The 120,553-nt window shown below is 49.0% G+C and overlaps 1 protein-coding gene and 1 long non-coding RNA gene across 5 annotated transcripts; one reads left to right on the top strand and one right to left on the bottom strand.

Annotated features, from left to right (window-relative positions):
* Positions 1–3,692: 3,692 nt before the first annotated feature.
* On the top strand, positions 3,693–6,987 carry LOC139085022 (uncharacterized). The gene is made up of 4 exons (XR_011542985.1): positions 3,693–4,051; positions 4,147–4,372; positions 4,972–5,135; positions 5,287–6,987. It is a non-coding gene; the product is annotated as an uncharacterized lncRNA (long non-coding RNA).
* A 14,917-nt stretch (positions 6,988–21,904) lies between these two features.
* On the bottom strand, positions 21,905–119,323 carry GNG2 (G protein subunit gamma 2). 4 transcript variants are annotated; one of them, XM_070630399.1, is made up of 5 exons: positions 119,079–119,323; positions 103,389–103,429; positions 81,455–81,553; positions 46,143–46,258; positions 21,905–24,785 (listed from the first exon to the last, which is right to left on the bottom strand). In XM_070630399.1, exons 4-5 carry the CDS (start codon positions 46,227–46,229, stop codon positions 24,657–24,659), a joined length of 216 nt encoding a protein of 71 aa, XP_070486500.1. In that variant the 5' UTR covers positions 46,230–46,258; positions 81,455–81,553; positions 103,389–103,429; positions 119,079–119,323; the 3' UTR covers positions 21,905–24,656. The 4 variants fall into 4 exon arrangements, with proteins under 4 accessions (XP_070486500.1, XP_070486496.1, XP_070486498.1 ...); XM_070630395.1 differs by lacking the exon at positions 81,455–81,553; XM_070630397.1 differs by lacking the exon at positions 81,455–81,553 and having other exon boundaries at positions 118,854–119,100.
* Positions 119,324–120,553: the final 1,230 nt, after the last annotated feature.

The raw sequence follows: 120,553 nt of genomic DNA, 5'->3' as shown, positions 1-120,553 counted from the left end.
TATGGTGCTAATCTTATAGGACTGTCGTCCTGTAGTATACACGGTCTGTCATTGACTGAAACGTCGTGTGCTGCATGACTACTTCATGACAGGAGTTTATATGAAATTCACATTTCCATGTCCATAAGTAAAGTGGTGTCCAAACACAGCCACACCCATTTCTCACTGGCTGCTTTGGTGCAGATTTGAGGGCAGATTTGAATAGTTGTGATAAATAAATGACAAGCAATGGGATATATTGGAGTATCTGAAGAAGCCACTTGGTGTAAAACTAATCCGGCCTGAGCTCGTTTTTCCAAAAGGACCTGATGTGGCCTGTCGGGCATGTATTGGATATCTACTTTAAATATTTACTGCATCCCAAATACAAGAATGATGCCCCTAAAGATAGGGATGTAATGTCCCCCTTTCCTTAGGACAAGCGTCTCTCCCTAAACTAAGGATTAATTACTGACCTGCTGTGCTCACCTTGTGACCCCTCTCCTCAAGACCACAGACCTGCTCTGTTCACCGAATTGCTGTGCCGACAAAGCAATCTCGTGACTATTGTAAAAGGGACATTCCGATCACGGGTGATGCATGCTCTCTGATGGTGTATAACCACCCTGTACACCCCACTTCTTTGGAGTGCTCTGTTCCTTTGGGAAAGGACTCTCCTGGGCTATGTGGTCTTCAGATCTGAGTCATGATAAACTCACCCCAATTTTGATTTATAGATTGGTTATGGATTATTTGCATCAACAGTTGCAAAAGAGACCACGTGGCCCACAAAGCCTAAAATGCTTGCAAGAGTTTATATGGTTTCAGAAACGCAGAGGTGGCAATTTCAAAGTGATTACCAAGCCAATGTGTTCAAATAAGAAAATAAGTCAGAGACACAGGCTGCTCTGGTTTCATTTTCACAACTTGCAACATGTTTTAAAGTCTTAGCAGTTTTACCAGACCTCTGTGTTCAACTTGTTCTTCCAAAGACAGTGAACAGAACAAATTGGTAACACTTTGGAATATCTGCCAAAGTCCCTATTGCACAGAAAAACAAGTTTGATATTCTAGTGAATGTTATCAAGTTAACGCCCCATTAAATCAGATCTTTTCTAACAAGTGTTAACTGTAAAGAGGTCTGCCCCGGGAGAGAACGTCTCCCTCCTCTCTTTCTCAGACTTTCTGTTCATTATGAAGACTTGCTTTTTTTTTTTTTTTTTAGGTCAGGCTCTGGAATTTCATGACTTAGCATTAAAAGCATAACAAGGCCAGTAGAGATCAATTTTAATAGCAGTGACAAGAGGTTTTCACATATTAAGGTATATGGGGTAACTATTTGGGTTCAAAAGTGATTCAGCTTGAACTAGAAAGCCTGGCTTATAGCTTATCAAACACACATTGTGTATCTGCTCATCCATTAAGGAATGCCCCCTCTCAAGATGAGAATGCAGACTGCCACTTCTAGCGCTCTTGGTAACGCCATATTAGTCCCTTTCCTGACATCGGGGTCATGTTGACCTGCTAATTTGAACTAAATACCTGTTTGAAATTTTGATGAAAATGTATCCTGGATGTGTTTAATGTGTGTTCTTTGTCCTAAAAAGATACAAAACTGTTCTGAAAACCATGCTTCTCAGGAACGCTGTCTAAGGCCTTCCCAGGTTAGAATCCTCAGTTTGGCTCGTAATAGACTCACCTTATTTCTCTTCTCTATAGATGGTTCTTGGTTATTTTGCGTCACAGCAGACATGGAATAGGGGTGGGTCGGAATGTCCTCGGTCACGGGGAGCATGCAGCTGGGCAGGCAGGGAGAAGCCTGCCTGACGGCAGTGACACAGAAACAGCAGAGCCAGAGGAGAAGGGCAGCTCCTGAGGACGTCTCTCAAGGGCAGCATCTGGCTCTACACACATGTGAGCCCTTACCTTCCTTCTGGTGCTGAGCCAGGTAGGGTTGAGGTTTTGTCACTTACCATGGAAATAGTCCTAACTGGAGGACAAAGTCCAGAGAGAGTTCACCGAAACGACCCGCAGAGGTGGTGGATGCAAGATGGGATGAAGAGGAGACGGATGGCTTCAAGGTGACCTCAGGAGTGTCAGGATCTGAGGAAGATGGCGTGGGCACAGAGACAGGAGCGTGCATTCCCGCTGGGAAGACGAAGGGTCAAGTTTGGGACATGCCGGGTTTGCGGTGATGGAAGATGTAGCCCATGAAGGGAGCCAGAATATGTCCCCCCAAAAGGTGCCTATGACATAAAAATTATTTTGAGCTGAAGGCAATTAAGGAGCAGCAAACCCAGGAAAATCTCCCCCTTTTCTGCCTAAAGGCAAGATTTAAACTCTCCTTTTCCTGGAGACAGACTCTCATCAGCCAAGGGCGATAGAGGACTCTGCACACGGACCTTCTCCACTGCTCCCTGCACTGCCTCTCCCTGCCCACGGTTGCCGCCCTGGAAGACCAAGACTGCGTGTCCTGTCACTCCTCTGCACAGTGTTGTTCTCTGTGGAAGGCACTCTACAGGCTGGATTCTGGGCCTCCATTTTGAGTTATGTTGGTTCAGGTTCTCTGCATGATGTGCACTGCATGCCACTAACAGACTGTTTTTCTCTTGTTAATCTAGCTTTTTGTTACGGGGCCTCAGCCAAGAACTCAGAGGGTAGAGGGAAGATTGGTTCCTCTCCTACACCCACAAACACTCCTGAGATTCAGGGGTGAGCCTGAGCACCTGGTCCAGACCAGAGATGTCAACCAAGGAGTCATCAGCACAGAGCTGTAGCTGAAACTGTCAGGATGAGCTGCCAGAAGCCCTGGAGAGCAGAGAGGGCTGAGGACTGAGTCTCAGGAAGCCTGGGTCTCACACACACGGGAGCAGGGAGAGCCATGGAAAAGTGGCTTTCATTAGAAAAGTGGTTGGAAGAGCAAAGAGGATGAGGCGTCCTGTTGTCCCAAAAGGCCGGGAGGAGTGGGCAGGAGAGGCAGGGTGGGGGTTGGGGTGACAGATCAGCATTTGGGTGGTAGAGCTCGAGAGGCTTCCCGGAAACGTTCTAGAAAGGCCACCTCTGAATGTGTGAAAGTGGGGAGTGAGGCAGACCTCGTACTCTCACAGACCAACATGCGGTCAAGCTGAGACAGGCTGCCTTGAGACCTCCGTGGACACTCCCATTCCTGTCTGCCTCTCCCCCCCACCCCATGAACCCCAGGCCGATCTGGTGTGTCTGAGACGCCCGCCGAGGCTGGGCCACTTCCCTTTGTCCACGTCTCTGAGAGCGGGTCCTCCTCTGGGGTGCCAGCAGGCGGGCAGGGCCGGGAGGTCAGGTTGCTCAGGGGACCTCTGGTCGTCTTGTCCAAGGCGTCGTCCTGCCTGGTGGGCTCCACGTGCAGCTTCCCTGGGGCCAGACTTCCTAGGGTTCCTGCCTGCAGACCACAGCCCCGGTGCTCGGCCTGCGAGCTGTGCAGAGGCGGGGGTAGTGAAATCCTGCAGGTTTGCCCTCATCCCATGCGGGCTCTCAGAGCGAGGACGTTTTCAGTAACATTCTGATTTGATGCAGTAACACAAGATTCTTTGCCTTCTGCTTCAAAGTCTTGCTGAACTATTCTGTGCTCAAATGACATGCAAAGTCCCAGGCAGTTCACAATGGGTCAATTTTGGGGGAAGTCAGACCTGGGTGAGGGTGGAGAACATTCATTCATTCATTCATTCATTCTGTTAAGAGGTTTTCACATGTTGAGGTATATGGGGTAAGTATTTGGGTTCAAAACTGATTCGGCTTGGACTAGAAAGCCTGGTGTATGCCTGTCAAACACATATTGTCCATCTGCTTATCCATTAAAGAATGCACCCTTCTGATAAGAACGCAGACTTCCCCTCCTACGCCCTGTTGGTGACGTCTGGATTAGTCCCTTTCCAACATCAGGGTCATGTTGACCTGCTGATTTGTGCTAAATACCTCTTTGAAAATGTATCCTGGGTGTGTTCACTGTATGTTCTTTTGTTCTAAAAAGATGTAAGACTGTGCTGAAACCCATGCTTCTCCGGAACACTTTCCTCCTTTCTGGAAAAGGCCTTCCCAGGTTATAATCCTCACACTAACTCAAGTAAACTCACCTTGTTTCTCTTATCTACAGAATGGTTATTGGTTATTCTGCGTCGATGTTTCATTCGGCAGGTCTTTATTTACCTGTTCTGGCCGATGGTAGACCTCTGGGATATAGTGATGATGAAGAGAGACCTGATCCTCATCTTCATGGAGTTTACAGCCCAACAGGAAGACAGAAAACAGTAACAAGGCAGAGGAGACAGAGATGAACAGCAAGGGCCTACTTTCCGTAGGGCCATCAGCAGAGGTATCTGGGAGGAGGCGACATTCAGGCTGCATCGTAAAATATGCGCTGGTACGGAACGTCCAAATGACAGAGGGGGCAGAGAAACCAGCGTGAGCACAAAAGCCCTCTAGCGGGGAGGGAGGGCCAACCAGTGTGTTGGGAAGGTGGAGGGTCTTGTGAGGAGGGAGTGAGGTGGGGAGGGCAGGGACCAGATTCTCTCCTCGGCCACACTCTAGCCAGGCCCCTCTGAGCCCCTTCCTCGACCTGGCCGAGACCAAACCTGTAAAGACCTGGAGGAACAATAACCTGGCCTCTGATAGCTCAGGTGCCCCCAGCCCCATGCCTGCTGGGCACATTCAAGGCTGCCAGGAAGACTGGCTGTTTCTTCCAGCCAATACCTGGGTGGGCCCGCAGGCCCTCCGAGTCTCTGGGAGGGCAGAACCCTCACCGATGGCTGCCAGCGGCAACACAGCAGGCCCAACCCAGGCCCAATTGCATCTACACTGACTGGCCCCCGGTAATTTTTCCCACCCTGACTGCGGTGGGCCCTCTGCCCCGCTCCTGACTCCCTCATTCGCCTCTACAAATCCGGGATCAGTTCAGTTCACGATGGACTCTTTCCTATAGCAAAAGTTATAGCTGATTAAAATGTGTCCTCACTGTTGTAGCTGGCGTCCAGCTTTGTTCATCTGTGACACATCAGCAGACCTCACAGGCTGTGGCAAGAAGCCTGGGTTTTATTGCAAGTGCAAGAGAGAGCCCTGGAAGGTTGTAACAGAGGCGACGAGCCGTGGCTTGGATCTAAGATGCTCCTGGCTGCCGTGGGGAACAGGTGCAGCTGGTGCAGGGGGAGGAGCTGGGAGGTGGAGGCCGAGCATCGGGAAGGCGAGCAGTCACGGTGACGGTCAGAGCTGTGCACACCATCTGCGTATTCTGAGGTCCACGAGGGTGCACGGCTGCCAATTGCCCTTGTCTCTTTTCAGTCATCCCTGTGGGTCACTGGGCGTCGTCCTGCGGACGCCTCGCCTCACACCCCCGTTTGTCACTGGCATTGCGGAAGAGCTGGAGAGCCACTAGGATGGAGAGACTCCAAGGCTGAGAGCGCCTGAGATGGATGCACAGTTGCTCAATCGGGACACCAGCCCGGCTCCGCACTGTGACTCTTGATTCAAACAGATCTTCCTGTTTTCCAGCGAGGTGCTGGTCCCAGGTCCTCTCCAGGCTCAGGGGACGCAGTTTCACACACGCGTTTCCTTTTACAGAGCTCCCTGGAGAATACTGTGAATGTGCGACTGCGTTGGGGTCTCATAATAAGGAGGAAAAATTTTGCTCTTTACACTTACCACCACCGAACACTTTGTTTCTCCTTATTTTTCCTGCCTGCTGGGCCTTCCTACTCCAGCCTTGCAGACGAAGGCAGCAGCCGCCTCCCAGGACTGGGTGTTCCGTCCCTGATGCTTGGGGCCGGGCACAGTGTTAGCCAGGGCCGAAGACAAGCCGTCTCTTGTCCCTTCCTCTCCAGCTGTAATCAATAGCCTCCTGGTGGCACTGCTGGACCTGGAGACCTGACCTCGTGGTCCCGCTAATGACTGTGCAGGAATAAATAATTTAGATTCTTAATGAGGGTTTGAGCTATTTCCCCAACGAACCCAACTTTCCGGCTACTGTAGGCCTCAGAGCTCAGCAGCGCGCATCTCTGAGACTACTGCCGTTTTCACACTCTTTCCTCACAGTCAGAAAGTATTTGGAATTTGGTTTTCAAGAAAAGTATCGATCTGCTCTGATGACGGGGCCCCTCGACGGCACGCCTGGGAAGGAAGTCCATTCCGAGCGTTGCTGGGGGAAGCAAGACGGCAGACCCAGACGTGAGCCCAACTCCTGCCTGGACCTCCCCCACACACGGCAGGAGACAAACCACAATTTATGGTTTCTGAGCCCATTATGACCTCTTTCTAGGGGTTGCACCGAAATTTGGGGAGCTTCTGCAGTGCCAAGGAGTGGGTGGCCGGGGCAGCTCGGTGTCCTCGCTGACCAGCTGCACGTTCTCGTTTCTGTCCAGTCTTTGGTGGCTGGTGCATGAGTCACTGCCATGCCGGCCCCATGTCCCCAGGTCTCCAGCTCTGTGCTGTGCCTCACTCAGTTGTTCACGACGTTTCACTGCTCTGTGCCATCTCGGCGACAAGACCTCCATCCGCAGGGCCTCTGGGGCCCAGGGACCACAGCCTGACCCTCTGCCGCAGCTTGTGACACTGAGCGACTCAGCCCCTGTGCCTGCATCAAAGACTGCCAACTGGAGCCCCACAGGTGGCCCTCAGACGTGTCTGCTTTGATCCATACTAATTAGTAAAAAGAAATAAAAATTAGAGCCAACGCATAAATCAGAAGATTTCACATATTTTGGATCCTCCTCCTATTTCTCTGAGCCCACAAATAGTCTTATATCACCTCAAAACTATGTCCCCGCAATATGGCTCAATGTGCCACTTTGAGCTCACTGTTTCCAGGTCTGCTCGCACCTTACTCTGTGTGGAGCCAGAGACCAGGCATCCCCTGGGCCCCGGCACCCCTTGGACTGTCTGTGACAAGGATCAGTTTAAAATTTTCCCATTGACCACAGACCAATACTTCTGTAAAATACGATAAAAATGTAACACCAGAAAATGAAATTAAAAAGATACACACTATACAAGCTCCACTTATTCTTAGTTTGAACAGAAAAAAAATTGCTCTGTCAAGTTTCTGTGTAAGTTTTTAAATGCGTACTTTCGGTTTCTGTACTTCATGCATTGTGGATCAATAACAGGGTAAGCATGGCCTGAACAATTCCCAGACTGCTCTGCCTCTGTGCTTTTGCTTATGCTGTTCCCTCCACCAGGAATGCTGTGCCCACGGCTGCCCACCCTCCTTCCTTCCCTCCCCCTTGTCAGGTTCATCTTGCAAAGGCATCCCCACCCTTCACGGCCCTTCAAAGGCCCCCTGTGCCGGGAGGCATCTTTCCTGCTCTGTGACCCCCTTGGAGGGCACTCCACTGTCACCCTCTTGGCCAGTGCTACAACCACGGTGTGCTTGTGTCCTCCAGCCGCCCCCACCCCCCATATCAAACTTCCGGGGCTCAAGAACCTTCTTTCCCACGGTGCTGACACAAAGCCTGTGCATGGTGAGCTCTCAACACACAGTTTCGGAGTAAGGACGTCGATAGAAGAAAGCAGCGAAGCCACAGGGCTGGTCACCGGCGTCAGCGGCAGAGATGGGAGCAAAACTTGCTCCCTGTTCTCTGCTTCACTCTCCTAGGCTCTCACAGATTTAGCCCTAAAAGCGAGGTGAGTCAGACAGAGACAGACAGATGCTGTGTGATCTCATTTATATGCAGAATCTGAAAAAGCCAAACTCATGAAAACAGAGTGGAGGATGGTGTTCCTGGGGGCGATGTTGTCTGAGGCTCAAACTTGCAATTAGTAGACAAGTGAGTTCTGGGATCCAATGACAGCACAGTGATTAAAGACAACAATACTGAGTCATAAACGTCAAAGCTGCCGGGAGACTAGATCTTAATTGTTCTCACTACGAAAGAGAAATGATGGTCACGTGACGCAATGGAGGTGTGAGTCAATCGTACTGCAAAATAGACAGCATCAAACCAAGGCGTGTGCACCATCAACTCACACAGCGTCACACATCAGTTATATTGCAGTTAAAAAACAAAACCAAAAAATCTTGAGCTCTATAATATAATCACAGAAAAATCTGATTAACACAAGAAAACCACAGATCGACTTATTGTTGCCAAATAAAACTTAGTCTGAATATCTTCCCTGAATTTGAATGAACGCTGGGGCTCCTTGAAGAAGCACAAGAAAAACCCTGGAATCAGGATCCACAAGGTCTTGCACCTGGTACACTTTCACCCAAGACTCAGTAATTCCTGATTCTGGCTTAAAAAGGGGGCACGGGAGGGCCCCCCGAGAATGAATGTGTGTCGTTAGGGGCTGCTGGGGGAGCTCCCCCGGAGTGGGAGACTGTTCTTGGAAAGGACCTGGAGCAACGAAGGGAGCAGTGCTGGGAGGGAGACTGAGGGTGCTGGAAAGTCTTGACCCCCATTCAGGCCTCCCTGCAGCTGAGGGAGCTCAGATTCTTTCCAGTTTTTGAAGCTTTAGGTTAATTTTTAAAATCAAGGAACACCAAGCCTTGTCAACATTGCGGTCTAATTAAGTGTTTAATATACACCAAATTACACTTTTAACACACACACGAACTGCATACATAGCCTCACCTGGAAATCAATCGAAGAGTCTGTTTGTGAGCCTGTGTGTTTGGGATTCAGCCAAGACGTGGGGGTTTGGGTGGGAGGGAGGAAGTCCCCCACACAGCTGGTGGTTTACAGCTGATGCCCCAAGATTTCGAGTATTTGCCCCCAGGTCCACCTCGGGAACCACTCGCAGCCATTTTCCCTCCACAGTCACACAGCCCCCGGCAACCTCCTTCATTCCTGTGGCTGTAATTGCACAAGTTTGCAGATGCTCACCCTGTCCCCTCGGGGCTGGCCGCCCTCCTGAATCCCAGATCCTTGTCCAGTCTTTGTACTCAGTGCCCACAGGACATTTCCAGGTGTGTGTCCTCTTGGCACCTCAACTCAGCATTTCCAAGAATAAAGCTTGCTCTTTCTTTGACTTTCCTATTCCCAAATCTCTGACTTCCGTGTGCCAGCTCCAGTTCCTCACTGTGACCAGTCATGCTGCCCCATTCTCTCTGCCCGGAACTCCCTCCGACCTCTGCTCCTCACTGCCCTCTGCCTGGGTCATGTCCACCCAGCCCTGAGGCCGGCTCTCAGAAGGCGGCCCCTGACCCCCCAAACAGGCTGGGCCCTGGTCACACGCTTTCATCAGAGTCTGCTCGGCCCTCCATTACTGACCGCCACGGTCTGGAGTTAATCAATGGTTTCCATCAATCGTTCCTTTCGTCAGTATTTCCACTGCCAAAGACAAGCTCACTGACAGCAGGGCCCGATTCCACCCTGTCCCCTCTCATCCCAGGGCCCAGTGTGTGGGACCCAGTGTATTGTCGGCACTTAATAAACACGTGCAACCAATGACTGAGTAAAGAATCGTCTCTCCTCTGCTTGAAGCCCTTCAAGTTGGCCGCCTTGGGGGTGAAGTCGCATCCTCAGCGTGTGTCTGAGGCCGTCCACCTCTGACGCCTCTCCGCACTCCTTCCCACCTCAGCTCGTCCGTCCTGGATGGCAAAGTGGATAAGAACCCGAGTTCTGAAACCGTATGGCCTGGGCTCAAACCCCGGCTCTGCCACTGGCTGGCTGTGTGTCCTGGAAGTTAGGAAAGCTTTCTGTGCCTCAGTTTCTGATCTGATAAAGGAGAATAATAATCGTGCTTGCCTGGCAGGCTTGTGAAGATTAACGTTAAATCCATGTATCATATGTGCACATACAGGTGTACATGTGTATAGATGAGTCCACGTGCATCACATATATTGCATATACACGCATGACGTGTGTGTACACACATATGCATGTTATTCATGTGTACATCTATGTGGTGGGGTTCAGCGTCCCTCCACGTGGGCAGCTTCCCTCCCTGCATCACTGCTCCACACCGTCATTTCTTGTCCATCCCTCCACTAGATGGTGAACTCCTGGGGCGGGGGTCTGGGTCTTACTGCTTTTGTGTCCCCAGGATCCAGCTCAGCGTCAGGGCACAGAGTAGCGCTCTAGAAAGATCTGTTGAAGAAGTACAACCAAAAACGTCTAAGGCAGAGCTGTGTGTACATATATTTGGGGGCCATGTCCCCGGGGAGACTGGGCCGCCCTCAGGGGAGGATGGAGGGCCCGGTGGAGGCCGTGGACAACAGGAGGAGCTCCCCTGTTTCCTGATGGCGGAGGGCCCAGGGTGAGCACAGGTGCATCCTGCTTCCCATGCGAGTGTCCCGGGCACCTCGAGCTGCTCTCATCTCCGCAGGGCGAGGGTTCGAGGCACAGACTCGCTCCTGATCTTGGAGGACAGCCGCTCTTCCCTGTGGTTTCCTGGGCTGTCCACAGGGCCCTGCCCCCAGCCCCACCCAGCGCTGTTCTGCTCTGGGCTGCAGCTGTTCTGACTGGGCAGTGTTCCTGCCCCTGTGGTTGCTAATTTTGAGCATCCGCCCTGACCCCTACCACACAGTCAGTCTAAAGGTGAGGTCGCTTCCTTTTCATCCCCACACTCACTGAAGATCAGCCATTCTGACTCTCCTGCACTCACACTTTACCTGCACTGCTGTTTTCTCAATATTTTTATTTAAGTCGACACGCCTGCTTTCGCTGCAGTTCGCAGGGCTGTACCCCTGCAGAAACGCCTTCGGTGGGACAATTCCTCCCACATCTACTGTTTCCCAACCTTTCAGGCAGTGAGTTGATTAAATTCAGAGGAAGAAATAGGTCAAATCCTCTGTTCCATAAAAACTAATTCCCTGCTCTGTCCCTGGAGGTGGGAAGCTCTCTTCCTCCTTTTCTCTGAGCACAGTCCTCTCTGCGGTCCACGGCTCTGTGTGCCGGGCAGACGCCCCCACACGCTCCAGGTCGATCTCTGGTCCCCTGGAGAGAACGCTGTCCCTGAGGGAGACGCACTGGACTTGGAGGCCCCTGGGTCCGCTGGGCCGTGGGCGCCATGTGGGGACCGCACTTCCTCAGGGCCCTCCACCCCTGTGCTCCGTGCACACTCTCTCCTTCGGGGACTCCAGCTATTTCACACCTTCTCATGAAGCCTAACCCACTCGTTCAGTCGCGCATCTCTCCCCAGGCTAGCCGCGTGCTCTGCGCTCACAGCCAGCACATCCCAAGCGGGACGCACCACTTTGATGGGGGAACAAAAAATTTTTCCTCCACCCTTCTAATTTCTCAGCTGGAGCCCCTCTTACAAAAGACAGATCAACAAGAGGAAAGCAAGCCCACGTTAGTTAACAGGTGACTTCGTGCACCTGGGAGACGCGAAGGGAAGATGTGGACTCTCCGGGAGGAGCTCAGGACTCAGGCTGGAAGACCATCTTCAGCAAAAGACAGAAAAGGGCGGGGTGGGGGGGCGGTCGAGGGGAAGTGACGGGAAAAGTCAGGAGAGGGATGCTCTTGTGCAGACCTGAGTCTGCCGGCGCCTTAGAATGAGAGGCCCGAGGTGTGGACGACGCCTCCTCTCACCTGTGTGGAGGGAGGCCCCTGGCGGAGGGAGAGCTCCTCCCTTACAGACGGGTAACTTCCGCTGGTTTCAGAGCTTCCCCTGTGTCTGCAGCTTCTCAAACTAATCCTCATGCCAAAGGGGGGTGTTTGGGGGGACGTATTTCCACTATTTCCACACTGAACCCTCTTGTTCTCTGGCATTTGCCCCCTCAGCTAACTGAACAGCGTCCACCGCAGCATCCAAGCCAGGAAGCCCCTCCTCCTCCTGCTGACGTTCAGGGGTAGCCAAGGTGCACGGATTCTGCCCCCTCGGTCCTCGAAGCCGCTTTCTTATGTGGGCCCCGCCCTATGGCTGCAACAACAGCTTCCCAGCTGGCTAGTCCTTCCTGCACCCACCTGCCGCTCTGCAGCTGCGGCGGAATTCTAAACGGCAGATCAAATCGTTAGCCCGTCCAGCCCGAGGCTAGGACTTTTGCAGGGGCCGCCTACCACCTCCAGATGAGTACCCGGCCCCAAACTTCCTCTCCTGCACCTTCCCAAAGCACGCGGAGGCTGGGAGCTCTCCTGACAGGGCTTGGCGGGCTCCTGGCCGCCCCTCCTGCCCAGTTGGGTGAGTTCTCGTCACCCCTTGAAGCCCAGCTCTGATGTCAACTGTGCGGGTCTCCCTGACTTTCCCCACATCTGACCAAGCCCAGCGCCGTCCTTGGTGCCCGTGCATGAGGGCTCCTCCCTCCGACAGTGGATGGGGCCGTCGCTCATGCTCCTGGGCCTGGGGCGGATGCTGCTGTCAAACCAGCACCACAGCAGCCTGCGGAGATCAACCCTTTTCCTGGCAGATGTAGGGGAGGAAAATTCCCCTCGACCCTCTGAGGGTCCCTGGCTGGTTCTGAAAAGTGCACTGACAAAGGAGAAAAGCATACGACTCTTTTGAGTTTTTGCCTGTACACAGGTGTCTCCGCAAGAGGTTGAAGAAGTGACCATAGCAGGAGCTTTGATACTTTTAGACAAAGAAACGAAAATCTGTGAAGGACTGATGAGGCAGGGGGTGGGCTGGGGCGGCCCCCTTCCTGAGTAGGAGGACAGGTGAGGCTCCCACGCTTTGTGCACAGAGTCGTCTGGGCCTCTCTGGTGTGACCCAGCAGAAGTCTGTGACTTCGCTTCTTCCGCATCTCTTCCTTCCTCTGTGAGATGTGGGGTCAGTCATCCGCCTGACAAGGCTCAGGGCGGAGTAGGTCTGTCTCCAGTAAGAGGAGAATTCATTTCCTGCCTTTGGGCAGAAAGGGGGAGCTTTTTCTGCACTTACTGCTCCTTATTGCCTTCAGCTCAAAACAACGTTTACATCAAAGAGGCATACAAATTTGGGGTGAGTATTCTGGTTTCCTTTGCAGGCTACTCATAGCCCCCAAACGTGAAGAGGAATAACCCCCCCCTCCCCGTTCACCCCTAGCACACGTGGAAGCCGGGAGGAGGAGGACCTGAGACACAAGTCACGGGGCACCGCTCTGCCCTCATCCATCCATCCACACTGGGCCTCAGACATCAACAACCACTGAGAAGCCGGGAACCCCAGCCCCCTGTCACCAACCCCCCACGGCTCACTGTCTAGTTAACGCATCCTTACTAGTCCGTCCCCTTCACTAGCATAACTTTACTAGTCCAGAGACTCTTGGCAAAAGCAAAGTTGCAAACCTTTCTTTCATTGTAGAAATTTCCGGAAGGTTTCATCAAGCCATCAGCAGACAGTGCACATTCCTGGACTCGCCTTACTCGCGGTGTCCACCAGTCCCACACTGTTTCACCGTAACCCTCGCCCAGTCCCAGGCAGGCCTCCCTACCCCAACAGGAAAAGGTCTTCCTAAGCCAGACCTTGGATGCTGGTAGAACAGCCCCCCAGCCCCACTGGAGTCACCATGGGACTCCTCTTGGTGACAATCAATACGTCGGCTCTGCCCTGGGAGCAGGTGGTTTCGGAGCCGACACTCAACAAGACCTCTCCACCCAGCCCGGGGTTGCTAGTCTGCACCCAAGGGCTTTTTGTTCTCTGACCAGGTTCCACCATGAGGAGGTCCTGTATCTTCGGGTGTTGATGCCCGTGTACTGTGAAAACCTGGGCCGGGCGTGGGGACCATACCAGCCTGCGCTTGTCTCTGGACCAGAATCCGCCTTTGGCTTCTTTGGCAGCAAAGCCAGTATGCAGATGTGAGCTGACCAAGTGGTGCTTTCTGAGGACTGGCCGGCAGAGGGTGCTCCTGAGAAAGAAGAATTACCTGGAAGCTTCCTCCGGTCAAGGCCCCGTTTCATTTTAATTATCGTCACTAGTGGTAAATGCAAGCGGAGTTTCCACAGGACGTCAACAGAACCGCCACGGAGGGGCAGGTGCCGACCGCGGGAGCCGGCGAGACCCTCCCCAGAGTCCGCTTGGGCGGGATTTGAGCCTCTGGGTGGTTTCCTTTTCACCAAGGCTCCGGCGAGCACAGTTTTCCCCAATAATTCTGAAACCGGCTGCATGTCAGTCATGTGGAGCTCGAGCCCTCACAGCTGCTGCCTCCGGGGTTCCTGAGAAGTGATTCTCAAGGTTCAAGTAGAAAGTCACTCTAAGCCGGGAGATGACCACTTTTTCTGGTAATGACAGATATTTTCACTTTTGCAGGCCATACAGTTTCTGTCAGAGCTTCTCAAATCTGCTCTTGTAGCCTGAAAGCAGGCACAGAAAATACAAAGCTAATGGGCATGGCTGTGTTCTAATGAAACCATTTATGGACCCTGAAATGTGAATTTCACATTATTTTCATGGGTCACAAAATATCATTCTTCTTTTGAGATTTTTCAACCATTTAAAAATGTAAAAACCATTTTTAGCTGGTAGGCTATGCAAAAACCAGCCAGATATGGCCTGTGGTCTGCCAGCTCCTGCTCAAGAAACGTGAAGGAACCAAAAGTCTGTTTGAGGCCCTGCCACGTCTGTTACTGAGCAGAGAGAGCAGAGAGCTGTAGACGGCTCTGGACTGAGCTCGGGTGTTAATAAGGACCTGTGATTCTCAAAGGTCAGCATTAACAGTGCTCTTTCTGGTGTGAATATTGACTGTGAAGTGCAGGTGTTGCCAGAAATGCTTCACTGGACCAGAGACGGAAAGCGGAACCAGACGTGCCAGGTGTGACCCAGCAGAAGTCTGTGACTTCGCTTCTTCCGCATCTCTTCCTTCCTCTGTGAGATGCGGGGTCAGTCATCCGCCTGACGAGGCTCAGGGCGGAGGTCAAGGACTGCAAACACAGTAGGCACTAAGTGGCTGGGCTTTGTGACCCAGACAATGAGATGAGCCTGAGAGACACAAAGTCTACACCTGAGAACCAGGGCTCTCTCCGGCTGTAGTAACAGCCTCTCTGGGGTCTTCGTCCATTCGGGCTGCTCTACCATAGGACATAGCAGTCCGTTTGGCTGAGCACCACAGGCTGGGGGGATCATAAACAACAGACATTTATTTCTCACCGTTCTGGAGGCTGGGAGTTCAAGGTCAAGCTTCGGGCAGATGTGGTGTCTGGGGAGCGGCTGCTTCCTGGTCCACAGGCAGCTGTCTTCTCGCGGGGTCCCCCCACGGTGGAGGGGGTGAGGGCGCTCTCTGGAGTCTCTTTCATAAAAGCGCTGGTCCTGTCCAGGAGGGCTCCACCCTCACGACCTAACCACCCCTAGAGGCCCTGCCTCTAAGCACCATCCCACTGGGGGGTTAGGATTTCAACAGTGAATTCTGGGGACACAAGCATTCGGTCCACAGCGTATGGAAATAGGAACGGACTGTAAGATCCCTGAGAGCAGGAGACACACCAGCTGCCGTTTTTCTGGTTCACTCCGCTGAGCGTGGTGCCTGGGACCTGGTGGGACCTCAATGGTAGGGAAAACTGTTCTTGAAGGGAAAGCCGCGCATCCTCAGAGCCCCCTCCTCAAGGCGTCTGGTTCTGACTCTGGGGGCTCTGGGCCTTCACCTCCACTGAGCTGTGTTTTTATTCTGTGAGTTGCAGGGTCGTTCCTGCTGTCCTCCAATGCAGAGCTGAGTTCTGCAGGGCGGGGTTCATTGGCCCCCCTCCTCTGCGGGAAAGAAGCTGGTTTCGCACCCGCTACGGATTCCTTTCAGTGTTCCTGAGTCGTGAACGTCGCGGCTCCTTGACGCCTGCTTTGTGTCAGTTGTGGCATCTGCCTGGTTTCCTTGTTAACAGTGAGTTAAACAGAGCCTTGGACGTGCGTTCATTTTACACCCGTGTGAGGGGCAGGATTCTACCTTTTTGTGGGGAATTCTCTCTTAACAGCCTGTTTAGTTGTGAAATTGAATTCAGGAGTGTTCTCCTAGAACACGTTTGAACGGCAGCCTCGGGACAACCTAAAACATTGCGTCCTGCGCTTTCAGATCGTCCTCTGTCCGCTCGTGTTCTGCGCGTGACTCTTACTAAACAGCTGTGAGGTTTTGAACGACACTTACGTGTTCCCGTCTGCAAAATGGGGGTCAGACTAGAAAACTGTCTGTAAGGCAGCAGATCCCAAATTCTATGGTCTGAGGACCCCTTTCCACTTTCCACGTTACTGAGAACTCCCTCAAATTATTCAAGTTTTGGTTTATGTGGGGCACATCTACTGCTACTTATATTAGAAATGGACAGAATTTTAAAGAATATATACATTTATTAATTCATTGAAAGTAACAATAACAAATTCACTACATGTTAACATAAATGACATTTTTATGAAATGTAACTAAATTTTCCAGAACAAAAAAATTGAGCGAGAAGAGCAGCATTGTTTCACATTTTTGCCATTTTTTAAACGATTGGCTTAATGGAAGCCTGCTGGATTCTCCTTTGTGCGTTTGTGTGGAATCTGCTATGACATCAGTGTCACGAGGCCTCTAAAGCCCGCTGTGCACTCGTGAAGAACGAGGGTAGAAGGCAAATATTACAGTATGATTATGACAGCAGTTTTCACCTGGCAGACCCCGGGACATCTCAGGGGCCTCTGAGAACTGCTGTCGTCCAGCGAACAGGTGCACCTGCAGATGGGAGTGGCGGTTTCTGAGTACCCGAGGCACCAGCACGTCAGAGTGACGGTTTGCTCTTGCACGCGCTCTGGGACAGGAGGCTGTTCCGCAGCTGGCCCTGCTGGTCTGGTGGTTAGGATCTGGCGCTGCTGCTGCCGCCGCAGCTGGTCCATTTCAGGGTCCGGGAAGAGGTGGAACCCGCTGGGCAGCAACACCAACAAGAGCTTTTCCTTGCTGTGCGTCTGCAAGGGCGGAGCGGCATCGTGATGCACACCCAGCGGGTGCCTGTTCCTGGAGCCGGGATGGCCTGGGGGGGGGGTGGTTAGGGTCAGGGTCAGGGTCAGGGTCAGGGTCAGGGTTAGGGTTGGTGGGCAGGGGGGACCACCAGGAAGGGGGGGGCAGAGGGAGTGAGCCAGGCTTGTCTCTTCCCAGAGACACTCTGGCGAGACCTCGAAACTGCACTTGCAGAGGTCTTTGAGATTCTTTCCTGCTCTGCTCGTTTCTTAGCTGAAGGCCCTGGAAACATCCACTGCCTCACAGACCCTCTCCTGACCCTTGGAGTGTCGCTCGGCTCAGAGGTTAAGGGAAGAAGTTGCTAGAACAGTAGTTGGAAAAGGGCGGGATTTTCCGTTCCTGAAGAAATAAACACTGTAGGACATTCCCTGTCAGAATCGCCCTCCTGGTCCCTTCCCTGGGCTCCTTCACAGCAGGAAAATCTCTGTGCAGGGCAGACCCTTCCAGGAACCAAATGACTGCAGCAAAGGAAACGTGAGACAAGGAGGGGCTCACGGACATCTTCAGTGCAGAGAGGAGACTCAGAGGTTCCAAGTTTACAAACCATCTACTTGTTCCTCAAACAGGATCAGACTCAGAACCTTCCTTATGGCCTCCCTCTGACGCCCTCATGTTCCAGCTCACACCATGAGAGAGAGCAGTTACGAGGAAAATCTTTGGAATCAAGACAGATCTAGTCCCCACCCTCGATCTCCTGCTTGCCAGCAACGGGAAGCTGGGGGAATGTCAGCTTCCTCCGTCTCCAGTTCCTCATCTGCACAATGGGGTGAGTTAGCTTGAGGCCCCCCCAGAGCAGAGCCTGAGTCAAGGGCGTGGGTGCAGGGAGTCTGCTGGGGCTGGCGGCGAGGGTGCTCCAGGAAAGCAGAGACGAGACGTGGGAAGAAAGAAAGTGAGACAGACAAAGAGGAAAACCCGTGTGGTGTGTTCTTGGGCTGATCACTCGTCTGGACGGTTGGGGCTCAGTCCTGCCAGGGACCCTCTGAGAAACCCCATAGACTGCGCCCAGAATCACCCTCCCAGGGGCGGGGCCTGAGGGTTCATGCAGGCGCTCATCCCTCAGGGCGGGGACGCCCCAGGGCATTGTTTCTCCTGGCAGGATGGGCCTGCAGACGTCTCCACCTCAGCTGCAGCTGGAATCAGAAGTGGGTCACAGATGTGACACGAGGCGTAGAGGGTTCTGTGGTGGGAGAGAAGCAGTCTCTGTGTCACGGAGTTGTGAGAACTCCATGAAGCGATGTCTTCAGAACGTTTGCTGTTGTGCCTGGCGCACACTTGAGTGCTTGATAAGAGTTCACTGGATTGTTGCTGCTGCCGCCGTCTTATTACTATTGTCATCATCACCACAATTATCATCTCTGCATTTTCCTGAGTGAGAGACAGGTGTACGTTTATGGCTCCCAGGGCTCCAGGAATGGCCCCTAATCCATGGCCTCTCTCCGTTCACAGCCTGTGCGACTGACCATGACTGTGGCCAACCGTGGTGATTGTTACAGACTGTCACGGAACCTTACCTTTCTCCCATGTGTGTCCGTGTGTATGTGCACATGCGCGTGTGTGTGCGTGTTCGGGCACAGAGGGAAGACGCATTTGGTCAGTTTCGTGGGGTGTGAAAATGTTGCTCACATCGCTCTGGAGCAGCCCTGACGGGTTGAACTGCCTGTGGCCGTGGCCTGTCTGGTCTCTGCTGTCCACTGCAGTAGACACTGGCTGCACGTGGCCACTGGGCACTTGAAATACGGCTGGTGTGGCTGAGGAACTGAATTTTTAATTTTATTCGAGTCTAGTTGATTTACACCTGAATTTAAGTAGACACAGTGGAGGGTAAGTACGAGCTGTGTTCCTGGGGGAGAGTGGGCGGGGGTCCTTTCCTGGGGGTGACAGACCCTTGGGGCCACATGTATAGCATCTGCCCCTGGGCCCGTGGGGCCACAGATCTCAGTTTCAGGCTGCACGGCGATGGTGTCATCGTGGCCACGGGGCTGCTGGCTGGAGAGGGTGAAGTCACGGGGCCGGAGCTGGTGCCAGTCGGGGAGGGGAGGCCGCACTCTGTGCAGCGTGGCCCACGTTCCGTGCATGGAGCCCGCTGCTGGCCATTCTTAGGGCAGCGCCTCTGGCAAGCTCGCAGACCAGATCTTTCTCCTGTGCCTCTGCAGGGCCCACCTCTCTACAGGCCTTTGTCCTGTGCCTGTCCACTGGCAGTCACTGCCGAGCACTGGCTGTGCTCCCCCAGGCTATGCTGGGCACCAAGGAGGGTTGAAGAGGCGGGTTCAGCTGGAGTTCTCTCTCCCTAGGAGATTCCGTTTGCCCCTATACTAGATCTCATACGGTGAGCATCAATGCCGGTGCCACCTCCCCTGGCTGGCGAAGCACGCCTGCCCTCCTCCCCCAGCGTCCGTGTCCTAGGGCGGCTCATCGGGCTGGCGTTGACCATTACTGCGCCTCCTCCTCTGAAACACCGGCTCCGTGGAGGTGGGCCCGTGGCATCTGCCCAGCACCATCTCAAATGCAGTCAAGGACTAAAGACGAGACACCAGGAGTTGAGAGAGAGGTGTTCCCTGAAGTCCTTCGCAGACAGCATGGGACTCAGATGGGATGTGAGAAAGGAGCGTGATTTTGGTGCTGGAGGATCCAGCAACGGCAAAGATGTAGAGCTGGGACTGAGCACGCTGTGCTCCCAGGAGGAACCAGAGGGAGTTTATGAAACGAGGCACGGCCAGCGGGGGCTTGACCCCAGGCCTGACTACAGCAGTGGAGGGAACAGGGGCGGGGGCAGCCCGGGGGCCAGAGCGCTCGGTTCCTGGGCATGGGGACCGGGGGTGCTTCAAGGAGGGCTGGTGGTTGGCTCCCATTGTTCTTCCTTGAGCCTTCAGTGTCTCCTCTTCCAGCGCGAGCACTTGGCTCTCCTGGGCACACTGTCCGGCCTGTGAGACACAGTGACCCCGCCTGTGCGCCGGGTCGGGGGTGGTGGGCACCAGCATCAGGTCCAGCCGCAGGAGCCTTAGGAGGTGCTGCAAAGACACAGCCGGGCATGGGGCTGGAGCTGTGGCCACCTCCCTGTGGCTGCCGCATGCTGAGCTGTGAGCCTGCAGCTGACGCCATGGGGAAGAGTCTGTCTGAGGGTAAGCCGGCCCAGGACAGCACAGCCCTGGGACGAGAGGGACACCGGCAACGTGTCTGAGCACCTGGATCCGGCTGAGCCCGGGCAGCTGGCACCTGTTTCTGGGTTCTTCAGCTGGCAGCTGGGATTCGTGAAGGATTACTGAGTCCTGGTTATTCCTGGTTAAGGAGGACGCAGGGTGAGTGGGTAGCAGAGAGTAGAGGCCCATGCCAGCCGTGTGGCAGCCGTGTGGCAGACCCGAGGCACCGAGAGTCTGACAGGGGCCGTGGGGCAGGGAGGGCAGGACGTGAGTGGAGGTGAGAAGGGACCGTCTCAACGTCGCCTCCCTCAAAGTTGCGTGAGCTGCGTCCAGGGACTGCTGACCTCCGTCCTCCCCGGGGCCCCCAACCTGCCCGATGCCATTGGTTTGACGACTGTGTAAACAAAAGAATCAGGGATTCCTGTCCCATTTGTGACCCACCAAGAGATTCAAGGACCTGCAAGGTCACACGGGGGCTCAGGGCCTCATCTCGTGCTGTCGCTCACATTCCACGCTCTGTGTGTGGCGGGGACCGAGGTCACCGGGCACCATCCTTGTCACCTTGGGGGTGCACCGCTGCCAGCTTCTCCTCCGATGGACGCGGAGAAACGGCAGGCGCTCTTCCTGAGGAGAGGCCAGGAGCCCGTGACCCCCTTCATAAAAATAAATCCTGCCTGTGCCTCCCGGTGCTAAAGAGAAGAGGAGGTAGATTTGGGTCAGAACCGAAGGGAAAGGGAGTCCCCTTGGCAGGTTATTTGCAGTTTGTGGATTGGAGCTGACCCAGCTCCAATTCCCACGTCATCATCGTGAGGCTAAAATGCAACCAGCTCATTAAGGAGCCAGAGCCGGAGGCTGTGCTCCCGCGGGACTCAGAGAACAGGAGCAGCGTCAACCCCACCTCCTGCTCAGCGTCTCGGTCAGGAGCTGCTCCATCCTCGCCCACGGGGGACGCTCACGCCTGGGCAGCCACGTCCCGCTGCTGCTGCTGAGAGCGAGTGTGTTCACACCGGGCTGTGCCTTTCCGTGGCGTTGTGGAAAGCCGCGTGTTGTAAGTGCTTAAATGAGTGGTCCTCGGGTGGCGGCACGCAACGGAGCGCATGTACTCCAGTGCCACTGCAGTAGTTCTGGGGTGGGGGCTGGTGCATCCCAGCAGATTCTGGAGCAGGTGGCCCATGGACCACAGTCTGAGGAACAGAGATGTACGTGGACAAATGCACAAGCTCCAGGGGCCCCTTCCTCGGAGGTTTAAGGCATGAGTCCCAGGAGGTCCAGTGCCTCCTTCTCTATGAACAGGGTCGCTGCCCGTGGCACATTCTGAGGGACAGACAGAAGAGTTTCTTGATTCAGAATGTCTCTGAGGAACTGCTGAATCTAGAGTTCTAACCATTTATCTTCTCCAGTAGTCCCTTTTTTTTTTTTTTTTTTTTGCTGAGGAAGATTGGCCCTGAGCTAACATGTGTTGCCAATCTTCCTCTGCTGGATGAGCAGTGTGTATGTCCACGCCCAGGATCTGAACCCGTGAACCCTGGGCTGCCAAAGTAGAGCGGACAAACTTAACCACTATGCCCGGGGCTGGCCCCTCCAGTAGCCCCTTTTAATCATGACCAGCTGGTGGAGGACAGCACTGTGTCTTCTTTTTATTTTTTGTAAAGGAAGAATCCCAGTGTGGTGCACCCACAGTGCTTCAGAGCTAAATGCAGCTCCCCTGTCCTCATGTCCAGCGACTGGAGCCTGACTCCTCCCCTCCCCCATCCTCATCCCAAGCACTGGGCCTGAGATGTAGCGACCTAGGGACAAAGGTTTTTCAAGAGTCTCACGGAGGTCTTCCTTCCTTAGGGTATCTCTACTAACAAAACCCCAAAGAAAATCCATGGATCCCTGTTGCCCAACCCAACATGTTATGTGTCATCATCCTTATTAACCACACAAGTTCACCATGGAATCGACGGGCGAGATTGTCCACAGGCCTTTGCAATAAAATCGACTGCACGTGAAATGAATCTGAAAATTCCATTTATTAAAACGAACACATTGTCCTTGTCGGATGAAAATGTGCACATCACATTCAGGTTTTCCTGCTTTAACATTTCTGTGCTTCCCTCTCTTTGAAAGACACGCCCACAGATCTTATATAGGAAAAATGAACAATTTGGGGCTGGGAAAACATTAATGTATGTAATAATTCAGCATCGCCAGGAGCAGCTAAAGGCAATATTAAAAAAGAGAAAAAGTAGAAAACCCCCTGAACCAGTGTGCTCAATGTCTTGCGATTCCCTCTGTGGAAATGAGGACATGGACAAATGGTTTTCCCTCTTCTTTGGTAAGCAATCTCCCTCAAATGTTATCAGCAAAATGAGCCTCATTTCAAAGGACTTGTTTGCAATTTCTGACTTAAATTAAATAGTACTTGGTCTAAAGTTGAAAAAAGAAAGAAAGAAATCAGAGTCAATATTGAGGACAATGCAAGATTTTTTTCCCCCTAAATCTGAGGGTTATTGTTACTGTCTAATTCCATGGTAGATTTTCATTACTATTCAATACATTAAATACACAGATTAGGGCCGGGAATAATTAAGCTAAGTTTTCCGTTAGTTATCCTGGTAAAAAGGATTGTTGAGTTCCTGAAAGAATTAAAACTTTAGAGGTATAAGTAATAAAAAGATTGTTTTTCTCCTTAACAAGTAGAACTACCAGAAGCCAAAACTCGTACAAAGACTCTGGTGTTATAATTCCATCCTGTAGGACATGAAATTGGTGGGGATTATGAAAATCATCAGGTCTTAAAAAGAAAGACCTAAGAGGGCTCCTCTCCCAGCTGTTGTAGGTGACCGCATGTTCAACCGTATCTCGGCTCATTTTTAGAACGTGACACAGTTGTAGCTTATTCCACAGGGTCACTAAGCCAGTGGTGCAACATTCTAGCTTAACAAACATTCTGCCAGCGTGTTTCCCTCTGAATCCTTGTCAGTGGCAGCTGTGACAGAATTGCAGTGTCTGGGCAGTGTCTGGTGCAGAAGTGTGGCTGCACGAGATGCACCCACACATCTCTCCAACCACATGGCCCTCGCTTCTTTCCGCCCGGGCGGGAGCTTTAATTGGATGTATTTATTCTTTTACCGTTGTGCCCGTAAAAGGAGCTGAGGGAATGTTTATCAAGCCTGTTTCCTGGGCACGTTAAGTCTTTCTACCTTCTCTTTTCCTGCATCTCCATTCCTTTTTTTTTTTAACAGGAGGAAGAGAATGGAAAGAGAACAAAATTAGTTTGGAAATGGTCCTTTGGGGTTTCAAAGCCAACAAGGTGTAAGAGAAGCCCTCTTTTGCCTGGAATGACACAGAAAAAGGGATAAAGGCTTCCAGGCCTCCAGTCACTCATGGAGGCCGGAGCTGTGACGAAAAATCACTCCAGCATCGTCTCAAGGAGGAGACAGCTCTCGGCAAGGAAGGCGCAAACAAAGGCTGAGAGACTCCGATAAACAGGTGGGACAAAAACCGAGAGAAGGTTCTATTGAAAATGTGGCGAGTGAAGAATGAAGACCCCTCAGTGGCAGGGCCAGAGCCCGCCTGTGGAGCTGGGGGCCACCCCTGCCGGCAGGCGAACCACGGGCTCCTGAGAGGGGTCTTCTCGGGAGCCACGGCCTGATTTCTCCGATACTGGAGCAAAAGAGGGCCACGCTTTCCTGTCGAGAGGAGCAGAGAGAGCGTTCTTACAACCTCGAAGTCGTGCGATTCAGGGAAGGGAGCTTGCTCTGCTCTGACAAGCACCCCAGCTCATGGTATACCCTCGCCCTCCTGCTGGGCACCTGTGCTGCCCGATCCTGGATGGAACCACGTGCTCTGGAGTCTGGAAACACGTCAGGAGGCACTGACGCGCTGTCACGAGGACGTGTTCCGGCACTGCTAAGGCTCTGAAGGAATCTCAGTGGTCAAGACACTGGGCTTTTCCTCCCCAGCTTCTTTTCTCTCTCATTCCTTTTCCAAACTTCATGGTAAAACAGCAAAACCTCTGAATGGATGTAACACAGGGACATTTTCATGCAGTATTACCCAAATTGTCACACGGATATGAAAGCACCATCACAACACACGGTTCACTCTTACTTGCAGGGTCGAAGCTACTGTACAAACGTTAGGGACAGTGACAAGGACACAGACAGCTGGCGCTGGCTCTGCTGTTCCCACGAGGACAGAGCTTGGGGACATCTCGCTCGACACTTGGGGTGCTCATCCTGGGGTTCAGTCCCCCAGGCGAGTCCAGCCTTATCTCTGTGCTATTCTAACGGGGGAGGAGAAAGGAAAGAAAGACACAGGGACTAAACATCAACGCCATTGAATGGGCCGCGGCCACAGTGGATGACTCAGCTCATCCAGGTAACTCTAAAGGCGAGGTTCACCCCAAAAAGGTCACACGTATCTGAGCTCGGCACAGCTGTCTGCTTTAATTTTAATTTTTTAAATATGAAGCAGAAACATAAGGTTTGGGGAGGGATAGCAGAAAAGAAACGACACGGATTTTATCTTTACATGTTCCCTCCTCCAGGCAGCTCTGCGGACGCCAGCTCTCTTAACTCGGGACGCGGGTCAGCTTTCACTCTCACAAAGGGGACCGGTTCCTTAAACATGCAGGCCTGGAGTTGCCAGGATGGTTCTTCTCCCTCTCTAAATGCCGTGGACGAGAAAGGCGCCCACGGGGCTAAAAACTCTACACCAGTGTCCCGGGAGCCCTGCGCTCGTCACACCCCAGTGAGGACTTAAAGGATAGCGCAGAAAAACTTCTTCTCCCTAAACGGGTTCTCTGAAGCCGGAACGGGGGTCAGGAGGGGATCTTCCTTGGCATGTGCCTCACAGTAGGCCATCAGGTCTGCAGCTGCCTTGGACACCTGGAAAGGAAGAGAAAAGCACCGAAGCTTCAGACGGGGCATGGAGGCAGGTGCAGCCAGCCAGGGCCCAGGCTCGGGTGTCCAACGGCCCGTATCCAGATCCTTGCTCCCCACTTCCTGCCCGTGTCCAGATCCTTGCTCCCCACTTCCTGCCCGCATCCAGGTCCTGCTCCCCACTTCCTGCCCGTATCCAGATCCTTGCTCCCCACTTCCTGCCCGTGTCCAGGTCCTGCTCCCCACTCCTGCCCGTGTCCAGGTCCTTGCTCCCCACTTCCTGCCCGTGTCCAGATCCTTGCTCCCCACTTCCTGCCCGTGTCCAGATCCTTGCTCCCCACTTCCTGCCCGTGTCCAGATCCTTGCTCCCCACTTCCTGCCCGTATCCAGATCCTTGCTCCCCACTTCCTGCCCGTGTCCCGGTCCTTGCTCCCCACTTTCTGCTTACTTGCTTACTAACCCCCTTATGCCTCTGTCTCCTCTTCTGCAGTGGAGGGAGCTGACGGTCTCGGCCTCACAGGGCTGTTGCAAGCAGGTCCGAGACTAGGCTGAGTGGCCGTGGCACTCAGGACACAGAACTGAAGGAGGCGGCAGTCAGGGTCACACAGCCCACCCGGCATCTGTCTCCTCATGTTCTGGGCCCCTCAGTGGTCACTTGCCTCACCCTGGTCCCAGCCCTGGCTGCAGAGATTAGGTGAGATAACCCACATCCCCATTGGTGCCTGGCACACGGGAAGCTCCCACACAGGCCATTTGCCTTCTGTCCTCGTGCCTCTGTTTCAGGACCTGTGCTGGGGAGCCTGACACTATGTCGACTTCCTTTGTAACCAACACATCAGGGGATGCTATACACACACACATACATGCATAGCTTTATATTTCATGTATTCAAATATCATTACACGTTGTATTATGATTTCTCGTATGTATTGCTTCAGCTGAGCATTGTGCCCTTTCAGGAGGCCCACGGGGAGGCTGGCCAGCGATTTCAGGGATGCTGCCGTTTCTCACGACATTTCTGTACCCCCTCGCTGGGAGTCACCTGGAGTGCCTCCCTTTGACCAGCCTCAGCGGTGGCCAATTTTCACCATTTGAGGGTGGATTTAATTTTGGAAAATGAACTAAAAATCATTTGTAACTACCTCTGGGGACTGGGTGGGTGATCTGCCTGGGGACTGCCATTTGGGGTCAGTCCTCACATGACACAGTGCCCTTGCCCTGGAGAGCTCTCCACAGACTTTTCAACATCACTGCACCACGACAGCCTCTCAGAGCGACTCCCGAAAGAGCACCTCGCTGTGAACGGGCCAGGTGTATGGTTGCTAAACAGACCTCCACCGTCCCCGCAGCGGGTCACACCCACCGCGCCGTCACGTCAGACTCGCTCCGGCCACTATGTGAGCAGAGGGATGGGGGCACTTGGGGGCAGAAGCTTCAGGGGCCGACGCACAGCTCTTTTCTCTCTGCCTCCTCGTCCAGCTGGAATAATTGACTGGGGCCACCTTAACTGATGCGGAGGATTTAACGAAAGCACCGTGGCCATGCTCTTGATTTGTTCCCTGCCCAGGACTGAGTTGATCAGAACTTTGTCACTTAATTTTATGGTTTACTGATTGGAAATGAGAATCAATTCTAATCCCACAAATCTTTGAATTCTTGGACTCTCTGTTCCTTAGCCACAGACCAGATAGTCACTATTCCAGACAGAGGCTGCAGTCTGCAGGGTCCCTGACGAAGGAGACATGGTGCGGAGGGGCAGCTAATCTGTGATGGGCACGCGGGGGAGTGAGGAGCATACCCTTGTTGTCATAAGACCATAAGAATGGGGGGAGGACCTTTTGTTACTGCAGCGAACCCGGGCTCCCTTGACCGATAGGAAGAGGTCTGGGGTTGGTTTGTTGGTCTCCTCTGTGTGCCTTAACAATTGCCACACACGAGGGGGTGTAAAACAAGACGTGCATTCTCTCACAGTCAGAGCCAGAGGCTAGATAGTCAGAACAAGGTGTGGGCAGGGCTGGCTGCTCCTGGAGGTTCTGAGGAGAACCCGCTCCACGCTTCTCAACTAGAGCCTGGAGCTGGCGGTCCTCGTGTCCCTGGGCTTGTGGATGCATCCCTCCGACCTCAGGCCTCCTCCTCTTGGCCTATGTCCACATTTCCTGCCTACGCTCACTGGATTAGGGCCCGCCCTAATCTAGGATGACCTCATCGTCATTTGATTACATCTGCAAATTCCCTACTTCCAAATAGGATCACATTCTAAGGTTCCAGGTGGGCATGAATTTTAGGGGACACTACTAAACCCAGTATAGTATATTTGTGTAAAAGTCAGTCTCATTTTTTTTTGAATTGTAAATCATTTTTTATTTATCTTATATTTTTCCAGTTTTATTGCAATATAATTGACATATAACATCGTGTGAGTTTAAGGTATAAAACATAATGACTTGATATACTTCTATATTATGAAATGATTCCCACAGTAGGATTAGTTAACACCTCTGTCACTTCAATGACCTTTGTGTGTGTGATGAGAACGTTTAAGATCGACTCCTAGCAACTTTCAAGTATATCACACTGTGTTATGAACTACAGTCACATTGCTGTAGGTTAGATCGCCAGAATTTATGCAACTTATAACTGGAAGTTTGTCCCCTTTGACCAACATCTCCCCATATCCTCGCCCCCAGCCCCTGGCAACCACCATTCTAGTCTCTGTTTTCATGAGCTTGGCTTTTTTAGATTCCACACATAAATGGGATCATACAGTGTTTGCCTTTCTCTGTTTGACATATCTCACTTAGCATAATGCCTCCAAAGTCCATCCATGTTGTTGCAGATGACGAGACTTCTTTCTTTCTCACGGCTGAATAATATTCCATTGTGAATACAGACCACATCTTCTTTATCCATTCGTCCATAGACGGATGCTTAGGTTGTTTCCATGTCTTGGCTGTTGTGAATAATGCTGCAGTGAATATGGGGGTGCAGATATCTCTTCAAGATCTTGATTTCATTTCCTTTGGACCTATAGCCAGAAGTGGAATTGCTGGATTACACAGTAGTTCTATTTTTAATTTTTTGAGGAACTTCCACACTATTTTCTGTAGTGGCTGCACCAATTTATATTCCCATCAGCAGTGCATAAGGGTTCCCTTTTCTCCACATCCTCGCCAAGACTTATTTCTTATCTTTTTGGTAATAGTCATCCTAACAAGTGTGGAGCGATATCTCATTGAGGTTTTAGTTTTCATTTCCCTGATTAGTGATCTTGAGCATCTTTTCATGTATCTCCTGCTCATTTTTATGTCTTCTTTGGAAAAATGTCTATTTAGTTCCTCTCCCCATTTTTTAATGAATTGTTTGTTTTTGCTATTGAGTTGTATGACTTCTTTATATTTTTTGGATATTGACTCCTTATCAGCTATATAATTTGCAAATATTTTCTCCCATTTCACAGGTTGCCTTATCGTTTTGTTGTTTCCTTTGCTGTGCAGAGCTTTTTAGTTTGATGTAGTCCCATTTATTTATTTCTGCTTTTGTTGCATGTGCTTTGGTGTCATATCCAGGAAATCATTGCCAAGACCAGTGTCAAGGGGCTTACTGCCTATGTGTTCTTTTAGGAGTTTTACAGTTTCAGCTCTTACATTTAAGCCTTTGATCCATTTCAAGTTAATATTTGTGTGTGGTGTAAGATAGGGCTCCAATTTCATTCTTCCGCATGTGATGATTCAGTTTCCTCAACACTATTTATCGAAGAGACTATCCTTTCCCCATTGAGTATTCTGGCTCTCTGGTCAAACATTAGTTGACAGCATATGCTAAGGTTTATTTCTGGGCTCTTGATTGTGTTCCATTGTTTCATGTGTCTATTTTTATGCCATATTGTTTTGATTACTACTTTGTAATGTAGGTTGAAATTAGGAAATGTGATGCCTCCAGCTTTGTTCTTCTTTCTCAGGATTGCTTTGGCTCTTCAAGGTCTTTTGTGGTTCCATATGAATTTTATGATTGTTTTTACTATTTATGTGAAAAATGCCATTGGAATTTTGATAAGGATTGCACTGAATCTATAGATGGCTTTGGGTAGTATGGGCATTTTAACAATATTAATTCTTCTGACCTAGGAACAGAGGATATCTTTCCATTTCTTTATGTCTTCTTCAATTTCTTTCACCAAAGTCTTATAATTTTTAGTGTACAGATCTTTTACCTCCTTAGGTAAGTTTATTCCTAAGTATTTTATTTTTTATGATGCTGTTGTGAATGAGATCTTCTTCATTTCTTTTTCAGCAATTTCGTTGTTAGTATATAGAAACACAACTGATTTTTGTATGTTGATTTTGGTTCCTTCTACTTTACTGAATTTGTTGATTTGTTATAACATTTTTTTGGTGGTTTTAAAATTTTTAGGATTTTCTACCTATAAGATCACATCAGCTGCAAACAAAGACAATTTTACTTTGCCCTTTCTGATTTGGACACTTTTTATTTCCTTTTTTTGTCTGATCCCTCTGGCCAGGACTTCCAGGACTATGTTGAATAGGAGTGATGACAGTGGGCACCCTGTCTCGTTTCTGATCTTACATTGAAAGCTTTCAATCTTTCACCATTGAGTATGATGTTAGCTGTTGGCTTGTCATATATGACCTTTATTACGTTGAGGTACATTCCTTTCTATACCCAATTTGTTGAGAGGTTTTTCATGAGAGGATGTTGTATTTTGTTAAATGCTTTTTCTGCATCTATTGAGATGATCACACGATCTTTACCTTTCACTCTACGAACGTGAAGACACTAATGTAGAGGTTAGGTCTACTAACATCACGCCTATTGATTTGTGTCCACTGCACCGTGCTTGCATCCCGGGGATAACCTCACTTGATTGTGGTGTCTGATCATTTAACGTGAGCTAAATTCAGTTTGCTAATATTTTATTGAGAATTTTTGCATCTGTATTCATCAGGGATATTAGCCTGTAGTTTTCTTTTCTTGTAGTGTCCTTATGTGGCTTTGGTATCAGGGTAATGCTGGTCTTGCAAAATAAGTTTGGGAGTGTTCCCTCCTCTTCAAGTTTTTGGTAGAGTTCGAGAAGGATTGGCATTAATACTTTAAATGTTTCGTAAAATTCACAGGTGAAGCTGTGTGGTCCTGGAATTTTCTTTGTTGAGAGGTTTTTGATTACTGATCAATCTCCTTACTAGTAATTGATCTGTTCAGATTTTCTATTTCTTCATAATTCAGTCTTGGTAAGTTTTTATGTTTCTAGGAATTTATCCATTCCTTTTGGGTTATCCACTTTGTTGGCATATAATTGTTCATAGAAGTCTCTTATGACCCTTTGTATCTCTGTGGTATCAGTTGTGACATCTCTTCTTTCGCTTCTGATTTTACTTATTTGAGTCTTCTCTCTTTTTTTCTTAGTCAAGGCAAAGGTGTGTCAATTTTGCTTATCTTTGTAAAAGATCAGCTTAGTTTTGTTGATCTTTTCTATTGTTTTTCTGGTCTCTATTTCATTTGCTTTTGCTCTTATCTTTGTTATTTCCTTCGTTCTGCTAATTTTGTGCTTAATTTGTTATTTTCCTAGTTCCTTGAGGTATAAAGTTAGGTTGTTTGAGATCTTTCTGTTTTTTTGCTACCAGTGTTTATCACTGTAAACTTCCCTTTTAGAACTGCTCTTGCTGCATCCCGTAAGTTTTGGTATGTTGTGTTTCCTTTTTTTGTGTGTAGTTTGTTTCAAGATATTTTTTGATTTCACTTTTGATTTCCTCTTTGATCCACTGGCTGGTGCTCAGGAGTGCATTTTTTAATTTCCGCATATTTCTGAATTTTCCATTTTTCCTCCTGTTATTGATTTCTAGTTTTATACCATTTTGGTTGGAAAAGAGTCTTGGTATGATTTCAACCTTCTTAAATTTGCTAAGACTTGTTTTGTGACCCATCCGGGAGAGTGTTCTGTGTGCACTTGAGAAGAGTGTATGTTCTGTTGCTGTTGGCTGGAGTGCTCTATGCACGTGCATCAGGTCCATTTGGTCTAACGCGTGGTTCAAGTCTGATGTTTCCTCACTGATCTTCTGCCTGAGTGATCAATTCATTGTTGAAAGTGGGGTGTTGAAGTCCCCTGCTATTATTGTATTGTTGTCTATTTCTCCTTTCAGACATATTAGTGTTGCTTAACGTATTTAGGTGCTTAGATGTTGGGTGCACATGTATTTATGATTGTTATATGCTCTTGGTGGATTAACTCCATCGTTATATAAAGACCTTCTTTGTCTCTTGTTACAGTTTTTGGCTTAAAGTCTCACTCTTTCATAGGCATTACATTGCCTATAAAATACTTTTATTGTGTTCCTATATTGTTTCAGACATTGAGTTAAGTTTTCTCTTTCGATCTACATGATAATCTTGAGGCAACTACTCCTTTTATTGATGAAAACACAGCTCAGCACATTGCATGAATTGTTCAATGTCATACAGCAAAGCACACCGCAGGATAAAAACTTGAGCCCTAATGTTCTGCCATTAAGCCACAGCTGTCTCCATATAAACTACTCAAGTGCAGGGCTGGTTCCAAAGGTTGACTGAGATTCTCTGTGCGTCATTATGAAACGCTACTGTGACAGAACGAAAGGAGACAGCCTGTCCTTATCTCAGCTCCTCTAAATGAAAACAAAGGACAGACTTTCAGAATCTTGATTACTTTTTTGTTTGGTGCCTTTTATTTGTTTGAGCCATAGTCATTACTAAACCAAACAGGAGCTTAGCTGTAAGCAGCAGAGGCTGGACAGCAACAACATCTAAAACCCACTTGTTAAGAAGAGACCCAGCGCCATCTCTGCTCATTCGCAATGCTCCCACACAAATGTCTGGAAGGGATTTTCAAAATCTTTTTATGATACAGAAAGCACTATACTGGGGGAAATTTAATAGCTTAGAGTTGCCCATACCTTATAATTGAACCCTCGATTCTGAACAGTTTCCTTCTCAAAATATATTATGTGTTTTATCTTGTTTCCTCAACCAGATTACAATCGCCTGTGGCCGATGGTCCAACACAATGCCGGGATCCCAGCAGCAATTAGAATAATTGCTAATATTTCTCTGCCTGCCCTGGCCACGTGTCAGAACTGCGATAACCACTTTACACACACTATCTTATTTAATCCTTGTAACAACACTTTGGACCACAAGCTGTTATTATCCTCATCTTCACTACGTGAAGCTGAGGCTTCATTCCGTAAGCTTTTGCCCTGGGTCTCACAGCTCGTGAGTGGCCGAGTTGTGAGTCTCAGGCTTCCTGACTTAATCTTTATGAACGCTCTTCCTTTCTCACCCATAGTGCCATCCTTGTCCCTTCCTTACAATGAGTCACAGCAATAGCCTGCCTGGAGAATCTTGCCTTCTTGCTGCCCCTGTTGACATTGTGCTCACGGCTTCTCTTACATTTCACATCCTTAGGCCTAGCTCTTCCAGGAAGATTTCCCCAATAATTCCGGCAATTTCTCTATTTTCTGTCCTATTGATTCTGCCTCCAAAAATATCTCAGATTCGGCCCCTTGTTGTCACCTCCATTGCGACTACCCCAGTTCAAGCCTCCAGCTTCTTTCTCCGCGATTACTGACATGACCCATTAAATAAAAATTCCCCGGGGATTGCTACAGACTGAATGTTTGCGTCCGCCTCAAATTCGCATGTGGACGCCCAGTTCCCAGCATGATGACGTGTGGAGCGGGGGCCTTTGGAGGCGAGTATGTCGTGAGGGTGGAGCCCTCATGAAGGGGATTTTGTTGTTGTTGATGGTGCTATCAAGTAAATTCTGATTCCTAGTGCCCCTGTGGACATCAGAGGGGAACCCTGTCTGGTCTCTTTGCTCCATCCTCTCGCCTTCCAGCGCTGTATCAGGCAATCATTCACTGCTGTTCATAGGCTTTTCACGGCCAGTCTTTTTCAGAAGTGGGTGGCCAGGTCCTTCTTCCTAGTCTGTCTTAGTCTGGAAGCTCCACTGAAACCTGTCGACCATGGATGGCCCTGCTGGTATTTGAAATGCTGGTGGCACAGCCTCCAGCTTCACAGTGACACAGAGACGCCACAGCGTGACAACTGGCAGACAAGGTGGTGTGGTTCCCTGAGCAGGACGTGAACCCAGGCTTCAGCAGAGAGAGCATCGAATCCTAACCACTAGACTACTAGGCCCCAGAGAGCTCCCTCGCCCCTTCCACCATCTGAAGACACAGCGAGAAGATGGCCTCCTATGACCAAGGATGACACCGCATCTGCCAGGGCCTTGATCCTGGACTTCCAGCCTCCAGAACTGTGAGAAATAAGTTTCTGTTGTTTATAAGCCACCTACTATATGATATTCCGTTATAGCCGTGCAAATGGACTAAGACAGTGTCCATGGATAGAATTCAGGGCATGGCCTGTGAACTTCAACGATAAAAACAATTACATCTTCATTTTCACTAATCTCAAATGGAAATTTAGCATTTCTTTCCATTATAGACACTGACAACACACCCAGTGGCATCAGCAGTTTCTGTGACTTAGTCACCAATAGAAATCAGATATTTTCTACCACATTACAGTTATTGCAGACATATCAGTGTTTCATTTATGTTCATTTGCTTTATAATTACAGACTTATTATTAGATTTTACATAATCACTTAATAAAGAAGTATGTATATAACTGTATCACAAATCTTTTTCTAAAAAATATTCTGAAGAACTACATTTCGGTATAGTTAGTTTCCTTTGCAGTTTAACAACATTACTCTGAGAAGGGGAGCATATGCTTCAGCAGACAGCCAAATGGATCTAGGCCACAAAATGTAAGAACCTCAGTTCCAAATGCCTTCCCGACGTTCACGACTGTGCCAGGAGTAGCGTTCTCTTGACTGCAGCTAGAAAGACGTTTCTAAAATATAAATTGGCTCATATCACTCCCCTACTTAAAACTTTCAACAGCTTCCCATTGTGCCTCGTAGAAGCGAAACATCATAGACCAGCCTGTGGGGCCCGCCCGCCTCTCTGACGTCACGTTGTGGCACCCCTCCCTCCCCACACAGTCTCCCCTAATTTTGTGAAAGCCCCACGTTCCTTTCTGCCTTGGAGCATCACACGTACAGTTCCCTGGGGCATTCTCCTCCTCGACAGGCTGGCTGCTTCTCTGCCTTCAGGAATCGGCTGGAATCTTGCCACTGGGCCGGGTCCTTACCGACTGCTCCACCCCATAATGACTTTCCTCCTTATTCTCTCTCAGAGCACTGCACTCTTTTCCTTCACAGAAGAACACTTACCACAATCTGTAATTACAACATTGCTTGTTTATGTGCTGTTTGAGGTTTCCCTTTAGGCCCCAGGTTCTCTGAAGGCAGGAATCCTTTCTGCTTTATTCACCACGGTATAGTCAGCACCCGGCACAGAGCAGACACTCAAATAAGCAGTTCTCAAACATAATCTTATTCAACAAATATTCCATTCAACTAATATTTAATGAGTGCCTCATATGCCAGGCACAGGCATGGAACAGTCAGGGGACAAGAGACACAAAGCTTCCTGTCCTGTGGAACTTATTTAGTATTCTAGACTTCCAATTCTGACTATGATGGAGGAACAGGGAGCAATTAAACCCTCCTGCTTTAACTTAAAAGCTGGAAAAAATGTACGAACAAATGGTTTTTAAATGTTAGACAGCAGGCAGCACAGGACAGTGACCCCTGAGAGAAGGGAGACAGGACGAGTCCCACGATTGCCCAGCTTACAGCTTGACGAGGGTTTCTAGGCCAGGGCACAGGGAGGGGACCCCCAAACGGAGTTGAGGAACCTCCACGAGTTGAGGAGAGAGTAGCAGAGAAGAAAGAGCTGCCCACATGCAGAGCAAGCGAGCTCTGAGGCCTCCAGAGGATTCCCTTTGAGTCTCAGCTGAATACTGCTCAGCACAGGTGAGGGAGAAAACTACCTGAGGCTGTGTACAGAACGTCAGAAAGGATCAGGAGAAACATCCCTGGAGATCACACGAGGCTGGAATATTGCCTCCACTGGCCACAGTAGAAAGACCTCATTACACATGGGGATTGAGGAGAGTCCTAAAAATGGTACGGCTTCAGCAGTGGTGCCAAATAGACTTAGTTAAAGGCTGCTGTGGACCTGCCTATCAAGGTTTAAAAGTAAGCCTCGAATAGATCAAAATGTTTCCAAGTAACTTAATTGCACCACAGAACAAAACCCCAAAAGATTTAAAGGAATATAAAAAAGTCCAGTATGCCACAAAATAAAATTCACAATGTCTAGAATACAATAAAAAAAAATCCAGGCATGCAAATAAGTAGGAAAAAATCTCTCCCATAATGAAAAGAAAAGTTAATCCAAAGAAAAAGACCCAAAATTGACAGAGAAGATAAAATTGGTAGACAAGGATGCTGTTAAATCAGCTATTACAAATATTGTCCATATAATCAAGAAGATAGAGGAAAGGAAAACACAAAGAAAAGAGGCATGGATGATATTAAAAAGACCCAAATCAAATCTTTGGAGATGAAAATGACATCAGATGGAATTAGCACCAGATTAGACACTGCAGAAGAAAAGATTAGTGAACTTGAAGGCAGCAATGGGACCTCTCTGAAGTGAAGCACAGAGAGAAAACAGACTGAAAGAGTGCCCGGAGCACAGCCGGGAGACAAGCTGCCTGACCGAATGTGCACACAACTGGGGTCTCTGGAGGAAAGCACAGGAAAGAGAGAATATTTAAAGACATGGTGGCTCAAAATTTCCAAATTTGATGAAAACCATAAACCCACAGGTTCAAGTAACTCCACAAGCCCCAAATGCAGAAACAAGAATCCACTACACCAACACACAGTGTGATCATGTTGCTGGAACAGTATTTGAGTGGGAGCATGGAGAGAACAGAACATGAAACATAATGGGTAGTTACAGAGAATGTTGGGCGGTAGCAAGTTTTATAAGAAAATGAGAAGTAGAGCAAGGATTGAGAGTGTGTGGGGGGAACAGGTCGCAATGGTTAGGCTTAATTGAGAAGGTAATCAGTCTTTGGGTAAAAACTTAGAGAATGAAGGTTACAGTAAGAGAAACGGGGAGCCACTGACATATTTTAAAGGCGCGCTCTGGATGCTACGTGGAGAACAGACCTCGACTACTGGAGACACTTTGACCCACGTGAGGAGTGACAGGGGCTCAGATCAGGGTAAGAGCAGCAGACGTGGTGTGAAGTGGTGTAATTCTGGATAGACAGCATTCAAACGTAGGATCATGAGGACTCTGACGGAGGGTGTGAATAAAAAAGAAGAATTCAGGATAATTTTACGTTTCTGCACTGAGCAAATGGAAAGATGGAGTTGCCATCATCTCAGCTGGTGAAGGCTGCAGGAAGTAAAGCTTTTTGGGGCAAGATCAGGAGTTCAGTTTTAGTCAGGTTGACACTGAAACGTCTGTTGGTGAGAGGTACAGTGCTGGAGTTGGGGAGCGAGATCTAGACTGAGCTATAAATCTGGGAATTGAGGCCACACAGATGGTACGTGAAGCCTGGGGAGCTAGCAAGATCACGAAGAGAGTACCTTCAGACGGAGAAGAGAGGAACAGGACTGAACCCTGGAATCTCCAATGCTGAAGCTGGGGAGCCTAAGAGGGAACAGCGAAGGAAATCCAGGAGCAGCCTGAGGGAGTGAGGAGTGCTGAGTGCTGAGAGAAGAAAGTGCTTCAAGGAGCAAGGAATCATCGGCCATGTCAAACGCCACGATAGGTCAGTAAGGTGAACACCAGAACTGACCATCAGATGTAGCCATCTGGAGTCCCGGTGACCCTGACCAGAGAAGCTGCAGTCGAGTGGGTTTAGGAGCAAATCCGCCTCCTGTCCTTCGTGAACAATTCCATCTTAAAGGCATTGGTGGGAGGCTTCCACACCAGGCCAGGGGCCCACAGCTGGACGTCAGAGCTGGAGCAGGGTGAGGCCTGGTGAGGAGCCCAGGGGCCCAGGGGCATGTGGAGGCACCCATGTCGGGAGGAAAGGTTGTGCAATGGGAGCGAGGTTCCCTATGGGGCGCGGACCGGAAAAGGATGAGAGTGGCCAGGTTTTTCCCTGTCACTGAGGGGAGTTACACACGCAGAAAGTGGAGAGCTGGGAGGAAGGCTGTGGTGTCAGACAGGCTCTGGTCGTGTCAGAGGGAACTCAGGTTACATCCACACGTGTATACAGATGAGACATGCAGACGTGAAAGAGTGTGTGCGTGCGCGCATCTGTGTATTCTCCAGCTCTGCCCACTGAGAGGACCTGGGAGCCACAACACTTCAGCAATGAGCACTTGGCACCCAGATCTTGATTCCTAAATACCATTCTCGAAGGAACTAGTGCTCTTTGGAGAAAAGGATGACTCCAGGCCCAGGGAAATGTCAAGAGGACCCTAGAGTATCTTTTTGTGCCGAAAACTAGGGAAGTACTCAAAGAATGAGGGAGACATGTCACAAAGACACAGTAGCCAGTCTTTTAGTCTAGGCTAATTTATACACAAAAAAATCAATGTTATAGTAGCAGACTGTAGCTAATACAATAAAAGAGGAAACCACAAGTCCATCTCAATATAATTAAATTTAAAAAATGGAATGTTTCAATGTGAATGGGATCGTTACATAGCCTCAAGTTCGCTCCTCCAAACTCCAAATATTTGTCAGCTACAAAGGGAAAAAGAACAGCTTTACATGGAGAAACCTGGAAGATACCACCCTAATCAAGTAACCAAAGTTAATATCCCCAGTGAGAGACAACTTGAAATCAAGCGCCACTGACAGAACGCAGGAGACGAATACCCCATCCGTTCTGATATTAATGCCAAAGTTTTGTTGCCTGAATTAAATCATAAATAAATATCAGACAAACTCTAATTGAGTGACATTCTATAAGATAAATGACCCGTAATCTTTAAAAATGTCAGTGTCATGAAAATCAAAGTAGTCTGAGGAGTTAGGCAACCCATGATTCTGGGCAGGTCCTTTGGCTAAAAGGGAAACTTTTGGGATGACCTGCAATCCTTCAGTGGGGCCTGAGGACTAGAAGGCAGAAATGTACGGATGTTAATTTCCTGATTCTGATTACGGAGAGGGATGTTTTCCTTGTAGAAAATACACACTAAAGTATCTGGAGGTGATGGGGCATCTGTTGACAACTTATTCTCAAATGGTTCAGGGAAAAACAAAATTCTTTGCACTGTACTTGAAACTCTTCTATGCCTTTGAGATTATTTCCAGAGTAAAAATAATTTTTCAAAATAAAAAGAAATTAGAGACAGTGAATATAGACAACTTTTTCAAGGAGTTATGCTGCAAACCAGCACAAACAAGTGAGGCAATTGATGGAAGAGGAAGTGGGGATTCAAGAGAAAAAATTTACCTTTTATTTAAGACGGAGAAACAACACCATGTCTATATGCTGATGGAAATGATGAAATAGGGACCAAAGTGACGATTCAGGATGGGCAGGTGGTGGGGTGAACTGCCACAGCGTGTCCTTGATTAGGAGAATGAGGGCTGATGCACGAGTGAAGGAATTTCTTTTGATGAGAGCAAGGATCATCCCAGATTGACAAGTGCTGAAACCCAGCTATCCAGCAACATCACAAACTAGACTGGGGCTGAAAGGTGGGGAGACAGGGGAGGGAACTCTAGACAGTCCCAGTAAAGGCCACCGGACTGTGATTTTAGGCTCTGAAAAAATAGGAACTTACTCCAGGTAGATGTCCTGACAGATGTGAGAAGAAGAGCCTATTCACCACGGTACTCCCTTCACTGTGGTGCCCATATCACCGTGATGCCCACATCACTGTGGTGCACTCATCACCATGACACCTGCATCACCATGATGCCCACATCACCATGGCACCTGCGTCACCATGATGCCCACATCACCATGGTGCCCCCATCACCATGGCACCTGCGTCACCATGATGCCCACATCACCATGGTGCCCCCATCACCATGGCACCTGCATCACCATGATGCCCACATCACCATGGCACCTGCGTCACCATGATGCCCACATCACCATGGTGCCCCCATCACCGTGGCACCTGCATCACCATGATGCTCACATCACCATGGTGCCCCCATCACCGTGGCACCTGCATCACCATGATGCCCACATCACCATGGCACCTGCGTCACCATGATGCCCACATCACCATGGTGCCCCCATCACCATGGCACCTGCGTCACCATGATGCCCACATCACCATGGTGCCCCCATCACCATGGCACCTGCATCACCATGATGCCCACATCACCATGGTGCCCCCATCACCGTGGCACCTGCATCACCATGATGCTCACATCACCATGGTGCCCCCATCACCATGGCACCTGCGTCACCATGATGCCCACATCACCATGGTGCCCCCAATATCACGGCACCTGCGTCATCATGATGCCCACATCACCGTGGTGCCCCCATCACCATGGCACCTGCATCACCATGATGCCCGCATCACCGTGGTGTCATATCACTGCTGATGCCAAAGTGAGTCTAAAGGATCTTCCACTGTGGTTGTGAAGACCACCCAGGATCCAACTTTGATTGTGCTATTAGAGAGAGCATAACTATGTGGATAAATATCCACTATTTTTTATTTGTAAAATAATGTGTGAAGACTCTAAGTGGTCTCCCCCTCCCTGCCCCTCCAAGGAGATATTAAACTGATGGGACATATCAATAGGATTTTTTTAAAAAGGAAATAGAATAACTAATTTTCAGAACAGCAGTCATCAGAAAAAGTAGATTATATTCAATTCACTCTGTTTAATAAAAAAATAAATAAATTCAAAATTGTCGTCCAAAATAGTTACATTTTTAAGAGGGGAGACCCCCACCTGGCCTGAAAAGGATATTCAGGAAAATTCATTTCCCAGGAATATCAAATTATCACAGTTTAACAGTGTTCCTTCTGTACCTCTGAGGTACAATGCATAAGGCTAAGCATTTACTTGGTGCTTTTCAAATATTTATTGAATTTTTAAAAATTATATAAACTCTCATAAAAATAAAGTTTTATGCTCAATTATTAATGTATGCTTAAGTTCAATTAAAAAATTTTGGCTTTATTTTCAGCAAATCAAATGAATTAGGACTGGCCCCCTTTGAACACAGCCCCTCCTTCTGTGAGTTTTGACGTACTATGCCAATTTCATTATTCCTGAAAATACTTCCAATTGGCCTATAAGGAAGATTGACTCTCATTCTTCCTAACAAACCGACCTCAAGCATTTTAGGGAAGAAATGTTAAAACCGTCAGTTTGAATGCTGGAATAATGCTTGAAAAGTCCCACCCCCAGGACATATGTCCCCTCCCTGGAACCAGCACCATGTCTCCCTGGCCCGTTTCTCACGCAGCTTTCCCTGAAGTTCAGCTCCAATCTGTTACGAGTCAATTGTCAGAGAGATGATTTAATCATTAGAAATGTGCATATTTGGTTCAATTATTACACATATTTGTCAGTTATGAAAATCAGTCTGTTCTCTTTATGTTGTTTTAAAAAGAAGGTATATTATAAATTCTGGCTACTGATAATCATACACACGACAGGAAACACTTTACTTATCTTAAAATGATCAATTCTGTCTTTTTTATATTTCTTTGAATTTTCTCCTATTATCACAGTTTTATTTGGCCAATTACCTTCATTCTCAGAATTTCCCAAACCATAAACGTAATTGGAAACATCGCGAAGAATATAGTTCCTGATGTCTTGCTATGTGACCCTCTCAGCACCTGAACCTACAGCTGTCCACTAGAGGAAGCGTTTCCTGAACCCCCGTGCAGCTCAGGACCACGAGGCGGCTGGGAAGGAGAGGGCGTGGTCTTGGACTTTGAGGACTGTGTAGTCTGGTTGGAAAAGTTTACCTAATGAAGGTGAAATTAGTTAGTAAACATGGTCAGAATGGAAGCAAGTCGTAGACAAGTGGGGACGTGAGCCAACCCCTGAGAGAGGAGTAAGATGTGGATAGTGTCTCAGTCCGTTCGGGCTGCTATAACAAAATACCAAGGACAGGGAGCTTATGAACAGCACAAATGCACTTCTCACTGTTCTGGAGGTGGGCAAGTCCAAGATCGAGGGGCTGACCAACTTGGCGTCTGGTGAGGGCCCACTTCCTGGGCCACAGAGGGCCATCTTCTCCCTGTGTCCTCACGTGGTGGAGCAGGCGAGGAGCTCCCTGGGGTTTCCCATAAAAGCACTAAAGCACTGATTGTGCTCACCACCTAATCACCCCCCAAGGCCCACCTCCACATACTATCACCAGGGGGTTAGAATTTCAACTTACGGATTGTGGGGGGACACAAACATTCGGTCTGTAGAAGATAGAAAAAGGCTTGGGGAAGGGTGCTCTCAGGGAGGACCCAGGCTAACCAGAGGCAGGAATTGCACAGCATACTCTTGGGATGGGAAGGAGAGCCAGTGGGAAAGAGAAATGAGAAATAAGCTTGGCATTTCCACTTGGGCTCAACCGCTGGAGTGGCTGTTAGTAAAGACGCGATCATTTCACCCACGCTCCTGGCTCCAGCCTCCTTCTGCTCTAACAGCTACGTCGTTCTCTAGGATGCTTACCATGCATTCTGTCAAAGAGCACCTCTCTGGCTTATGATTCTCACCCCTCTGACTCTCTGTCCCCTTTGCACCCACATGGATGAGTTCATTCCCGGGAGCCATGTTTGTGCAGCGGTTCAATTCTAGTGTCAGTCGACTGAGGCTGTGGATGGCTTGTTCTTGCTAGAACAGAGATGCCACCCTAGGAATACGGAATTGAGACTGATAAAAACGGCAAGCAATAGGATATATTGGAGTTTATAAGGAAGCCATTTGGTGTAAAGCTGATTTGGCCTGACCTTATTTTTTTTCCCAAAAGGGCCTGACATGGTGGCTGTTGAGCATGCATTGTATATCTGCTTTAAGAATTTGCTCTGTCCCAAAGGCAAGAACAAATGGCCTAAAGATAAAGGTGCAGCTTCCCCCACATTGACATTTCCTAAAGGATAAGCATCTCTTCCTAGGTTGGGAACTGATTGCTGCACTCACCTGTGACCACCCAGCTCGAGACAACAGACCTGCTGCCACCCTGCTGTGTCCACCAGGACAGCAGACCTACTACCTGCTGTGTCCATCAACCTCTGTGCCAACAGAGCAGCCTTGTAACTGTTGTAAAAGGGACATTTCAATCATGTGTGATGCATGTTCCTGAGGGTGTATAACCACTGTGTGCACCCCACTTCTTTGGTGCCTTTCCTTCCTTGGGGAAGGAAGGCCCTGGGCTATATGGTCCTCACATTTGGCTCACCCCAATTTTGATCTATAGATTGGTGATTGATTATCTGCATCAACAAGACAAAAAGGGATTGAGCCAATCTATCTCATTCTTCATGGAACAGGAACTCTGACACGTGATCCTGGAGCCACGTTGTGTCTGCCATACGGAACCGGCAGCTGAGACATCTGTTCTTCCCAGGAAGAGGAAGGGGCAGCCACACAGAGAGGAGCAGAGCTGTGCAATGAGCCCTCGCTGCTCCCAAGGGCTGTCTGCTCTCACCTCCACTGCTTACCCAGCCGTGCTCCTGCTCTTGGATCCTAAGACACCTGCCTCTTTACAGTCAGTCTCCTCTTCCTGCTTGAGCTAGTTCCTATTACTGGAAACCCTAAGAGTCCTAACATAGTGATGAGTAGACAGGTTTGCTGAAGTCCTGCTGTCCTTTCCTTTGAAACACGCTCTTCCAACGTGTACCCCAGGGACAAGCCTTCCCTCACTGGTCTTTGCTGACACCAGGGTGAGTATGTTGGTGCTCCACGCACCTGAGTGTTGCAGGCTCCACAAGCCCGCTGGCCCCTCCCCGACACCCTTCCCAGCTTCCTTAGATTTCTCTTCACTTTGTGTCCTTGAATGGAATGCTAGCAAAGAGACACCGGGAGGCTGGGAGTATAATTTAAATATGCCTGAGGCTTAGGAACAGATACTGGGCTCATTAGCCCAAACCTCCCAGGGTCTGTGAAGCAAGGGGCTGGGAAACGAGATCATCTATTCAGACCCTATTGAGGTGGAACATCTATTCAGGCCCTATTGAGGTGGGGCATCTATTCACACCCTATTGAGGTGGAACATCTATTCAGGCCCTATTGAGGTGGGACATCTATTCAGGCCCTATTGAGGTGGGACATCTATTCACACCCTATTGAGGTGGGACTCCTCTGTGCAGCCTGAGTTGTTCTGGAGGCCACACGAGGGATAAGGCCACCCCCTGCTTCCAGGACCTCGACACTCCAGTACCAGCTGTGTCCCCTCCCCTGTTCCCTGTGGCCTCGGCGGGATGAACACAAAGCCACCGCTGCAGAAACGACAGCTTGAAGAGGTCACTACTCTGACCAGAAAGTCACAACCTGGAATCTTCAGAGGGAAGCCCCTTCCTGCCGACGGGACTGAGCATGGAAAGTCGGTGGAGCGGCATGAAGCTCAGAAGCCTTGCAGGGACTCGTAGGAGATAACCAAGCCCCAAACCCTCTAGCTGACACCTGTCAACGCAGCCACCGGTTTGCCCAACAATTAAACTAAAAATGATCTGACGCCCCAGCACAGCATGCCCGCCTGGCTCCGATGTGCAGACAGCACTGGAACAGACTGTGGCTGGACTTCCAGTGACGCGAGGTCCAAGGATGTCAGGAGGGATGCTGAGGCTGGAGTGTGAGGACCGGCGCTTGGCTGATGGGTTAAGGCCTCATCTCTCTGTAACAGCCATTTACTCTACCTCTTTGGAAGGAGCGTGCAAAGGGAGTAAGGTGTGGTGTTGGCTTCTTTCTGATGATATCTGGTAATTATGCTTCTCGCGTATCTTATTTGCATCACTGATGGATCTTGTTCACATTTTTTTGGAACCCTTACTAGACCAGGAGGTGCTGGAGGGCAAGAATCATGTCTTCATCTTTGTCCATCTCTCTATCTCAAGGACCTGACAAGGCCTGGCAATTTAGAAAGCTCTCAATAAAATATTTAGTAAAGAAATGAATAAATGAACAACTGAAAAAACAGCTACAACCCAACCCCATGAGGAGGACCTGGGAAAGCTTCTGAAAGGACGTGAGGGTTGGTCTGAGTCTTCAAGGCGTCATCGGAGTTGGTGAACCAGGAAAGTGGAGAGAGGAGACTGAATGTTCCAGGCATTTGAAATTCCCATCAAGGGAATTAAAAATGGTTCAATATGGCATGGGGCGAGAGGAAGAGGATGAAGCTGAAAAGAGGCGCAGGGCCAGAAGGACCTCACGCATTCGGCTACAGAGTTTGAATTTTGTGTTAGAGGTGGTGGGAATCATGAGAAGATTTTCAGTGAGGGAGGAACATGAAGTTTTCCTATAGAAAGCTTTTGGGCAGCAACATGGATGGTAACTGATGGCGGGGATGGAGACGGGGTTGAGATGGGACTTCAGAGATCAGCCCAGAGCCCTCCAGTCGCTGATTCAGAGAATGGCCGAGAAAGGTCTGACCTGTGGCTGGAAAGGCCTGTGTCTGTCCTCTTCCCCCCACCACCGCCAACACCTCACATCCTCCCTCAGGAGCTGGGCGCGGGGAGGCTGAGTTGCAACAGAAAATGCTACCACAAGAGTGCGTCACAAACACTTTGATCTTAGTTGGGCCCCCCGGAGAGGGAAAGTGGCATTTTCCAGAAGGTCCATGGGCAGAACCTTCTTCGACACCAAACCAGAACTGAGTGACTCTCTGATGCCACGTCTTCGGGCCACCCCACTTCTCTCAGCAGTTACTGTGCCCATCTGCCTTTTTCAGCAAGGGAATAAAAAAGAAGAGGCAAAGGGAAAAGGGAACAAAGGAGAAGAGGAAGGTGATAAAGCAGCGAGGCAGATGGTGACGACCTTTATTCGTCTCATTCGGAACAAGGAAGAAGTAAAGCTGTAGCCAGAAGAGCAGGAGCCCCGTCACCAGGACTCAGATCTCACACAGGCGATTCAGGGCAGGTGGAGAAATGTCCATGGATATTTGCTCAGCTTATTTATGGACAAGGACCAGCTCTCCCTTCACTCTCCAGCACGTACCTGACGGGAGTTAGAGGGAACAAGTCCCTCCCCCAGGATCACGGTTCTCGACGTTGGCTATGCATCAAATTAACTGACAATTAAGGAAAAATCTGATGCCTGGCCCCTTCCCCGAGAGTCTCACTTAGTTGATCTAGGATGTGCTTTGGAACTGGTCCTTCTGTAGAATGTCTTGGGTGATTTGAATGTACAGATGGGCTGAGAACCATGCTTTAGACCAGGGGTCAGCAAAGCTTTTCTCTCAAAGGCCAGAGAGTGAACATTTCAGGCTTTCTGGGCCACACGGTCATGCTGTAGTGTGAAAGTGCCATAGACAGTAAGTAAACGAGTGTGTTCTAATAAAGCTTTATTTACAAAAAAGGCGGTGGGCTGGATTTGGCTCCTGAGCTATGATCCGTCGACCTTCTCTAGGAGCACACTCCAAAGCATTCTGGGTTAGGTGTGGACAAAATAGCAAAAATACTCAAGTCTGAAAAAGGCATCTGGAGGAATGTTCTAATTTTATTTTAATAAAATGAGAGATGTTTCTAACTTCCATTTCCTAAAATGCTTGGCTCTGCTGGGAAAGTGAGATTTTGATAATTAACTAAAATTTACTTGTCAACAGGAGCTGTCTGCTAATAATGACACTGTGTAGAGCAACTTTACATTTAAAATCTGTCAACAAAAGGTTTGGATTTAAAGTCTAGGTTCAATGAGAGTTAGGCCCAGCTTAAGGCAAAGCCGTCAGGTGGGATCCGGGGAGCGAGAGAAGAAAGAAGCAGGAACCTCCATGCTGTCTGACGTCTTAGGGAGACCACGTGTGGCTTTTATCTTTTGAAATAAAAAATCCAGTACGATGTAAAGAGGAAAAAAGTAATAATCTGCAATGGTGAATAGAAAGACCAGATGTGAAAGACAGACACTTAAACTTAGAACCTAAATCAGGACAGAAAAAATTAAAACCCAAGTGAAGCAGGGTGTTTACAAGGTCAGAGAGGCCAGCTGGTAGGCTGCTGCATTTACGTGTTCTCCAGTTTCCTAGAACTAAGCCATGAGCCTGTGTTTCGTTTTGAATTCTACATGAACGCCAGTTTTAATTCATACTACCATCTTATTCTGGAGAAATCTAGAGAAGACAAAGAAACAAAAAGAGCTTTTGCCTAACCATCAAGTTTCTCTCCCATTGTCCCCGGTTGCATCACTGTCTACAGAAGATCAGTCAAATGATAGAGGCTCCGAATCACGCTCCTCCTACCCACGGCTGGCCGGGCTGTGTGGATCGTGCCGCCCTCACCTTTATCCTGTCGATGTTGGCTTCCATCTTCAGCTGTTCCACCAGCTTCCTGGCTTGTGCTATGCTGGCAGTGTTGTTGCTGGCCATTGGAGAGCTGGGGGAGATTTTCAGATACCCTAGGAAAGAAAACAAGGAAGAGGCGTGTGTCAGAGAGCTCACAAGCTGCCAAACACGCAGGTTCATCACAAGGGGGGGTCTCAGAAGAGCGGCTGTAGTCAGGCCGGGCCCCTCCAGCCCTCCACACCCCGACCCAACTCCACATCTCACCGGCAGGCAGACCAGAAGGTGAGCTTTTCTTTTCTACCTCCCCCACCCTCTGCCCTTCCATCTCTTCTTCAGGGAAGAAAAATAAGGACTGTTGACCAAATCAGGTGGAATAAGATGTGCTGCCACAAGAAGAAAGCAAGTTATTAAACTCATCTTAATTTATGAAACAAGTTCAAAATGGTAAGGGCGACAGTAGGCGTGACTACTGCTGTTATTTATTGGTGGTACTGCTGTCAGGTGCTGTGCTCAGTGCCTTGAGAGGATGGGAGGGAAGGGGAGCAGACAGAGGGATGGTAAAGTACGTAATTGTTCAGGACTCATGATGCCAGGTCCACAACATTCTCTCGATGGCTCAGATGCCAGCTTTCTGGTTAACTGGGGCCCGTTAGACCGCAGAGACGCTGCAACAGGAGAGTGGCTTGTCAGTGTCGTTTATCCAGCACTCAGACAGTCATTTCTCTCTGCTCTATTTGACGTAGAGTTTGGTTTACAACTACTCCCTTGACTCACAGTTCTCGGGGACCACATCTGTCACGCCAAGGGAGGAGGATAGCCATGTCTAAATTGCTCATCACGTCAACGAGTCCACCTGCGTTATTCTAGAGTAAGTACAAGAGACTCGCTGCTTTACAAATACAGAAATGGGGCATCAACGTTAGGGAGTGGATTGCGAGATGGTCTCTCTGCCTCTGGCTCGGCTGGAGCTCCTCCCCACCCACGCCCCGCCCTCCTCCAGCTCTAGCCCAGTTTCATCTCTCTTATTCTTTCCTGGCCCACCCTCTCACTTTATTCTCGTTGCTCATCTTGTACAGGATCCTACTTTACTTTTGGCCCGCATCTCCCATATTCTGATCAGGTCTCGCTCCATGTCAAGGTGCCATATGCTGTCTCAGGGCCGTCTGTGTCAACGTGCCCCCGGAGGTCACTGACACCCAGCAGTGAAGCAATGTCTGTGAGCTACAATTTAACTAGAGTGTGTGACCAAGAAGCATCGAATGAGAAGCATTAAAACACTGCTTCAGTCAACACTAGAACACATTACACAAAACCGTGACTTCTGCCAGCTTTGCGGAATACCTTTATCTAGGGGTAAAGTAGGGTCAGGCCACCATCTCAAAAAGGAAAGAGACACACAGAAAACCAGGGAAGGAAGAATAACGCATAAGTTTAATGCACAGATTTTTACTCACCCACTAAAATCAAGAAACAACTTTTATTTCAATTACCAAAAATGTAAAGTCTATAAATTATCTGGTGTGGCTCTTATTTCTTGGCATCTAGTTCTTCAAGACAAAAGAAGAAATTATGTATGACTTCCTCTAAACAAAGAGGCTCCTTCATAGAGAGTGTTATTTTATAAAGAATACTGCAAAATAAGCCACCCCCCACCCCAGCATTCACAGTATAAATTGGAAGATAATTAACTGTCCCCTCAACTTATTTTCAAAGGGTTTGGAGACAACAAAATGGGAAGAAAGACTGAAGAACTTTTGAAGCCACAAAGATTCTGAACTCTACTCTTCTTTCCTTAGAGATGAGAGAGGGATTTTGCATGTACAAACGAAAAATAAAAGGAGGCTTTAACCCCAGCAAGGTAGGGACACCATCATCTCAGCCCCACAGGGAAATCCCTCTCCCCAAATCAGACACTCGTCTACCAGCCTCACAACTCTCCTCAAGGCCAAGATGGAGCATCGACTTGCCCAGCAGGGCAGCCTAACCCCACTTCCAGCTGAGGTTGGCGCAGCTGCCACGTACAAGCGCCTGAACACTGCTCTGTGTTGCTAACATTTCTTCCCAACAGGAACCTCTCTCACTAGAACAGAGACCATCGCAGAATCACCGAATCCTCATGGGCCTGAGGGAGGAGGGGGTCTGGCCAGCTGTTCTGCCCTGAATGTAAACCGGGTGGCGTAGTGACACGCAGCAGAGACCACGGCCTGCCTCAAATACCCCTTCTCCTCCTCTTCATTAGTAAAGATGACTTCTGCCTTTTTAACAGAGACTCCATGAACCCTGAATTTTAGCCGGGCATATTGTGCTGAAAGATGCATTCCCCAGCCTCCCGGCAGCTCAGTATAATTATACGACTAAGTTCTGACCAATGAGATAGAAGCAGAGCATCCTCGAAGGGAGGGGGGTGCCATTTGCCCCACCTGCCTCCAGCTACTGGCTCAGCAGGCAGCGTGTTGACCACAGAGCTCCATCTTGAAGCTCTAGCCTTCTCTCAAAGGGGAGCTGGAAGCATCTTGGTCCTTGCTGAGACCGTGGAGCCACCACGCCAGCTGTGAACTGGCTCCCATCTATGCAAAGAGAAATAAGCACCTATCTTGTCTACACCACCAGCATTAAGGGTTTCTGTGCCCTTGAGCAGCAGATCTGCCATTAACTGATTACAGGACCCATTGTTTTCCCTCGAGCATCTAGGACGGTCCACTTCCTAGCGTCGGTTCACGGTCCCTGGGGAAGCTGTGCTGTGCTGGGGAGAAGCGTACGGGCTGCTGTAACACGTTGCTAACTTGAACAACAGAACTTATCATCCTCGCGTCTGAGGTCAGCAGTCTGCAGGGGTCTCGCTGGCTGAACTCGGGCATTGGCAGGGCTGTGTCCCCTCCAGGAGCTCTGAGGAGGACCTGTTTCCTGTCCTCTCCCGGCTGCTCAAGGCGGCCTGCGCACCTTGGCTCCTGGCTTTCCCTTCACCTTCAAAGCCAACAAAGGTGAGTAGAGTCCTTCTCACATGGCCTCACCCTGATCTCTTGGGCGGTCACACCTCCCTCTGACCCTCCCAGCCCGTCTTCTACTGTGAAGATGCCTTGTAATCACACGGCCCTCCAGACGATCCAGGACAACCTCCTCTCTTCAGGTCAGCTGATTGACAACGCGGGGTGCCCTTTGCCATGTAACACAGCATGTTCGCAGGCGCCAGGAATGGGGACACGGACATCTTTGGGGGTCTTATCCTACCCACCATGGAGGAGACCTCTGTGCAGGCAGAGAAGGGAGGTGGGGAGGTGGGGGGGGGGGTTGATGGGAAAGTGGAGAGGGGGCAGGGTGCAGGTCTAGAAAGCTGGGGAGAGAGCACATTTGAAACCGAAATGGGCTTCAGAGGAAAGGTGAACATGGGCTTCGGTTTGTGCCCCTAGTTTTAGGAAGATGCGTCCTGAAGCTCTTGTTTCACCACAGGACCCAACAGTCTAAAGCGGCTTTTAGAATCACTTAGTGCATTTTCCTCTTTTTCGCATCGAGCTGCTTTCCCATAAAAACAAGAAAGAAAACCCCCTCCTGGAGGCTGGAGGAATGTGGAGTCCTGGACCAGGGTTCCAAGGAGGGAGGTGTTTTCCTAAAAAGTGATGGTGGGAAATAAGAAAAAGCTAGACTGTCTTCTAAGTTTGAGGTTTTGGGACAACGCATCACACACGTTCAAACACACACACACGCACTCTTTTCATCCTACAGAACTGAAACTTTTTACCCATTAAACAACAACTCCCATTCTTTCCTCCCCTAGTCCCAGAAACCACCATCCTCCCCTCTGTGTCTGATTCTGATGACTCTAGGGACCTCAGAGAAGGGAAGTCTTACAGCACTTGTCTTTATGTGACTGGCTTATTCACTGGGTGTAATTGTCCTCAAGGTTCATCCATGTTGTAGCAGGTGCCAGAATTTCCTTCCTCTTTAAGGCTGAATAATACTCCCTTGTATGTATACATACATTTTGCATATCCGTCCGTCTGCCGATGGACACTTTGCTTGCTTCCACATTTTAGCTACTGTGAATAACCCTGCTATGAACCCGGGTGTAAAACATCTCTTCAAGATCCTGCTTTCAATTCTTCTGGGTCTATACCCAGAATTGGAATTTCTGGATCATATGGCTTTCTATTTTTAATTTTTTGAGGAACAGCAATACTGTTTTTCACAGCAGCTGTGCCATTCTACGTTCTCACCAAAAGTGCAGAAGGGTTCCAATTTCTCCTCATCTTTACAAACACTTAGTATTTTCTGGGTTTTTTTTGCTGAGGAAGAGTTGCCCTGAGCAAACACCCGGTGCCAATCTTCCTCTTCTTTGCATCTGTGAGCCAGCACCACAGCATGGCCACAGTGTAGGTCCATGCTTGGGAACTGACCCGGGCTGCTGAATTGGAGCATGCCAGCTTAACCACTAGGCCATGTGGCTGCCCTATTTTATGTTTTTTTTATAGTAGCCATCCTCATGGATGTGAGGTGGTATCTTATTCTGGTTTTGATTTGCATTTCCCTAGTGATTGATGACGCTGAACATCTTTACATGTGCTTATTGGTCATGTGTATTTCTATTCAAGTCTTTTGTCCATTTTTATTTATTTATTTATTTATTTTTGCTGAGGAAGATCGTTGCTGAGCTCACATCCTTGCCCATCTTCCTCTATTTTGTATGTGGGACGCCACCACAGCATGGCTTGATGAGTGGTGTGTAGGTCTGTGCCAAGGATCCACACCCGAGAACCCCAGACCACTGAAGTGGAGTGTGTGAACCTAACCATATGCCACCCAGCTGGCCCGCTCTCATGCCCATTTTTCAATCAGATTTTTTGTTGTTGTTGAGTTTAGGAATTCTCTATATATTCTGGATATTAATTCTTTATCAGATAAGTGGTTTGCAGATATTTTCTGTGGGTTGGCTTTTCACTTTTTTGATAGTGTGCTTTGATACACAAAATTTATACATTTTGTGAAGTCCTATTTGTCTATTTTTCCTTTTGCAGCCTGAGCCTTTGGTGTCACATCCAAGAAATCATTGCCAAATTCAGCGTCATGAAGCTTTTCCCTATGTCTTCTTCTGAGAGTTTTAAAGTTGTAGCTCTTACATTTATGTCTTTTACCCATTTTAAGTTAATTTTTGTGTACAGTGTTGGGTTAGGGTCCAAGTTCATTCTTTTGCACGTGGATGTCCAGTTTTCCCAGAACCGTTTGTTGAAAAGAGTGTCTTTTCTCTATTGTAGTTTTTCTATTAAATGCTCTTGTCACCTTTGTTGAAAATCATTGACCATATAGATGAGGGTTTATTTCTGGGCTTTCTGTTCTGTGCCACTCATACCACTACCACACTTTTTTGATTACTAGAACTTTGCAGTAAGGTTTGAAATTATAAAGCGCGAGTCCTCAGCTGGTTCTTTTTCAAGGTTCTTTTTGGCTATTCGGGGTCCCTTGAGATTCCATATGAATTTTGGGATGAATTTCTCTACTTCTGCAAAAGATGTCGCTGGGATTTGATAGTTTTGCAATCACATGTCAATCACTTTAGGTAGTATTGACATTTTAACACTATTAAGTCTTTGAATCATGAGCACAGGATGTCTTTCCATTTACTTACGTCCTTTTAAGTTTCTTTCATCAACGTTTTGTAATTTCCATTGTACAGTCTTTTATCTCCTTGATTAAATTAACTCCTAAGTATTTTATTCTTTTTGCTGCTATTGTAAATGGAATTTTCTTAATTTCCCTTTCAGATTGTTGATTATTGGTGTACAGAAATGCCACATCACTGGCTGCTAATGGGGAAGAGGAAATCTCTTGCCTTCCATCCCTACTGAGTTGAGAGGAATCACATGCAATGAGGAGGTTGTTAAGAAGACGGTCACGCCTGGGAACACAACGGGGCCAAGAAATAAGGGCCACAGGGTCCTGTCAGCCGCTCAGGCAGCTCAGCAGGCAGCACAGACACACATCGCATACTCTCTGTAATGTTCCTGTTTCATTTTACATGTAACCCACATTGGGCAGAAATTATTTTTTTAAGAAGGAAGGAAATGATTTGAATGCACTAACTGCTGAAATAGCTAAAAGAAAAAGTAAAATTCTGCTGAAAAGATCATGTTGACAAAGGTTTAAAACACACACACCTCTTTAAAAAACCCAAAAACCTTTTAGTTAAAAAGAGAGGGTGACTCGTTTCTGTGCACCGCTCCCCTGTCTGCGGGCAGGGTCTCTGCACGGCCTTCCCATGCTCTGGAGCTGCCTTTGCAGGGCCCAGCCCGGCCCTGGAGCCTTCGGAGGGCCACTCAGAGATGCGCGCAGCTGTGGACGCCACCTCTTCCAGAAATCAGTGGGACAGAAAGAAACAGGCTCTGACTGCGGATCTCTAGGGAAACTCCGGGTTCCTGAGCTCACTTCTGGGATCTCAGGACATCACGGGAGTCGGCCAGGGTGGTGATCAAGGGTTGGGAGTAACACTGTGGTCCAGCAAGCTGTCCTTAACCCAGCAGGTGGCCGCACCTGTCAAGAGGTGGGTCCTCGTGTGGAATATGGATGGTCCCACCTCTGAATCTAACAGAGAACTGCAAATTAAGTCTTTCAGAATTCTACAGCCAAAATCTCTGCCTAAATTTGAAGTTGGAAATTCCAAATGGGGTTCAATCTATTCTCCAAGCCCCACACTAGACTCATTGGTGGTGGTCCTCAACCAGGGGGATGTGCCACCCCTCGGGGGGTGTCTGGAGACATGTGGGGGTGGTCTTGGTTTCAGCAATAACTCAGGAGTGCTAGTGGCATTAGTGAGCAGAGGCAGAAATGCTGATGCCCTGCAGAGTGCCAGGCAACAGTGCAGTGCGCTCAAAGGCCTGTGCACCCTCCCTGGGAAAGACACTGATCCCCACGGAAATGCTCAGAGACAGCACTGCAGGAGCAGGGGCTCAACCGACTGGGCGTTTACATTTGTCTTACGATCCTGTTACTTCCCAGTGGTGAGTAAGTGTTACGTGCTCACAATTCTCATGAGCGTCGTCATGCTCCAAGGACACATGGTCCCTGCTTACTTAAAAGAGCACAGTCTCTTTCTTGCAATGTGCTGGTGGAATGAGATGATGCTGGGTTATATCCACCAGTGAGCAAAAAGAACACAACCAAGGAGACCCTGAGAGCAAACACAGAGCTCGTGTGTGAGGGGTTGGTGGGCCTCTGGCAGCATGCCCCAGGGATCCCACCCGAATTCCACACCCCAGAATAATGCAGAAGGTGTTTCATCCTTTTCAACTGACGAGGGAGCGTCCCAGCCCCAACGTGAGAGAGGGGCTTGTTGAAGAATGTTAACCATTAGATGAGTTTTCTTTTTCTAAACACACATCCAGCATTTTAATTTCTTTCGGGAGGAACTTTTCTGTTAAGAAACCACACATTTTCTTGTCGTTTAGGCTGGAGAGTAACACACAGCTCCTTATTTCTGTGGCACAGAGATAAATAAATGTTTTGATAACACCTTAGAGCGGGAAGGTTAACCGTGGAGGAGTTTATGCTTTCGTGCCCTGATGGTGTTTTTGTGCACCTGGCCACTTCCTTGTGGCTTCCACGCTAATTACAACCCTGTGTTTCTCAGACTGTGTAGACATTTGCAGGAGGAGCTGGGGGGGTCGATTTATTTGTTTTGTGTATTTACAGATTAGGCTTACACTAGCAATAAAACACACAATTCTAGGGCTAGAAAACAAATTAGAGGTTTAGAGTCTCCCAGTCACTTGGTGACATGCCTGTTACCCCCGTTTGTCAGCTGGCCGTGTCACTGGTGAGCGGAGTTAGCTGCTTTTGAATTAGAGGAATAACTTCAGACTTCTCCATGTTAGGGTTTTCAGAGGTTCTGCAGCAGGTCGCCAAGCTCAGCTCAGTCTTTTTGACTCTCATCTTGTCTTGATTGCTGCTTCAATTTATTCCGCAGCGAGTAAGCACGTCCTCGTCAAACTGATCAGGTTGTCTATCTGAGGAGTATGGTCAATGCCTGTTCCTGTGAAGGCCTTTCACAGTCAGAACACTGGTGAACTTATGAGTCGTGGCTGCAAAGTGAGTCACATGATAACTGTGAAACAGCCTGCCAGGTGTCAGGGCAATTTTTTGTCAGCATCTCATTCTATTACCAGTTGGCCATTCCAACCTGAAAATACCAAAATAGCACATTTCGATCTCTACTAATCAGCAAACAGTAATTTCTTTTGGTTCTTCAGCCACTAGGACATTTTGAATCAATAAGGGGCTTATCTGTGAGCTCTCCGGCACCACTTTCGAGCCCTGGGCTTCAGGGCTGGACCCCCCTGAACCCTCACTCTCCCCAGTCACATGTGTCAACACTGCAGATGCACAAAGATATCCGTCGGGTGTCACAACGTCCTGGTTTCCTCACCTGCCTTTGCTCATTTTTGAGCAGCGGTATAGAGGGTGGAAGTGGAGGGTAAAACAGGAGATGAGACTAGAGGGAGTGGGGACAGGGAGCAGTCAGGTGGGGGTGTGTCTGTGGAAGCTTGGAGACAGAGGGTGTGGGACGGTGTGGGGCTCCATACTGGACTCCATGGGCACTGATTGGTATTTGAAGAGGGGAGAGGAGAGGAAGGGAGGGCTGGGGAGGGGAGAGGAGGGGAGGGCAGGAGAGAGGAGCGGAGGAGAGAAGAGGGGAGAGGAAGAGAGAGAAGGGGAAGGGAGAGGAAAGGAGGGGAGAGGAGAGGAGGGGAGGGGAGGGATGAAGAGACGCAAAGGGAAAAATCTGGGATCTGACAACCTGCGGCTCTGTGAAGCGAGAACCTATGAATGAGCAAGAACTCCACAAACTGTCCAAAGGGGTAAAAGTCTTTTTGCGGGGAGAGTGGGTAAATCTTTACATCCAATTGTGAAATTTCTCATTTTTGTTGATAATCTGTTAAAGAGATGGAGATCATTTGAAAATCAATTGTGATTTACAATGAGTTGGCAAGGGTTTACTGAGCGCTTGGTGGCTGTGCCCCAGGAGCAGGTGCGCATCACCCAGGGGTCTCTAAGGACACAGGCCCCTGGTGGATGCCGAGCCTGCGCGCCCCCGGGAGCCCGGGGCCGCTTTCTCTCCCAGCCTTTTCTGGAGGGAGAGGGTCACGTCCACACATGGTGTCTGTGAAGGTTTCTGCGGCCAGAGAACACGCTTCTAGCCTGGCACGCGAGGCCCTGCTGCCCTCTTGGCTGTCGTCCAGGTGCAAGGGCGCACAGGGCGGTCTCCAGCGTGCAGCTGGCCCAGCCCGTCCTCTGCCCCAGCTCAGGCCTGGCAGCCCCGCTCCGGCCTCGCTTCTTGAGAAGCCTCCTCAGCTCCTGTGTCCCGAGCCGTGTCTCCGGCTTGGAAAGCTTCATGCTGACCGGCGTTATTAATTATCGTTATCTCGTCCAGCCGTTCCTCCCCCCGATATTCATTAAATTTTAAACTGTCCTTCTGTCTCCCAAATCGTGCTCGGTTGTCTGTCTTCACTGGTTCAACAGGCCACGCCAGCCTCACTCCGGCCGTGCCGTCCAGCGCCCGAGGCTGCTTCTCCCCGGCCTTCGGTCCAACGCCATCCCCTCTGGCCCGCTGTCCCCAGTGCCCGGTCCAGCCCCAGCCGTCTCCAGCACGTCAGCCTGTGCTCGTCCTTCAGTGCTGCATTGATCCGAGGTCTGCACTAACTGATCTGTGGTCAGTCTCTCCTCCTCTGAGTGTAAACTGGGAGCACAGCCCCCGCCTGAGCCGGTCACAGCACGTGCGTAAAGGACCAAAGTCCAGCCCCAGCCTTCTCTGCACCTTAGATGCTGCAGGAAGTGTCTGCCCCCCCCGAGGCGAGGCCCTGGTGCCTGGCACCATCCACACGCCTCTCCGTAGCCCACCACATGGATGCTCCTGGGTACAGATTGCCAACAACGGCTCCTGTTCAGTAGCAAACTGGCTTACGAGCATATTCCCCAGAAGGGCCCTCCTGACTCTAATCACAGCTCATCTGATCTTCCCGGTATTCCTGGGGCCAAGGATCGGCTCTAGGCTGGAGCCCCACGTTCCCTCCCCGGGGTTCCCGGTTGTGGCCAAGAAGGGATAGATGCCGGTGGCAAAAGCAGGCCGGTTGTTTGTCATGGCCTCTGAACCATCAAGAAGTTCTCCCAGTGGTGAGATGGCACAGACACTCTGTCTGAGGGCACAGGCACGGGCCGCACAGCAGGCTCCTCCGTGGCGCTGGCTGGAGTGTCCCCAGACCAACCCGTGACCTCTGGTCTCCGAGTCCCAGCGTGAGGCCGCAGCCCCGGAAACACAGCCTAGGGCCTCGCCTGCTCTTTCTTAGTTTATGGTCCCAGCAGCAGGAGCACATTTCTCCTTGATTCTCTTAAAAATTTTGTTTCTTAGAAAAGAAATACAAAGCCATCACTAGAAAGATGGAAAACACAGATTCAGAAAACAAAGCTTGTCATCCTGCCCCAGCAGACAACTAAGTTAACCTCCACAGTGGCTGTCCACACTTGGCCCCCGTGTTCTTGTGTGTAACGTCACGCAAGGAAGATAACATTAACACACACACATGATAGTCTGCCGGGCGCAAAGGCCAAACTTCTGAGAGGTTTTCTCGTTATCTGTGCTGCAAGATTTACCCCCCAACAGCCTTAAGAGAAGGAAGTTACTCAAATTCTCACCCATTACTCAAGCGTCAGGTTTTCTGTCACATCTTTTAAGGCCATTCCACATCTCTGATGTGTAGTAAAGAGCTGTTTTTTATTCTTTTAATCAACATCGTTTTTTAAACTGCCGGTCTAGATGCATAAAATAAACTGTGGATGTCTCTCTCATTATAAGGAGTGAAGAGAGGAAAACACAAGAAATTAAAGGTGCGGGTCGGGGGGCTTTAATTTCGCTTTGTCCCTAAGTGAGGCGCAGACGAACATCACCCACACGACTCAGAAACGCCCTGGGCGGGGCGGCCATCTGTCAGGCCCGCCCTCTGTCCACTGGCCCCCTCTCCCTCCCCCAAGGGTGAGAGAGACTGTCTGAGTGCTGCGTGGGCCCGGAGGGCATCTCACAGACCGTTTCCTTAGTCGGCTTTGTGAGGTGCACTTCATACACATGCCCAGCGAGCGGGTGGAGGCGCAGCAGCCGTCTGCGTGGCCCGAAGGCTCAGCTGCAGGCGCCATTTCAGGAGCCGTGCGACCGCCCTGCCGCTCCCTGTACGTCTTCTCCAGCCTGGCCCAGAGAACGGACACTTCGAGACATGTTCTGAGAAAGCAGAGGCCGCGACCTTGACCAACCTCGCTGAATACACCACAGAGTCATGGAGTCTCTGAGTCTCAGAGGTGAGGGGGCCCGGAGGCCACCTTGCAGAGCCGTCCAGCTAAGCGGAAATCCTTCTCACCATCGCTGACCATACACTTCCATCCTTGTGACACAGGTTTAGAAAATACCTGTAACCGCGTGGGGCCCAGATGACACTGTGGTTACTGAACGAGTCTGTCGGGCCCGGGCAGCCCCGGGGGCTCAGAGAGGAGGCCCCTCCAGGATAGCGTGGAGGGTCTTTCCAGGAGCAATCAGGGTGGAAAATGTCTGCTCTGCAGACGTTCCGCACTCGCTCTAAAGAGGCTGAACAGGAGACGCTTAAACCTCTGAGCCCAGACCCTACTTCACGGATGAGAACTCAAGGGCCGGAGGGACTCAATGAATTGCCGAAGAAAACGTCGCCGCAACCCGGCGCCAGAAACAAGGACTCAGCCTGGTCCAGGACACCTGGTTAGCTGCCCTTTTCGCTGTTTCCTGAGTGTTTCTAACATTCTGTGGTTCCCTAAACGGGAAACGTTACCACGGTTCAGGCTTCTCGCTAAGTTGTCTCTTCTCCCTCTGAACTGCGGTCACCACAGAAAGACCCCGTTAGGAGAAGGGGGCCGGGGAAGTCTCAGTGCCATCCTGCTCCAGCCTGAGGGGCCCACCTGACGCTGAGACACTCTCGTCTCTTGCAGACCCATGGCTGTGAATGCCAGCGCTTTGCTGACTCTCTCAAAGTTCTGTCTTACGGCCGGTCTTGCCCCTGAACCCTAGACCCATTATCCAACCCCCTACGTGCCTCCCCACGTGAACGGGCATCTCAGGCTGCGTGTGTCCCAAAGCAAGTTCTTCCTTCCCCTCCAAACCTGCTCCCGCAGTCTTCCTTCGCGGCCGGCTCCCTCAAGCGCAGCCGGTTCTTCAGATTAAACACTTTGAGGACCTTCCTGCTGCCTCTCTGTCGCGATCTCACCTCCAACCCGCCTGCAGGCCCCTGAACTCTTCTTTCAGGATAAACCCAGAGTCCACCCCCCGCCCCCGTCGTACTGGGCAGACACGCTTGTTTCTCGAGTGGACTTGTCACTCTCATCCCGTCTTCCCGATTTTGCCCGTCTCCCTTTGGTCTGTTCTTCACGTGGCAACCACTGTGTTTGTTCATAAAAGACACATGGGTGTGAAGTTGGTCCTCTGCTTACGACTCCCCGGGGCTTCCCACCTCACTCAGAGCAGAAGCTCGGTCCCCTGCAGGGCCCACGAGAGCTGAGGGTCCGCCTCTCCTGCCAGTCCCTTCCTGTTCACGCTATAGGCAGCTAAGCGCCTCCTTGCTGTTTCCTGGACTTAGCAAGCATGCTCCTGTCCCAGGGCCTTTGCACCTCCCAGCCCCTCTGCTGGGAAGGCCCCCCTCACAGCTCGCCCCTCACTTCACTCATGTGTCTGCACAGACATCGGCTCCTCAGGGACCCACCCTGGCCTTCTGTCCAGGAAGGCACCCCTTCTTGCACGGCTCATCCCCTGACCCAGCTTTATGTCCCTTCTTGGCACTTACCACCACACGAAGTATTTTATCTTTAATTATTTATTCTCATTGCCTGTACCGCCCCCTAAAATACGAGCTCCGTGAGCACAGAAAATAGTCTGTTTTGGTCCCTGCTGAATCACAGGTGCCTCGAACAGTGCCTGGCTCGTGGCAGGCTTTCGACAACTACTTGTAGAATGAATGAATGAATGAATGAAGGAGGCACCTATGAGCTGTTTCCCAGAAGCGGCTTTGTTTCCACTGATCATTTGCAGACGGAGCTTGGGAGCTTTGCACTTCGGAACTTGAAGAGACCTCACAGGAAGTCGGCCCGAAACCCCCAGCACATCCCTTGCCTGAGGGTCAGGGCACTCGGTGCTGACATCTGACGTCTGAGCGATACCCGGAGGCTTATTCTCCATCTAACGGGCCGTCCACACAGACGCCGCGTTCAACAGTGGAAGGTGACCTTCGAGAACCCGGGCTGTACTTTCCACCGTTTTGGGGAAACACCTCTGAGGGAAACCAGAAACAGATTTGCACATAAAGAAACAATAGAGACGTCAGGTGACCCAACCAAGGTCACAGACAGAGACTACAAGCCAATTCTTGTGTCTGAGAACTAAACTTTCACCAGAAAACCCCAGAAAATGGAAAGCCTTTTTTGATGAGGTCTTTCCTGTGAAAATGACTAGTTTCCTCCATAAAGTAGGGCCCGGGTGGAGCTCCCATCCAGAATCACTTTGCTTTTGGGGGCGATGGGTTAGTCAGGCTCGAGGCAGCTGTGCCCCCATCACTGAGGAACACAGCAGGCTGGGGCTGAACAAGCATCTTGTGGTCCGGGATTATGGAAAGCTGACTCTGCCAAGAGGAATGAGCGTGTTCAGACCCTGTGTGCACCGTGCGCCAACCAAACGCACTGAGGAAGGACACGCAGAGGAGGAGGAGCGGCCATGCCTGGTTACAGCGTCACTGGCTCGGCTGAGGGTGGTGAGCAGTGTCACACAGGTTGACAAACGGGCCACTTCACAGACACGGGGTGACTGGTAAGTCTGTATAGAAACTTATTCCGGAATTTCTGGCGATAGATGCTCTGAGTTTGAAGTTAGGGTGATACATTCTGTTTGGCTGATGAGAACAGAGAACACCATGCAGCAAGTAGTTTTCCGGAGGTGCTGAACCTCCTATAAGGATTTTCATTCATCTGTCGAACTGGCGTCAGAGCCCCGTCCGTCCACACTGCCACCAGCGTCTCCTCTCGGCCGCCTCACATCCTCCTCGTGGTTTCCGCCTGCCGGGCTCAGAAGGACGGAGGGAGGCCCTGCAGCAAGCAGATTCAGTCTCTCTCATCCTCGAGAACATTTCCATGAGAATCAAGCCAAAACTGAGGGGGAAAGAGAGGCAGTCACGCCGTTCGTTCCAACCCCTGGATCTCCACTAACCTCACGCAGGCCCGGTGAGTTGAGCTCCAGGCACTTTTTAGAGGAGCGAATGCCGTCGGAGCTGCTCGAGAATTCTGGGGTGCACGGTGCCCACACTCAGGAGCCCTGTGCCTCGAAAGACTGCGAGTGAGCGGCCGTGTGCCCTCAGCATCCTCAGCACCCTCGTATCCTTCCGCTTCCTCGGCAAGCATCCCACGGGCCATGCGGGTACGAGCTGCATCCACAATGGGGGCAGATAGGAACGGGATGGATGGAAACCGTCGGTGACCCGTTACAGGAGCTTTTAAAATAGCAGAACGGACACACACACAGCCCTGTAAGCAAGCAGCCTACGGGCCTGGTATCAGGTGACTCCTGATTAAGTGAATGAGCCCAATTCACTTCACAGTCTCAGTAATGCTCTGCTGTGACGGAGTCATTTGAAATTCCTAGGATTTGGTCCTAACGGCCCTAATGTCAGTAACCCCACTTGCTTGTGAAATGCTTCCTACTCCTGAGAGTCCCACATACACACACATCACAGAACGGAATCTTTAACAAAAGTCTTTTGAAATCGCTACGGTCATGGTCTTGTCAGGACAGAAGTTACGCGACCCATGAGGGACGATGGTTCAGCTCCACCAGCCACTGGACGGCATGAAGTCCACGCCCGAGGGGCCACGGTGGAGTCTCAGTATTTCCGTGAGTGTTCTGGTGCCACGACAAAGCTTAGGATTCTGATTACAAGGGGATCGGTCATCTTTCCTTCTCATGGTTTGCAAAGAACACCACAAGACCTAGTTTTAAAAACACCAGTGTTCTCGTGTAACAGATATTCTTCCTGAACACCTGGGTGGCCCTAGTCAATCGACTTGGGCCACGAAACAGGAGTCTGCCAGCCCTCTGCGGCTGCTCTCCTTTAAGCCTCAGTGCCATCTAGAGATCCTGGGCTTCCTGCTCAGAGTGCCAGGCGGTGCTGGGAGCCAGGGACTGACCAGGGAGCCCGACGCACCCCCGTTCTCAAGGAGCTCACCCTCGAAGGTGGAGACAGACCCATAAAGGCAGCTTCATTGTGGTGTCTCGTGTGCTAAGACAGGAGAAAGCTCAGGGTATAAGGGACGCACCTAGCAGGGGCACCTGACCCATTTATATTTTACAGGGAGAGAGAGAAAAATTAGTTTATGTTACTAATGTGAAATATAGTGATCTGTTAGGTTAACAGGAATTTCTCTCTAAGTAGAATGCTGGTTGCCAGGCGCTGGGCTGGGGGAAATGTGGAGACGCTGTCTAAGGGTACGAACCTCCAGGGAGAGGACGAGTGAGTGGTGGGATCTAACGCACAGCAAGGGGACTGTGGCTTCAGCGCTGCAGCGCACACCTGGAAGTGGCCTGGAGAGTGGATCGGAAGCGTTCCCACCACGCGCACAGTGGTAATTACGGGAGGTGATGGAGGCGCTACCTGACCTGATTGTGGTAATTATTTCACGATACACACATGCATCGGATCGTCACTTTGAACACCTCACGCTGACACGATGTTACATGCTAATTATGTCTCAGTAAAGCGGAGGGAAAGACGAATCTGGGGCAGGAAGAGCCCCCGGAGAGCGAGCGGGCCCTGCCGTGAACTTGCTGCGGGTGCTCCGAGTCAGTTGCGGATAACGAGACGCTGAGGCACAAACACATAATTTCTCTCCGGCTAACAATGCAAAGCACCAGTTTCCTCAAATCACAGACTTAAAGGCGAGCAGGACGTCCCACGTGATGGAGACAAAGGCAACTAACCTCACTTAAATATGGGACAAGAGCCGCCAGCCTGGGACACGAACTGATGCTTGACCACTGGCCACGCGATCGGGACAGACGGACACGTGTGGCAGCGCAGTCTGAGACCGTGACCTGCAGTCAGCCCTGACGGACGCGCGGTCCACCGCCCTTCACTGTCACCCACCCAACGCCAGCCGGGTCCTGACTGAACCCTGACTTACAAAAGAACATCTGCGTTTGAAGAACTTTCATGCTGTTACGTCGGGAAAAGAGATCGGGGAAAAGCCGCATGGTGATGCTAATTCACGTGAATCGGCTCCAGAGGGGCATCACGTCGGACCCCAGGCTGAAATACTCGCCACGACGCTGGGTGGACCACGCCTCACGTGGAATTATCCCACCAAACGGAGCTGCTGACGGTCAGCAGAGACAGGACACCAGAAGGCAGCGCGGCCAGAAGGAGGGAGGACCCTCCTCCTGATTAACAGCCCAGGAGAGGGGTGGCTGACGAGTGTGTGCCTCTGGGCCGCCCTCTCCAATCCATTAGTGAAGAGCTTAGGAAGTGCGCTGCCCACTGAGCTACCATGGATGCCGCCGTGAGGGAAACGTTATTTTCCATGAATGAGCCTGAAAATAGAGAAGTACAAACATCTGGCACCCACATCCCCGTATTTTATCAAAAAGACTATTGTCTTTTGGTGACCTTAATACCTATTGTAAATGTTAGTCTATTTTTTATTGACAAAAAAAAATAGCTGGTAAAGGACAACAACAATAATCATTAAAACATCACAAATCTGTGACAGACAATGGGGTGGAGCCACCACTCTCCTGTGTCAGCTGTGGGTCACGCCGCAGGGCCCCAAACTCGGGTCTACATTTCTGCCCAGCAACCCCAGCCCTGAAAAAATTAGCTCAAAGCTCATTCTAGAGTCAGATATAAACCCTCAGCCTTTCTTCTTACATAGGAATCTACTTTTGCCTATAATTTCTTTTGTTTTCTTTTAAGGAAGATTAGCCCTGAGCTAACTACTGCCAGTCCTCCTCTTTTTTTGCTCAGGAAGCCTGGCCCTGAGCTAACATCCGTGCCCATCTTCCTCTAGTTTATACGTCGGACGCCTGCCACAGCATGGCTTGACAAGCGGTACCATGTCTGCACCTGGGATCCGAACTGGCGAACCCTGGGCCGCTGAGAAGAGGAATGTGTGAACTTAACTGCTGCTCCACCGGGCCGGCCCCTTGCCTGCAATTTTCTATGACTTGCCTGGAAGGGAAGACAGGATATTTTTAAAAGTTAAGATCTAGGGGCGGGCCCGGTGGCACAGTGGTTAAGTTCACACATTCCCTTTGGCGCCCCGGGGTTCACTGGTTCGGATCCTGGGTGCGGACATGGTGTCGCTTGGCAAGCCATGCTGTGGTAGACATCCGACGTATAAACTAGAGGAAGATGAGCACGGATGTTAGGTCAGGGCCAGGCTTCCTCAGCAAAAAGAGGGAGATTGGCAGCAGTTAGCTCAGGGCTAATCTTCCTCAAAAAAAAAAAAATCTAAAACCCACTATCTTGCTTTGCTCTTCATGGATTTTTCTAAATAAATTCAAACGCGCCTTGTGAAGCTGGTGCTTGAAGCAGCATGATGTCAAATTGAAGATTTCAGGAGCATGGATGACAGCAGAGTGGCCAGTGTGGCTGCCCACAGCCGGCGGCAGGTCCGAGAGCTCACCAGCCACCGAGATCCCTTTATTTTATCGAGTTGTGTTGGCTGATGGCACCGTGTGAGTCTCAGGCGCACGTTATTACGCTTCTGCTTCTGTACAGACTGCACCGCGCTCACCACCAACAGGCCACAGATGCCTTTTCAAAAAACATGCACATTCGTTCTCAAGGCCCCCAGACCTCTGTTCTTCTCAAACCCTCATTCACTGAAAAACAAAACAAGAACACGGCTAATGGCTTCCTTGGAGCCTTTTCCGTTTCGGCCTCGCTCTGTCCTCCCCTCCCGGGGTCTCGGAGGCTCAGTGTCAAGTGTCCTATGAGAAAGCGGGGCCGCAGCCTGGGGAAGGCGCGGCCTCTGAGTGTGAGGGCAGCTGACCCCAGCGCATCCCGAGCTCTGCCCGTTTTCATCGCCTTTCCCACTGCGGCTTCCCGGTCGGCTGGGAGGAGTATGACGAGGGCACGCAGACTCCACCCAGCTCCACGTCTCACCGCCTGGTCTCAGCGGGGCTCTGCGCACGCCCACCGGTCAGGACTTACACGTCAGCCTCAGTTTCGTCCCCTGTAAAATGGGCACATTAAAGCACCCGCTTCTCAGGCCGCTGAGAGGGTAGGACGATTCATGCAGAACAGTCTAGAACAGCACCCCTCACGCAGCGCACACGTCCCCCCCCACCCCACCCCACCCCCGGCTGCCAGGGCGAGGAACGCAGGAGACGCGTGGCAGCGACTTCAGGAGGAGACAGGAGCGTTACACGAATGAAGCTAAGCGGATTGGTGTGCCTTCAATTACTGACACCCGGGCAGATCCTTGCCTTGGAAACATTAGGCTCAGCCCTCCAGCCTCTGTGTCTCGGGCCTAACAGTTCAGGATGGATCTCCTGGCCTTCCCTGCGACCTGGGCCGCGGGGGCTGTTCCTGCTCAAGCTCCCTGTGCTGACCGCAGAGCGGAGCTGCGTTTCTTCCTCCTCCCGCCTCCTCTGACTCGTGACGCCGTCAAACACCGACACCCCTCGCGGGGTAACACACGCAGGCTGACCCCCCAAACGCCTTCTGCTTCAAAATTACTCCCCCTCTCCCTTGGTTCTTTGTTCATTAATCTCAGCTTGAATTATTAACAGTCGTGACAGAGACCTGTGGCTCCACAGCCTACCAGAGCTCTTCCACGCGTGTCGTTGCTCGGAGTTCACAGCCAGGCTGCGATGGGGTGGCCGCTCCTGTTTTCGGGTGAAGAAGCTGGGGCTCGCTCTAGTCCACAGAGCTGGTGCACGGCCTACGTCGGGACCTACACTTCCGACTGGGGCTGTGAAGCTAGTCAGAATAGAAAGCTAGCTGTTTAAAGTAATTCATACTAGGCTGTGAATGACCAATAGTTTAAACCTATCAAGAGACACACACTTTTAAGAAGAGAGACCTGGAAAAGCTAATGAATTTATAAATGTGGAATGAAGGTCGGGTTTGTTCCTGCTAACCTGCGTGGCCAGCCCCAGACGGAGGTGTCTCAGGGTGTCTGCTGAGGCTGAGGGAAGTGTAGACTGTGCCCCCAGGGCATCTCGGGGCCGTCCCATCACAAGCAAGGGTGACGTTCCATGTTTGTCTTAAATGCACATACACTGAGCACTCTATTCCAGGTTTACTTTATAAAAACTCTAAAAATTACAACAGAGTGGAACTTTGCCGTGTTCGCCTGGTCCCTGGGTGCCGTCTCCCCGCTTCAGCGCTGTGAGATCCGTGTGGAGTCCCACAGACAGGTGCCTTTCCATTTCCATCTAAGTCATCCACATACACAGTCTGAGTCCTGTAGACAGACAGATGCCAGTGCGGAACAGAGACATGTCAGTGCGGAACAGAGATACGTCAGCGTGTGCGCACGTCTTTGTGCACCGATGGGGAAAAGTGAGACCAACCGCTCGATTTCATAGCTTCACGAAAAGCTGTGACTTACCAAACCAACCCTCTCTTCACCTCCACAGCCCAGACTCAGATATCCTGGAAGCTTGAGGACCCTCTAAAATTCTAACTTGAGACCCAGGACCCCGGGGACAGCTGCCCCACTCGGCACCATCCTGGCAGTTTCGACGGGAAGCCGAGCCCTGGCTCACATGAGGCCTTTGCTGCCCGTGACAGAGAGACCCCAGACAGGGCCCCTCCAGTTCCTACTCAACCCCCGTCATTTTCTCTGCTCGGTCCTCATCTTGAACTAGGGTATTTTGTGAGAAATAAAGCCGGCTGCCCCTGGGAAACCATAAGGTTATCAGTGGAAAGAACCGCCCTGCTGAGGAACGCGTGTGGTGCTGTGGGCAGAGCTGGGGCTTCCGGGAGCCTCTGCTGGCTCCTTCTCCCCTCGCCCCAGGCCCTCTGACTGGACTCTCGAGCCGTCCCACCCGCGGCAGCTCAGGAAGCACATTCCAGCAAACAGAATGAAAGGGGCCTTTGTACGCAGGAGGCCGCTATTTCTTCAGCAGACTCCCACATAAAGACTTTTTTGTTTCCTACTCTTTAGGAAAAACTGAGCTCCTTCTGAGCGGTCTTTGCAGAGGGAGGAGAAGCTGAAGAAGTGGAGGAGGCTCGTGGGGAGGCTGCGCTGGGGACAAAGGGGGCGGGGAGGTTAGAGACCCCGAGGGGGCTCGCAGCGTTCGGGCCGTGTGTCTGGGTGTGGTTGTCAGGTCTGGGTCACAGCCGCCAGGGGTCTTCTCCCAGAGGGACCCATCCATCCACGCAGGGAGCTTGTACAGAGATCCCCGTGCTCCATCCCCAGGGAACCAGGTTTTCATGTGTGGACTCAATGTCCTCTCCTTGTCTTCTCCTTTTCTTTTCATCTAAGAAGCCACATTTTATATTTTACGAGATTCGCTAGCAATTTTCTTCCCATCGTCCTATCCTATTTGTCTCTTTTACGAAAGAACCATAATGTCCTCAACATTTCAGGCGTCCCCAAATCTGAGCAGTCCGTGGGAGAAGACCAGGGTTCTACAGTCTGACTTGTCGACCGTCACATTGTACACACAGGAAAAAGGATTATAATAAAGTCTGACTAATTCATTCTTTATTAATTAAACATGCAACAAAACTTGATTATAACGCTGTCATCCCCCTTTCTCCTCAGGGATCGTCCCAAGACCCCAGTGGATGTCTGAAACCACAGATAGCACCGAACCCTATTCACCATGCTTTTCCTGGACATACGTGCCTATGATAAAGCTAATTTATAAATGAGGCACAGTAAGAGATTTACAGAAATAACTAATAATAAAATAGAACAAGTGTAACAACACACTGTCATAAAAGTTACCATAGATCTCGGCAACCTCAGCATACGACCATTGTTTTCCTTATTAAGTTGAGAACTTTCACCTTCTCACTTAAAGGAAGCACTTTACGGCTTCCCTGTGGTGTGTCCGAGTTGCCAGCACCACTACTCTTGTGCCTTGGGGCCGTTATTAAGTAAAATGAGGGTGACTTGAACATGCACCCTGTGACACAGCAACAGTCGATCTGATAACCCAGGCGGCTGCTGAGTGACTCACGGGCGGTGGCGTGTACAGCTTGGATCCGCTGGACAAAGGGATGATTCACATCCCGGGCGGGATGGGGCAGGATGGCTCAAGATTCATCACGCTACTCAGAAGGGCTTGCAATTTAAAACTTACGAGTTGTTTATTTCTAGAACGTTCCATTTAATATTTTTGGACCGTGGTTGACGGAGGGTAATGGAAACTACAGAAATCAAATCGGCAGATAAGGGGAGACAGCTGTATAAATGAATCCAGGTAGCACCACTTGTGAAGAAAACGTTAAGGAAAATAGTACAAAGAGAAAATGGTAGGGCTTTAGACACGCGGATGCATCGAGAAGTGAAAAGGGTGCTGCTTATTGCAATTCTGTGTCAGCGTCATTAAAACAGGGTGTCTGCAGGAGACAGAAGTGAGCTGAAGATAAAGCTTCTAATTTTTTAATGTTTTTTCATGATTTGAAAAATCCTTCCGAAGTTTAATTTACAAGGTCTCATTTGGCTTGAAAAGGCCCAAACTCTCGGCCTTAGGAGAACCCACGTCCGGGCGCCCCTGGCAGTGACGTCTGTCTCGGTGGCTCTGTGTCCCGGCCGCAGATGTGCTGGCGTCAGGAGGCAAGCGCGGGTCCAAGGTCCTTCACACCCCGTGTCCCGGCCTGATCACCCACCTGTGTCCTAAGGAAGAAGAGGGTCCCGTGGATCAGATGGGACATTCTGCACCCCGGCTCTCCCACAAACAGAAAGCCGCCCCTTTAAAACGCGCCCGAACGAGGGAGGGTTGGTAGGAATCATGGCGATGTGAGTCTGGGCTCTGCTTAGCCATCCCCCCAGCGTCCCGAGCTCTCTGCTCTGCTGGAGTCCTGCCCTTTCAGAAGATGCTGACAACAGTCACCTTTCTTCAGTACTCGCCACGAGGCAGGCCCTGTTGTAAGTACTTTAATTCACTTGATTCACTGAACTCTCACAGCACTGTTGGTGGGCACTAATATTACCCCCATTTTACACTGCTGGAAATGGATGCACAGGGAGGTTAGGAAGCTTCCCCGAGGTCACACAGCCGGCAGGTGACAGAGCTGGGATTGGAACGCGCACCATCTGGGTTTGGAGTCTTTGGATCTGAAAGGACCCGGAAACCGTCTTAATTCTCTCCTTTTAAAGGAGGAAGAACGAGATCCGGTTAAGTCAGGTGACGCATCTCAGGACGGACCGCGAGTTCTTGGCAAAGTCAGAGCAGAACCGGATCGCTAACCCTCGTGAATATGCTGCTCTTCTCCCCTCCGCTCCCCAGAGGAACTCAGGTTTTCCCCAGGAACACAGTCAAATCCTCGGTTGGGCCCTCTTGTCACCTCCCATTGTCTGCAAGGGGTGGAAGGGAAGGGGCACTAAGCACATCCAAGCGACACTATTCCAAGAGCTCGAAGACCCTGCACTCCCCTGGGCTCCACGTGCGAGCTCTGTGCAGAGCGAGTCTCCCCCATGTCCCCACCCCTGTTCCTGGGCTTCTCAGTCCTCCTGTGTCACAGTTTGTAATTAGATTGGCAGTTGTGTGTCTTCACTTCCCGTCTCCCGGCTGGACTGCGAGCTCCATGAGGACGGGGCCGTCCCCACCTTATTCGCCATCAACACCTGGAGCCTGGTACATAGGAGGTGCTCAGTGAGCATTTGTTCCGTGAACTCGCCCCCAAGACTTGGCAACAGTGTTAAAGATGGTCTCGGGCTGCTCCAGTTTCCTGATAAACCTCTGTCTTCAGTGCTCGTTACTTCTCCCCGACACTGACCACGTCGCCGGTTGGGGGGGGGGGCGGGGCGGGCGACGTGCCACACAGACAAAGTCTCCATCAGCAGAAGGTTGGTTGGCTGACAAAGCCCCTTTCATTCAGGGTCCAGGAACCCACCGGGAAGGGCTGGCTGTACGGTCAAACCTCAATTGTCAGACTCGGTAAAAGGGAAAGATCAGCCCCAAACATCTAAATTATGGGATATAGCAGGGAAACGTATTACTTTAGGTTCTTGGGGGGACTCAGCGGACGTGGGCAGAGTTTGCTGCAAGCATTTCAACGGGGACCCGCTTGAAAGTCTAGACACAATCACCCGTGTTTGGTCTGATCACTATTACACGCAAAGAGCTGCTTCCAAGACTGTAAGGACGTTCAGAACAAATCATTCTTTGAACACTTTAAACGTCACCCTTACAACCTTGTCCACACACTGTTGCCTTATGATCACTTGCGTTATTCTCCACAAAGAAAAGTTTTGTTGAGTAAAATGAAGTGTCAGTTCCATCACTAACTGAAACAAAACAAAGGGAACTAATAGAATTCAAATTAACGAAGCTTTTGCTCTAGCTGAATTGTAAGTTTTCTAAGTTTTGTTTCCTTGGTGATGATATTTCTCCAAAAACAATACCACTTTGTGTTCCCTTCACAGTGAAGAAAACAGACTCAAGTCAGCAGCATTAATTCTGTGCCCGAGTCATCCGTGTGCTTCAGTTTCTGCTCTACAGCTGGGTCCATGTAAAAGGAGCCTTATTTTTGCGCTGTTAGTGTATTTACTTACTTATTTTGAGAAGCACAAATTATCGGAAAGAGCCTGCAGGTGACAAGGGAAGTGGTCTGTGACGGGGAGCACACGAGAGGAACAGCGGCTGCTTCATTTTCAGAAAACACCTCTGTGCGAGCTGGGATGGATGGATGTTTTAAAGTTTGCATTCAACCCTTAGCCTCATCGTATCAAGAGGAAACTGCAAAATCCGCTCTCCGTTTTAAATGAAGGAGATAAAAGCCAACTGTATATTTTTAAAGACGCTGTCTGTTGGGACTCAGGTCTTCATGAGAACAACTCAGAAGTGGAGTTATGGGAAGGCTGCTCAGAGCAGAGATGGTGCGTGACCACGCCTTGGCCACGCGGCCAGATCTTGCCGTGACAGGCGCCTCTGACAAATAAAATTGCTCTGGGGATCGCAGCTCTCCTGTGTGCCCCACGGCTTTCCCCATCACTTCCGGCTCTTTCCCCTGTGGCTTCTGTCTTCTGTCCTTTGTTGGAGAAGGAGCTGGGGCTTGTTTGCTGGTTTTTAATATGCTATAGTGTATCTGATGATTAATGAGGACAAGGTCAAAAGTTCAGATTTACTTTTGTGATTGAAATAACATGGCTAAATAGCTCAATGGTGTGGTTTCAAAAAAAGCCTGATCTTCACTTCCAGGGAACGAAAAGCCTCCCTCAATTAATCCGAAATGCCTTTAACCAGAGGAAATTCGTGGCAGGATTTCTGCCACTTGCTGGAGGTCAAGTAATCAGAGACACAGTTCGGATAAACTCAGCACCGGCCGACGTCCTGGCTCGACCGCCTGGACCAGGTTGCATCTCGCAGGAAGAGTCCAGAGAGACGCAGTACGAAGGGAACCAGTCATGTCCTGCCCACCTGACAAAGAGGATGCAGCTTTCCTGTGTCTGCTCCTGGGGCTCAGCAGGGCCCCCCCCGAGAAGTTGCTCCCTCTCCACCCCTCCTCCCACAGCGGCTGGGTTTCTCTGGGAGGCATGCTGACTGGGTACAGTGACTCCAGAGCACTTGGGGACTATTTCCACATCGATGGATGAAATTTCAGAAATGAGGTATCGCTTTGAAAGGGTGGGGGGTCAGCTGGAGAGGCGCTCACATGCCCAGGGGCTGTCCACGGCTTGGGGAAAGGCCATGTCCTTCCTGGCCACCATCTCCTCCTCTCCAGCCAGAGCCTTACTGTCGGCAGCTCTACCCGCCTGGTGTCCAAGTCAGCCCAGAACAAGCCTGGCCGCGTGTACAAAGTCAGATCTCCAGCAACAGTGAGGTCCAAAATAGATTCTGCTTCTTAAGCCTTATAGCCAGAGCACCAGGGAACACCTGGCCCCAGGTGGCGTTCCCCACACCCACCCATCAGGCCGGGCCTTCTGCCCCCAGCAGCCAGAACTTGCTCCCTGAATCTTAACAAATGCTCTTAGCTGAGCGACAGCTTCAAAGCTGGCAGATGGCCCTGAAACCCCAACACCCGTCACCATCTGGCAGCCCCGTCCCTCCCACTGCAGCCCCGGGACACCTGCACCAACCAGGCGTGGGCCAGGCGGCCGTGCACGGCCCCCCCACACCACAGCAGCCAGGTCTCCCCAGGCCCTGTCTTCCACGCCTGGCTTCCTCCCCTCTCACTGGCTATTGCTGAAGCTGCACCAGCTACAAACCCTGTTCTCCCAGGAGAGTGTGTTTAATCTGATTGATCTCCATTTCTTTTTTTCAGGATTATTTTGGTGGTGAAATTTTAGCACTTTAAGATGTTATAACGTTGGCATCCCAGAGACTGGAATATGAAACATCAGCACAGAGCGGAAGCCAACGTGCAGATTTTCCCGCCATGTTCTGCCAACGGTGCTCTATTCTCAACGACTCTGTCTGCAGGGGGCAAATACCAGGCATGTTCCAGCAGCCACTAGATTTCTGTATTTTCTTCTGGTTAAAATAGTAGCAGATCTGAAATACGGCTTTCCATCTAAAATTAGCCTGTGGTTAGACACTATTAGCTACCGCTCAACACAACGAGATTTCATACAGAAATAAAGTGATTCTGTAGATGGAACAGTGCATGATTCCACTCACTGCGCCCACCGCTCTTTACTCACTTGGTGCTGGCTCTACGCATTACGTTGTACAGCAGGAGATAAAGAAACAAGCAGGAGGAGGTGCCTGTTCTCAAGGAATTTATCTTTGAGGCTGACTTTGATAATCATCTTTTATAGTCCCACTGTATCCTTTGTGTTTCCAATGCCTCTCTCTGGAAATGATGGTAATCTCAGTGTTACCTTACAATAAATACTGTTGTCATCTGTCACCTGCTGCCACACTTCCAGAAGAAGAAAAAGGCTGGATGTGGGACTCTGCCATGGGTTTCTGCTCAAGAGGAGCCTATAGCGTCTGTTTACCACACGGTCCTTGAGTCACTCATATGGACAAAAACGATTACCTCATGCTAAGTGTGTGCTCCCTTCAAAGAACTCATTTAGAGCAATGCCATTTTTTTCCAAACAGCATTTTGTCACAAAATATTTTAGAAAAGGATCAATTTCTATTGCAGAGAAGTTATTTTAAGGGCTTAAAATTCATAGAGGAAGGTTTTTTAAAAAAATAAAAAGTCACTCTAACTCTGATTGGAGGGGAAGGCATCTGCAAGGACTGGGGTTTGTTTGAAAGGTGATGTGAGCCAGACCCTATACCAACAAGGTGACCACAGTGGAGAACAAGTGGCCTCTAATATTCGCTATTAACCCATTTCCCCCAATCTTCCATTTCTCCCAAGTTCACTCTGTTTTTCTGCAGCCTCTCTAAGTCCCATGGCATCCTGAGAGCAGCTTGGGCGTCTTTCGTGAATTCGTTTATGCTCTTTGTTCTATTTGTGTTATTTGAGGCAGTCACAGTTTACAAGGAACAGAACACCTTATAAGTCAGTCGTAATTATTATACTCAAATGCATCCTTTTCCCTCATAACAGAGCAGAGGTGCAATATGATAAAATATAAGTTTCTCAACCAAAACTTGTATTCTTATCCATGAGCCAGTTAACCGCCTTTACAAGGCTCTTTTCCTTTAAAGACAATGCCCTTATTCTAGGAAAAGAACCGAGAAGGTGAGAGAAGCACAGGGACAGACCTTGAACTGGTTGATACTGAGCTCTACACGCAGCCAGTCTCTCAACAGCTGAGGAGAACGGCACCTTTGGGTTACACAGTTTTCAAATAAGGCAAAGGCAGAACAAACTCGTATGTAGAAAGAAACGCCCCTGAAGTTTAAACCCAAGCCAGAAGTCATGAAGTGGCAGGCTCGTTGGCAACGAGGCACGACGCCAGGTCACGTGAGTCTCTTGTCCGTCTCCCCTGTTTCATCACAGAGGCCCCGATCATATTAGCTTCAGGTTTCTTCCAAAGCTGTGAATATGTGAGTGACTCTGGTCAATATTAAAGACCAGTTCAAGGGGCCGGCTCAGTGGCGCAGTGGTTAAGTGCCTATGTTCTGCTTCTTGGTGGCCCACGGTTCGCCGGTTCGGATCCCGGGTGCGGACACGACACCACTTGGCACGCCATGATGTGGTAGGTGTCCCACATATAAAAAAAGTAGAGGAAGATGGGCACGGATGCTAGCTCAGGGCCAGTCTTCCTCAGCAAAAAGAGGAGGACTGGCAGTAGTTAGCTCAGGACTAATCTTCCTCAAAAAAAAAAAGAAAGAAAGACCAGTTCAAACCTGTATTACACTTAAAAGAACACGCTTCAAATAAAATCTGATCAAGCTAACTAGCCCATGGGAATCAGTCCAATGAGCGTCATCAGCCAAGATCTCTCTGTTACTAGACCCACCAGGCCAGGGTCACCCAGGAGCTCCCCTGGTTTGCACTGATTAGGTGTTTCACTTACAAACGAATTAATTAATTAGTGAGAAGCCCCTGAAGCACATTACTCCTGCGGTCTATTTAAAGCTTTAAATAGATAAAAACTGCCGACATCTCATCACTACCGGGTAATGTTACACGGGGCTTAGAACTCAAGGTGATTTCCCAAACCTCTCGCTGAAACAGTTAGCGTTTGTTCTAACCCCTCCTCCCGCTGGGTGCCCTCGGAGAGGAGGACCCTTCAAGAAGATGCAGCGGGAGACTAGGGCAAGAGCCGTGGTTTCTGCCGTCAGCGTTCCAAGCGGACCGAGCTGAGCAAGATGGCGGTCCTCTTGACATCTATTCCATGTTGCCTACCGACCCCTATGCGGTGACACCACCATGTCTGGCAGCCTCTGGTTGGGATAAAAGTGGTGACAGACTGACACAAGAACCAAAACGGAACCACTACCTTCTCGAGAACCAGAAGGTGACTGCAGCCTGAGACCTTCTCCAAGGTACATAAATAGGCGAGTGAACTAACAAGAAAGCCTGAACTCTGTGCCGGACACAGCGACTCCCAGTTCCGAGCACTCATGTGGAGACTTCTCCCCAAACACAGTCAGACAGGCCTACCCAACAAGCGAAGCAGGGAAAATGTGAAATTAGGCCAGAAAGAATTTTGTGTGTCCTTTATGAAACTCATTCATGCAAATGAAAGAACGTCATTTGGTTATTTGTGGACATAATTTGGACCCAGGGGTGAAAATGTCTTTCTCAAGAAACTGAAGGAGTTACTGGCGTTGATCTTTACTGAGGAAGCCGCCAGGGAAAATCTGAAAATAATCTTGGGAAAAGAGAAACATCTGAACAATTAAGTCAGACAGGGGTGAATGCACATAACACCTCGCAGGCTGACTGCCTGCATCCGGGTAAGTTTCCAGACCAGGATGGGTGCACTCAGGAGCTTTAAAGAACTTCTGGGCGAAACTGTGGAACTGCTGGCCAAAGCACTAAGTCAGCAAACGTGAAAAACTCCTCAAAATTAGGCAAATGATTAAGGTGGTCAAAATTCATAAATTCAAAAGCGTAAATATGGGCCGGCCTCATGGTGCAGTGGTTAAGTTCGGTGTGCTCCACTTTGGGGGCCCAGGTTTGCAGGTTCAGATTGTAGGCATGGACCTACACCACTCATCAGCCATGGTGTGGCAGTGACTCACATATAAAAAGTGGAGGAAGATTAGCCCTGGATGAAAGGAGTATATTCCATTTGATGTGGTGGTTGATGGTGGTAAATATAGAAAACAGATTAAGTGGAGATACCACACAACTAACCTTTCTTTTCCATGTATATATGCGTGCATGCACACACACATCCACGCTCACACACGTGCACATACACACTTGCACACACACATACATGCATGCATGCTCACACACATATGCACACGCACACACAGCTCTGATGCAGCCCGACCCCCAGCCATGCTGTATTTGTTCCATGCAGTTGCAGAAGCAGAAGGCGCACAGCAAAGTCCACCCCACGCCCTGCTCAGCCCCTCGCCCCGCAGCCCAGCTCTGAGCTGCGTGCCCTCAGCTGCGGCCCGTTACATCATGGCTCAGGACCGGCTCGGGCGGCAGCAGCACTTCCAGAAGCTCGAAGGCTGAACGCGACCTGGAGGAGAAGCGCAATTCTGGAGGCCGTGAGCACCTCTGCACAGACGGGCCCACCTGTCCTGAGGCGAGCGCAGCTGAGTGCGGATAGTGTGGGCAGCGGGCAGGGGGTCAGGCCCGCAGGCATGAGGGCCTCTCCTCCGTGACTCGGTTAACGGGTCAGCCTGACTTCTGCCAGATCCTCCCGAACTAACCACAAGTGGGCACAGATTTTTTAAGTCCGCAGGGTGGCAAGCTAGCCCCAGCCAGGCTGCTGGGCCCAGAGTGTGTGCCATGTGCCACCGTGCCCCAGGCTGAGAGCGCGTTGCTGTGAAGCCAGGTGGAAAATGAGGGGGGAGGCACGTGGCCTGTGGAGCTGGTGGCGCCTCGCCCCCAGCAGACGTGTCTCCATCCAGCCCAGTGTCCATCACTTTCCCCACCTCCCACATCTGCCCTTTTGAACATTTCCTCCTCTTGAACTCCTTTTCTCAAACTGCTGCTTCCAGCAAATGTGTGGGCCCTACGTGCGCTGCCTCCAGCCCGTGTCTGGCCCCATCTCCTGCTCTGACTCTTCGGGCCACACGGCCTTTTCCAGTGTCTCAAGCCCCCGGCCCGTTCCAACTGGAGGCACTGTAGGCGAGCTGTTTCTTTGCTGCCAGCTGAAGATTAGCTGTCTGTAGATGTGCAGTGTTGTTTCTGGGCTTTCAGTTCTGTTCCACTGATCTGTGTGCCTGTTTTTGTACCAGTACCATGCTGTTTTAGTCACTATGGCTTTATAGTACATTTTGAAGTCAGGGATTGTGATATCTCCAGCTTTGCTCTTTTTTCTCAGGATTGCCTTAGCAATTCGGGGTCTTTTGTTGCCCCATAGGAATTTTAGGATTCTTTGTTCTATTTCCATGAAGAATGTCTTTGGGATTCTGATTGAGATTGAGCTGAATCTGTAGATTGCTTTGGGTAGTATGGACATTTTAACTGTGTTTATTCTTCCAATCCATGAGCATGGAATGTCTTTCCATTTCTTTATGTCATCATCCATTTCTTTCAATAATGTCTTATAGTTTTCACTGGATAAGTCCTTCACCTCCTTGTTTAAATTTATTCCTAGGTACTTTATTCTTTTAGTTACTATTGTAAATGGAATTGTATTCTTGAGTTCTCTTTCTGTTAGTTTGTTATTGGAGTATAGAAATGCTACTGATTTTTGTAAGTTGATTTTGTACCATGCAACTTCGCTGTAGTTGTTGATTATTTCTGATAGTTTTCCAATGGATTCCTTAGGGTTTCCTATATATAAAATCATGTCATCTGCAAACAGTGGGAGTTTCACTTCTTCATTGCCAATTTGGATTCCTTTTATTCCTTTTTCTTGCCTAATTGCTCTGGCCAAAGTTTCCAGTACTCTGTTGAATAAGAGTGGTGATAGTGGGCATCCTTGTCTTGTTCCTGTCCTCAGAGGGATGGCTTTCAGAAAAGAAAAACATTTTAAATGCAGGTGTATTCACCGTCAAGTTCTATCAAAACCCATCGTGCCCAAACCGTAGTGTGCTGTGTGTCCATCAGCGGGGTGAGCAGGCAGATGCAGAAACTGTTAGAAGACATCTTGTATTATCAATGGGCACGAAGTGTCTTCTGAAGAATAACTTTTTCAAGAAATGAAGCTGATCAAAAACTTGCTGAGACACAATGTGACCTGGAAAATTGCATTTGAATCTCACGGTGGTTGTGGAGGCAGATGCCTTTTAGAGCCTGGATTTTGGGCATGTTTTGGAAATATGCATGAGTCAAAAGGCTTGAAGTTTCTATCTGATTAGAATTTAGGTCACAGCCACTCTGTCACTAATCTGAGTTCTTCCCATAACCACAGAGTTGGTAGTGGTTGCCAGTTTCTGATCTTGTGGGGACATAAGGAAAATACTGGATACATCTAATAAAGTTCCTGACCCACTAGGATTTATAGTACAGGTCTGCGCTACTCGAATAACAATATCCTCGTTGATCTTAGAGGAGAAAAGGAATAAGGGGTCTGGAAAACTCCACAAAAGCCTGGATGCCATGGAGGTCTGGACTGTGTATGTTCACTGCTGCAGAAGAGGAAGAAAAATCACAATAACCTAAAAACAGATGTCTTTTTCTGCCTTGCCCAAGATTTTCAATATCAGCGATGATGTTACCAGATGTGAACACACACGTCTCTGCCCCACTCAAACCACACACAGTCAATTCTCATTATTCACGGCCTTCCGTTCTATCGAGTTCCCACAGACACTGGATTGGCAAATACTGAAGCGTCATGTCTGGGGAAGTACAGGGTCAGGTTCCTGGGAGCCTCTGGTCACAACATTCAGTCAATCGATCAACATACAGCCTTGTTTTATGTGTATTTCTATTTAAAGCCATTGTATTTAAGACACTGTATTGATTGTTGGTTCATTAACGTTGAACTCGGGGCCAACAGTACTCGTTGTCACCCCTGAACACAGCATTTGACATTCGTATTTTCCCCGTCAGGCACAGCTCAGCCTTCCTGCACGTAGGAACACTGGCCCGCACTTCAGCACTATGCTTGGGGCACTGGAAACAGTAAAATCACCACCAACAGAAAAAGGCACAATAATGGGGAAACGGGGCACTCGACAGATGGTGACAAGAAGGCTTGTTTGTAGTGGGAGTGCTGACACAAGGGGCAGGGGGACCCTTGGTGGGACCTCGCTGGGACCATGTACGCTGAACACCTCCAACCTTCACTCGTCTGCCTGTGTCTGCAAACGACTGTGAAAGTGCCATGGGTACTGATTCGGGGATTACAAGTAAATTTAGCAAGTGGGCAAATTCACAAATATGGAATCCATGAATAGTGAGGATGGACTGTACTTTGTTCATGGAACTCTTTCTGGAAGCTACGAATTACACACCATTGCTCTGAACTTGCATGTCAAGAATCTGAGGAGTGAGGTAAATTGCAGAGAAAAAACAATCTTCGGTTTTGGGAAAATAAATTTGGGGGTAAATTTTAATGTGCTAGTGATGATCAATGGTGACTTTCTAAATGAGCAATCAGTAAGGGAGGTAAATGTTTCTTTAAGATTTCTTGTGTAGTCATTAGTAAAGCAACTTAATAAAAATTACATCCAACAGCTTTCTTCTAGACATTCTCCAGTGATTTCTTGTTTTCACTCAATAGGTGGATGCTGTGTGTTTCAAACATGGCAGCAAACAGAATGTGCATATTAGTTGACGTTTCTTCTAAATTTCTCTGTAATATCCACCTACATCATCTCAACTGAGTGCATACTATTCCACTGAGCTGTCCGATATTTTGATTGCTTCCAATGTTTGCTATTATAGATAGCTCTACTATAAACGTTTTTAAAGAAAGTTTTCCTTTTAACATTGTCTCCGAGGATAAACTCCGAAAATGGATAGAGAGAGAGAGTCCCCTGATTGCTGTAACGACATCAGCTGGGTCCTTTGGAGATGCTGGCAGGCTTCTCCCGGGTGGTTCTGTGTTGCTGGTTTTATTTCTTTAACTTGCTAAATTAAAAGGTGTGAAATTGTATCTCATGGTTGTCTTGGTTTGCATTTACTTTATTACTCTGAGGATGAAGAGCTTTTTCATTGTTGATTCTGTCATTTCCTTAGTCAGTCATCAAGCCCCTAGCGGCCCAGGTCAGACACTGTCTCTGCCCTCGGGGGACCTCACCTCTGCCTTTGCTTTCACACAAATGCCTGTTAAAATTCAACCAACTGCCAATGGAAGCTTGTGTCATCTTTTTAGCTTTGAATAAGCACCTTATTTATTTAAATTTAGACAATAAATCTTTACCTGTCATATTGCTGATATCTTCCCAATTCAGTTTTTCCTCAGTTTTGATTGAATAATTTTAATTTTTACATAGTTGTAAATAATCATATTCAAAATATTTAACAATTTGCAAGATAAAATATTAATATGCAATGTAGTAAACCAAAATATTTATCCAAAATATAGTTAACATTCCTTTTATTTGCCAAATTAACTCCATCCTAAAATATTTGTAAGTGATATATTATGGAGAAAAAGAATCACCAAAATATTCTAGAAATTTCCAAGTCATTTGTTGATTGTTAAGATTGCTGCTGCTGCGATCCGGTTGCTGGCGCTGTGACCCAGCTAAGTGACACCCTGTTCAAGCCATGTAAAAACCACACCGATGGGTTCGTATCCCTTCGTGGTTGTTGTGGGGCTGGTTTATTTCAATTCAAGATGCCCCAAAATATTCATTCTGGGGCTGGCCCCGTGGCCGAGTGGTTAAGTTCGCGCGCTCCCCTGCAGGCGGCCCAGTGTTTCGTTGGTTCGAGTCCAGGCCGCGGACATGACACTGCTCATCAAACCACGCTGAGGCGGCGTCCCACATACCACAACTAGAAGGACCCACAGCGAAGAATATACAACTATGTACCAGGGGGGCTTTGGGGAGAAAAAGGAAAAAATTAAATCTTTAAAAAAAAAAAAAAACCACACCGATGACTTCACCATTACACAGACACCCCCGAAACTTCCCGGGTCTGTGCTGCAGTGGAAGCTCCGCGGCGGGCACCCACCTGGATGCCCGTGGCCCCCAGAGGTGGGCCTCCGTTGCTGCCCCACTCCTCTAGTCCATTCCCACCACCGTGGCCTTTGTGGGTGACATCGTTAGACAGCTGACCATCTCAGTGAAGAGGTAGCTTCTCTTTGCCACCCGATATGAAACATTTCAGTACTGGAACACCCAGAGCGGCTCCACCAGTGTGTACCAGCTGACCAGCAGCCCCGGCTACCCCGTAGTAAGCACTGTGTGTGAAACGATTCTTCAGAAACGTGACTGTCGCAGATCTGACACCTGCTTCGATGACAGATCCTGTGCATCCCCAAATACTCTAGATGGTCAACTTGGCAGAATGTGGGAACACACTGGAATCACCCTTGCACGCTCCCCATGGGAACTCTGCACACACGGGCTAAATAGCTAACTAAATAAACAAACCCCAAAGTCAGCTGACGAGAGCGTTTGGAGACTGCAGGCAAATTTACGCCATCGCGTTTATTCAACTGTGAATACTGAGTTACTCTTTCTGGCAATTAGACGACCGATAGATTCAAACCCCCTTAAGGCCAAGTCATGGCTGGAAGAACCTAGAAGGTGACAGTGACGGAGAATTTTCTCTCTGCCCCCTCCCGTCCCCCACCCCGACCGTCTCTACTGTCTTCCAGGGAACGTGCGAACAAGGAAATGGGATTGCTTCTTGAGAGTAAAGCTGTCGAGTCTGTGAAGAAACATTTTCCAAAATTCAGAAATGAGGCGGAAAGACGAGTGTGCCCTTCCAGTGTCGCACTATCACACATCTAAAAGCTTGCCCAGCTTCACCTGACACCGTAGGCAAAGGTCAGGTTTTTGATTTACTGTTGCTTAGGGCCCAGACTCCACGAAGCTAGGTGTTCACTTAGAATGATAAATGAGAGAGGATTTTTTCTGGTAGAAATGCAAGCTATTTGATTAAAAAAATAACCCCAAGTTTATGCCTTTATTGTCTGTAGGGCATTAGCCAGGTTTGCATGTAACTTGGCAACACTATTTCATTCTTTCTCTCACTGACTGTATATATTCCTGCATTCTTTAAATCAGATTATTCAGCCCTGTTTCCTTCCATGGGTTAATTAAAGATTTGACACCTGCTCGCTATGTATGTGTATGAGATTCACATTGCTAACTTTTTCAAAATTAGCTTTGACACCCATAACCTCATGGGTTGCAGTGGAGATGGGCAAAAACATCACCAAAGAGACAGAAGGACTTCCAGACACGGCTGACAGATTGACAGTGGTGACTTGCCAGCATTAATTTGATCACCTGTCAGTTAGGAAGGGGAAGCTGGTGGGTCAGCAACGGAAGCTCCATAAGTAAGTGTCTACCCGTCTGCGTGCTGACCGGGGAATGTGGGGTCCCTCGGCAGGTGTATCCTACGTCTTCAGCAGGTAACCAGCCTGATGCACTAACACGAAAGCCCTACCTTGAGCTCCTCTTTTTGCATGTCCATGCTCACCTATAAGTTTTGGACTACAAGCCGGCTTCCCAGGCGGGCAGATGGTTCACTCGTCAGGCCCACACACGTCGCCCACGCAGCTGGGGGTTTCCTTATTCACTGAAAATTAATAAGTTGTCATTGGCATGTGATTTTACATCCTGGCTCTCCATGGAACCTGACAGGGCATGTCTGTGCTGGGACTCAAATCTGCTCTGGTTCTCCCACTGGCTCATGTTTCTAGGCCGCCGGCTGTGGCCACCCCAGATCGTATGCTTCCTCCAAGGCACGTGCCAGCTGCTCAGAACTCTGACACGTTTTTGGTCATTTGCTGTTAAATTTCCAATCCCCATGGCCAATGCTTTTATAAAATTTAACAAAAATATCCAGAAAAATGAAATTTAAAAAGGTCATAGAAAATACAAGCCCATTTTTTAATTCTTAGATTCAGTGGAATCCAAATTACTCTGTAATATACACAATGTAGAAGTTCCTTTTAAAAGCGTGAGCGTTTCTAAATGCTTGCTTCCAATTTGTGTGCTCGTCTCAGGTCCAGGGAGCCGTTCATCTGGGAGCTTGTTAGAAATGTGGATTCTGGGGCCTCACCCACGGCCCCTGAATCAGAGACTCTGGGGTGGGCCCAGCAGACTGTGTTAACAGGACTCCCACGTGATTGTGACGCGGGCTCGATTTTACGGGAATCCCTCACCCGGGGAGCGGATACGTCAGAAGTCGTGAGCCTGGATGTCAGACGGGCTGGGCAGCTACAGAAACGCAGTCTTGACGAGATGAGGATCATGAGGAAGGGTGGTTCCCTGGCGAACTGTGGCCTGGAGGGCCCACATGGAAGCATTCGGATCCAGACACACACACACCTCTGGTCAAACAAACCTCTACGGGAGAGTGGGAACCCCTGGTCTATTACCTTTTCTAAATGTGGATTTATAGTAATCTGCACTTTGATAAAGTGATGAGTCACTTTTGCCTGACAAGTGTTTCAGCTCAGATCATTGTATATCAAATCCTAAGAGTAGGAAGGCTTATTCTTGAGGTCTTTATTCTGTCACAATAATCTGCTTCCATTTTTAATTCTGTATCATTCTATTTTGAATAGTGAGATGTTCAAATACATTTTTAGTCATCCTTGAGTATTTCTTTTTCCTTGATAATTTGAAAGTTAATTCTTACCAATTAGTTTTAGAATAATTTTGTTGTATTCCATAAAGTGTCCTAACAACATTTCAGTTGAAACTGTTAACTATGGGTTAACTTTTAGTTAACTATTACTTCACTTGGTGATGAGTTAGAAAAAAGCAGGCTCTGGGTTCCCATCCCGGCTCTCGGCTGGCCCACTCTGTGACTCTGGCAGGACCCTGAGCGGCAGCCGTGACTGGGCACCAGCCACGCCTGCCCCTCAGGCCACTCAGGAATTAATGGAACAATGCGTTCAAATCACCCGAGAGCTCGCACGTGCTTCAAACGTCACTGCCTTTCCCTTCCTCCCGTCCCCAAATGCTAAAGATCCTCCTCTTCTCTGTCGCTTAACAGTCTTCTTTATTCCAGGAGAGAAAGAAGTGAGCAACACAGCAGTCCTGAAAGTGATACCTTTTCCCTTTGGACTGCTTGTCTACGACCTAATTATTTCATAGATAGTATTTTTATTACTATGATTTTTGGGTGAGTTGTACTCAGTCATAAAATGTGATGTATGATGATATAATTCCTGATTTCTTAGTTCTTATGGCAAGTCTCCGTGTATTCAAGTAGAGAATATATTTTTATGACTTCTTATGTGTCTGAGAGAAATTTATTTTCCACAGCAACAAAAGACAAAAATAGATAAATTAGACTACATGAAAATTTAAAACTTCCGTGCATCAAAGAACACAATCAACAGAGTGCAAAGGTAACCTATGGAATGGGAGGAAATATCTGCAAATCCCATAAGGGGTTAATATCCAGAATATATAAAGAACTCCTACAACTTAATAACAAAAAACAAACAACCTGATTAAAGAATGGGCAAAGGACTTGAATACACTTTTCTCCAGGGAAGATATACAAACGGTCGATAAGCACATGAAAAGATGCTCAATGTCACAAAGCATCAGGGAAATGCAGATCAAAACCATGAGACATCACCTCGCACCTGTCAGGATGGCCATGATCAAAAAGACAAGAGACAGCAGGTGCTGGCGAGGACGTGGAGAAAAGGGGAGCCTTGTGCACTGTTGTGGGAATGTACAATGGTGCAGCCACTATGGACAACAGTGTGGAGGTTCCCCAAGAAATTAAAAATAGAGCTACCATGTGATCCAGCAATCCCACTTTGGGTATATCCCCAGAAGAACTGAGAGCAGGATCTTAAAGAGATGTTTGTACACCCACGTTCATAGCAGCATCACTCACAATAGCCAAGAGGTGGAAGCAACCCATGTGCCCAATGATAGATGAGTGAATAAACAAATGTGGTCTATACACACAATGGAATATTATTCAGCCCTCAAAAGAGAGGAAATCCTGCCACATGCTACATGATGGATGAATCTTGAAGACGTTAATCTAAGTGAAATCAGCCAGTCACAAAAAGACAAATACTGTGTGTAAATATACTGTATATAAATACTCAGATGAGGTCCCTGGAGGACTCAAATTCATGGAGACAGAAAGTGGAATGGGGGTGCCAGGGGCTGGGGGGAGCAAGGAATGGGACACTAGTGTTTACTGGGGACAGAGTTTCAGTTTGGGAAGATGAAGAGAGTTCTGGAGACGGATGGTGGTGGTGGCTGACGACAATGAGAATGTGCTTAATGCCACTGAACTGTGCCCTTGAAAAGGATTAAGATGGTAAATTTTGTGTTATATGAATCTTACCACATTTAAAAAGAAAAAGCCTCAAAAAACCCCAAGATGTTTAATTTTCCTTTCTCTACCCTTAATCTTGATATGAATCATCATTCTGCCTTATCGTTGGCACCACTCTTGCTTCAGTTCCACCTAAGGCCTGGGCTGGGAGGGCCCGAGCCCCGGGGAGGGGCGGGTTCAGCGTCTGTGGGCTCGTCCCGAGAGTGGCTGGGCCTCAACACAGGTGAGGCCAGGAGAGGACCTGAAGTACGCTGCCGAGATGGGGAAAGTCTCCCCGAGGAGCTGGGACACAGTCCTTGAAGGTCGGTTCCGGAGTAGAGGTGGTTTCTGGGGCTGACAGGGCGCTGGGGGCTGGAGAGTCCGTCTTCCTTTCCCGGCTCCCCGGCTGCAGCTGAGGAGGTTCACCGGGACCTGCCGGCCTTTGCTGACGAGGGATCCGGATGAGCCCCCAGTCCCCACCGCATCGCCGATCCTGTGGCATCGGCAGGAGCCTGGAAGGCACAGCTGACAGCGCCCAGGGCTGGAGGGAGGGCAGGCCACGTGCCGGGCCCTGGCAGCACCTCAGGAGCCCTCCCGGGGCAGAGGCAGCCCGCCTGGGGGCTCCGCAATGACAGGCAGGTATTCGAGGCGCTCCTCCCTCTCTGGGCGGTTTTCATTCTGACAAAGGGCCTCCCGGCACCCTTTGTGTCGTTGTGTTTGTTCCACTGGGGTTTTGCTGAGCTAGTATTTTAACCATCTTCTTTCCTTTTTCAACGAGTGCTCTTTTTAGCTTTGTTTCACGTTGCCTCCTTGTATTTTTCACTGTTTTTCAATGGGATGAGGAGGTACAGAAAGAGTTACGAGCCCATGCCGCTCCCCCCTCTCCTGGCTCCGATGCACATCTCTGTCAGTCCCAGCCAAACCCAAATGCAGGGGCGGTTTCTACCCCGAAAATTCATCGTGCAAGCCATTCAAAAGAACCACTGACACAGAAAGGAGTTCCCTGTCCTTTCCTGTATAATTTAAATACTTCATCATCATTTGTAAGCAGTGATATTAGCCTCAAAGGCAGCTTGGGAAATGGGTGAAATAATATGCCTCCAAAACGTCCAGAGTGTGGGCTCTGTCAACTGGAACCCGTGGTCTCTAACACAGGTCACCACAGGACAGAGACACCCGCTCGAGAAGCCCAGCCACAGACGGAAAACAAAATAAGTGGAAAACAATCCTGGGGGGAGGGGGAAGCTTCTAGAGAAGAGCCCGAGCCTTAAACCCACAGTCGGGGCCTCCTGCCAAGAGCCCCTTTCACAGGCTGCCTCACAACAACCTCACTTGAAGGCGGGCCTTGGAAGGAAAGTCACTGTTTCACAGATATTTCCCACAGCTTCCCTTTAAAACAGTATCCTTCAGGGCCTGGCCCGGTGACATGCTGGTTAAGTTCACTCCACTTCAGCGGCCCAGGGTTCGTGGGTTCAGATCCTGGGCATAGACCTACACACTGCTCATCAAACCATGCTGTGGCAGGTGTCCTACATACAAAGTAGAGGCAGATTGGCACAGATGTTAGCTCAGGGCCAATCTTCCTCAGCAAAAACAAACCAACCAAAAAAATATTCTCCTTCGACACTGCGGGACATGCTGCTGTTACCACCTTATGGGGCCCTGGCCTCAACGTGGCAGGGCCAATAACCTTCTCTGTGTACTTGGCCGAGTTCAGCTCCGTCTGCCTTTCACCAAAGGAGTTCACTGCCAGGTGAGAGGGGGCCACATCTGGCAATCGGTTCAGGGAAAGACAGGCAACAGTACAGATGCCTACGTCCCTGACAGCACAGCTGACCGCTGATCACCCGCCTCACACCGCTTTCACCAGTCGAGCCTCGATCTGTCGCTCCTCCCAGAAGGCACCCCAGGAGTGTGGATTCAGCTGGAGACTCGGTTCCACCCGAGTAAGCTGCTCACCTGAGCCCCTCAATTCTGACGTTGTCCGTTCACGTCACAGTTGCTCTCCCTGGGTCGGGTGGCGTGGCCACCCTGCCTCCCACGTCCGTTTCTCTCTCATTGGCTGGGAGCTGCTCTCACCTGGCGGCCTGACCTCGCGAAGCCTCTTTCTCAGGATCATCAGCCTGGAAACTCACGCGCTTCCTCCCATAGGTGAACGACGGCTCGACCCCACTGGACCTCAGGCCAGACGGACCTGCCTGTCCAGCCCTACTCGGTGGAGCTCTCCTCGGCCCTGAAGGCCCTCAGGATGTGCCCTCACTCGTGCAATGACGCCTCCCAGGGCGAGGCCCACCCACCATCAAACGCATGCGTTTCAGCAGCAGTTGCTTGTTCCTTTTGTTTCTGACAGTTTTCTCCCCTTTACCCCTTTTGTTGTGTGATTAATTCTCAGATTTTATTTATTTATTTATTTATTTATTTATTTATTTAGAGGAAGATTAGTCCTGAGCTAACATCTATTGCCAATCCTCCTCTTTTTGCTGAGGAAGATTTGCCCTGAGCTAACATCCATGCCCATCTTCCTCTATTTTGTATGTGGGATGTCTGCCACAGCATGGCTTGATAAGCCGTGTATTGGTCAGCAATGGGGATCCGAACCCACCAACCCTGGGCCGCCAAAGCAGAGAGCGCAAACTTAACCACTCAGCCACCGGGCCGGCTCCTATCATTCTTTATTTCTGCTTATTTTTGCTATTCCTTATTTCCACTTAATACATGCCATTGATACTCACTAAACGCTGTATATATACTCCTTTCTCCTTCCTTTGAAATATGTTTGGAAGAAAGCATTGAATAAAACCACTTCTGCTTAAAACAAATCTGTACGCCAACACACACTCCATCACGAGCGTCTTCGAATTCATTCTTCTGCTGATTACAGCGATAACAACCCCAAATCCTGAGGCTTCTTTCTATGAGTAAAAAAGGACATTTGAGCTTTGGGTCTGAGCCCTCCACGTCTTATCCCATTCTCAGTTTTTGGACTGTTATTCTGAAACTTGTGCTTTTCCTGGGGGTCAGAAGGACGTGTACTCAAATCCGGACTCTATTACTTAACAAAGCGCATTACTTGACATCTGAAACAAGGGGGCTGTACCACCAGGGTTTTGAAGACTGAGTGAAACAGTGTATCATACAGCTCTGGCTACATAGGAGATGTGCCCTACATACTCACTCCCCTGCCTCTGCCTTTTCAGGTTTGAATCACAGTCTCATTCTGCAAGGGCCCTGTGGTCAGAGCACTGATCCGCCTGCATGGCGTTTTCAGTCTCCCGTCCTAAGAGCTGATGAAACAGCCACGATGTGAAGAAATTCCTATTTTGGACCCAAAGTGTAAGGTCAGTGACTATTTGGGGTTGGCGGGACATGTGAAATTCTTTCTTTAGCTTTCTCAAATGAATGACATCTTGCTGGACAATTTTTTCCACAAAGAGAACTGCAGATGCTACATGTCCTTGGGGAGCTCTTGGTGTCGTTGTGGCTGCATCTAAAATCGGTGTTTTGAATGTTATCTGGTCTTTATTCCAGATGTTTTCAGATGTCTTACTCACTGAAGTTTAAAAATGTTACACGTACCGTCTTGACAGCTTTCTCTAGATGTTAACTTCTGTTCATAGATGAAGTCTTTAATCCATTCTGAAAACATTTTACGCCTTAAATTGTTGATTCTTTAAATTTTATTTCTTCTATTGACTCAAGTTCTTACTCTATTATTTTTAAGCTAAAACACTGTACTCGATTCTAGAAATGAGTCATTTTGGTCCCCCATTATTTACTAGAGCCATCTAATTTTGGATTTGATTCTGTGGTTAATAAGTAAACGGTCCAATTAACTGTTAACCAGTTTTCAGTGTAAACTCTTTACTACTTCTAGAAATGTCCTTAACTGTGATATGCCTTTGTTTCATGTCTTTATATCTTCTTTCTTCTCATTTAGTGCATATTCAAGTCATTTTTTGAATTCTGATGGAGACCTTTTGGTTGTTCCGTATCAGACAATTTTAAAGTTTATTGGTTTTTTCCTATTCCTTTATAATTTTATTCTTTCAGATAGTAGCATTTAAAAATTAATTGAGTTGGGGGCCAGCCCGTGGCGTAGTGGTTAAGTTCGCACGTTCCGAATTGGCAGCCCAGGGTTCGCCGGTTCGGATCCTGGGTGCAGACCTGGCACTGCTCATCGAGCCATGCTGAGGCAGCGTCCCAAGTATAAAAGGGAGGGAGGTGGGCAGGGATGTTGACTCAGAGCCACTCTCCCTCACACACACACAAAATTAGTTGGGTTCTTTTGAAAATTCTTCTTTGACTTATTTTTTGGATATTGAGGTTATGTAATTGAAGATTTTTGTTTGAGACATTTTTGTTGGCATTTTAATGGGTTTAATATGAAGAAGGCTGGTCATTAGATCCAAGAGGCAGAAATACTTCTACTTGTAAATCCTAGCCTTTGAAAGTAAATATAGGAGAACAGTAGGTTTCTCACATACGGATAAGAAAATTCTTCCAATAAATGATAGTCCTCATCTACCTTATATCTTGTGGCTTTATCTTCAAATGAGCCTCTGTTCAACAGATAAAATTATGTTTCCAAGGAAATTGAAATGTAAATACAGTAATTAGTTTCGTCTGTGAAGATCCCACTTTTGACAAAGTCTTGGCTAGTCCAGAACTGAAAGAAAAATCAGCACATCCAGCTGCTCGAGGCTCAGAGCCACCATAACCTGCCCCGCGTAGCAAAGCTGGAACAGGGTTGAGTGGCACGAAGCTCTGCTCCAATGCTCTGCAAGTCCGGCTGATCACGTCCGACCCCAAGGACCGGAAGTGGGGTGGCTGGGCGGTTTAGTCTGAGAAGAAGTTCTAGCACTAAGAGAGGGAAGGCTGTTCATTGTTCTGTTTATTGTACACCCAGCCATTTAACCAAACTTCCAATTTTAAAAGAAACAAAACTCTTATATACTGAGGAATGCATTTTAAAAGAAAGCTTAGTATTTATTTGAAAACTATTATAAAATGTTTTTTAAAGATATAAAACAACATTGAAGAGAAACGTGTTTCCTGGATGGAAAAAACAAAATATAAAAAAAGTTGATCCTTTCCAAATTAATACATGATTTTAATGCAGTTTTAATCAGATTCCCCAATGGTTGTTTCCTGTTTTAGACTATAACAAAATGAATTTAAAGCTTATATGGGGAAAAAAGCCACACAATACCAAAAAATATTGAAAGAGAAGAGTAAAATGGGACTCAGTTGCTTTCCTATATACTAAAACCTTAAACTATTATAATCAAGGTAGTGTCATATTGACACAGGAATAGAGGAAATATAATGCAAGGTGCAGAAATTGATACACAGATATGTGAAACAATCTATGACTGAGGTGGCTTTTCAATTCTGTGGATAAAAGGTGTCATCAGGCTGGCTGTATCTTGAGAAGAGCATGAAGCTATGTTCATACCTCACACCATACACCAAATATATTCCAGATGGATTAATGTGTGTGCATAAAAATAAATCAATGAAAGTACTGGAAGAGAGTTAGGAGGAGATTTATGTTACCTTGGGTAGAGGAAATCTTCCTAAGCCAGAAAAGACACCATAAAGGAAAAGATAGATGTATGTGACTAAATGTAAGAGGGTTTTTTTGGTATGGCGAGAGATACAACAAACAAAATCAAAGAGAAGTGATTGACTGGGAAATGAGTCACTTTACCTGCAGAGCAGAAAAGGCGTTACTGTCGCCACCAAACTAAGAGCTCCCGACAAACTGAGGACAGAGTCAAATACCTTGAGGGAAATAAGGGCAAAGGATGAGAAACGACAATTCACAGGAGAGGAAATGCCACAGAACTCTAAGGACGTGTGAGAAGGTGCTCAACCTCACCAAAACCCAAGGGGAGGTGAGTCAAAACAGAAAACCATCCTCCACCCAGTACAGTGACGATGCCCGCGGTGCCAGAACACAGGAAACAAGCAGTCCCAGTCCCGTGCTTGCCAACAGGAGCCTGAACCGATACAACGTTTATGGAAAGAAATCTGGCAACACTTTGCAATCCGAGATGTGTGTGCCCTCTGACTCAGCAGCCCCCCTGGGGATCCCGGGAGCAGAGAGCTGTGCACCAGGACAGGCCAGTTAGAGGGAACTCAACACACCAGGGAACGACGCCAATGTCCCTCCACAGGGGACGGGGCCACCAGCCCTGTGTGACCACTGGCTTGGGTCAGATCCACACCCACGAGCTGGGCAGATGTCTCCTGTCTGTTGTGGAAACACAGTAACGCTCACATCTGAAAAGTCCTCAGACACGACATGCACGCACCAAATGTCTATGTGTGTGATTGAACCGTACGAAATTGATGATGTTCAACTGCTTTTGATCCAATAAAATGTCAGTCTTGTAAATCTCAACCTAACATACGCTTATGCCATATTTGTGAGCATGAGAAACAACGCAGAGTGAGGCACCCCAGGGCATTAACACGGTTGTCTGGGAAAGCGAGAGACAGGCTAGAAAGGGGAAATGAACAACTTCTCCGCATGTCTTGGCACTGTTCTACTTGTTAAAAAATTTGCAAATTAGGGGCCGGGTAAACAGAAATTTCTCTCATGCAATTTTTGTAGTGCACCAGAAGCTGGAGAGAATACAACAGAAAACCTTCCAAGTCACCTCGGAAAACATTCTTTGCTAAGTTACAGCAAAAAGCAAAGGTAACATTTCTGAGTAGAGTTCCACGGGTTTTACTTTCACCCTGGGTTAAGACCTTTCATTCACTTGATGATTTAAACTAAGTGACACCAAAACTCAAACCTTGGCTGGTAACATTTTCAAGAGCAGGAAAAAGAAACAGTTTTTCTCAGCTACAAATCGTGAGGTCCCAGGAAACACTGATGCACTGGGAGCTGACGGTGCCGCTCTGTTTCCAGACACACAGTGCTGACCTTCGTCCTTGGCCCTCCGGCAGCTAAAAGCATTCTAAATAGGGCGGTATTTCACCAGGTGGCGGAAGACCAGCAAAAAGGGAGGAAGTTGTGCTGGGCCTCATCCTCCACAGCTGCTTGGACCCGGGCTGCAGCTGCCACGGACTCTCTGCCAGTCCTGAGCGCCCGCTTCTCTGCTTCCGAGGGTCGTTTTGAATATTTCGACGTCCACTTGCTCACTCTGCTCTGTCTACTGCTGTTAGGAGTCTGGTAAATAATCTGACTTGGCTAAGATGCTTTACTGACCGGATATCCTGTAGCTAATTAACTGACTAAAGCCAGAGGAACGTAGAGGTTAGACAATCTGGACGTGTTGTCTTTAAAGGAAGGAAAAGAAAAAAAAGCCAAAATGGTACAGGCCCTTTATCGTCTCAAGTAAACAAAAACAATACGACACTGAACCGCCTCCCCAAACACGATCTATTTGCAGGTGTGACGTTTTCACTTCCTAATGCCAGCAAGTTCCACTTTGTGCTCAAGGCCTGGAAATGCAGGAGCAGCACCGTCGGAGGTGAACAGCTCGTCTTCCCTTTAGCAAGCGAGAAAAGGGAAATAAATTAACTGCTGCTCTTGAATGCTTTTCCCCAGGCAAAGTTTTACAGATTGCTTTTCCAAAACAACAGCTTTATTGAAATATAGTTCACATACTATAAAATTCACTCTTTTAAAGCATACGATTCAGTGATTTTTAGAATATTCAGTCACGCATCTATCACCATATCAAATTCCAGAACACTTTCGTCACCCCAAAACCATATCCATTAGCTGTCACTCCTCACTCCCTCTCGCATCCCAGCCACCCCTAACCCACTTTCTGTGTTTATGGATTTGCCTGCTCTGGACGTTTCAGTAAGTGGAACCAGACAACCTGTGGCCTGTTGTGTCTGGTTTCTTCCTCTTAGCACCACATCCTCAAGGTTCATCTATGTTGAAAGCATGAATGAACATTTCATTCCTTTTTATGTTGAATCATACTCCGTTGTATAGCTATGTCACAATTTTATCCGTTTGTCAGTTGATGGGCATTTGGGCTGTTTTCTGCAGGTGGCGGATTTATGACAAAGAATGAAAGAAAGCCCAGGAAGCAGAAGGCACTGAACTTGTGCTCAAACTCAGCCCAAGCCAGGAGCTAACAAACACCATCACTGCTCTGTCTGCATTTACACCTGGTTGCTGTAAACAGCGCTGCCGCTGGAGAAAGGCAGTGGAAATGTCAGCTGTGGGAACATGGAATACGCGAAGATTTTTTCTTATACTATTAATGAGAAAATAAGAAGGGAAACAATTAAAACATAATTGCAATTTTAGTTTAATGGCAATTAAAACATAATATCTTCCAAAAGGTGAGCAGATAAACCATGGATGCCAACCCAACAGATACTATGCAGCAACAAAGGGAGAAACTGTTGATACAAACATGATGCCTCTCGTGTAACTATGCTGAGCAGAAGAAGCTGGGCGAAAATTAATGCATAATATATGATTGCATTGATGTGAAAGTCTAGAAAAGGAAACTCTCTGGAGCCGCAGAAGCAGATCAGTGGCTGCCGGAAGATGGGACGGGAAGGAGAGAATGTTGCTGGGCATGAGGACACCGGATAAGTTCGTTGTTGTGATTGTGGCGATGGTTTCATGGGTGTATCAGTCAAAACTCATCACTTTAAATATGTATCATTGATCATATGTCAGTTATTTTGTATATTGAAATTATACCTCAATAAGGGTGTTAAGAAACAATGTTTTTTTAAAAAGTGAGTATACCGCCCCAAAAAAGTATTTGAATGATTACTGTGTGGAAAACATTGCCTTCATTTCACATATATGGTTTCAATTAATTTTGTAACAAGTCAAATTTTTCTTTTTTACAGACGAGGAAACTTGAGGGTGAGAGAGTTCAGTAATTTGCCAGGGTGGTCAAGCTGGGATCTCTTCTTGCTCCTGAACCCCGAGTCCACGTCCTTTCACACTGCCTGTCACTGCTCCTGCTACAGACCCAGCTCTGTTTCCTGGAACCCCTGTAGCCCAGCATTTCCCAAGTCTGGGAATTTTCTGGCCCAGGGAAGAGGGTTATGCTTAGGGTAGGATTCTGATGTGTTCTCTTTCGCCTCTCATTGGACGCTGCCACAAATATCTCTCCAATCATGGGGATTTATCCGATTCAGTTGATGTGTTCATTTTCACTGGGTCAGAGTGGTTAATCTGGATTAGACCAAGGCAAGGAGTCCTGGTCCCTGGGTCAAAGAAGTGAAAATACTTCCTCTGGGATTAGAAGCAAGCTGGACCAACAGAAAACCGGCCGCAGCCCACGGCCGGGAGTGGGGCTTCTCTGGGACGACAGCCCCTCCTGATTGCGGGAGGCCCGAGCGTGTGGCTGGTCCAGTCGGGGCTGCTCTGAGGAATCGGCCTGCTTCTGCTGCCCCTCCCGCTCCACTTGGACTCTCAGTGGAGGGTCCCATCCGCCTCTGAACTGCACACTCGAGACAGTGGTTTTGCACTTCTCTATCTCCCCCGGACCATCCCTCACCACACAACAACTGGACTCGGTTCCAATGCCGTCACTGTATCTGGGCCCATTCAAACACGGGCTGTGGCCTGGATTGACTGAGACTAATGGAACAGTGAAAGTTGGTTAAAACCACGTTTTTGTAAGACAGATGGATCTGGGTGTGGGGGCACCACGTCTTTCATGGGAGACTTTCATAACAAAGGTTAACTGCTTAGGAAATCTTCCATTTGCCCCCCGGCTCCACCCAGCTCCGTGCCCTCAGTCTAACCCGCATGGACTCACAGCAGCTCCCTGTTCTTTGTCTTCCAGGTGGGTCTGGTCCATGGGAGCACAAGCAGATCAGAGGGAGGGAGGAGAGTCCTGTCAGGGTGCTTGTCTCCTGGGGTCCCTGCCTGCAGGGTCATTGTAATCGGCTACCCACCTTTCCTGGAGACCACAGCTCCATCAGGAGGTCCCTGCCCCCAGCCCTCACGCCTTCGCCCGTCCCGATGGGTATAGGGCCCCTGGAGAGGGGCGCTTCCCTTGCAGTTTCTCTGGACCCTGCCCACATCCTTGTAAACAGTGTCTGTATGAAGCTCTCCTAAAATTAATCAGTTTGAGGATGCCAATTGCTCCCCAAACTGCTGACACTTTCTGAGGACTGGGAGTATGTCTTATTCAGGAAATGAACTTATTCCAAGTCCTCAGTTTACATGAAAACACTGACGTTCGTGGGGGGTTGATATCAAGCCCACGTGAAGACTAAGGAGGCTGGTAGGTTGTGGGGCTCAGCGGTCAACCAGCACCGGTTCACCCCCGCACGGCGGCTGTGTCAGGCAAGGACAGACAGGAGCCAGGGGGCAGGGACGGCGGGCGATCCAGTTCTCAGCCTGTTAGACTCTGAGAGATGTCAGACATTTCCAGGTTGCTAGATAGTGTTTCTTCACGCCTACAAATCATATTTCCACAGTGCCTTCAACCTTTTTGCAAATGTTATTCTATTTAGATCGAGACTTTAAACTACTTTTGGGGGGTTCTAGTTATCAAATATGAAGAAAGAGGTGTTTGGTACAATAAAAACTGCCTAAATGGCAAATCTAAGAGAAAGTACAGATTTCAGAGGTGCCATCTGTTTTCCCTCATTGAGAGGAATTATCACACAGAATGAAAAGTGCTGGAAAGTGAATTGACGCTTCCTGTCGTGCATAACTTACCATCTTCAGTGGATTTGATTACTTAGAGATTATAACAAAGATATGAGCCCATTAAGGACAAGGATGGATCTTGATCCCGTCTAAGCCCCAAACAAAGCTCGCCTGCCCGGAATCGGCCAATTGCGTCATTCCCAAATGAAGTGTGACGAGAAGAGCTACTTTAAGACTGATTTTCTTTGTTGATTTTTCTCTGATTAAGCCAAATTTCGTTTGGCATGCATTGTAAAGCTCTTTTAAGTGAGAAAGCAAGAATGTTGAAATATTAATCCAGCGCTTTGTTTATTTTTGCTGGTTTGAGTTAGTGTGTGTGTGTGTGTGTGTGTCACAGAGTAGGGCCGCAGATAGAAAAGAGGAACCCATTGCATGTACCTGAGCCAGCGAGGGAAGACCCAGGCCCGCCTTGTGTTCACGGTACTCACTGTCTACAGGAACTTGAGAGCATTCGAAAGCAGATATTAGAAGGTGTGGAGGACTCCGGCAGCTTCCATTTGATTCTCTGTGGCACCAGATGGCTCTTGTAATGCTCTCGCTTCCTATTTTCCAAATGAGTGGCAACTTCATTCTCTCGACTTTTCCTAACTCGATGCAACGTATCAATGAATAATACCAGCTTGCGTTTGGGCAGCATTTTACGATTTACAAAACGCCTTCGATTCATTATCTCAACTGATCGTTCCAGGAGCTCAGATACAATCAGGGCAAATATCGTGACCCCCATGTTACAGACGAGGAAGCCGAGGCCTGGAGATGTCAGTCAGAACTCTTTTAGCAGCGACTTGAATTCGCTGAGCTGGAAAATGGAAATGTGCTGGCTCAGTGAGCTGGGTTCTCACACTCCAGCTGTGACTGGGATCTCTCCTCCTTTCCTTTCTCTCTCTCTCTCTCTCTCTCTCTCTCTCTCTCTCTCTCTCTCTCTGTCTCTCGCTTCTCCTCTGGACATCAGATTCCTTCTCTCAGACTGAAGTATGACCTTGCGTGATTCTCACTGCTTGAGACTAGAAAGGATGGGACCTCTCCTCCTTCAACGTGAGTTGGACAATTCCAGAGGAAGAACCTTTTGGCCCCTGCTGGGCTGCGTGTCCCCACAATGAACTAACTCCTGTGGTCTGCGGATGAAATACTACGGGTTCCCCAGCTTCGGTCTAGTCCCCACCCCTGCGGCCAGTATTACCCAAACAAACAAACGAAACAGGAACAGACCCAGCCAGTGAGGAACTTGCGAGAGAGCCAGCCGGCCTACCTTGTGTGGACTGTGTCAAGTAACTGCCATGGGGCGAAAGCAGAAGGCCTATGAGCCCAGCGCCCTCCCTTCTCTCCAGAGCCTGTCGCTCAGGAGCCACAAAGGGGTTACGAGCCTCTGTCTTCCTCGCAGTTACCGGTGGGCTCTGGTTCAAGACCAAAACTTGGAAGGCCTTGGTTTCCAGTCCTGATCCTGTCTCTCGTCAGCTGTGTTCTTGGGCAAGTTACTTAACCTCTGGGAACCACAGCTTCCCCCTTTGTCAAGTCAACAGTTCCTGTGTCACAGGGTCATCAAAGGATAAAGGGAGATAACCGACCCCAGCCGACTTTGAAAATTAAGAAGAACTGCCTTAAGGATTCTCACTTAAGTTCTGCTTGTAAATGATGGGAGGCCGCTGTTACACAGACATGCCCGGGGCTGTCCTCCACCCCAGCCTCTGTTAGACCCACCCCAGTGCTGACATTTCACTCCTTCAGCTTTAAAGGCACATTTCAAAAAGAAGCCTCAAGTATGTCTCAAAATGAAAAGATTTAGTGTAGAGAGAAGCTTCTGAGCAGATGGTTTAAGGGCACTTAACATACTTGCCTTTTCAATTCAGATTAACTGGGGGATGGAAAGTTCTGGAAGACACACGAGAAACTACTCACAGTGGCTATTCCAGGGAGCGGGGCTAGAAGCTGGTGTTGAAAGGAAACTTCTATTTTCCATTTATTCCTGTCTCTACTACTTGAATTTTTAAAATCTTACACATATATTCCTTTCATAATACAAAAAAATTAACTGAAAAAATTAAAAGCCTGGTTATCACAGAAAAGGAATACAGTACGTAAGTAGTGGAGTGTCTGACTCATAAAAAGCTTTCAAAATGCTCTCGTTTACTGATCAAACTAGGTGTCTAGTGACCAGCCATCCAGCAAAGTAAAACGGGCTTCGCTGAAATAAGAACCAGCGTTCATCTCTGTGAGTGGAGACGTGCTCACTAATCGTGTTATGAGGGCTGCTCGTTACACCTGCTGAGGGTACAGTTTTAAACTCTTACACATTCACACCCAAAAACGAAACCCACTTTCTTATTTCCCAATCATCAAGCGCACGGCCGCCTCCCCACGCTGTTCCAGTTGCTCCTGTAAGCACGCTTCCTTACACTTCCTATGGTCATCAGAGGACGCACAGCTTCGAGGAACCATTCTACTCTACAGCTGGGGGTTTGTGCGATATTTTCTAAGAAACTAAATGTTACGTGGTGGCATATGCCAAAGCTAAAAGACAGATTTAAATAGGATTTTTAAGAATGATGCAATAGCTACGAAGTTTGGATGCTTTGTACCAGCAACGTGCTGTACTGGTTGCCTAGTTACATCTGCAGAAAATCTAGAAGGAATTAAAAACTTTAAAGTTTCACAATTAAACCAAGGATTGTATGTGTAGCCCGACATACTCACCCCGTAAAACAAGTCCCCATCAGTCTTTGGTAGGGTGACAGCCCTGGGGGAGGTCTAAGGAGATATTCCAATAAAAGGCATTTCTGTATGTGAAATTGTTAGCATGCTCACACTTCATTAAAGTTATCACATCCAGGCTCTTCTCATTTTATCACATCCCAGTGCAGTCTGCTACTACAGGATATTAAAAAGCATCCCAACCTGGGAGCCAGCCCCATGGTGAGTGGTTAAGGTCTTGCACTCTGCTTGGTTGCCCGGGATTCGCAGGTTTGGATCCTGGGTGCAGACCTACACACCGCTCATCAGGCCATACTGTGGTGGCATCCCACACAGAAGAACGAGAAGGACTTACAACTAAGATTTACGACTATGTACTGGGGCTTTGGGGAGAAAAAAATAAAAGAGGAAGATTGGCAACAGATGTTAGCTCAGAGCCAATCTTCCTCACCAAAAAATAAAATAAAATAAAATAGAAGTTCAAGTCACTTTATTACGGTGTAGTCTTCCAAAAACAAAAAATAGTGTCATCCTAGTTGATACAACCTCTATCCACGAGAGGTGGGAGGAAGGCAGTGTTTTAAGTTGTTAAACTGAAAGAACAAATTTTACTGTGATCAACATTGTAAAGTACAGGCCTGTCTATAATCTGGTAACAAAAATGATACATCTTAATGATAAACAATAGGTGTCTTAACTCTCAGAGGTGCTTCCTCGTTAGCTCCGCTTTGCAGACACTTCCCAGGCCGTCTCCTCCCGGGAAAGGTCTAGGCGTTCAGCAGGAGTGGGTTACAAAGAACCAGACTCCTTCCACAATGTGAAGACAGGGAGACGCAGCCTTGCTTTTTCCCCTTGAGGTTCAATCAACCTTTTATTGAGGTTATCACAGATCATAAAAGCCCCATTACCATTTTAAAGCACCCGATTCGACAGGGTTCAGCCCGTTCACGACGTTGTGCAGCCGTGCCCTCCACCTGGTTCTGAGGCGTTTCTGTCACCCCAGAGAAACCCCGCACGCAGAGCAGTCATTTGGACCCCGTTTACATTTACTCTGCAATTTGTCTTTGGAAGAGAAAACAAGATCTGGGTTTAAACAACAGCGTAAGAGTTTGATCTGCTTTCATCTCTTCTGGAGCTGGTTTGATTCACAGAAAAGCAGCAGAGGCTCGCAGCTGGAGTGAGCCTAGTCTGAACAAGATGAAGCCAGGAATCAGAGTCCTGAAGGGAGGAACCCAAAAAAGGAATTGGGGAGAAGGTTGAAATAATTCACAATTCTATCCGAGACCTACCCTCATCGGAAACCCAGATCCTACCTCAAGGGCTGATAGCCTCAATCTTATTTTGGACAAAAAAAGAATTGAAAGGGGCCAGCCTGGTGGTGCAGCGGTTAAGTTTGCATGTTCCACTTCAGTGGCCAGGGGTTTGTTGGTTCAGATCCTGGGTGCAGACATGGTACCGCTTGGCCCGCCATGCTGTGGTAGGTGTCCTACATATAAAGTAGAGGAAATGGGCACGGATGTTAGCTCAGGACTGTTCTTCCTCAACAAAAAAAACTGAAAGAGAATTCCTTGGACCTATCAACTGAGATACTTTGGAAGATAGGAAATGATTAAATACATTAAAAAAAAAGAAAAAAAGACTGCAGGCTCCTAAAAGTCAAATGCCTATTCTGGGACAGCTAATGTATGGCTCTTTCTGGGACACTCACGTGCTCTGTGTCCCAGTGGCTTAGAGAACAAAAGCCTCCCAATGAAGGTCACAGTGATGTGAGGGTCACAGCCCCTGGCCCCTCGGGGCCCCGCTTTCGCAGCTGGCTCTGCCGTGGGGGCCGTGGGCCGTGGGAGCCGGGAGCACGGCCCAGCCAGGCCCTCCCCCAGAGGCAGCTTTGGATGGCAGGTCAGGAGCTCTCATCCGCCCCTCGAGGTCAGGAGGCACCTGGTTCTCAGAGGAGACATCCAGGACATTGTCCACTCCAGGCCCCTCCCCTCGGGCACTCAAGGCCGTCTTCTCACACCCGTCTGTTCCCACACAGGCTGCCGTCTCAGGGGGAGAGTTCAGTTTTGTCACACAAAAGGCGGGATTCACGCTGAGGGCTCCGGGCTGCTTTGGCAAACTCGGGTTTCATAGTTTCCACACTCTGACATGCTGAAGAAGATGCGTGAGGTGTGTGTCACCTGCACAGTGAAGTTAGTAAACTGAGACCCTCAGAGGCACATGAGGAGGGTGCTGGGGACAGGGAGACTGACGTGACTTTGCACAATTGTTGCTGGTTCTTCTTAGTGCTGAATCTCTGGTGTTTTTTACAGTTGGTTTAGAAAAACCTGCAGATGTGGGTACAGATTTTCCAAGAGTTTGACCCCGCCCATCTTCAACCCAAGCCCCCTGGGGTTGTCGTCATTACTTAGTTCCATCAAAATTCCTATTTCAACAATTCATCGACACGACAGCCACGTTCCGCCGGGCCAGTGTTGGACGTCTGGGGTGACCAGCTGCCCCAGTTTGTGGGGACTTGCCGGAGAGCCCCGTGGCCCTGCACGCCCCTTGGCCTTGGGCAAATGGGATGGTTTATTATGCTACCGCCAGCCCTGGGTCTGGTGTCCAGCTCTCTAGTGACCAAGTGTCGAGAAGTGGATAGAAAGGGGATTTGCTAAAAAAAAAAGAAATAGCTGAAATCATTTAAAATCTCCACCAAAAGTTTCTGGCTACATTCTACTCCAGGGATGGCTTCCAAAAAACAACCCAGTGATGCATGTCACTCACAAGGCAAGATACGGTTTCTTACTTTGCAGGGATGACCTACCTAAGGTATGGTGGAAATTAGACCATACTTAGAAATTAGCCATAATAAATACCAGTGCACTGAGGTTCTGAAATATTGTTATTTTTTCCTCCAATTTCCACATTTTAGAGCCTAATAAATAAAGCATATTATGACAGGCAGATATAACAGCATAAAGTAAAAATCTCCCATTTCTTTGGCGCTATTCAGACCTTGGAAAATGCACCCCACGGGCAAACTCAGCTGAGCTGGAGAAGGGCCAGCGTGGCAGCCTCCCCGGGCCATACAAACAGAACCAGAAGCTCTGGCCAAGGAAGGTGCCGCCGGGCTTCAACCTGTGCGCTGGATCCAGTGCCAAAACTCCAAGAAAAAGGGCTTCAGCGCCTGTGTCCACAGAACAGATTTGCAGAGTGGAGACAAGAACTGGCTTCATCAGCCTGGGAAGCCGAGACCTTCTCAAGCCCACGGGACGAAACGTCTCAAAATCCTACCTCCGCTCCCCGAGGCGTTTCCACCTTTCTGAACAATTAGTCTCTTTTACTCAGTAGCAGGCAGAATAACGGCCCCCAAATAGGCCCGCGTCCTAGTGCCTGGGACCCGTGAATACACAACCTGACAGAGGTAAAGAGGCTTGAAGGTGTGATTAAATTAAGGGTCGTGAGATGGGGAGAGTAGCTGGGCTCGTGCAGGCGCCCGATCTTATCCCACGGGGCCTTAAAATCAGAGAACCGTGCCCAGCTGAGTCCAGAGTTAAGCGACGTGACCAGGGCAGGAAGACGCACAGTCAGCGTGAAGGTGTTAGCGTGAAGGTGGAGAGAGGGGGCTCTAGAACCCCCGGCCTCCAGAAGGAAGGCAGCTCTGTCGACACTTCGCTCTTAGCCCAGTGAGACCCCAGCAGAATGTAAGATTACAAACTCGCACTGTTTTAAGCCTCCGGTTAGTGACAATTTGTGACAGCAGCAGACGAGGAAGGAACATACCCTTCGTCACTTCCACTGTTCTTGAAGCCTGAGCAGTATTTTGCTTTAAACACCAATATTTGACCATTTCTTACCGAGTGTTTAATTTGCTTCTCTGTATAAACTTAAAAAAGTAGAAAAATAGATTTGGTCCTCAAGCAAATATGCTCCAAATCCCTCCCAGAGGGCGGAACGGCGTTTCCTCACACGTCTACTTCGTTTAGTTTCTCTCTTTGGTTTCGTGGCGCAGAGACCACTTCTGTAAGGTACCCGAGCGCAAGCGAAACCAGTAGTGCAGCATGAGGCAGACATGCTCGCAGGTGAGCGTGGAAAACGACAAACGAGCTCTCTAAAGTTGTGTGCAAAGACCCAGCAGTTCTCAACGTCTCCCCAGGGTGCTCTGCGTGTCACAACGACGGGAGCTGCCCTGGCCTTTTGTGAGCCAAGGACGAGGACACCAAAGAGGACAGTGAAGAACTGTGCCACCCAGCACGTCAGCATCCCCCAGAGAAACTGCTGGGCTGGGTCAGAAACACGTGAGTTCATTCATCAGCGTGAGAGAAGTCAACACGAACTTGAGACAGAGCATCACACAGTATCCAGCAGTCCTCATTATCAGGAATGTTTGCTGGAACCGAGGACACCTCAGCCCTCACCTGTAAGGTTCTAAGGACTTGGCCCCAAAACAACCTCACAATGGGGTAGTGAGAGCTGTACCTGGTCTTAAACACACACACACAGGCCTTTCTTCCAATAAACTCTAGACCAGAGATTCTTGTCCTAAGAAGTTTCTTTTTCTTTTCTTTTTCTTAACATTGTCACCCGAGCTAACAACTGTTGCCAATCTTTTTTTTTTTTTTTTTCTGCTTTATCTCCCCAAATCCCCCCAGTACATAGTTGTATATCTTAGTTGCACGTCCTTCTACTTGTGTCATGTGGGACACCACCTCAACATGGCCTGATGAGTGGTGCCATGCCGGCGCCCAGGATCCAAACCGGTGAAACCCTGGGCCGCCACAGCGGAGCGCACGGACTTAACCACTCAGCCACAGGGCCGGCCCCAGAAGTTTCTGATTCTAGTAAATACTAAATATTTGCTGACCAAATCCACGGATGAAAGGCCAGCTCCAGGAAACTGAGTCAGGCTGTAAGTTGGTTTTATTTATTATTAGCATTGTGCTGTGGTCGCTAAATAGTTACGTAAATAAGCAATTAAAAATCCAACAGCAGAATTCAAACCACTGCCATAGAATCCAATGGGAAAAAAGAGAAAGTGGTGGGGGTGTAAATGGGATAATACTGGCCATGTGGTGGTAGTTGCTGAAATTGAGTGATGGGGATATGGAAGTTCATTATACTATTCTATTTTGGAATATGCTTAAAACTTTTCCTAATGAGGTTAAATTTTAAAACAGGGAGAAAAGTCGGACTCACTGACTGTTGGCTGGGGAGGGCTAATGGGCAGGCTGTCGCCCCTCCAGGTCTACATGGATTCCAAGGGCCTTCGCCCGTTTCGGAAGCCAATCGGCTTCTTCCAGAAGAAACCCAACAACGTTAGACCAACCTTTTGCCATTATAGCTGCTGCTGTTGGAAAATCCTTACAATGTCGACAGCCAATCGGTTGAGAACAGGGTCTACCCTCCTCTAATCGGACCTGCTCTGACCTCTCCTCGCACAGGTCTGCCTTCAATGGTACAACTGGCCCATCGTATCGGGTGCCATCGGGGCACATTTTGTCAAGGCAGCGACCTCAAAGGCTCTCCAACTCAGGTTTTTCGAAGAAAATGGAAAAACCCAGATGAGAAAATCGATTTTAAGTAACATCAAGAAGAACGGCTTTTTTCTCTTAAATCCTGAAGTCATGTCAATATTGCCAAAGCCACTATGAATGTTTCTTTTTGACAAACATCACGTGTTAAATGCTTTCATCTATAGGATCACTTAATATACTTTTTTTCTGCTTGAAGTTCTGGTTAGATTCAAGAAGATTCTAGAAGAAAAAATTTCAGAATTCTTACCTCTTCAGGTCCGGAAGCCTGAGGCTCACTGGCAGATCTGGCTGTTGAGAAAGCAGAGAGGAAAATGTATTTTTTTTAAAAAAAAGGAGAAATAACATGATGCATAAGAGCTGAACAAGCAAACGAGTGTTTCTGTAAATAGGGTTCATGGTAAGAGCTGAGCAGCTCTGAGGGCAGAGGGTCTCCCAGGGTTACATTTCTGAGTCGAGAAACAGACATTTTGTTAACTTTTTTTCTTCCAAGGAACAGATTGGTGAAAACAGGAGTCCTTGTCTTTGTGACCCTCCCTAGCCTGCAAGGAAGCATGAGATGCAAAGTTGGCTTGGGACCCAGGGGCAGGAGAATTCTTGGTGGCAGGCTGTGTCCCAGCGAGAGAATGAGAACTCGGCTCCCTCCTGACCTCAGCTGATTTGCTCCCAGCAGGACCAAAGCAGCGGCAGAGACAGAACTCGCCCTGGCTTCAGGTGTCAGGCGCAGACCTGCAGTTCCCTTTGTGTGTATCTCACCCTTTAAGAGGGTAGACGGGGACCAGTTCGTGGCGGTAAGAGCGCCTTTAGCATCAAAGCTTCTGCAGGCTGCTTAGAAGTGGAGACACCTGCACCCCTCACCACTAGTGGCCTCAGGGTGTCGGGCAGAGGTGGCCTAGTTGTGATAAGTGTGGTTCCTGTCTGAGAACATTCCTGTGAGAGGAGCTTCTCAACTGCTGAAAAGATGTCCAGCAGTCGGCTGAAGGAGACTGCCCAAGTCTCAGGACCGCTTCACGCTCCTCTCTCGTTATGTCTCAGAGCAAAGAGGTACCTCACGTCTGGGGCGTAACCGAGGGCGGAAACCAAATTCGCACTGGGCCCCGGGACCAAATGAACAGCAGTGTCTCTGGAGACCTCACACAGCTTGAGAAGGGCACCCGTGCTGCCACCACAACCTAATCAATAATATTCCCAGACGGCGACAAGGGGCCACAGGTTTTTAAATGAGCCAAAGTCATTAGAAAACTGTTATCTCATGATTAATGACAGCAAAGGGGAAAAAAACAAACCAAGGGCAAAAACAACCTCTTTTCAGAGAACCAGCCGGGGGATCAGTGATCAGTGGGACTCCCCTGTCCCAGGTGCGCTGGGTCCCCCGCTCGCACACATTACGGGAGACGGCGAAAGTCAGCACAACCTTGCTGCACAGTGGCTTGGCCCTATTTATCAAGATCCTCAAACATGTTCTCAATCATCATCTTACTGATGCCACTCCTTGATTTTATCAAAAAAAAAAAATCTAAAATGTAGGCAAGGAATTATTACCAAGGTGTTAGAAATAGCCTGCATATCAATAACACGAATCACTAAGTAAAACAGGGAAACCTCACATGATGGAACTTGGAAACAATAAACACAAAAAATTTAAATGATGGGGAAAAATACACATGACATAAAGTTATACGAAAAGAGAATACAAAATTATAGATATAGTGTGACCTCAGCTGATTTTCTAATATATATTTACAGATACATATTTTTCTCATGCATTTTCTATAACATTTTTCTTAGGTAATATTCTTCTAATACATCATATATAATGTTTTCTTGTAAATATTGTACATAATCTCTTTCTGATACATATTTTTCTAGAAAAAGGAGTGGAAGAAGATCCATCAAAACCTAAACAGCATGTTACTCTTCGGCGGAGGACGGTGGAAGCAGCAGAAACTGCTGGATATGCCCAGTGTCTGCTGGCTCTTCTTCCAGGCTGATGACGGAATTCTAAGCCGGGCAGACACAGCTCAAGAGTGCCGCCTCTTCCCAGCTCCCTCTCTGCCAGGTGTGTGGCCAGTGTTCAACAGCTGCAAAGCGAGAGGTGCGACTTCCGGGTCACAACCTCCGCTTCCCAACTTTCTCCCTTCCTGCTGGGTCCCTGTGCCATGCCACCTTAGACCGTCGAGCCAGGGACACATGCCAGGCCTGTTGGAACACCACCACAGAAGAGGCTGGGTCCCGGGACGACCTTGGGGAGCAGAGTGACCTTGCCAGCCCTGCACCCGCCCCCGGACTGTTAGTGAAAGAGAAGGGACTTCTAGCATCCGTCAGCCACTGTGAAGTTCAACCAACAGCCGAATTAATGGAGGAGTCATTCTTATTCTTTCTTTACAATTTAAGTATTTTCCCAATTTTCAATAATCATTGTGTATTACTTTGACCATCAGAAAAAAATTTAAGCTAAGCTTTGTCTACTTTTGTTAAGAAAACTGAGAAGGCACAGAATGAAGCTTGGGCAACATGTGTCTTCTTCCCATATATGAGGGGAAAACGAAAGCTACCGTTTCGAGAAGTAGTTATTACATCATGTGCCCGGGCGCAGATCAGACACGAACCCCCAAGTTTGAACGGCCCTTAATCACACCCTGTGACGCTTTACTTCAAGCCTTTTGAAAATTAGTTTCAATAAGGAAAAGTTGCTTAACTCTAAATAAAATCTGCTTTAAAATGTACTTGAGGAAAACTCTAAGAAAGTAACACTCTAGTCGAGGTATCATAATTCTCCATTTAAGAGGACACCCAGGCCTGTTCCCGTGAATTTAGAAACTTTCTTAAAAACGGTTTTGTCTGTGCACTGAGCATCCCCTTAGATTGAGGGCGTTCTCTGTCCCCCGTGTGGAGTCACAATGGCTCCTCATGACCCCGCTGCCCAGTGACTCCGCTGACTGTCCACCAGCCGAGCCTGCGCTTCGATCTCGCTCCCCAGGAGCGACGACAGGGTTGGCAGAGCCCGCTGACCTCCCTGGTCCCTTCTGTGAGCGCTGGGTGGGCGTAACAAGAGGACGGCCTGAGAGAGGAGTCGAACCTCACCCATAACATAGAGAAAGGCCCCTGGGCACTCGAGGATCAGACCTCAGTAGAACCAGCCTCCAACCACCTCAGGACGCGGCTCTGAGGACCCTCCAGACCTGCAGGGACACAGTGCCAGCAGCACTGGGAGCCTCTCAGAGGATCAGCCACACCCTGCGCACGGCACACGGACGCCCACCAGGTGGACCTGAGAGACTTGTATGTAATTACAGATCCAATAAAGGACCCATCCATCCTTCCCATTCTTCCCAAGAGAACGCCAGATGGTCCTTTCCTCCTGTGAATCGAGGCCCCCAGCAGTAAGACGGCTAACTCGCTCTCGTTCAACATCCGAGGCGGGACGCCAGGCTCCCTGCACGTCCCTCCCAGGACGACTGTGCCAGCACGTCCTCGAGAGCCCCAGACCCTCTCTCGCACCAGGCGAGTTGAGGCTGACAGTCAGAGCTCTGAATTCTCCGTTTCCCTCCCCACTCCCTTTACAGGAACATGAGCAAGTGGGCTCTGCAGGCCTGATCGCCATGGCAACGACAGGCACCGCGACTGTGAGGGTTTGTTTTTTAAAATGACTCACAGATTGTTCCCCCTGAAGCTCCAGACACACAGGTTTCTGGCTGGTTTATGAAATCTATCCGAAGTTGTCTTGCAAATTTCTTGCTCCTGTTAGCACAACTGGTACAATGGGGAGAGAGTCACCAAATCAAGTATGTCCTTCTCCTGGAGGACGAAAAAAACCTCACTTGGTTCCTTAACACTCCAAGATTAATCAATTTAAAACTCTGGTTAATAATGAAATTAATTTGAGTTTGTACACTGGAGATAATTAATCTGTTCCTAATTTAAATAATTAAGGCATTTCATAATGTAGTTTTAGAGACCCAAATGAAATAATCAAGTGAAATGAAATCAGTAATGAGATATATCAAATAGCCTAAATCTGTGGGTACACGGTCGGCTGTACGTAAAGCGTTACAAAAGAATAAACGTAAGTCTTAACACCAAGATGCTTCAACCAATGTCCAGAATAAAGACATTTGTTTTTAAAACGCAAACAGGAAAGAGTGCAGACATTGGAAGAACCGTGGACGCCTTCCATTTGTTTATTCAGTACGTGCTATTCAAGACCCTCTGTGTGAGGCTCCACTGTTTGCGACTGGACCATCGCGGGAGGCTGTTTCTCGCTTGATGACAAAGGCCGTGGGCGTGGCTCGGAGTGGTGTCTTTTCTCAGAGCCTGTGCCTCATGAGGCACGTTCCAGGCGAGCTCCCAGCCAGAGGGACCGTCCCCTAACCGTCAGAGCCGGCCTCCAGTTCAGAGTCCTGACCTTGGCATCACGATCGAGTCCCTCCAAAAAATATGCTGGTAATTTTGGTATGCCAACTTTCCTCTGTGTGAAATGGAAATACACCTATTTTAAAAGAAATTTGGATGGAAATTATTTATATAAATCTATTTAACTTAAGACTCTAAGTTCCCTGGTGCTTACATATAACACACAGATATACACACACACGCATACAATAGTCCTGGTCAGGGGTAGGCCCTGTGGCCAAGTGGCTAAGTTGGCATGTTCCGCTTCAGCAGCCCAGCTTTGCAGGTTCAGATCCTGGGCATAGATCTACACCATTCATCAGCCACGCTGTGGTGGTGTCCCACACACAAAACAGAGGAAGACTGGCACAGATCTTAGCTCAGGGCGAATGTTCCTCAGCGGAAGAAAAAAAGTCATATTCACACCTTATGTACTGTCACCAATGATATATTTTTTCTCTAGAGCTCGAAGGGACAACCAGACTGCATCAGTCAGGACAGGCTGGGTTATACTTGGTAACAAACAACCCCAAGTCTCAGTGGCTTAAGACAGCAGACCTGACTTCTCACTCTCACACGCGTCCTGTGCCGGTCAGTGGAGATTCCTCCCTGTGCTGTTCCTGAGACCCAGGTGGCGTGAGCCGCTGCCAGGAGCCAAGGAGCACACTCACATCCTGGTTCTTATGAGCTTCCTCCTGGAAGCGATAAGCCCCACTTCTGCTCTGGCTCCACCGGCCGTGTGAGAGACAGGGTTACACTAACCAAGCAGACGGGGAAGCGTCAGCCTGTCGTGAGCTGGGAAGGAAAATCAGGATGTTTATGACCAAGTACAGGGATCACTGAACAGAGAGCGAGAGCCTGAGACCGGCGCTTAACCCACTCAGAACATCCACAGCGGGCTATCCAGGGAAATAGGCTGCCTCGGTGAGCCCTTGCTCCAGGTTCCGAGCGCCTGTGATCCATGTTGGGCCATGATGAGGCTGCCAGGAGTTAGCGAGGATCCCACAGATAGAACAAAAGATCCTCTGCTCCAGCTTTGTGGTAACAGTAACAACTACTCTAATAATGCCTACACTTCTGCATAGTTACTGTATAAACATTTTACATACATTATGTAATTTCCTCCTGACACTCTTGTGAAGTAGGTATTGTCATTATCATTCCCCATTTTACAGACGAGGAAACTGAGGCATACAAAGTTTAAGCAACTTGCCCCGAGGATTCTGATTCCATACCAATGCTCTTTAACTGCTGTGCTCTACTGTGTAGTGAGTCTTAGAATATTATTTTTCTACACTACAGTATTTTAGGGTTATTTTAAGACATAGTAAAAGACAAGTCGGTCCATTTTTTGCCTAGGATTTTTCAACTTTTCTTACTTAAATTTTTTTTATTATTTTAATTAAAAGAAAATCTTGGGGCTGTTCAATATCAAGGTTTTATTCCCAAAGGAAAAATGTAACAATGTCTTTAATGCCTACACATGGCGTGTTCCCGAAACACAACTATCATTCCTGAGGGTTAAAAAAGTGGCAAGGCGTCAATTCAGTTTTCCAGGAAAGACTCTATCATGACAATTAGATTTTTTCCTATTTAAATTTTTTCACAATTTCTCTCAGGTAGTTCTGCACAGTTCAGATAAATACCCTTCTTAAAAAGAGCTCTGTCGGTAAAGCCTAGAAATTAACTTTACTTTCCTGTTAAAAACGCAAATGCGAGAGTCGGAAGCGGTCGATCATTTGTCACAGAACAGGCGCCCCTGCGTCTGTCCAGACGAGAATGCCCAGAAACACCCAGGAAGAGCCGTCAAAATGCTATGATTCCACCGAAACGTCCCTTTTTCACTAATGCCTCTGAAACACAGTAGAAGCGGAAAGTGGGAACCCTGAAGAAAGCGCAGCAGCGACGGGCGTGCACACTGTCCCCTGGGGTGGAAGGGAAACCTGTTTTGGAAATAACTCATACCCCGACATTCCAGGTGCGGTCCCTCCTTCTCTTCAGGTGCTGTGACCGACAAAGCGCTCGTCTCCCTGGAGAGAACAAGTCCTCCTCTGAGCCCGACAGGCCTGCACAGACCCCTTGGCCCCTCCAGCTTACTTCTTGGCCCGGGACAGATCTTATTTAGATCAAATTGATTTAACTGACCAGTCAAGAAGACTCAATTTAATTACTTATTTTTTATAATGCGGAAGTGCAGGGCTGGTTATCTAAATTAAATGCCATCCCTATTGCTTTATAGAACCTGATGTATTTTCTCCTGGAATAGTTTGTTTAGAATAATCTGTTACTCTTCACTCAGCCTCACATCAGCCGTTTTGTGTCTTCTTCCAGGATTCTTTCTCCAGTCTACCTGGATCATCACCACAAACCAAAACAAGTTTTTCTGTGAATATATGTGTGTTTGTTGGTCTCAAAGGGAAATGCGTGAGACTGCTCAGCTGAAAGCTGTGTGAACTCGAGAAGTTCCTTAACTTTTCGAGCCTTGATGTCCTCACGTATAAAACAGGAATAATAACTGAGGCCGACTCTGTGGACTGCCCACCCGCTGACCACCAGCCCCTCTCCCGCGCCAGTGGAGCCTGTCCTCTGGGGTCTGAGGACCTGTTCTTCCGAAGGGGGCTGCTCCTCGGCCAATCGCCGCTAACAGACAAGGCACGTGAGCTGGGAGGGGAATTCTGCTGGAGACGCTGCTCTGCAGCCTTAAAAAGAGGCACAGGGGAAGAAAGAGCCACCTCACCGCACCTTTCGATATTGAAATCTGCCTGTAATTCTGAAACTGTGGTCACCGTCTCGTACGGTGAGAGGAGCCGTGCATGAGGAGACCCACCGGCCGAGGATGTCAGAACAGGAGGAGGGAGAGAAGCCAGCTCCCTAAGAACGGGGTCCAGCTTGGACAGCTCTGGAGGTGCCCTCAGCCAGGGGTCTAGAGATAAATTCCCTGTGGTTTAAGCCATTTTGCTAGCTGCTCTTTTACCAGCAGCCAAAAGTGTCATGATAGAAAATACTGTTCTCACAGAGTTATTTTAAAAACTAATGGAAAGCAGTGCTGTGCATAAATATCCAGCACACAGAGCACTGAGAGGACGCTCAACAGGCCCTGGTTCTCAGCTTGATTCCCGAAATGTTGACCTCCACCCACCCTCACAGGAGCGAGCGCTCGGCTCCGCGTGGCTGGAAGCCTCCTCGGCGAGGTTTTCTCTCCTTCCCACAAACAGAGTTGAGGGCAGAGGTCATTGCTTTCTCTCCTTTACTCGCCTAAGGCGTGATCCCAAGGACCTAAGGCTATTTTAAACAATAAGATTGGTGTTTAATTCAGACGACAAGCCCTGCAGTGCTGGTGGCAGGGTAGAAAAATGTAATTAGATGGAGCAGTCTTCTGACCCTAAATCGACTCGATCTAAACAAAATCCAGCCCAGACCTAGCACTCAACGGAGCAGCCGACGTTCTCATTTGGAGTCTGCCCAGTTTACCTGGAAAGCCGCTTTCCGTAGCGGGAAGATGTATCTTACAGATTGTGTACATACCCGGGAAAAGGCCACATCTCCTCCGGAATTTCACCACATGCTTACTTCAGAAAGCACTTACACCTTCTGCTTGGGCATCCCCCCCAGTCCTCACATGGCTGACTCTTCACCGTAATGTAGGTCTCAAGTCAAATGCCACCTCCTCAGGGAGGCCTCCAGGGATTACCCAACAAAAGTAAACCCCCGTTTACCACCATTGTCATGCACACAATCCCATCCTTCAGCCTCTTTCTGTGTGAGTCCGTCTCAGCGCTCACCACTACCTGACATTTTCCTGTGTGGTGGCTTTTTTTCCATCAGCGGGGTCCAGTCCTGGTTGATTCTGGTCTGATTAGTCGGGGTTGAGGCTGGGATGCAGGTATTTTTTCAAAGTAACCCCCCCCCACCCCATGAGCTCTGATGTGCGGCAGATCTAAAAGCCACAGGTCGATGTGTTTACAGGTCTCTCCCAACACTGAAGGTAAGTTCCAGGAAAAAAAGAACCGGCTGTTTCATTCACCCAAGGCTCCCAGGCCCCTCGAAGGACACACTGCACATTGCAAACGTTCAGCTAAGGCCTGTGGACAGACTGACGGACTGTGCTGAAATTACGTCAGTGTTTGTCTGCTTCCAGAGTGGTTTACGAGCCCCTGGAACATCTAGCCACCCTGCATCAGAAATAAGGGAGCCAAGAAAGCTCATCAAGTCAACAGACGACAAACAAACAGTGTTTGTGAACCTAACTGATCTCACACACACACAACATGTGAGAGGATGTGTGTGTCGATTCACCAGATGGAGAAATCCTTTCCCAGCGTCCAAGTGGATCAGCTCACCACGATGTACACTTTAAACATCTCACCATTTTATCCCTCAACTGGACCTCAATAAAGTGGAAATTAAAAACAAACCAAACCAAAAGGTATGTGTGTGTTATAAGGAAGACAAAGATGAAACCTGGTGTGGCCACCGTCCTCGAAGGGCTTGCAAAAGAAAAAAAATGCAGATTGTCATTATGCACGCAGGAATGTGCTCACCGCTGTGATGAAAGAATAGAAGATCTCAGGCGAGGTGAAGATCGTTGCTTTTTGAGGGAGGAGGGAAGAAACCAAGGAAGGCTTCATGGAAGAGGTAGCATTTGAATGACACTTACAGACGGTAGAATTTGGCTATTCGGAGAAGCAAGGCTGTGCGGGCAAGTGAGGAAGGGGAAGCAGGACAGTCATTCTAGGGGAGGCAAGAAGAAACACCACCCCAGGCCACTGGAGGTCAGGAGGGCGTGAACCAGACGCCGGCTACCACCACGGAAGAGGGACAGCATCAAAACGGGTTTCCAACGACAGTGCAAAGGGCTCTGCAACTGACTACAACCCTGGCTGTTTGATGAGGAAAACTGTGAAAGTGTGTTTTCGTCACTGAGGGGCTGAGAGAACGGGGTGCCATGAACAGGTGGAGCCGGGGGCAGCGGGCTCTGAGAGGGAAGGCAGCGCAGGCACCGACGAGCGCATGTGAGCTTCGGTTTCTGTGGGCTGGGTGTTCCCGCCGGTCTGCGGCGTGCTGACGTACAAGTTCAGAGAGCAGGCGAGATGGGGATAGAGAACCAGCTCTGGGACTAACCCGCACGGACAATCACAGAAAAGTGAAATCCGTGCAGGGAGAGGGAGGAAGTGAGTGGCAGAGGAATTGACTCGAGAGTACGCCTGTTCAGGGAGCAGAACTCGGGGCTGGTGGAGAAGGCGGGAGCCTTCGAAGAGGAATGAAGGGCGGCAGAACGGGCCACCCCAAAATACGCCTCCTTGGCGGGAAGATTGTTTCAAGTAGATTATTTAGGGAACAGAAGGCTTAGTAGAAATTCTGAAAACAGACGATGCTACCCTTTTGCAAGGGACGTTAACGAAGGAACTCCCCGTCATCATAAGGGTGCCTCCCACGCCATCCCAGAAAGAGCAGGGGACCAAGTCACTAGAGACTCTCGTCGACAGAGAGGCACCGACCTGCACCTGCACACGGACCCTACTGGCATCCGCCGTGCTTCTCCTGGTCGCCTCCCCATAACTGGCCTCCCCGCTTCTCCTTCCCTTGTGTCTTGGGCTGAAGAAGGGTTTCAGCCTGGGCTCTAAACCTCCTCTGAGAGTTACCCATTTTCCCCTGGTGTCTCCCTTGTGTCTACCTGTTAATAAGCATCCGTTTGTCTTTTTCTCGTTAATCTGTCTGCGACAGGGTTCCCAGCTGAGGACTGGCAAGGGCAGAGGGAGAACTTTTCTCCTCCCTAAGGATGCGAGGAGATAAGGTGAGCAAAGGCACGGAAGTCGAGGGGAAGCCTTGCTGGCAGCAGGTTTGTTTTACGTTTTCATTAATTTATGTATGTAAACGAAGCATATTTGCAGGCAAAGAGGAAAGGGCCAATGAAGAGAAGAAGATGTAGGAAGAAGACAGAACTGTTGTCAGAACACAATCCCTAGAAAGTAAAAGGAAAGGGAAGGGAGAGTCCTGGAGAGAGTTTACTCCTGGCTTTGCAGGAGGGGCTGAGGTGACTCTGCGGGAAGGAGGCAGCAGGGAGGGAGTGAAGACGCAGAGCCCTTCAGGTGGCGAGGAGTCGGGCTGAGGAAGCGGCAATGTGTGTCTCTCAGAAAAACGGAAGGTAGGTCACCTGTAACGGACAAAAGGAGTGGGGACTCAGCTGAGCGGTTTTCACTGAAAATGCACAGGGGATAGTAAAAAGTGTAAAAACGGAAGAAGGAAAGTATTTTCAAAGAACAGCACGGTCCCGCTGATGCTGCCAACATGGACCGCGGCAGAGCCCACCAGCCCAGCTCCAGACCCTCGCCATCCGTCGCTCTGAGCGTGGCGCCTGGGGAGAGGGTCAGGGGACATCCCACCCTGACAGCCAGGCTGGCCAAGGGGACAGGGAGGAAGGGGGCACGTGACTGGTTTTTCCAAGCCTTTCCGTGAACAGCTTGACTGTTCACACGTGTTTGCTGAGAGATGAAAGTGCCGCTCCTCCCTTATCTCCAGCCGCGTGTAGTGGGACCACTTCTAAGAAGCAGGTTATCGCTGGAGCCCGAGAACTGAGCTCCTCTTTTTAATGTTTAATGAGATCCTCTAGAGATTGTCTGAACATTGACACTCACTAAATATAACTTGTTTCCTTTAACATAGCAGTTTTGGGGAACCATATATATCTTTACGTTTGAACAAGTTTCAACACAGAAACTCCCATATTTACCTAGGGTGTTAAATTTAAACATCACCCTCTTCTTTTTAGACAAAATAATTTGGTCTTACCAACAATGTAAGAAGTGACAGAGTATGTAGACTCTCCATCCAGTTGCCCTACTAGGAGGGGAGTGAGATGGGGGTTGAATAAGGAGGCGAGGTATGAGGTGTCAGTCAACTGTGCGACTCTAGACAGGCAACTGAGACCCTGAGTCTATGTTATTATCCGTCGTGGAGAGGTTGATACAGGCTAGGTTCTTCCCCAGTCATTCTTAGCTCTACCATCCCACAGTGTCACAGGCCAGCAGCTAAGTCTTAACACAGCTCTGTGACTGCCCTCTCCCACCTGGATCTAGGAAAGAGGTCAGGGGTCCTCCCAGGAATCGCAGAATGAATAGATTTACAAATTAATCAAAGTCGAGGGTCGTTATCCAACCCCTCAACACGCTCACAGCGTGCATTACAGAAAATCATCACACTGTCACTCAGGGCCTCTGCAAACCATTCAGGTCAACGCCCGCACCAGACGCGGATCTCAGGTGCTGTTGCTGTTAGACAGCGTCCTCCCTAATCACCCTGCCCCATCTCCTCGGCCCGTCCGAACTTTGCCTCACTGGTTTCAGAGTCAGGAGAGAAATCCGTGATGGAAAGTGAAACGCAGAAGGAGTCTTTACTTCCAAAGTGAGGTTTAGATTAGACTCACATTTTGCTGGTAGAAACTTCTCTCAGAAATCTGTGTGGCTGAACCACAGCCCCTCTCCACAGGCCAATCCTCTCAGAGGAAAGAGTCTGAATAGAAGTGAGCACTTCTTTAGTTTCTCCTCCCTTTTTCTGACCCTGCTACCTAATGGGCATCTTTTCTCCTGCGGATAATGAGGGAAGACTAGAGAGACACAGCCCCCAGTGCCTCCTTTGTAGCAGCCTGGTCCACACCGGACCAGCCTGGTCACTGGTGTGACTGCCGGCAGTGAGGGTTGGAATCCCACTATCGGGGTCACAATGTCACCAATTATCAGGAGCCATGCATATTTTATTTTCTCCTCTTACTTTTGAGAGAAGTGTTTCACTCAGGCAGGGATAATAGTGTTTAATGCAGGAGATTAAACACAAAGATGACCATGATCCTTATCACACTCTATGTTAAGAGATGCAGTCATTTAAAAATGTCTCCTCGAAAACAAGCCAATTAAAAAATGGGCAAAGGACTTGAATAGACATTTCTCTGAAGAAGACATACTGGGCCAGCCCCATGGCCTAGTGGTTAGGTTCGGTGTGCTCTGCTTCAGTGGCCCAGCTTTGGTTCCCAGGCGCAGACCTACACCACTCATCAGTGGCCATGTGGTGGCAACCCTCATGCAAAATAGAGGAAGACAGATGTTAACTCAGGGCAAATCTTCATCAGGGAAAAAAAGAAGACATACAATTGGCCAATAGGCTCATGAAGAGAGGCTCCACGTCACCGTCACCGATCTTTAGGGAAATGCAAATTGAAAGTACAAAGAGATAGCAATTCACACCCACTAGGATGGCTACCGTCACAAACAAACAAAAAACCCCAGGGAATAACAAGCGTTGGTGAGGATGAGGAGAAATTGGAACACTCGTGCACTGCTGTGGGGATGTGAAATGTTGCAGTTGCTGTGGAAAAGTTCCTCAAAAAATTAAACATAGAATCACCATATGATCCAGCAATTCCACTTTTGGGTACCCAAAAAGGAGTGAAAGCAGGACTCACACAGATATTTGCACACCCATGTGCATAGCAGCATTATTCACTATAGTCAAGAGGTGGAAGCAGCCCAAGTGCCCATCAATAGAGGAATGGATAAACAAAATGTGGTCCATACGTGCCATGGAATGTTATCCAGCCTAAAAAAGGAAGGACATTCTGACACATGCTACAACATGGATGAACCTTGAAGTCACTGTGCTAAATGAATTAAGTCAGTCACAAAAAGACAACACTGTGTGATTCCACTCACACGAGGTCCTGAGAGGCGTGAACATCACAGGGGCAGAAGGTAGGAGGCTGGGTGCCAGGGGCTGGGGATTAGTGTTTAATGGGAACTGAGTTTCACTTCAAGAAGATAAAAAAGATCTAGAGATGGATGGTGGTGATGGTTGCACGACAACGTGAATGTACTTAATGTCACAGAATGGTATGCTTAAAAATGGTTAAAATGGGAAATTTTATCTTATATGTATTTTACTACAATAAAAAAACCCATCCGCTGGGACCTTTGAGGAAGTGGCAGAGGTCAAGAATGTGCTAGCTTTTCCTTGTCACCCAGGAAGAAAAGAAGACCTGAGACCCTGCCGTCCAGCAGGCGCTCGCTTACCCGCACGCAGCAGCAAAGCAAACACAACAGAACCGAACCCACAGACCTCGACCGTGAGCTATTCACCCCTCTGCCCAGTGAGGAAACTGAGGCTCCAGGTTAATGTACGGGGTCAAGCGGTCGGAACCAGAGGCCGGGTGGAGAAGCTCTGCCTGACTCTCCACGCCTGTTTTCTCCTCACCCCACAACGTTCTTTTCCTCCATGCATGGCTGTCGTTTTGAACAGGCTTTCTGCTCTGTAAGCTTTTCTACTTCAAAGTCGGGCCCGCCTTCTGAAGTAGGCTAAAAAAGTCGGTCCACCAAACACACTCACTGTGTGCCGCCCGCCTGAGGCCAGGGCTGGCTATGAATAATGGAGTCATGTTTCCGCCCAGCCACTGGCCATGTGGCTGAAACACACCACAATCAAAATTTCCGTGTCAGTCGACTCCCTCAAAAGCCGCTGAAGACCCTGGGCAAAAGCATAGTGTCTGTCAATGCTCCATACGGCCTGAATGAGGGAAATGGTCTCATTTCACAGTATAGGAGTGTGTTCGTTTTTTTCCCAAACCTGCCACCATCATAGCGACTGATCTGCTCTTACCCACTAACCTGCTGCAAGCTGGAATTAACAATTAAGGAAAGGTTTGGGCTGCGCAGAACATAGGCCCCTCCCAGGTGATTTCTGAAAGAGGGCAGGGGCCTCCCGACTCTCCTGTGCTGATGGACCAGGCTTCCTCTTCTTGCTCTCATGTGAAATGCTCAGTGGAACACAGGTTGCCTACACAGCCCCAGACAAAGCAGGGTGTTGGCCTTATCTCGTGAGCACAGCCTTGGACGAGCGGCTCAGAGGGCGAGCCTGTCCTCATTCCCACAGTCCGTATTCCCAGCTTTCCTGCTCATTCAGTGACAGGCAGCTCCCTCGCAGGACTCCAGTTAGGGGACTTCTGGATCCGAGATGCACCCTGGACCACCTGTCCGGGAGGGTCATCTTTCATATTTTACTTAGGAGGCAAAGGGAAAGTGGAACTGTGCCATACGTGGCAGGGCGTGCGCTGCCCACAGCTTTGACGAAATCCAGTGAATCTGTCAGGGGAGTTCCATGGTTTCAACACCAGCAATATTTTGCCTCCTAGACACAGTACAGGTTTAACTTAAGTAATCTCTCAAAAGCAGACTTTTTTTCCTTTAGTACCTAAAGATTCTCACCTCTGAGAATGTGCCGCTACACCTCAGATTTTGAGAAGCCAAATCAGTTTGGTATGGACGGCACTAAAACCCCCTGTAGCTCTCACCATCGAGAACGGTGATCGATGAGGGGCACAGACACTCAAGGGCGTATTCAGGTCTAAAAACCTGTGTTTTAAGAATTTATGAATGTCTAAGCAAGACCTTTTTATTCTTTTTACTCCACTATGAGCAGTTTTCTTTCTTTCCTTTGAAAATTTGTCTCCTTTCTCTCTAAAGACTCAAGAAAAAAACCTTTTGTCAATGACCACTATGGCTCAGCCACATTTTCTGTCGGAGACAAAGCTTCGTTTTCTAAATCACACTACGCTACGGGATTAAACTCCTTCTCCCACACATCCTGCCAGAGGAAACTCACAGCTTCGCCTCTAATCCGGCAGACCTGCGTATCGCACTTGTACGTGCCATTCGTAAATACGAGCAAGCCTTGCTCACAGACCCTCAGGGAGACGATCCGTCACTCAAGAAAATGAAAGAGCACAAATCACTTTCTGATTTTACATTCCGGTCTGTCCACGGGGTGTCCGGCCCCTCCTGCCTTCCATCCCTCAATGAGGTTAACATGCATCGCGACCCAAAGATGAGCAAAATCCACAGAAACGTAAAATCCACACATACACCGGCGTCTCATGCTGGACAAGTTAAACCCGCCACACTCCTCGAGAAAGGACGCAACTCGAGCAGAAGACTTGCTGGTAAACGCTGGCTGTTCCTGAGGTTATCGGAAAGCAGCTGCACAGAGCTGGGGAGGAAAACACCGTTTCTCAACGGTAAATGCTGCCCCTCACATACGCAGTTCCAGCCTTTGTTGGCAAGTTCTGAGTACAAAAGCATTTAACAACAACAAAAAAGCCAAATCACAGTCATTTCGCTTCAAAACAGAAGCCGCCCCAGCGCACTAGTAAGAAAGATAATGCAATTAACATTTTACACCCCTACACCCGTAAAAACGCCCAGATGATCCTCCCACAGCTCCACAGACCGATTTCAGCCCAGCCGCCTTCCCTTCCCGGGGAATGGTGCAAACAGCTGCTTACATTTAGCGTGTTTTCCTGACGAGTCACCAAAGCTCGGCGCTAAGGATGATTTTTAAAAAGCAAACGTGTCACAAATTTGGCCATCCTCACAACCCTGCTGAGAGAAGCCGTCGGCATCATTCCCCCCGGCCCTGAAGCATCTCCCCTCTGAAATCTGCCTGTAAAACCACAGCTGGTGGTCCATTTCTCGCTTAAAAAGGAGCAGCAAGAGAGTGTTAGCATTACCTTAGCCGCAGGCCGGTCGGAGGAGAGTGGCTCCTGTGAGCTGGTCCGTGCAGGCAGCTGCGCCCCGCCGCCCCGCCCGCCCGCCCGGCCGCGTAGTAGGAGCTGCCCACGGCGTGCAGCAGCGGCGCCCGCAGCCCAGGGACTAGTCCCCACCCAGCTTTGTCTTCAGTCATCTTCTCTCCACAGGAAGCTGCGCATCCCCCACTTCCTCCTCCTCTTGGCGGCTCTGAGCCGCCCTCTCTTCTCCCTTCCACGCCCTTCCAGGGCTCACTGGGGGCTGTGCCTCTCCGGGCGTCTGACACATGTGCCCGCAGACCCCCATCGCTTTGTTCCCTCTGGGTTGCCTGCTCCTTCATTCCGCGTCCCTCCCTCTCTCTCCCTCTCCCCCACGGCAGCTTCCAGCGGCTGCCCCCTCGCCCCTTCCCCACATGCAGTCGGCTTCCTCAGCCTCAACTTGGCTTCTTGCTGTTGCTGCTGCTGCTGCTGTTTTTGGGGGGTCAACAGCCCCTGGCAGTGGTGGCCCTGAAAGCCGGCACCGGCCTCGATGGCTGCTCCTGATTTCAGAGGGTCCCTGTCAGGACAGCTGGCTGGGAGCTTCTGGCTGCAGCATTTTTCTGTGGCCAACATTCCAGACGCTTAATTTCTCCAAGGTCCCACTGCCACTGAGGTCTCCCTTAACCCACATGCTCAGAAAAGAATGGCCCCGATAAGAATTCTTGTGGGGACAGGAGCTACACAGCGTCCTGCGCGGCCACCTGGGGCCTCGCAGTGAAGTCATATTCCCTAAAGATTCTCCGTGGTGGGAAGGAACGAGGTGGCACCGGACGCCAACAGTCCCAGCCCAGAACAGAGCCCTCCCCACACCGTAGGGCTGAAAGGGCCTCTCGCCCCCTGCTTGAGGAGATGGTGCCCCTGCTTGAGGAGGTGGTGCCGTGTAATGGGTGAGCACAGAGCCTGCAGGCGGTGTGTTCTCCAGAGCTGGAATCTAAGCTGTTGTTACCCACTGTATGAACTCGGGCAAATTATTTAACTTCATGCCTCGATTTCCTCGTCTTTGGAATGGAGATCATTACAGTCGGAGCCCACAGCAGAAATCCAAAGATTAAATGAGATGGTACACAAATGACAATGGTCGTTCGTGGAACGCAGCAAGTGCTCAATACGTGTTAGCTCTTGTTATTTTTAGAGGGTGTTGATGCTCAGAGATGGCAAGTGACTTGGGCATCCGCAGCCAAAGCAGGTCCAGTATCTGGGTCCCAACTCTCCTCAGTTAGCACATCCACAACTAAACCCAGCTGCTCCCGGTGACGATTTATTCAGCCGGTGAGTCATGCTCCCCCGGCCAGCACAAGCTGCTTTGGGGCAGCTGCAGGCTGAACCGGGGCTGGGGGTGGGAGTCCTTCTTCCGGTGTCCAGGCAACGCTGCTAGGAAACCTTCCCTCAGGACTCCGTGCCTGGAAAGCTAATCTTCCCCC

Source organism: Equus przewalskii, chromosome 1, assembly GCF_037783145.1.
Source record: "Equus przewalskii isolate Varuska chromosome 1, EquPr2, whole genome shotgun sequence".
NCBI classification, from domain to species: domain Eukaryota; kingdom Metazoa; phylum Chordata; class Mammalia; order Perissodactyla; family Equidae; genus Equus; species Equus przewalskii.
Note: the sequence above shows the minus strand (reverse complement) of the source record. Positions and strands in the feature narration are given on the sequence as shown.

Excerpts from the sequence above, each read along its gene's own strand:
- GNG2 (XM_070630399.1), bottom strand. The coding sequence starts at position 46,229 with ATGGCCAGCAACAACACTGCCAGCATAGCACAAGCCAGGAAGCTGGTG. Across the intron at positions 24,786-46,142 it reads CCAACATCGACAGGATAAAG|GTGTCCAAGGCAGCTGCAGA; the intron begins GTGAGGGCGGCA and ends CTTCCTTTCCAG.